The sequence below is a fragment of the Mobula hypostoma genome, chromosome 13 (assembly GCF_963921235.1).
Source record: "Mobula hypostoma chromosome 13, sMobHyp1.1, whole genome shotgun sequence".
In the NCBI taxonomy this organism is placed as follows: Eukaryota; Metazoa; Chordata; class Chondrichthyes; order Myliobatiformes; family Myliobatidae; genus Mobula; species Mobula hypostoma.
The window spans coordinates 5,348,297-5,478,209 of NC_086109.1; the positions used below are offsets into that span (position 1 = coordinate 5,348,297).

The 129,913-nt window shown below is 46.3% G+C and overlaps 3 protein-coding genes across 4 annotated transcripts; 1 reads left to right on the top strand and 2 right to left on the bottom strand.

Annotated features, from left to right (window-relative positions):
• Positions 1-5,762: 5,762 nt before the first annotated feature.
• Positions 5,763-22,543, bottom strand: LOC134355382 (coagulation factor X-like). The gene is made up of 4 exons (XM_063065178.1): positions 22,373-22,543; positions 11,624-11,784; positions 9,728-9,758; positions 5,763-6,621 (listed from the first exon to the last, which is right to left on the bottom strand). Exons 1-4 carry the CDS (start codon positions 22,434-22,436, stop codon positions 6,470-6,472), a joined length of 408 nt encoding a protein of 135 aa, XP_062921248.1. The 5' UTR covers positions 22,437-22,543; the 3' UTR covers positions 5,763-6,469.
• Positions 22,544-28,501: 5,958 nt separating this feature from the next.
• irf6 (interferon regulatory factor 6) lies at positions 28,502-74,295 on the bottom strand. 2 transcript variants are annotated; one of them, XM_063065179.1, is made up of 9 exons: positions 73,867-74,292; positions 56,668-56,844; positions 47,501-47,705; positions 46,774-46,853; positions 44,896-44,929; positions 39,719-39,862; positions 38,598-38,990; positions 34,420-34,538; positions 28,502-30,439 (listed from the first exon to the last, which is right to left on the bottom strand). In XM_063065179.1, exons 2-9 carry the CDS (start codon positions 56,839-56,841, stop codon positions 30,212-30,214), a joined length of 1,377 nt encoding a protein of 458 aa, XP_062921249.1. In that variant the 5' UTR covers positions 56,842-56,844; positions 73,867-74,292; the 3' UTR covers positions 28,502-30,211. The 2 variants fall into 2 exon arrangements, with proteins under 2 accessions (XP_062921249.1, XP_062921250.1); XM_063065180.1 differs by lacking the exon at positions 39,719-39,862 and having other exon boundaries at positions 73,867-74,295.
• Positions 74,296-81,753: 7,458 nt separating this feature from the next.
• Positions 81,754-98,086, top strand: guca1b (guanylate cyclase activator 1B). Its single transcript, XM_063066412.1, has 4 exons — positions 81,754-81,951; positions 85,486-85,635; positions 85,716-85,830; positions 97,910-98,086. Exons 1-4 carry the CDS (start codon positions 81,754-81,756, stop codon positions 98,035-98,037), a joined length of 591 nt encoding a protein of 196 aa, XP_062922482.1. The 3' UTR covers positions 98,038-98,086.
• The last annotated feature ends 31,827 nt before the right edge of the window (positions 98,087-129,913 follow it).

A 129,913-nucleotide genomic window follows, 5' to 3' on the forward strand; every position in this document is an offset into this window, starting at 1 on the left:
TCAAGCAGATCCCCCCTCAATCTTCTAAATTCCAACAAGTACAAGCCCAGTTCATCCAGTCTTTCTTCATATGAAAGTCCTGCCATCCCAGGAATCAATCTGGTGAACCTTCTTTGTACTCCCTCTATGGCAAAGATGTCTTTCCTCAGATTAGGGGACCAAAACTGCACACAATACTCCAGGTGTGGTCTCACCAAGGCCTTGTACAACTGCAGTAGTACCTCCCTGCTCCTGTACTCGAATCCTCTCGCTATAAATGCCAGCATACCATTCGCCTTTTTCACCGCCTGCTGTACCTGCATGCCCACTTTCAATGACTGGTGTATAATGACACCCAGGTCTCGTTGCACCTCCCCTTTTCCTAATCGGCCACCATTCAGATAATAATCTGTTTTCCTATTTTTGCCACCAAAGTGGATAACTTCACATTTATCCACATTAAATTGCATCTGCCATGAATTTGCCCACTCACCCAACCTATCCAAGTCACTCTGCATCCTCTTAGCAACCTCCTCACAGCTAACACTGCCACCCAGCTTCGTGTCATCCGCAAACTTGGAGATGCTGCATTTAATTCCCTCATCCAAGTCATTAATATATATTGTAAACAACTGGGGTCCCAGCACTGAGCCTTGCGGTACCCCACTAGTCACCGCCTGCCATTCTGAAAAGGTCCTGTTTATTCCCACTCTTTGCTTCCTGTCTGCTAACCAATTCTCCATCCACATCAATACCTCACCCCCAATACCGTGTGCTTTAAATTTGCACACTAATCTCCTGTCACTGGTATTTTAAGGAGGGGTATTACTCACAAAGTGTCACTTTATGCTGATGACCTTTTGCTCTACATTTCTAATGTGGAGTCTTCTTTACCTTCCGTACTTTCTTTACTTTCCTGCTTTAGTCAGTTTTCAGGATATAAACTTAACTTTCATAAGAGTGAACTTTTTCCTTTGAATAATTTGGTATTAGTTAACACTAACCTTCCTTTTAAAATTGTAAGAAATCAATTTACTTACTTGGGCGTAACAATAACTAGGAATTATAAATTCCTTTTTAAAGAATTTTTTTTACACTTCTGACTTATGTTAAGAAGGCACTATCAAATTGGCCGCCCCTCTCTTTATCGTTGATTGGCTGAATTAATTCTATTAAAATGAATATTTTGCCTAAATTTTTATATTTATTTCAGGCTGTACCTGTTTTTATTCCTAAATCCTTTTTTGATTCTCTGGATTCTATTATATCTTCATATATAAGGAAAACTAAAATATCTTGATTAAATAAAGTTCATCTTCAAAAAGCTAAAAAGAATGGAGGTTTAGCTTTACCCAATTTTAGGTTTTATTACTGGGCAGTCAATATATGGAATCTTACGTTTTGGTAATATTATATTAATCGAGAGGACTGTCCGGTCTGGGTTTCTTTAGAAGCTAATTCTGTTAATAAATTTTCTATCATTTCTCTTCTCGGATCCTCAATTCCTTTATCTTTAAGTAATTTAACTGATAATTTTGTAGTTAAACACTCCTTGAGGATTTGGGTACAATTTCAAAAATATTTTGGTTTATTGAGTTATTCACTTTCAAATCCCATTTTTTCTAACTTTTTTAAAAAACCTTCTATGACTGATGTAGTTTTTAAAGAGTGGAATAGATTGGGTATTAAATGTTTTCAGGATTTGTTTGTTGGAGATAGTCTCTCTTCATTTGAACAACTGTCAGCTAAGTATACCCTACCCAAAACCCACGTCTTTCGATATTCACAAATTAGAGACTTTTTGCATTCTCAAGTACATACATTTCTTAAGAGTCCAGATAAGAATTTACTTTTAATTTGAAGCCCTTCCATAATGGATCTATATCTCATATTTATGGTATGTGTTGGGAATGAGAAATATTCCTTTAGACGAAATTAAAAATCTCTGGGAACAAGATTTACAGATTCCAATTTCTGAAGATACTTGGAATGAAATTTTTAAATTGGTGAACACCTCATTGTTATGTGCCCATCATTCCCTTCTACAATTCAAAGTGGTTCATAGGGCCCACATGACTAAAGATAAGCTCTCTCATTTTTATTCGGATATATCTCCCTGTTGTGATAGATGTAACAATGAAGAAGCTTCACTAATTCATATGTTTTGGACTTGTCCGAGTCTTGAAAAATATTCGAAGGAAGTGTTCCAAACTTTTTTGGTGCTTTTTAAAGTAAATTTTAAGCCTAATCCTTTGACTGCCTTATTTGGTATTGTTGGAGGAAATGATACTATTTTGGAGTCACGTGGTTTGCACATTTTGGCCTTTATGTCTCTTATAGCCAGGAGGGCATTGTTGCTTAAGTGGAAAGATGTCACTCCGCCTACTCATACCCATTGCTTACATGATGTCATGTCTTGTTTAAATTTAGAGAAGATTTATTGTTCAATTTCTGAACCTACATAAGACTTTTTAACATTCTGGGGACCTTTTCTGAATTATTTTCAAAATCTTTGATTTGCTATTAAGCACAGATGTTGGCTAATAATATGTTTTGTTATACGATAAGGATTTTTTCCTTTTCTTTTTTTTTAACCAAACAGCTGTTTTTTTTCTAGTAGTAGGTTTAGATTTTTTTTTGTATAACAAAATATATCTTTTCAATATTATGTTTAAGTTTAATGTATATGGATATGGGGTTATGAAACTATATTTGTGATTCCAATATATTGTAATCGATATATATTATATATCTTATTGTACTCTGTATTCTTTTATGTAAGAAATCAATAAAAATATTGAAAAAGAAAAGGGATTTTACGTGGTCTTTATTTCTCTGACCTCAGTGACCTGTATAATTCCTATTCTGTGTTTGTCTGTACCTTTGTGCTTGTAATGATGCTACAAGCAATTTTCTTTCACTATCTGTATCTCTCTGTAGTTGTGCACAGGACAATAAACTTAACAACTTGACACGAAACCACAGTAATGAAAAATCTTTTTTATATATATGTAGTGTCTTTCTCAAGTGTTGGTGCAGGGCCAAGTGGTTAAGGCATTCATCTAGTGATCTGAAGGTCGCTAGTTCGAGCCTTGGCTGAGGCAGCGTGTTGTGTCCTTGAGCAAGGCACTTAACCACACATTGCTCTGCGACGACACCGGTGCCAAGCTGTATGGGTCCTAATGCCCTTCCCTTGGACAACATCAGTGGTGTGGAGAGGGGAGACTTGCAGCATGGGCAACTGCTGGTCTTCCATACAATCATGCCCAGGCCTGCACCCTGGAAACCTTCTAAGGCGCAAATCCATGGTCTCATGAGACTAATGAATGCCTATATCTTTCTCAAACAACTTTTGCCCAAGCTAGGACATGCACAGCAAGACCTCACAAAGGAAATTGGAACAACATCAAGATATGCACTAGAGAGTATAAGGGGGGTAATTTCAAAGGGGATATGAGGGACGAGTTTTTTTTTACACTAAGTGGTGGGTGCCTAGAATGCACTGCCTGGGGTGATGGTAGAGGCAGAAACATTAGAGACTTTTAAATGATGTTTAGATAGGCACATAGATTTGAGGAAAATGGAGGGATGTAGGCATTGTGTAGCAGAAGAGATTAGTTAGCCATTTGATCTCTAATTTATTTGGTTTGGCACAACATTGCAGGCCAAAAGGCCTGCTCCTGTGCTGTACTGTTCTGTGGTCGACGCTCTATAAGCTGTTTCAATGATTTAATGCAGGGGCCATCAGGAAGATCCACAGCTTCAAAGTAAACTAAACATCGATGTTGGAAATCAGAATGAAGTATGTTGGAAACGCTGAGCCAGTCGGGCAGCAACCGTGGAGAGAGACGCGGAGTTAATGCTTCAGAATGTGGAGGCTTCATCAGGCGTTGGTCTGATCGCACTTGGAGTATTGTGAGCAGTTTTGGGGACACTTATCCAAAAAAGGATGTGCTGACATTGGAGAGGTTCCACAGGAAGCTCACGAGAATTATCCCGGCAATGACAGTGTTAATATACTGTATCAGGAATGTTTAATGGCTCTGGGCTTGTATCTGCTAGAGTTTAGAAGAATAAGGGGGTATCTCATTGAATCCAATTGAATATTGAAAGGCCCAGATAGAGTGGATGCGGAGAGGTTATTTCAAATATTGTGGAAGTCTAGGACCAAAGGGCACAGCCTCAGAATAGAATAACGTCCATTTAGGACAGAGATGAGGAAGAATTTCTTTAGCCAGAGTGTGGTGAATCTGTGGAATTTATTGCCAAAGGTGGCTGTGGAAGCCAATTCTTTGGGTATATTCATTCCCCTATACTTTCCAATTCACCTCTCTGTTGTAAGTTGAAACACGCTCGTGTCCAGACTTGTCCCGGTTCTGGTAGTTTATCAACCTGAAACATTAATACTGTTGACACAAGAGATTGGAAATAATGTGTAAAACACACACACACACACATACTCAACCGGTCTGGCAGTTTGTTGAGAGGGAAATGAACAGTCAACGTTTGAGGTTGAGACTCTTAGCGATTTCCTGGCTTTCCAAATGTTTCCAGCTTCGTCTAATTTTATCAGACAATTTAAAGCAAAGTTTAGACTGACAGTGTAACAGTCTAAAGCAATGAATGAAGTGTCAATATAGACATTTGCCTCAGAAGAAAATGAATCCCCCCCCCCCCAGACTCAGTAGCGAACATCAAACCATGGCAATTGGTTGTACTTAATGGTACTCAACTAATCCAAATGAGCACATCTACAGGGAGCACTGCCCCAAGAAATCAGTATCCACCATCAACAACCCCACCATCCAGGCCATGCTCTCTTCTCACTGCTGCCAACAGGCAGGAGGTACAGAAGCCTTAGATCCCACACTATCAGATTCAGGAACAGTTATTACCCTTCGATCATCAGGTTCCTGAACCAGCGTGGGTAACTTGACCCACCTCAACAATGAACTGAATCCACAACTTACAGACTCACTTCCAAGGACTCTGCAATTCGTGTTCTCAGTATTATTTATTTTATTTACACATTTTGTCTTTTGCACATTGGTTGCTTGTCTGTCTTTGTCTATGTCTAGTTTTTTCCAAATGCTATTGTATTTCTTTATTTTATGTAAATGCCCGCAAAGAAATGAATCTCAAGGTAGTACATGGTGAAGTATATTTAGTAATTTTGGAGTATTTGGGAGCTGGTGAAAATAACATTTAAATGTCATTTAAAGTTAAATTGGATAGCTATATGGACAGGAAAGGAATGGAGGGTTATGGGCTGAGTGCAGGTCGGTGGGACTAGGTGAGAATAAGAGTTCGGCATGGACTAGAAAGGCCAAGATGGCCTGCTTCCGTGCTGTAATCGTTATATGGTTATATATGGTTATAATCATCTCTAGATAGGCCGCATATTCTTTTTTCATAAGTGAAGTCTTTGGACATCAACAACTGGAATAAAAGAGAAAACATTGGAAACACACAGCAAGGCAGTCAGCATCTGTGGAGAGAGAAACAGAGTAAATGGTCCCGTTTTATGAACTGCCGCCAATACTGTGCACCAATACTCCGCTCCCTCTCCACTGATGCTACCTGACCTGTTGAGTAATTCCACCATCTGGTGTTTTCAGTTCTGTACGCCAGCATCTATAGTTCGTTGGCTTCTTGCCGACAATGTCGGCTGATTCATGCTGGTACCATCAGTGCAGAGTGTGGAAGTAATTACCTGTGGCACACTCGTATTGGCTGAGGTATGCTCCAGAACCTCCAAACAAACAATGAGTAAACAATGATACTTAATTTTTTTAATTTCCACCAACACACACTTTATTAAGAATTGCATCAAACATCGTTCATAGCTTCAGGCTGAATAGTTAGCTCATTTCGGATACAATTACTGTGATCAAGAGGCATTTAGATGGACATTTAGACAGGCAGGACAGAGAACACAGAACAGTACAGCCCAACAGAGCCCTTTGGCCCACAATGTTGTGTTAACCTTTCAACTTATTCTAAGATCTATCTCCTGCATACCCTTCCAATTTTATATCATCCCTGTACTTATCTAAGAGTTTCTTAAGTGTCCCTAAGATACTGACCTAATGGAGGTAAATAAAATTAGCATAATCATCATTATGTGCCTTGTCATATAACGTGGGCGAACTTGGCCTTTCCATGACTGTGATTGCTAAACATAGAACATAGGAAAAAAACATAGAAAAAATTGTTCTAGGCAATTTTATTTTACAGAAATGGCTCACCATTGCCTTCTTCTGGGCAGTGTCTTTACAAGGTGGGTGACCCCAACCATCATCGATACCCTTCAGAGATTGTCCGCCTAGGCATCATAACCAGGACATATGATACGCACCAGCTGCTCATATGAATTAGTATAGATGGGCAAAAAGCTCAACATGGACATGATGGGCCAAAAGGCCTGTTTCTGTGCTAAATAGCTCTCTGATTCTCTGAGTCCTTCACAGCCTCCAAGGATAGAATGATATTATTTACTATCAAGGCAGTCTCCTAACTTTTCCATGAGTGCATTTTCTAAGTCGAAGACCTCCTCCCTCTGTTCTCTGAGCACTTTTCGAAGTTTATTAATTTCCTTTTGTTTGTTAAGAAATTTCCCTTCATTTCTCAGGATAGGAGAACCTGGAAAACAGAAACACAAGATGTTTGTTACTCAAGCCAAGTAAAATCACCACAAATATGGACAGTCAGGCGCTGGCCTCACTCAGTTTGGAACAAGAGAGTTATTCCATGAAGATGTGAAAGGAAGAGATCGATAGGTTGAAAAGCATGTCTGGATACTGCCCGTACAACTTCAAGGACACACCTAAAACTACCGTACCTATAAGGTGCATACAATGGTACAACTGAGTGGTAACCAGAGGCTGAAGGGAGGTCAGGGGGGAATGGTCGAGTGCGGTTGTTGGACGACCTACTGGTGGGAATGCGATGGAGTTGTTTCGAGACGAAGGGAGAGATGCAGTAACTGATAGAGAGCCTGTCGGCCGGTTTGAGATGGGCACCAAGGAGGGAGTGACGCGTTGTTTGAAGTGAGCGGCAGAGAAGCAGTATACGACACAGGTTTTTGGCTACAGCTGGCTTCCAACACATCAGGGTGATCACTTAGAGCCTGATCCCTACATTGTTCAACCCCTTCACTCAAATTATCTTGAATAGGAGTTGCAGCAAATGCCCTAGCCAGTAACTCAGTCTTCCTTATTTCGGTAACGGTCATTTTGCCCTGATCAATCAATGCTGAACTATTGTCCCTATGAATCCCCCCATTAAAGGACTTGGAGTCCTGGTACTAGCTATAGAGAGCACCACCCAGATGTGCACCGTGATCCCGGAAGCCGTTGTGGGCTGCGCATTGGAACGTCATCCGGGTGTTCTGTAGGCTGGAGAGGAGGAGAGTGCACGCCAGTCATTGCTGCTGACCTTGGGCTGGCAAAGAATTACAGGGCATCCTCTTGGTACAGTGCTGCTTTAGGGTGAGATAAGTTCTTGCAGCATTCACGACACTGGATTCAGTCTGACGCTAGGAAGACGATATTTGGAAAGTACAGTCCAGTTGGTGGTGGTGTTGCACTTCGAAGAAGGAAGAGGGAAGAGGGAGGAGGGGGAAGGGGAAGAAACCGGAGGTTTTATGTTCCTGACATTGGAGGAAAGTATAGAGGGGGTGGGAATGTCCAAAGTTATTTTTTTAAATTCAGAAAGTGGTGGGTGCATGGAACAAGCTGCCAGGGGATGATGGTAAAGGCAGATGTATAAAGAGACATTTAGATAACACATGGATGATAGAAAAAAGGAGGATGAACATGTATGACAATAAACTCAACTTATGAGTGTCATGACCTTGGTTGTTGCTAGAGTTCTCCGAGGAGTCTGAGCTTTCTGCAGTTTTTTTTTGTATTCTCTGCATTCTATTAATTAGAAATACTCTATCTGTATTATTGCACTTTGGGTTTTCATGTGTTATTGTTAGGTCTTCTCTGGTTTGCATTTAAGTTACAATTGTCCTTGATTTTTTTTGTTCCCCTCCACACCGTGTGGTGTATCGGGCGTCAATCTTGCTGTTACTGTAGCGCTTGTCTGTTTCTTTTAAAGGAGGCCGTGTTGCTAGCTCGACACTCAATCCAGCGCAGTTGGAAAGCATGCAAGGAGTTGGACGGATTCTAACCCAGGACCACACGTCTCGAGTCCGATGTGGATGCCACTACACCACTAGCCGGCAAATTGTCCTTGGTTGCTTACAAATAACTCTGAAAGACTTTGCAGGTGTCCAATTAAGTATTTTTGAACTTTAGTCTCCTATTAGAATTGTTGATTGTAAGGTTGCTATTAGTCTGGGGTTTTACCAACTGCGAACAGATCCTTTCATGCCCTGGAGTTTATTTAAAGGGGCAGTGCTAACCCCTCATTTGCTCAGTTGTCCTGAGCCTTGCCTAGTGATGTTCTGGCTGAGTTATTCAGCGTTATCCAAGACCTTGTAAGTTGTACTGTTTTGTTTTGTCTCCTTTGTTAATAAAATTCCGAGTTTTGTTTAACCCTTCCGGGTCTCTGTATGATCCTGCGCTTGGATCCGAGATGCAGTGTGATGAGTGCCCACCACGCCTCTTGTGTTACAGCAGTGTCGATACTCACAGAGTTGTTGTAAAACACTTGGCCCATTGTGAACGTCACAAGAGAATTACAAGTCATAACAACACCCAGTAAAACGTTGTTTGTCAGAAATGTTTTCTCCTTTCATTGCAGAATTCCAACATCTGCACTCTCTTTATTTTGATCTCTCTGGACATTCTCTCTTCTCTCTCCTCCCATTGGGCAGAAGATACAAAAGTCTGAAAGCACGTACCACCAGGATCAAGGACAGCTTCTATCCCACTGTTATCAGACCCCTGAATGGTCTCCTAGTATGATAAGATACTTGACCTCACAATCTACATTGATCCTCAATCCTGACTTCTCTACCTTTTCCTTAGAAGGTTGGAGAGATTCGGCATGACATCGAAAATGTTGACAACCTTCTGATGTGCAGTGGAAAATACATTGACTAGCTGTATTTCAGCCTGGTATGGGAACACCAATGACTTTTGAATGGAAAATCCTACAAAACATTGTGGATTCACCTTCACAGGTAAAGCCATCCTAGCAATTGAGCACATCTATATGAAATGCTGTCATAGGAAAGCAACATTCATCCCCACCACCCAGGATGTGCTGTTTTCTTGCATCTGCCATCAGGTAGAAGGTACAAGAGCCTCAGGACTTGCACCACCAGGTTTGGGAACAGTCACTACCCATAAACTATCAGGCTCTTGAACAAAAGAGGATAATTACATATCTATTGAGATGTCCCCACAACTAATGATCTCACTTTAAGAACTCTTTACCTTGTTATTTCATGCTCTCATTATTTATTGCTATTTATTTATATCTGCATTTGCACATTTTATTGTCTTCTGTGCTCTACTTGTTCTCTCATTGATCCTGTTTACAGTTACTATTCTATAGATTTGCTGAGTATGCCAGCAGGAAAAAGAATTTCAGGGTGGTATGTAGTGACATGTGCGTACTCTGATAATAAATTTTACTTTGAACATTGTTATAATCTTGCACCTTATTGTCGACCTGCACTGAACTTTCGCTGTAACTGTAACACTTTATTCTGCCTTCTGTTATTGTTTTCCCTCGTACTACCTCTGTGCACTGTGTACAAGATAACAAGAGGCATAGTTCAAGTACTTACAGCCTATGATGTAATGCTTCCAGAACACGGCCTGCAAAGAAAAAAGTTGGGATTTATTACTTGAATGTGACACAAACAGAGCCAAACCCGTAAACAACGGCGTTCACTTATTTAAGGGGAACGCAGGAAGAAAGTGCTCCATAGCTCAGTTAGTGAACTGGATTACAACAGAGCCAGGCTGCAGGGATTGGAGCAGGGCAATTCGTCAGGAGCGGTTGTCCAAATGGGCTGCATAGTTAGGTGGGGCAGAATTTGTTAAATGTATCCAGGAAAGTGTCTTCAGACAGTGCGTAGATGCCCCTGCCAGAGGGAAGGGGTAACACAGGGTCATCTTTTGGCAAACATGGCTATGCAAGTGGCCGCACTGTTAGCTAGAAATCAGAGATGTTAAGGGACTAAGGAGTCCTTGTGCAGGAATCCCTAAAGCAGGGGTTCCCAACCTTTTTTATGCCATGGACCAATAACCAAAGGGTCTGTGGACCCCAGGTAGTGAAGCCCTGCCCTAAAGGTTTACTTTCTATCTGTTAGATAGAAATCAGAGGTGCAAAGGGACTTGGGAATCCTCATGCAGGATTCCCTGAAGGTTCACTTGCAGGTTGAGTCAGTGCTAAGGAAGCCAAATACAAAGCTGGCATTTATTTCGAGAGAACTAGAATATAAAAGCAATGATGTGATGCTGAGGCTTTAGTAGGCATTGGTCAGACTGCACTTGGAGCATTGTGAGCAGTTTGAGACCCCTTATCTGAGAGAAGATGTGCTGGCATTGGAGAGGGTCCAGAGATGATTCACGAGAATGATCAATTCAGTGAAAGGGTTAACATATGAGAAGTGTTTGATAGTTCTGTGTCTTTACTCACTGGAGTTTAGAAGAATGAGGGAGCGGTATTTCATTGAAACCTATTAAATATTGAAAGGCCTAGGATAGAGTGGATGTGGAGAGGATGTTTCCTATAGTCGGGGAGGCTAGGACCAGAGGGCACAGATAGAGTGGATGTGGAGGGGATGTTTCCTATAGTCAGGGAGGCTAGGACCAGAGGACACAGATAGAGTGGATGTGGAGAGGATGTTTCCTATAGTGGGGGAGGCTAGGACCAGAGGACACAACCCCAAAATACAAGGACGTCCCTTCAGAACCGTGATAAAGAGGAATTTTCTTAGCCGAAGGGTGGCGAATCTCTGGAATTCATTGACACAGATGGCTGTGGCAACCAAGTCATTGGGTATATTTAAAATGGAGGATGATCGATTTTTCATTCATAGGGGCTTCAAATTTTATGGAAAGAAGGTAGGAGAATGGGTTGCGGGGAATATTAAATCAGCCATGATGGAATGGCAGAACAGACTCAGTTGGCTGAATGGCCTAATTCTGTTCTAATGTCTTATGATCTTAAACCAAGGTCCATGTACAATAATGTCACATTTACACTACCCACAGGTACTTCAGTAACCTCATCAGTCTGACCAATGTTTGTCACCTCCTACTTCCATGTTGCCACCCCATTAGGGTAATGTAGCACAATTCTTCACAGTACCGGCGACGTGGGTTCAATTCCCGCCACGGTCTGTAAGGAGTTTGTATGTTCTCCCCGCGACCGCATGGGTTTCCTCCAGGTGCTCTGGTTTCCTCCCACAGTCCAAAGGCGTGGCAGTTGGTAAGTTAATTGGTCGTTGTAAATTGTCCTGTGATTAGGCGAGGATTAAATCAGGGGATTGCTGGGCGGCGTGGCTCAAAGGGAAGGGCCAGAAGAGCATACTCCACTGTGCATGTCAATAAATAAATAAATTATTCAAACACTTTGAATTCTCTGAGTGGTGAATGAATGAGACACTTGGCTGTGGGAGAAGAGGTTGGCTTGGAAACAAGAGGTAAATTGGACCTAAAAACTTCATCCTTACCGTTTTGGAATCATCTTCAAAAACCTCTCGGGCTTCTTCCTTTGAGCATGTTTCTTCCACACACTCTCGCTCCAGATTCCCTTGTCTAACCTCTTCTGCAAGGTTGTTTGCTCTGCGGATTCGAGACAGGAGCTGCAGAGCGGAAGGTTTCTGTAGGAAGACTCAACAACACATCCACAGTATTAAACATCTGGGGCCTGTCTGCTGACAGAACTGTGTCATGAAGTTGGATCACTGCCTCCGAATTGCTTTGGTGTGTGATAGAACATAGCACAGTACAGACCCCTTCATCCCACAATGTTGAGCAGAACTTCTAACCTACTTCCAAAATCAATCTAACCCTTCCTTCACACATAGCCCTCCATTTTTATATCATACATGTGTCTATGCAAGAGACTCTTAAATTCGCTGCCTCTACCCCACTCTTGGCAGCGCATTCCACACAACCACTACTCTCAGTGTAAAAAAGCTACCTCTCACATCCCCTATACTTTCCTCAAATTATCTTAAAATTCTACGCTGTTGTTCTATGTTATGGCCCTCCTCATTTCTACCCTGGGAAAAAGTCTCCGGCTGTCCACTGCATTTATGCCTCTTATCACCCTCAATATCTTTATGAAGCTATCTCTCATCCTCCTTCTCTCCAAAGAGAAGCTTCCTAGATCACTCAACCTTTACTCGTAAGGCACGCTTTCTAATCCAGACAGCATCCTGGTAAATTTTGTTGGTATCCTCTGTAGAGCTTCCACATCCTTCCTATAATGAGGTAAACAGAAGTGAACACAATACTCCAGCTGTGGTCTAACCAGGATTTTATAGAGCTGAAACATTATTGCAAGACTCTTGGACTCAAATCTTTCAACTAATGAAGGCCAACACATCTTAACCACCCTATCAATATGTGCAGAAACTTTGAGGATGTAGTGTATTTAATATTTCAGTAATATTGTAAATGTGTTGTTTGTTTAGGCATTATTTTGTGTTTACATAATTCATTATGGGTTATATGGAAAAGTATGTGAATGGCATATGTCATTATGCCACCGTGTCATATGTGCATGACTCACAAAGAATAAGAATTAAGTAGAGATGTTGTTCCTAGCTGCATGTTTTCTTTTGTTTAGTTTTATGTTTTGGAGTTACAAAACACAACAGCGGTGATGAGTAAGGTTTAAAATGAACCCAAGGGGACTACTTAACCTGTTGAAGCATAGCACAATTTTTTCCCCCTTTGAAAGAGGAGAGAGATGCTAAATCTGCAAGAGCAGCTCCAGTGGAAGCTCATAGACCAAGAAAGCCACTCAAGAAGGGAAAATGTGAGGATCTACGGAGTTCCCGAAGGAACTGAAGGTAAACCCGGATTGATGATTCCCTTCGTGGAGAAGCTGCTGAGAGAGAACCTTGATATACCGGACGCAAAAGACCTACAGATAGAAAGGGCCCACCACACGTTGGCACCACAGCCTCCGGCAGGCGCCCAGCCCACATCGATTCTGGTCAGATTTCTCAGTTACAGAACGAAGGAAGAGGTGCTTAAACGGGCATGGCAAAAGAAAGGTTTCAAGTGGAGCAACTGTAAAATCAGTTTAGACCACAATTACGCACCAGGGATCCTTGCCAGACGGAAGGAATATACGGAAACACGGAGGGTCCTGAAGGAAAACAACATCAGATTCCAGACCCTGTATCCAGCTCGGCTGAGAGTCTTTTACGACGAAGGGACAAAAACTTACGCTACGGCAGAGGAGGCAATGTTGGACCTGGCGGACCGGGGACTATCTATTAAAGTTATCACCCAACCGGAGTCACTACTGGAGAGGATTCGGCAGAAGTCATGGCAGTTAGTGGGGCGAGGACGCTCCACTCGAACCAGAGTGTCAAACTACAAGGAAAAGCTGCAAATATTCAGACGCGAATGTACAGAGAATACAGACTAATTAAGAGAAATGACTGAAAAGAGTAAATCGGACTTAAAGGTAAAATGAAAGCTGGTATCTGAAAATAAACTAGACGGAATAACTTGAATGATAGCAATATGGTCGAGACATAAATAGGAGAAAATTCTCTATGATTATTCAAACTGCTGAGGGCCCTCTAACACAGGGTGAAGATAGAGGTTATCCCTCTGAACTGAGGCGGGTCGGTGCTCAGGCCTCACTGTGGGAAGTCGGGAAAAATTTTCAAATGTTATACGTTCTGAAATGTCTAGGGTGTAGTTATATGTTTTGGTTTACTGTTGAGAAGGGATTGCTTACTGTTTGGTTAGAAAAGGAGAGTGTTTTTTTTCTACTAGAGAAAAATGCAAATTGAATTGGTAAAAATAATTTCCTATAATGTTAATGGGGTTTTGAATCCAATTAAAAGAAATAAGATTATGTCTAAATTGAAAAAAGAGAGGGCACAAATAGCTTTCCTCCAGGAAACACATATGAGCCAATCTGAACATGGAAAATTAAAAAGAATGGGCTTTAAGCATCTATTTTACTCATCATATAAATTGAGCCACAAAAGAGGGGTAGCTACTTTAATATCAGGTACTCTTAATTATGAACATATTTCAGAGACTAAAGACAAAGATGGAAGATTTGTAAAAATTACAGGAAGAATAGAAGGTACAGAAATAACATTGCTGAATGCACTGTTTATGCTCCTCCAGGTTGTGAATGGTCATTTTATAGACACATTTTTGACCTAATGGTCAGTTCTCAAGGGGTAGTAATTTGTGGAGGGGATTTTAATATTAGATTAAATCCTGCATTAGATTCTTCAAGAATAGTTACTCAGAATAAACCTCTGACTCGGAAAATGAATTTATTGATGGAGGAGTTGGGAATTATAGATGTGTGGAGGGAATTACACCCCACTAGTAAAGATTATACACATTACTCTTTCCCTCATTCAGCCTAATCAAGGATAGACTATTTCTTTATCTCTAATACAGATAGACTCAGGATAAAAAACTGTAATATTGCAACAATTGATCTGTCGGATCATAGCCCAGTCTCTATGTCTCTAATCCTGGAAAGGAAAATGAGGAAAACACTATGGAGGCTAAACTCACATATACTCAATAACCTGAAAGTAATGGAGAGATTAAGGGGAGAAATCAAAGAATACCTAGACCTTAATGACACGGGAGAAACATCACCAGTGATCTTATGGGATACATTGAAAACTGTACTGAGAGGAAAAATTATTTCTATTACCACTCACATGAAAAAAATCAATGCACAAAAATTAGCAGACCTTCAAGGAAAATTAAAACAACTTCAAGTTATAGATAGCAACAAAAGTAATTCAAATTTAAAACAGGAAATTAGGAAATTACAAAGTGAAATTGACGATATTTATACGTTGGAAACTCAAAGAAATTTTCCTTACCTGAGACAAAAGAATTATGAAGTAGGAGGTAAATCAGCTAGATTATTAGCATATAAATTACGAAAACAACAAGCAGACAATACAATTCATAAAATAAAGAATCCAAAGACAAAGCTTGTGGAGAGTACAATAGGGAAAATTCAAGAGAGTTTTGAAACATATTATCAAGAGCTGTACTCCCAACCCTGGGCCTCCAATGAGCCCTATATAGACAGTTTATTGAATTCTTTAGATCTACCTAAATTTACAGATTTACAAAATGAAAGTCTATTAGAACCAGTAACTGCCAAAGAACTGAATGTGGCCATCTCTAGGTTAAAGGCTGGAAAGTCCCCGGGTTCAGATGGGTTTACCTCAGAGTGGTACAAATCCCTGAAGTCACAGTTAGCCCCATTACTACTTAACACCTTTAATTGGATCTTGCAGAGGAGAGAATCTGCACCTTCCTGGAGAGAAGCGATTATTTCAGTTATTCCTAAAGAGGGTAAAGATAAACTAGAATGTGGCAATTATCGGCCAATTAGCGTTCTTAATTTAAATTACAAACTATTTACATCTATATTAGCGCGCAGATTGGAAAAGCTTTTACCTGGCCTAATCCACTTGACCAGACTGGATTTATTCAACAAAGACAAACACAGGACAACATAAGGAAAACTGTACACATATTAGAACAGGTTAATAAGAATGAGACAGAGGCAATTAGGATTAGGCGCTGAGAAAGCTTTTGATTTGTTAGTTGGGCATTCCTATACAGAGTGTTAGGAAGATTCGGCTTTCAAGAAAAGTTTATTAAAGTAATTCAGACTCTATATGACAGCCCTACAGCCCGAATTAAGATAAATGGGGACCTCTCTGACTCCTTTATTTTAGAGAGAGGCACTAGACAGGGATGCCCAATTTCTCCTTTCCTTTTTGCGCTATATATTGAACCGCTTGCCCAACTAATAAGACAGAGCGAAATTGTACGCGGTATCAAGGTGGCAGGGATTGAACAGAAAGTGGTGCTATTTGCAGATGATGTTTTAGTCTATCTGAGTGAACCAGAAAAATCATTTATAGGATTGTTTACACTGTTGGATGACTTTGGGAAAATATCAGGTTATAAAAAAATGTAAAGAAAACGCAGGTTATGTCCCTAAATTATACACCATCCAAAAAAATTACAGGGGATGTATGATCTTAAGTGGGAAGCTAAATCATTAAAATATTTAGGAATAACCCTGCTGAAGGATCTTTCAATGCTGTCACAGGTAAATTATGGGCCATTAATCTCAGAGATAAAAGCAGATATGCATAGATGGAATCTTAAACCCTTTTTAAGTTTAAATTCAAGGATAAATACTATAAAAATGAATATTCTTCCTCGGTTACTGTATCTTTTCCGTACTTTACCTGTGGAGGTGGATGATAATCAATTCAGGGAATGGGACAAATGGACTTCCCGCTTCATTTGGCAAGGAAAGAAACCTAGAATTCGATGTAACACCTTACAGTTAGGGAAGGAAGGAGGAGGTATGGTTCTTCCTCGCCTGAGAAATTATTTTTATGCCTCACAGATAACCCCTCTGTTATATTGGTGTAATAGGGAATATAAGGCTAGATGGAAGGAAATAGAATTTGGATTGGTTGACAGTTTTCCTCTACAGGCCTCAATAGCTGACAAAGGATTGATGGCCCAATTGGAAAAATTTAAAAACAGTTGGATAAATCTTACATTAAAAGTATGGCAGAAGGTGGTTAGTTCATGTGGAATTAATAACATGTTAAAACTCTTCAGATGGTGTGCATATGATACCGAATTCCTTCCCAACAGAGGAGATAAAAGATTTGAACTATGGATAAAGAAAGGTCTCACAACCTACCTCTCATTTATACATAAAAGAGTATTACAAAGTTTCCAAATCCTGCAGGACAAATATGGCCTAGAACACAATGACTTTTTTAGGTACCTTCAGGTACGAAATTATGTTAACCAGAGTTGTAGATATACAGACCTATCAACAGTAGAATTAGAATTTTTCAAGTTTCTTAATTTGGCTTGCGGTTCAATATCTAGAAAATCAGTTTCTCGATTATATAATGCACTCTCCCATGCTAAAAATGTAAACACATTGTATATTAAAGAGAAGAGGGAGAAAGAAGCGGGGTTGGTACTTTCAGAGGAGGCTTGGTGGAAAATATGCAGCTTTCAGTGGTGTTCGACTAATTCTTTGACTTGGAGAGAACATTGTTGGAAAAATATTATAAGATACTTCAAGACCCCATATCAGGAAAAATATAAAGATACAAACGTGACGTGTTGGAGAAGGTGCGGCTCCAAGGAGGCAAATCATTTCCATATTTTCTGGGATTGTCCTAAATTAAGTCTATATTGGGAAGGTATTCATAGAACATTAGTTAAGGTACTTAGGTCCCAGATACCTCTGAACTTTGAGACGCTCTATTTGGGGCATATATTGTTTCTTGAACAGAAGGAAGATATAAAGTTGCTGCAGGCCCTTTTAGCGGCAAGTAAGAAATCAATCAATAGAAAGTGGCTAAATCCAATACCACCTACATTAGAAGATTGGCACGAAATTATCTTGGAAATATTTAAAATGGAAAAGTTGACTTACTCCCTGAGAATTCAAAAAGAAAAATTTTATCAAATCTGGAATAAATGGATTGAATATATAACCCCAATGCGAGCAGACTTTAGATGACTCTCCTAATGATTTATACTGCTCTTCTCATCAACACAGTAATATTGCTAACGTAAGCATCCCTAGTCTAAATGTTTACTGTTTTTGTTTTTTTTTGGAAAATAGAGAATTAATACAAGTAAAGGAAAAGATTTGGGTAAGGGATAAAAAATGATAAAATTAAGTAAATAAGTACATAGGGATTGGATAATTATGTTTGGGGGCAGGAGCAAGTATGAACAAGTTAGGATATAAATACCTACAATGGTTGTTACATAGGCTTACATACAACATTTTGGACCAGAAGAAGTGATCCAGAAGAGATATATGGAAACTATTACTAATCCACTATTATTACTACTTTTCTTAACAATTAATACCATTACTTAGCCTAATAGATTAGAATTTCCACTGTACATAATTATCTATTTAAGTGTCTAATTTCTTTTTATATCATCTCAATGTGTACTTAAGAATGTATAAATAATTATAGTTTTATACATATGAAAAAAATGGAAAAGTTTATACATGTGAAAAAAGTACATGATACTTGTGAATTTCTTATCCAAATAAAAATAAAATTTAAAAAAAAGAAAGAGGAGAGAGATTCTAGAGTTAAGAGAAAAAAGCACAGCATGTGTTCTTTGGAAGTGGAGAGATGGCTGAGTGTTTAAAAAAGGCAGAAAATGGATGAAATTCAAGGATTCATAAATAGTAAGTACTGGGTGATAATAACAATAGTAAATAAATAAAAAGAAGAAATGGCTGGCTACACTGGAAAGATTGACATGTTCGATTCCATGACAGATAATTAGAATACGTATACTGAGTGAATTGAGCAGTATTTTGAAGCAAATGAAATAGCCAATGCAAAACCAGTGCCAGTATTACCAAGTGTAATTGGGAGAAGAGCATACAGTTTGATTAGAAGTTTAATTGCTCCAAACAAACTAGCCGAAATGAGCTTTGCTGATAACATGAAAGTAATGCAAGAACATTTAGAACCAAACCATTGTTGATTGCAGAATGCTTTAGGTTTCATCAGTGGAATCAAAAAGAAAGGGAACCCATGTCAGCTTACTTGGCTGAATTGAAGCGGTTGTCTGAATATCGTCAGTTCAATGATGAGCTTAATGATACACCAAGAGATTGTTTAGTTTGTAGAATCTTACAAGAAAGCATTCAAAAATGACTCCTAGCTGAAGCACAACTCACATTTAAAATGAGCAGTTGAAATTGCTGTATCAATGGAAACGGCAGCTAGAAACACAATTGAGTTGCAGTCAGGAATGAAAGTGAGTATGAACAAAATTGCAATCTGGTCTGGCCAAACAAAGTAGCTTTGGAAAACTCAAATATATCAAGGGCTAAAATAGTTTTAAATGAAAATGCCACACATAAGTTTTGCAAAGCCCATCTAGTTCCTTATACCATCCGTGATAAAATAACCAGTAAGCTAGATCGCATGGAGGCTGAAGGAATTCTTTTCAAGGTTGAGTGGAGCCCATGAGCAATGCTAGTGGTTTCAGTAGTCAAGGAGGATGGGTCTTTCAGGATCTGTGGTGATTTTAAGGTCACTGTCAACCCAGTACTGGAAGTAGATGAATACCCTCTGCCAGGATAAAGTGCCAGATGCTACAAGGCTGCCCAAGCAATCAGTGTTTCATGGATGACATCATTGTTACTGGCAAGGATAACAAGGAGCATCTCCAAAACCTCAAGACAGTGTTAACAAGATCAGAGGATTATGGGCTAAGAGCACAACACAACAAGTATGAATTCCTCAAACCAAGCATCACGTACTGTGGTCACACTATTGATGCACAAGGATTACACAAGTGTCCCGAGAAAATTAAAGCAGCAGTGGATACCCCAAGCCAAAGGACTTGTCACAGTTGTGGTCATTTTTAGGATTTCTCAATTACTATAACAGGTACCTGCCAAACCGGGCTATGGTGCTCCACACCTAGTATTCATTGCTACAGATCAGGAAGAAAATGCAATTGATAAAGTAGTGTGAGGTGGCTTTCCAAAAGGCAAAGGAAATGATGACTTCAGACACTGTACTAACACACATTATGATCCATTGTCCAGTGAAGCTTGGCTGTGATGCCACGCCTTATGGTATATGTGCAGTCATGTCACATGTTATGGGTGATATTGCCTTTACATCATGTTCCCTTACTGCTGCAGAGAAAACTTACAGACAAATTGCAGAGAGGCCTTGAGTCTGGTTTGGGGTGTAAAAAGTTTCAACTAGTCCTTGTATGGGAGAGATTTTACTCTTGTACTGATTATCAACCACTAGTGTCCATTTTCAATCCACAGAAGGGTGTTCCACTAACAGCAGCAGCAAAAATACATCTTTGTTGATAGGCTAGAGCCAGTGGTTCCAGGCAAGGACCATCTAAATTCCCAAGTTCATCATCTGGAAATAAAATCATTGGGTATCCAAACACAAAATTAATTTTCCCCAATTCTTTGGTTAGCCTAACAATTTCAACGTCTACATATCAAGGTAGGCTGATCCAGAAGATGCATGGAATAGACATGACTTGGCAGTTTGTATTCAGAATTGGTTTGCCCACAGATGACAGTGATAGTGGAGGTACTTTTCTGGCCGGAAGTCCACGACCAATGGTGTTCAGATATATTGCATATACATGTTAATGGCTTGGAGGAAAATATAGAAAAGTTGGAGATATATAACATATACTTGTTAGTAGCTTGGAGGAAAATATAGAGAAGTTGGTTAGAAGTTTGAACATGGAACACAGAACATAACAGCACAGTAGGGGCCCTTCAGCCCACAATGTTGTGCTGGCTCTTTAACCTACCTGAAGATCAATCTAACCCATCCCTCCTACATAGCCCTGAATTTTTCTATCATCCGCGGGCCTATCTAGGAGTCTCCTAAAAGTCCATAGAACCATAGAACACTACAGCATAGTACAGGCCCTTCGGCCCTTGATGTTGTATAATAATAATCCTTATAATCCTTTAAAAAAAGTACTAAACCCACACTACCCCATAACCCTCTATTTTTCTTTCATCCATGTGCCTGTCCAAGAGGCTCTTAAATACCCCTGATGTTTTAGCCTCCACCACCGTCCCTGGCAAGTCATTCCAGGCACCCACAACCCACTGTGTAAAAAAACTTACTCTGATGTCTCCCCGAAACTTCCCTCCCTTAACTTTGTACATATGTCCTCTGGTGTTTGCTATTCATGCCTAATGTGTCTGCCTTTACCACCACTCCTAGGTATGTTTTCCATACACTGACCACTCTATGTGTAAAAGATCCTCCCTCTGACATCCTCCCCTATAGTTCCCTCCTAACCTTTTAAAGTTAAGCCCTGTTAGCCATTTCTGTCCTGGGAAAGAGTCTGAGTCTTCAGCTATCTGCTCGATGAGAGGGCACAGTTTTAAGGTGATTAGAGGAAAGCATAGGGGATGTCAAAGGTAAGTATTTTTCTTTTAGAGAGAGTGGTAAGGGCATGGAATGCAACAGGGATGGTGGTAGAGGCAGATACATTAGGGATATTTAAGAAACTCTTCTAAGGTAGGCACATGGATGTCAGAAAAATGGAGAGCCTTATGGGGTTTGTTTGATCTTGGAGTTTGTTAAAAGGTCTGCACACATTGTGGGCCAAAAAGCCTGTATTGTGTTGTAATGTTCTATGTCCTATGATCTCGACCTCTAGTTTGCAGACAGAGAAATTGGTGGTGATATAGACAATGAAATCAATATTTTCTTTGATGTATGGTATTTCATTATACCCTTCAATTAATAAAAAAACAAAAGTATGTGATTTTTCCATTTTCATTCTAAATATTCATTGTATGCATATTACAAATAAAAAACATTTAAAATGCTGTCAACACACATCAAAGTTGCTGGTGAACGCAGCAGGCCAGGCAGCATCTCAAGGAAGAGATACAGTCGACGTTTCAGGCCGAGACCCTTCGTCAGGACTAACTGAAGGAAGAGATAGTAAGAGATTTGAAAGTGGGAGGGGGAGTGGGAGATCCAAAATGATAGGAGAAGACAGGAGGGGGAGGGATGGAGCCGAGAGCTGGACAGGTGATAGGCAAAAGGGATATGAGAGGATCATGGGACAGGAGGCCCAGGGAGAAGGAAAAGGGGGAGGGGGGGAAAAAACCAGAGGATGAGCAAGGGGTATAGTCAGAGGGAGAAAAAGGACAGAGAGAGAAAGAATGTGTGTATATAAATAAATAACGGATGGGGTATTAGCGGAAGTTAGAGAAGTCAATGTTCATGCCATCAGGTTGGAGGCTACCCAGACGAAATATAAGGTGTTGTTCCTCCAACCTGAGTGTGGCTTCATCTTTACAGTAGAGGAGGCCGTGGATAGACATGTCAGAATGGGAATGAGATGTGGAATTAAAATGTGTGGCCTCTGGGAGATCCTGCTTATAGTTTTCAGGCCATGTAATAATGTCCTGCTTAGAGCAATGGTTGGTCCGTGCAGCTTTAAAGGAAATTAGAGGAAACTTTGATCACCTGCCAGGGATGAAGAGAATGCAGAAATCTCAAGCTATGATCTGACAATTCCTGTCAACAACCTTCACCCAAAGTCACCGCTGTGGGAGGAACACCGTCAGCTGGGGGAGATGTACAGACGGGAGGAACAGGTTGCACTGAGAGTTCGTTGATACTTACCATCAATTGTGTGACAGCCAGTGAGAAACAACAAGATGATCCCGTAACTTAGGGTGAGCTTCATCTTGCTTTGTCACCGTCCGATCCGATGTATTGGAGAGACACAATGAGAGATTTTGAAAATGGATCTGCCTCACTCAAATCACAGTTACACTCTTTCCATAGTCAGTATTTTTCTTTGTTTTGGAAATATTTCTGTTAATAAATAACCAACAATTTTGAAAGAATTTCACAGGAGTACACAGAGCATGGATTTCTGGAAATCATTTCTGGCAATGTTGACAGCAGAAAAGCTGAGCACCTTCCTTCTCAGTCTATTCATGCATTGAAACCATTGATGAACTAGGACAAAGGAACGTGAGCCAGCAGATGTTGCCATTTACACTTGATTTTGTGTTAACTAAAAATCTGAGGCAAAATCCACCTGCATTTGGAACTGCTGGCGGTGAACGTGATCTCTGGCTCCTGTAAGCGTTCACTCCACACCCCCTATTTTACCCACTAGAGTTTAGAAGAATGAGAGTGGATCTCATGGAAACTTATTGAATATTGAAAGCCTAGAAAAAGTGGATTTAGAGAGAATGTTTTCTATAGTGGGGGGAGTCTAAGACCAGAGGGAACAACCTCAGAATAGAAGGACATCCAATTAGAACAGAAACGAGGAGGAATTCCTTAAGCAAGAGGATGATGAATCTGTGAAGTTCATTACGATAGACGGTTGTGGTGGCCAAGTCATCTAGTTTACTTAAAGTGGAGGTTGCTATGTTCTTGATTAGTCAGAGCATTAAAGACAGGAGAATAAGGTTGAGAAGGGGTAACAAATCAGCCATGATCGTACACTATAGCAGACTCGATGGGCCGAGTGGCCTGATTCTGTTCCTCATGTCTTATGGCAAAGATGCAGCAGGTATTACAACAGGCACGTGCTGTCAGTGGTTGCTAGGAAGGGACACAGCTCTCCCATGCCGTGGGAGTGGAGGGGGCGAGGAAACAAAGGGCAACGGTCTCATTGCTGGTGAAGCAGGAGGGGGCAAGTCTGGTGCACGAGGTGCTGTTTCAGGATAGACTCAAGAGGGGCACGGACACTCAAGACTGCCCTGGAGGGAGGCAGAGGGAAGGAGGTTGAGGTACTGAAGGAGGCAGGGAGATTCTGGAGTAACAATAGGTTGGATTTAGAAAGAAAAAAACAGCCCAAATGATCCATGACAACTATAATTCCATCCAAGCCTATCCCATTTGAATGTACTTGTGCCATATCCCTCTAAACCAGGAATTCCCAATGTGGGGTCCACAGACCCCTCGGTTGATGGTATGGGTCCATGGTATAAAAGAGGACGGGAAGCCCCACTAACCCTTTCCTATAAAAATCCCTATAAAAATTTGTTATTGTGCCCGTCTCAATCAGCTACTTTGGCAGCTCATTCCTCGGCATGTCTCATGAGGAAAGGTCGGGCGATTAGGGCTTTTCTCTTTGGAGTGAAGGAGGGTGAGAGGTGATTTGATGGAGAGGTGCAAGGTGATAAGAGGCATGGACAGCCACTTTTCCCCAGGCTGGAAATGTCTTAATATGAGGAGGCAAAAATTTTAAGGGGATTGAAGGAAAACTTTGGGGGGGGGTGGAGAGGATGTCAGAGGTAGAATTTTTACAGAGGTGGGTGTGTGGAACCAGGGGTGGTGGTAAAGGCAGATGCATTATGGACATTTCAGAAACTTAGATAGGTACATGGACGGTAGAAAACTAGAGGGCTATGTGGGAGGGAAGGGTTAGATAAAAATGCTTAGCTACTAAGCCCGGTGGAACCGGTTCTACTGACAGGAGATGGAACTGGCGCCTTAAAAAACCAGTCTCTTCGGGCAGATGGGGCTCGTCAGGCGTGGTTGGCAGCTCATCTCAGAGAAAGAAAACTCTGATCTCAAACCTCCGCCGCCTTGCAGCTGTACCCACTCATGGGGAAGGCTTTGGGAGTAAACCCCGAGGGAAAAATCTGGAACTGGAGTCCCTGAGGCTGTGCTACGTTGAGTTCAATGCTGACTGACAACTCCTGCAATGCTGCTGGTGACAAACTGTACCGGTCTCTGCCGTTCCTTTGGGTTCATCAGATGCGTGTACATGGGCAACAGCTTGCTCTCCATATCGTACTCTCCAGGCTTGTGTATCTAGACAGGTAGGATACGATATCCATGGTCAACTCTGACTGACAGAGGCCACAGTCAGGTAAGAAGGCTGGCATTACATCACAGTCTGAAGGGACTACATCGTTCTAGTTCTCAAATCCAATTAGACAAGAGTATATCCCAGAGTGGCAGTGGTCACCATCAGAGCATATCTTTTTGAGGTGAGTGGAGATGTCAAAAGAAGTTTTTTTTAATTATATACCCAGAGAGTGGTACTATATTACCCAGAACGCACTGTCTGCAGTGGCGGTAGAGCCTGATATAATAGGGACATGTAAGACAGACAGAAGGATGTAAGAAACATGGAGGGCTGAGAAAATAGATTTCCAAAACTGTTTCAATACAGAACACGACCAAAACATATGTGTCAATGTAGCTGTCTCAGTTTTACATCTATCACACTGACTATCAACATTAGGAAATATTTTAGACAGTCTCTCCTTTGTCAAATAGTAACGATGTACAATTTTAAATTGGATTAAAGAGTGACTGGCACAGATCGAAGAAGAGTTAACCAATTTCAAAATTCGCAGCCAATCGTCTGTTATCAAGGTCATGTTAAGCTCTCTTTCCCAATCTTGCTTAATCTTAAGTAAAGGATAATTGTACTGTTGTAATAGTAATTTATAAATTTTCCCAATAAAACCTTTCACTAAAGGATTCATTTTTAAAATAATGTCTAACAGGTCAGAATCTTGTATATATGGAAAATTACTTAAATATTCTTGTAAGAAATGTCTGACCTGAAGATATTGCAAGAAATCTGTGTATGATACAAAGTATTTAGTTACTAATTTCTCGAAAGACATCAATTGGCCATCTTGGAACAGATCCATGAAGGAAAAGACTCCTTTATTCCTCCAAAGAAAAAAGGTAGGATCACTAAGCAACACACATCAAAGTTGCTGGTGAACGCAGCAGGCCAGGCAACATCTCTAGGAAGAGGTACAATCGACGTTTCGGGCCGAGACCCTTCATCAGGACTAACTGAAGGAAGAGCTAGTAAGAGATTTGAAAGTGGGAGGGGAGGGGGAGATCCGAAATGATAGGAGAAGACAGGAGGGGGAGGGATGGAGCCAAGAGCTGGACAGGTGATTGGCAAAGGGGATATGAGAGGATCATGGGACAGGAGGCTCAGGGAGAAGGAAAATTGGGGGGGGGAGAATCCCAGAGGATGGGCAAGGGGTATAGTCAGAGGGACAGAGGGAGAAAAAGGAGAGAGAGAGAAAGAATGTGTGTATATAAATAAATAACGGATGGGGTATGAGGGGGAGGTGGGGCATTAGCGGAAGTTAGATAAGTTAGTGTTCATGCCATCAGGTTGGAGGCTACCCAGACGGAATATAAGGTGTTGTTGCTCCAACCTGAGTGTGGCTTCATCTTTACAGTAGAGGAGGCCATGGATAGGCTCTGTCTGCCAGAGAAAGCAGGATCTCCCAGTAGCCACACATTTTAACTCCACGTCCCATTCCCATTCTGACATGTCTATCCACGGCCTCCTCTACTGTAAAGATGAAGTCACACCCAGGTTGGAGCAACAACACCTTATATTCTGTCTGGGTAGCCTCCAACCCGATGGCATGAACATTGACTTCTCTAACTTCCGCTAATGCCCCACCTCCCCCTCATACACCATCCGTTATTTATTTATATACACACATTCTTTCTCTCTCTCTCCTTTTTCTCCCTCTGTCCCTCTGACTATACCCCTTGCCCATCCTCTGGTTTTTCCCCCCCTCCCCCTTTTCCTTCTCCCTGGGCCTCCTGTCCCATGATCCTCTCATATCCCTTTTGCCAATCACCTGTCCAGCTCTTGGCTCCATCCCTCCCCCTCCTGTCTTCTCCTATCATTTTGGATCTCTCCCTCCCCCTCCCACTTTCAAATCTCTTACTAGCTCTTCCTTCAGTTAGTCCTGACGAAGGGTCTCGGCCTGAAACGTTGACTGTACCTCCTCCTAGAGATGCTGCCTGGCCTGTTGTGTTCACCAGCAACTTTGATGTGTGTTGCTTGAATTTCCAGCATCTGCAGAATTCCTTGTGTTTGAGGATCATTAAGTGAAAGTTTAAATAAATAATTTCAATAAATTAAACTAAGAAGTTTAAATTTTTTGGAGATTAAAAAAATTACGAAACTGGTACCAAATTCGTAATGACTGCTTAATCATAGGATATAAATTTAGATCAGAGATAAATGTCTAAAGCTTTAAAAATTAATTTACAACCTAATAAATTGACAGTTTTGTTTGGTATAATCCCTCAATGTATTCATGGTATTTCTATATCAGACTAACATGTAATTGCATTTGTCACATTATTGGCCAGAAGGGCTATTTTATTAAAACGGAAAGACGCCTCTGCTCCCACTTTGATACAATGGTTCTCTCAGGTGATGTTATGTCTTAGTTTAGAGAAAATCAGAAGTCGAACTCTTGATCCTAAATTTGACTTCGAGAAAAGGTGGGGTTCTTTTGCCTGCTACTATCATTTGATTTGATTTAATTAAGAAAGTTCCCTTCTGATTCTTGTGTAATTGGTAGATTGATGTTTTTTTCTTTTATGGAAGCTTGTATGGTGTATAGCTCTGGGGTTGTGCTCCCAATGGGTTTTTTTTCCTGTTAATAGGGTTTTTTTTCTTGGTAGGGGTTCTTTTTTTCCTAAAAAAAAGTTTTTTCTTATTATTATTGATATATTGTTTAACTTTGTTAATCAGTTTCTCATTATTTTATATTGACATGTTGACTTGATTACTTTAATGTATTTTTGTTGATCTTCAATAATAATTAATAAAAAAGATTTTAAAATGAAAAAGATGAAAAATGGAGGGTTAGACTGTGTAGGAGGGAAGGGTTAGATTGATTGTGGAGTAGGTTTCCATAGGTTGTCACAGCTTTGTGGGCCAAAGGATACTGTTCTGTATCAGGGACAGGGCAGGAAGGAAAACCAGCTTCCAACTGTTTCTTTCTCTATTGGGCCAAATTCTTTAAGAATGAGAAGTGATCTTAGAGAAACATGTAAAATTATGAAAGGGCTAAATAGGATAGAGACAGGAAAGCTGTTTCCACTTGGGAGTTCAATTCCAGCGGTCCTGTACAGAGTTTGTACATTCTCCCGGTGACCACATGGGATTCCTCCACGTACTTTACTTCCTGAGGAAACTAAAGAAATTTGGCCTGTCCCCTAAAACCTTCACTAATTTTTATAGATGCACCGCAGAAAGCATTTTTCTAGGGTGCATCACAACCTGGTATGGAAGTTGTCCTGTCCAAGACCGGAAGAAGCTGCAGAAGATCGTGAACACGGCCCAGCACATCACACAAACCAATCTTCTGTCCTTGGACTCACTTTACACCGCACGCTGTCGGAGCAGTGCTGCCAGGATAATCAAGGACACGACCCACCCAGCCAACACACTTTCCGTCCCTCTTCCCTCCGGGAGAAGGCTCAGGAGCTTGAAGACTCGTACGGCCAGATTTGGGAACAGCTTCTTTCCAACTGTGATAAGACTGCTGAACGGATTTTGACCCGGATCTGGGCTGTACCCTCCAAATATCCGGACCTGCCTCTCGGTTTTTTTTTTGCACTACCTTACTTTCCATTTTCTATTTATGATTTATAATTTAAATTTTTAATATTTACTATCGATTTGTAATCCAGGGAGCGGGAAGCGCAGAATGAAATATCGCTGTGATGATTGTACATTCTAGTATCAATTGTTTGGCGATAATAAAGTATAAAAGTACTCTGGTTTCCTCCCAGAGTCCAAGGACATGCGGGTTAGTAGATTAACTGCCTGTGATTGGGCCGGAGGCGTCTGCTCCTCACTTTATCTCTGAATAAACAACTAAACCCACTGGATAGGTAGTGGGGTTTTACCACCCACCACCCTCAGGAAAAATCAGAGCGTTCAAAATGAGACACAATCCAATTTGTGAAACCATCTAAAATTTAATTAAATAGTCACAAGACAACAAGGTTTAAAAAATGTTACAATGTGTGTGCACTTTCAAATAAACGACAACGCAATAGACATGAAATAACATAATATGTGCTTAGTAAAATAAATCTCCCAGTATTATTTACGGTATTTTGATTGTCCTAGATGAAAGATTTGATCAAAAATAAAATTATCTGCTACTTAAATGAGAAATCAGTAACGTTCTTGCTTTGACCACCATCTTTCCAAATTCCACTCCAATCCTGAAGCATTCCACACATTGTATCAGATCAGATCATCTCACAAGTCTTGGCTCAAGTAGGATATATTAGTGTCAGATAGCTAAATACGATGGACTACGTGTAACTCAATATGTAGCCATACACAAATGTCAGTTTCCTTGTATAAAAGTGGAGAGAACTAAAGTTTCATCTTCTGACTACGCACTAAATTGTACAATACACAAATCTCTAGAACTCTGCCGCGGATGGTCCCAAGCCCGGCTGCTTAGGGAGGAGGGTCAGGCATGGGGCTAGCAACCTCATCCCATAAAAACCCTGAGCAACAGAAACGCCAACAGAAGTTCTGAGTTCCTCGCCCTGGGAGAGGAAAGGTCTGAGAAGATGGGTACCACCTGGGACAAGGTGAAAGACTGTCCCAGGAGAGAGGAATCTGGCGAGCCGCTGTTAGCAGCCTACACCCCAGAAGGGGTAAGTAAGCAAATTTCTAGAGGACACTTTGCCATAAAGCAAAAGAAATCATTTTGTATAAAATGTGCTCAGTACTGCAGGCCAAAATTTTACCTTGAGACAAAATGCAACATAATTAAATTCCAATTTCATTCGAAACAGCCTCTTTACCAAAATATTAAATCATGCAATCTTATAATACATCAACGTGTACTTATATCATTTAATCTTAAGGTGTCCCAGTGTTCCATGTTCAAAGTACACAGCTGCCTTTCCTTTTAACTTCTTGTTCTTGAAATTTGGGCTTTATGTTAAGGACTTAAAAATGAAAAGCATTCATGATAAAAAGGCTGGAACCTAATAAATGAAGGAGCTTTCTGTTAACAGGCCTTTATAAAGAACATCTCAGCAGCAATTTGGGTGTTTTCTGTTAAATACCTTCTCCTGTTCTCTGATTGATTAGAACAACGTGGGTTTAACTAACATTAACATTCCAGATTTGGGCCTTCTGGGGATTCCTCAGACATTGCAAACTCTTCTGTTATGAAAGTCCACAGGGCGAGGACTAAACTTTGTCTGGAGCCTTTGGCAACAAATGTGCTTCCAAAGGGAAACAAGGTCACTCACTGTACAAAGTTTCATTGCAGAAACCGCCATTGGTGGGCTGTCCAACTAATGAGAGTATTACAACTTCCTTTAGGACAACAACTACATATCAAAAGGACTCCAAAACGTTTTGCAACATTGAGTGCATTAAAAAAAAGGGAAGTGATTCCAAAATTAAACCTAATTGGGATCAACTCGCTCCAAACTTACTGCTGATCTTGGAGAGCTCAGCATCTTGCATTAACTTACTGACCAAGGTTTTAGATGCGTGGACAGAAAAGGACAAGACATAGGGAGCTTGATTAAATGAAATAAAAATCATCTTGGCACAAAGTGCTGGTCCTTGGGTTCTTGAATGGCACCATCATGGGTAGGGCAATGAGACTACGAGTGATCGATGATGTTCAGACCTCCATCTGCAGCAGGCCGGACACATTACTGGGCTTGTAGTGGGGCTGCCATCTGCAGAGGTGGAGGATGAACTGGCCACGTCTCATGTCCTTGGTTGGTCTGCAGGAGGTGATACAGCTGTTTCAGGTGGGAGACTATATTGTCTTTAATGTCCGGGGTGGAGATCTGAAGTCTGATGCTGCTGCTGTCGAAAGAGCGTGTAAACTCCCCGTTAAACATCTCATAGATCATCCGTGCAACCACAGGTACCACCTGAAGATCAGAAGGCACACAGATGGGTTAGGACGCAAAGAAGAGCAAACAGTTTAACATCCATGACAGAACAGGCTATTGGTTCAAGTTTCAAAGCCTCAAATCAGAATCAGGTTTAATATCACCAGCATATGTTGTGAAATTTGTCATGTTGGCAGCAGCAGTACAATGTAATACATAATAATATAAAAAAAGAAAACTGAATTAAAGTGTATATGAAATAGTTAAATTAAATTAGTGCAAAAACAGAAGAAAAATTAGGTAGAAATGTAGTGTTCATGGGTTCAATGTCCATTCAGAAATCGGATGGCAGAGGGGAAGGAGCTGTTCCTGAATCACTGAGTGTGTGCCTTCAGGTTCCTGTACCTCCTTCCTGACGGTAACAGTGAGAAATTGGCATGTTCTGGGTGATGAGAGGTCCTTAATGACGGACGCCACTTTTTTGTGGCACCACTCCTTGAAGATGTCTTGGATACTATGGAGGCCAGTACCCATGATGGAGCTGGTAATTTTACAACCCTCTGCAGCTTGGATCAAAGTAAGTTTGATCCTGTGCAGTAGACAACCCCCTCCCAACCCACCCACCCCCACCGGACGGTGATGCAGCCAGTCAGAATGCTCTCCATGGTACATCTGTAGCAATTCACTCTCAAACACAACCCACTGTTGTAAACACAGGGGACCTCTGCAGCCCCTTCACCAATGGCACAGGAACATCTGAGGTTATACAGGATTTTCCACTTTCATGATTGATAGCCCAGAAGTGTGAAACCATTTTCCTATATCCAGTGAACATCAAGCACAGACTCGATGAAGGTGCTCGAAATTTAAGAAGCGTTCAGAGAAGACCAAGTCCAGAGATAACACTTGCAAGGTCAACAACCAGAAGGCTTAGGTCGAAGGTAATCAGTCAAATTTCCATTAGTAGACTTTTGGATCTGAGGGCAGAGTCTCAGAAAGAGGGGAGAACCATTTAGAACTGAGATAACGAGACCTCCTTCGGCCAGAGAGTGGTGAATCTGTGGAACGATTGCCAACAAATATGTCACTGGGTGTACCTAAGACAGAGATCAATAGGGCCTTTGATAGGTAAGGGTAAGGATTATGGGGAGAAGGCAGGAGAAAGGGGGTTGAATAAAAAAGAATCAGCCATAATTGAATGGCAAGGCAGACTCAATAGGCTGGATAGTCTAATTGTGCTCCAGGATCTTATGGTCTAAAAAGTGACAGTGTTCCAAGTCCAACTACTGGCAGTATCCATTGTGAAACTTCTTTCTTTTAATGTATAGACATATTTTTTTTCCTGTACTCTGTATTCTTTTATATATATAAATTAATAAAAATATTGAGAAAGCAAATTAATGTATTGACATATATTTTTTTCCTGTACTCTGTATTCTTATATATTAATAAAAATATTGAAAGAGAAACTTCTTTTTAAGCACGCGCCTGTCAGACTACTAGAAGGTACTTCACTAGGAACCTGTAAAATGAAAAAAAGGTTCATCAAAATAAAAGTTTTCAATATTGCTGGTATAAAACAGACTGGGGACCAATTATTTCGGGTCATTAAGGGGATATCACTGATCTGAGCAGCAGTCAATCAGTGAAAGATTCAGGTTTGCCGATAGAGTACACAAGGCATCGGTTTGTGGCAGTTTGGTGTTTGAGCAGCGGCCAATCTGCGATCAGGATTGATAGGCAGAAACAAATAAAAATAAGGTATGTGGCAAGTGGATCATCCTTTGTTGGAGTGGTTATTTGAGGCTTTAGCTCTTTGAGGCTTGAGTGAGACAAGATGAAAAAGCTGCAGGAGGATTATTCCTCCAGTTTAATTATTGTTCCCTTCTTTATATAGTTAGAACAGTACGGATACCAACCAGGATAGTTGAATGGTTGCCTTGTGGGATGTGGGAAGGCAGACAGACCTCCGGTGTCCCTGAAGACTACAACTGCGAGAAGTGCATCCAGCTGCAGCTTCTAACACTCCACATCAAGGAGATGGAACTAGATGAACTCCAGGTCATTAGGGAGACTGAGGGGGGTGAAGATTGGACACTTAGGGAGCTAGTTGCACCCCAAGGTGCAGGACACAAAAGAATGGGTGACAGTCAGGAAGGAGAAAGGGGTTGAACAGCCTGTGCAGAGTGCCCCTGTGATCAACCCCCTCAACAACAGGTATACCACTTTGGATACTGTTGGGGGCTGAGGGGAGACGACGTAGCACAGGAAAGTCGCAGTGGTCAGGTCCCTGGCTCTGTGGCTCAGAAGGGAAGGCTGGGGGGGGGTGGAAGAGGCAAGCTGTCATGATAGGGGATTCATTAATTAGGGGAACAGAAAGGAGCAAGAATGAGATTCCCAGATGGTATGTTGCCTCCCATGTGCCAGGGTCTGGGATATCGCGGATCGAATCCTCGGCATTCTTAAGTGGGAGGATACGAGCTGCCAGCGCAGTGGTGCGTGCGAGCTCAATTTCAACGTTTAAGAAACGTTTAGATAGGCACATACATGGTAGGGGTACGGAGAGCTGTGGTCCAGGGGCAGGTCGATGGGACTAGGCAGCTTCAATGGCACAGCACAGACTAGATGGGCCAAAGGACCTGATTCTGTGCTGTACTTTTCTATCACCCTAATTTAAAATGACCAATTAACCTACTAACCGATATATCTCTCAAATGTAGGAGGAAACTGGAGCACCTGGTTTTACAATTTACAATGACCAATTAAACTACTAACTGGACTGTGGGAGGAAACTGGAGCACCCAGAGGAAACCCACGTGGTCACGGGAAGAAAGTACAAGCTCCTTACAGAGGACACCAGAACTGAACTATGAACTCTGACATCCCTGAGCTGTAACAGCATCATGCTAACCACAATGATATGATGGAATATCCGAAGAGGAAGGGGATGAAGTGCACGTCTGCGCACATTATAGTCATCTGTAGTTCCTGGCACTTATAATGGGAGAATTAGTGATCAACCTAGCTTCGGAAGTAGAATATAGTATACATTTCATGAACTGAGACAATTTGCACATTGCAACTAAGTGTGAAATCTGTGTGAAATTGACAGATATTTAGTCATGGTGATATAGAGCACTACAGCACAGAAATAGGCCCTTCAGCCCATCAAATTAATGCCGAACTGTGACGCGATCAGTGCTCCCCTCCAGTGTTCACTCCACGGAAAATAAACTGGATTACATTCGTCTGTGGCTGCACTAGCTGGCGATGAGGAACTGCTATGTGCTTGTTCTTGCAGAAACGTGGCTCCAGGACATCAAATTCACCATCAATCTACAGACCACAACACTCAGAGACTTGGGCTACATTTGTCTTTTTTTTGTGATTTTATGTTTTTCTGCTTTCGTAATATATGCATCGAGTGCTGTTGGTACTGTCTTTTGCCCCTTGGCCCCAGAGCAATGCTGTTTCATTGGCTGTATACATGTATATTGTTGGAAACCACTTTAAAACCTTTTTTTTAATGCATTACTTTTTATAAGATTTGTACTTTTTTTTAATTAAATTCATGTAGTGTTCACACCATGTGATGGTTCATCCCCACTCACTGGCAGAAAGCGGTATAGCAGCTAAACTAACGGTTTGTCACCTTTCTCATTTTTCATTGGCTATATATTAGCACATTACCCACGTGATGTAAATAGCTTTAGTTATGTAGCCTATTAACTAGGTTATCCCTATCCAAGGAATCTCTTATCTTATCAATAAAAGCAATTGATTTTTCAGAGGTGTCATCTTTATTCCTTTTGTCTTTGCATTCAATGTTTCTCTTGGCATTGTTTCTCAGCTCTTTATTTAGTTTGCTTAGTATTTTTATCTTTGTTTGAACTCTAAAATAAACTGAAATCTTGGAATTAATAATACTCATCATTCCCGACTCCTGGGAAAACCCCAAGGATCAGAGATCCAACAGTATGATTGAGTGACAGTTAAACTTATTTAGACAGACACATCACCTGCACCATGATCAGCTTTCTTTCCTTTGGTTTCCCATCGGGCCACTCCTCACCAAAGCACAGGTAAATCTCAAACGAAGGCACTTTATTGCTTTGACCCTTTTGAAGATCAATCAAATCTGCAATTAAAAAAAACAATCAAATTCCTGAATTTCCTGATGTTCTTGTTGCCAATTGCACAATTGTTTTTGCGTGTTGGGGGTGGGGGGGGGGGAAGAGTTGACATCAGAGTCGATATTTTGCTTTGAACAGTTTCCACGGTTTTCTTTGTTTCATGGCCGTCTGGAGAAGACAGGTCTCGGAGTTGTATACTACATACATACTTTGATAATAAATGTACCGTGAACAATAGGGAGTTCCGAATCAGAATCAGGTTTAATCTCACTGACATCTGTCGTGAAACTTGCTGTTTTCTGGCAGCAGTACAGTGCAATACACTAAAATTATAACCATATAACCATAACCATATTACAATTACAGCACAGAAACAGGCCATCTCAGCCCTTCTAGTCTGTGCTGAATGCTTACTCTCACCTAGTCCCACCGACCTGCACTCAGCCCATAACCCTCCATTTCTTTCTGGTCCATATAGCTGTCCAATTTAACTTTAAATGATGGTAGAGGCAGGCTCGATACTACTTCAACTGGAACCTCGTTCCACACAGCTACCACTCTCTGAGTAAAGAAGTTCCCCCTCATGTTACCCCTAAACTTTTGCCCCCTAACTCTCAACCCATGTCCTCTTGTTTGAATCTCCCCTACTCTCAATGGAAAAAGCCTATCCACGTCAACTCTATCTATCCCCCCTCATAATTTTAAATACCTCTATCAAGTCCCCCCATCAACCTTCTACGCTCCAAAGAATAAAGACCCAACTTGTTCAACCTTTCTCTGTAACTTAGGTGATGAAACCCAGGTAACATTCTTGTAAATCTTCTCTGTACTCTCTCTATTTTGTTATCATCTTTCCTATATTCGGTGACCAGAACTGTACACAATACTCCAAATTTGGCCTTACCAATGCCTTGCACAATTTTAACATTACATTCCAACTCCTATACTCAATGCTCTGATTTATAAAAGCCAGCATACCACCCTATCCACATCAGATTCCACCTTCAGGGAACTATGCACCATTATTCCTAGATCCCTCTGTTCTACTGCATTCTTCAATGCCCTACCATTTACCATGTATGTCCTATTTTGATTAGTCCTACCAAAATGTAGCACCTCACACATATCAGCATTAAACTCAATTTGCCATCTTTCAGCCCACTCTTCTAACTGGCCATTACGATAAGATAATATAAGTAGTGCAAAATTCAGAGAGATAATAAACCAGTCATGATGGAATGGCGGAGAAGACTCGACGGGCTGAATGGCCTAATTCTGCTCCTAGGTCTCATGGTCTTAAAATAGTGAGGTAGTGTTCATGGACTGTTTAGAAATCCAACGGTAGGGGTGAAGAAGCTGTTCCAAAAAACATTTGAGTGTGTGTCTTCTCCCCAATGGCATAATGAGAAGAGTGGGGAGAGTTGTGGGATGTCCCTAGCACACCCTTGGTTGTCAACACAAATGACACATCTCACTGTATGTTTCGATGTGCATGGGGTAAATAAATCTGAACCTGAACCTGAACCTGAAGCTGAAGAGGGCATGCCCTGGGTGGTGACAGCCCTTCACGATGGATGCCACCTAAAACCCCAGTACCACCACCTCTGGCAGCCAATCCCCGGCACCCACGCTGTGCAGCCGCTGTCACTTGTCAATCACCACAGAAGGTCTACAGCAGATACAATGTCACTGGCTCTCCACTCGACCTTGGATCACCTGGACAATAACAATACCCATGTCAGGCTGCTGTTTGTTTACTACTGCTCAGTGTTCAACACCATCGTACCCTCAGACCTAATCAAAAAGCTCCAGAACCTGAACCTCTGCCCCTCCTTCTATAACTGGATCCTCGACTTCCTCACCGGGAGCGTGACAGTCCATACAGATCAGAAATAACTTCTCCTCCTCGCTGACAGTCAACACTGGTACACCCGTGTGCTTAGCCCACGGCTCTTCCCTCTCTACACCCATGGCTGTGTGACTAGGCACAAATCAATAGCCAGCTGTAAAATTGCCGATGGCGCAACTATTGTTGGCAGAATTTCAGATGGAGACGAGAAGGCGTACAGAAGTGAGGTAGATCAGGTAATTGGGTGGTGTCGCAGCAAACCTTGCACTCAGCGTCACATCAGGAAGGGAAAGCATACACACCATCGAGGGATTCGCAGTGGAAAGGGTGAGCCGCGTCAAGTTCCTAGGTGTCAACATCTCTGAAGATCTATCCTGAGCCCAACATACTGATGCAATTACGTAAAAAGACACAACAGTGACTATATTTCGTTAGGAGTTTGAAGAGCTTTGGCATGTCACCAAAGGCTCTAAGCAAATTTCTACTGAGCTTTCTAACTGGCTGCATCTCTGTTTGGTACGGAGGGGCCAGTGCACAGGATCAGAAAAGGCTACAGGAAGTTGTAACATGGACACCAGCTTCTCCAGGAGCAAAGGACATCTTCAAAAAGCCATACCACAAAAAGGTGGCATCCATCATTAAAGGCCTCCACCATCTGGGACATGCCCTCTTCTCATTACTACCATCAGGTTTCTGAGTGGACACTGAACCCATGTGCACTACCTATCTGTTTCTGCGCTCTTCTTGCACTCTTTAGCTTAATTTTTAAAAATATATTTCTTATTGTAATTTATAGTTTATTTTATTATGCATTGTGCTGTCCTACTGCTGCAGAACAAATTTCACGCCATACCATACACCAGTGATATTAAACCTGATTCTGATTCTCATTGCAAAAAAAAATCTCCTTTAAACTTGCGCCCCTTTCATCTTTAATGAGTACCTTCCAGTACTTGGCATCTCCAGTCTTGATAAAGGATTCTGACTGTCTACCCCATCTATGCTTCTCGTAGCGTTACAAACTTCTATGAGGTCTCTCCTCTGCCTTTGATGTTCCACAGAAAACAACCCAAGTTTGCCCCAGCGGTTTTCAATCTGGGGTCCACGGACCCCTTGATTCGTGCTAAGGGTCCATGGCATAACAAAGGTTGGGAGCCCAGGCCCAACCTCTCCTTATAGCTCATCCTCACTAATGCAGGCACAATCCTGGTGAGACTCTAATGCACACTTCCCAAATTCTGCACATCCTACACGTTTGGTCCATAACCTTCGAAGCCTTTCCAATTCACACAGCTGTCCAACTGCCTCTTAAATGTTGTTATATTGTACCTGCCTCAGCCATTCCTCCTGGCAGCTGGCTCCTCAGCTACGTGGAACAACATCTTAGCGGAGGAAAACAGTGGAAGGTGGGATGACCAGTGGTAAGGAGGAGCAGATAGAGACACAGAATTGAGTGCTCTGGGGAATGAAGCAGAAAAATCTGACAACGACACATCCCTTCCTGATGAGCTAAACAAATCCTATGCATGTTTTGAACGGAAAGGAGTGGGTATGTCAGCACACACCTCGATGGTCTCTAGTGCACCTAATAAACCTATAGTCACCTTCACAGACACAAGGTCAGTCACCCAGATGTGAAAATCCAGCTGTGGCCCAGATGGTGTCCCGGGTCATGTCCACAGATCAGCGGTTCCTAACCTGGGGACCACAAACCCTTCGGTTAATGGTAGGAGCCCACGGCATTAAAAATGTTGGGAGTCGCTGCTTTAGATGCTGTGTGGATCTACTGGAAGGGGTATCTGCAAACTTCTCCCCGTGTCAGGCTGTGGCTCCCACCAGCTTCATGACGCTGCTGGTGCCAAACTGCATCAGTCCCTGGTGTTCCTTTGGATTCACCAGCTGCGTGGAGAGGGGCAGCCTGCTGCAAGGACAATAGCTTGCTCCCCATATCATACAGCCTTGGCTTGCTATCACCTAGACAGCTAGAACACGACATCCACGGTCGACCCGGACCAATGGGGGGGCCTCCTCAGACTTTCTCTGCAGCTGTTACACTTTATTCTGCATTGTTATTGTTCTATCTAGCTCTACCAAAATACACTGTGTAATGATGTGATCTGTATGAACAGTGTGCAAGAGAAGGTTTTCACTGTGTGGCAGTGATAATCCAACACGTGACCAAGACCCAGTTAGCCTGGAACATCAAACAACTCACCACTCAAGAAGGTCTCTAGGCAAAAGAGTTTAACTTTCTTCTGCCTTTCGATGACGTGCGGAACGGCGTTGCCCCCTGCGCAGGGTCCAGACCAGTACACCTTGCACTGACAGAGGCGGATGGCGTAGATCGCGTGCCCGCTGACCTCCAGGATGAGCCCTCGATCCATCACGTCCAGCAGCCGATTGGTGAACAGACGCTGTTTCTCATTGAGGATGTGGTCCGTCCCGGGAAACTTGATCTGCTCGAGAGAAACTGGGCCAAACAGCTCCTCCTGGTTGGGCATCGGCCCCAGGTCCCCGTAGAACAGGCGGCATCCCTGAGGGTTACTGACGGTGAGGGGAGGTCCCAGCTCTTTGCCCCGATACTGAAATTGGATCTCCAGGTCTGTCACTGAGTGGAATAGGTGGGAAGGAGGAAAAATCAGAGTGATGTGCTTCAATCTAAAGGCAGAGAACTCTACAACTATACCTTTGTACATTCTGATGTTTAGTTGGACAACCACACTAGTATAACATCGGTAGGTCATAGCAGTATTGTGTTCATTTCAGGTTACCACAACACAGGACAGACACAATTGTACCAAACAGGGTGCAGAGCAGATTCACCAGGATGTTTAATACAAAGTCAAAGTCAACTTAGACCATAAGATATAGGAGCAGAATTAGGCCATTTGGCCCATCGAGTCTGCACCGCCATTTCATCATGTCTGATCGATTTCTCTCTCAGCCCTGATCTTCTACCTTCTCCCCGTATCCCTTCATACCCTGACCAATCAAGAATCTATCACACTAAGACTTGGCCTCCACAGCCACCTGTGGCAAAGAATTCCACAGATTCACCACTCTCTGGCTAAGGAAATTCCTCCACACCATTGCTCTAAAGGGATGCCCCTCTGTTCCGATACTGTGTCCTCTGGTCTTTGATTCTCCCACCATAAGAAACATCCTCTCCACATCCACTCTATCAAAGCCTTTCACCATTCAAGGATACGGGGCTCAAAACATTCCAAGTGAGGCCTCACCAGTGCTTTTCAAGTCTCAACGCTACATCCTGCTTTTGTTTGCTAATATACTTATAATTGAAGAGCTACAGGCGGGTCTACGGTTTGATGTGCTTACTGGGCAGTGAGCTGATCCATGTTTCTGGCGTACTGAACATCTCTGCTGGCAGGTGAGAGTCTCCCTGTAGGATCTGGTCAGGGTCGGTCTTTATCCACTCACTGGGAGAGCAGCTGGCGACGCTTGCTGGAGGCATCGGTGAGTCTACAAACGTTAGATTGCACAGTAACAGTCATCAGCACTGCCGATTAAACACAGTAACAGTCACCAGCACTGCCGATTAAACACGTGCATTTACATTGCACCCGTCACATCCTTTGCAGAGGACCACAAGATACAGGAGCAGAATTAGGCCATTTTGGCCCATCGAGTCTGCTCCACCATTTCATCATGGCTGATCCAATTTTCCTCTTGGCCCCAATCTCCTGCCTTCTCCCTGTATCCCTTCATGCCCTGACCAATCAAGAATCAGCCTCTGCCTTAACTATACATAAAGACTTGGCCTCCACAGCTGCCTGTGGCAAAGAATTCCACAGATTCACCACTCTCTGGCTAAAGAAATTCCTCATTTCCGTTCTCAATGGACATCCCTTTAGTCTGAGGCCGTGTCCTCTGGTCTTAGAATGGGCTGCACTTCACAGCCAATTCCCAAGTGGGTCAGCTGTGACTAAAATTAATTAACATTGACCAGCCTAGTTGCCATAATTTACTTCAGGCCACACAACAGCGAAACTGGCCATTTGGCACAACCTGTCCCACACCAATCAGAATCTTGGCCGGATTCGCAAGACCGATAGGGAGACAGGTAGAGTGATTTGAGACCGTTTTCACTGGAACAAAGGTGAACGAGGGGTGATCTCATCCAGGTGCGTAACATCATGAAGACCACGGATAGGGTGAACGCACACAGTCTTTTCCAGGCCTGGGGGACACAGGCTTAAGGTGGGTGGGGTGGGGGGAATTTATTTATTGGTGCTAGTTCATTACTCTCATGTACCGCGATACAGTGAAAAGCTTGTCTTGCACACTGTTTGTACCATCAAATCATTACACGGTACATTGAGCTAGAACAAGGTAAAACATTCACAATTAAGATTAAAGGGGTAAGAGCTACTAAAAAGTGCAGAGCAGGTAATGTGCAAGATCATAACAAGGTAGCTTGTGAGGCCGAGTCCCATCTCATTGTACAAGGAGATCTATTCTGGAGTCTGATAACATCAGGATAGAAGTTATCCTTGAGCTTGGTGGTATGTGCTTTCAGGCTTTTGTAAAATATAATAAGAGCTTGACGGGCAGGTTTTTCCAACCCGACGATGGTCAACATTTGGAACGAGCTGCTAGAGAATGTGGTTGAGGGAGGTACAGTAATAATATTTCAAAAAGGTACCGTATTTGGACAGGTACATGGGTTTAAAGCAGGGCTTTGTAACCTGGGGTCTACAGACCCTTCGGTTAATGGTAGGGGTTGATGGCAGAAAAAAAGTGGAACCAAAGACATTCATAAATTTGTACAGATGTACCATGGAGAGAATTGCAACTGGCTGCATCACCATCTGGTATGGGGGGTGGGGGCTAATACACAGGGTCTAAATAAGCAGCAGAAAGTTGTAAACTCGATCAGCTCCATCATGGGCACTAACCTCCCCAGAATCAGGGACTGCAAGGAGCGATGCCACAAAAGGGTGGCATCCAGCATTAAGGACCCCCATCACCCAGGAGATACTCTCTTCTCATTGTGACCATCAGGGAAGAGGTACAGGAGCCTGAAGGCACACACACACAATGATTCAGGAACAGCTCCTTCTCCTCTGCCATCCGATTACTGAACGGACTTTGAACCCATAAACCTGATTGATTCTGAACACCTGGTTTAGAGGGATCATAGTCATAGTCATACTTTATTGATCCCGGGGGAAATTGGTTAAATCTCGACCAAAGGTGGGAAAATGGACCCAACTCAGATGGGAATGTTGGCACAGACCAGTTGGGCCAAGGGGTCAGTTGCCATGCTGTGCGACTCCCTCAATTCTAACTGATCTCTCTCTTCCTCTGAGACTGCGCACCCTCACTCCAAACCTCTCAAGTAGGGGAAACGTCCTCCCAACATCTATCCTCACACCCTGTAAGAATTTTGTTCAGATTCAGAGAGATTACCACTTGTTCTATACTCTAGAGAACAGAAGTATAGTCTAGTCTGCCTCTCCCCACAGTCAAACCCAGTATCGCAGTAACCAAGCTGGCAAGTTATTAATTCGATCCCTCCATACCAAGTCTACATGTTTTTTTAAAGATAAGGAAACCAATATTTTACCCAATGCGTCAGGAATGGCTTCACTAAGGTCCCGTGTGGTTGTGGTAAGAAATCTTTATATTGTACACTCCCTTGCAAATAAAGATTATTTATTTATTATTACTATTTCTCTCTTTTGTATCCGCACAGTTTGTTGTCTTTTACACACTGCTTGTCCGTCCTGTTGGATTTATTGTGTACACCCGCAAGGAAATGAAGCTCAGCATTGTATATATTGACAGAGATGGACTTTGATATAACCGCCTGTTGCTCCACAGATTAGCTTGTGAACAAAGGCACTTGGGCTCCCCTAGGCACACAATTTAACATTTCCCAACCTCCAGCCACATAAACAACTCAGTATTTGTATTTTAATTTTCTCTGCCAGACCAGATGGTCTCATTTTCCCACACACTGCTCCACCTGCCAGACTGTAAACAAACTTGTATAGATGCACAGCGGAGAGTAGCCTGACTGACTGCATCATGGCCTGGTATGGAAACGCCAATGCCTAAGAATGTTAAAATCTACAGGAAGTGCTGGATACAGCCCAGTCCATCACAGGCAAACCCTCCCCACCGTTTACCCGGAGCGCTGCCACAAGAAAGCAGCATCCTAGGTTCAAAGCTGGAAGTAAATGCATTATCTAAGTACATACGTGCCACCATACACAAACCTGAGATTCATTTTCTTGCAGGTACTCCCAGTAAATGTAAAGACACATAACAGAATCAATGAAAAGCCGCAGACAACAGAGACGGACAAACAACTGATCTGCAAAAGACAATGAACTGCGCAAATGCAAAAAGAACAGGAAAAATAATAACAATAAATATGCATTAAATATTAAGAACATTAGTTGTACAGCAAGTCCATAGGTTTTGGAATCAGTTCAGTTTAGCAGTAATTGAAGTTATCCCTCTGGTTCAAGAGCCTGATGGCATAGGGGTAGCAACTGTTCCGGAATCTGGTGACATGGGGCTCGTGTCTCCAGCACTTCCTTCCTGATGGCAGCAGTGAGAAGAGAGCATGGCCTGGGTGGTGGGGGAATTTGATGATGGATGCTGCTTTCCTGCAATAGTGCTCCTTGTAAATGTACGCAGTGATGGGAAGGGCTTTACCTGTGATGGAACATTCGTCACTGACACTTTTCATCCTGGCCATGCTCTCTTCCCGCTACTACTATCAGGCATGAGGTACAGGAGGCTTAGGTCCCACGCCACCAAGTTCAGGAATAGTTATCACCCTACGACCATCAGGCTCCTGAAGCAGTGTGGATAACTTCACTCACCCCAACACTGAACTGACTCCACAACCTGCAGACTCACTTTCAACGACTCTTTACAACTCACGTTCTCAGTATTATTTTTGATTTGCACAATTTGTCCTTCACACATTGCTTGTTTGTCAGTCTTTGCTAATATATAGTTTTTTTGTAAATTCTATTGTATTTCCTATAAATGCAAGAGAACAATTTCAATATTGTATATGGTACGCCTATGGACTCACTTTCAAGGACTCTTCATCTCATGTTCTCAATATTTATTGCTTATTCATTTACTATTTCTTTCTTTTTTTATATTTTTACAGTTTGTGTAATTTGTACACGGGCTGAAAGCCCAAGCTGGGGCGGTCTTTCATTGATTTCATTACGGACTTTTGAGTATGCCCACAAGAAAATGAAACTCAGGGTTGAATATGGTGACATACTTTGAACCTTGATAATAAACTTACTTTGACTTTTACTCTGCATTCTCATCACCACTCATTTTCCCACCTAGTTCACGCCATTAACTCAGAAGATTCCATTTGGCTCCCTTACCCATTATCTATCCATTGATATAAGCTGGGACCAGGCATCAATGCCTACATTTCCCCAGTTTTCTATGGAAGGGAGGTTGCTTTCCATGATGAAGATATGATAAGGGTGTTTAAGAAGCTGTTAGATTGGTGCATGAATTTACAGAGGATGGAAAATTCAGTTCCATTGTGGTTTCTGCCCAGTCCAAAGGGAAGACGTCAACAATTCTCCTCAAAATTTCCGAGCAACTGTTCACTTCAGAACATCTTGCAGCTCTACAACCCTGGTCAGACCACACTTGGACTATTGTGCTCCGTTCTGCTTGCCTTCACTATAAGAAGGTGTAGAGGAGATTTACCAGGATGCTTCCTGGATGAAAGATCATGGGCTGAAGGGCCTGTTCCATTGAGCACATCTACATGAAACACTGTCGCAAGAGAGCAGCATCCACCAGAGACCCCCACCCAGGACATGCTCTCTTCTCGCTGCCACCATCAGGAAGGTGGTACGAGAGCCTCAGGACTCCCACCACCAGGTTCTAGAGCAGTCACTACACCTCAATCATCAGGCTCTTGAACAAAAGGGGATAACTGTGGTCAACTTCACTTGCCCCATCACTGAAACATTCCATAACCAACGGACTCTCTTCAAGGACTCTTCATCTCGTGTTCTCGATATTTATTGCTTAGCTAATTATTATCATTATTTCTTCTTTTTGTATTTGCACAGTTTCTTGTCTCCTGCACTCTGGTTGAATGCCCTAATTGGGTGGTCTTTCACTGATTCTGTTATGGTCACTCTTCTATAGATTTATTGAGTATGCCCACAAGAAAATGAATCTCAGGGTTGTATATGATGACATACATGTACTTCAATAATAAACTTACTTTGAACTTTAGTCACCACCCGCTAACCCAAAATGGACCTCATCATTTCCTTTCTGTGTTTCTTTTAAATTAACCAACACTGATTCCACTCAGTAACTTTATTGAAATCTTCTGCGCCACACCCACTGTTTCCTTGTCTACTCTACCTAAACACTCTCAAGGGTACTTACTTCCCTTCACTACTCAAGTTTAATGCAAGTTCCAAACTAACATAGGCAAGCTAGAGATAGGGTAGATGCCAAAGACCGAGAACACTTACCATTTAGGTTGAGAAATGGGAAGCTCTCCTGCATCTGCACATAAAAGAGGGGGAAATTAGTACAACCGCAGGTGACCCGACTGATGGCCAAGATGTACGTTGCTCGAGGGGACAATAGTAACAATCAAAATAGGACTTGATGACATTACAGAGAACATTGAGCTGTGGCACCACTGTAGTGTAGTGGTTAGTGCCCCAGATCTTTACAGCTCCTGGCATCGGAGTTCAGAGTTCAATTCTGGTGTCCTCCATGAAAAAAGAAGTTTGCATGTTCTTGCGGTGTGCTGGTGGGCTTCCTCCGAGTGTGCTGGCTACCTCCCACGGTGTCGAAAGACGCACCAGTTAGTAGGTTAATTGGTCATCGTAAATGGGCCTCTGATTCGGCTAGGATTGAATCGGGGATCGCTGGGCGGCACGGCTCAAAGGCCAGTTCTGCGCCGTATCGCTAAATAAACAAAACATTAACAGGGCTGGGACAAAGCTGTCCCTTCAGAACGGAGATGAGGAGAAATTTCATTTGGGAAGAAGGCAGCGAATCTGTGAAATTTGTTGCCACAGACTGCAGTGGTGGCCCAGTCACTGGGTACATTTAAAGTGGAGGTTGAGAGGTTCTTGGTTACAAGGAGAAGGCAGGAGAATGGAAAATAACTCAGCCGTAATGGAATGGTGGAGCTGACTTGATGGGCCGAATGGCATGGTTCTGGTCCTGCATCTTACGGTCTTATGGAAGGTGAGGTAAACAAAGCTGTGTGAACTGTAAATGGGTCGAGTTGTTTCCTTCTCAGATACAACACATGATGGTGAACATACCGTCTTCAGTTCTGGCCGCCTCATTATGGAAAGGATGTGGAAGATTTAGAGATGGCACAGAGGAGATTCATCAGGATGCTGCCTGGACTAGAGAGCATGAAATATGAGGAAAGGTTGAATGAGCCAGGGTTGTTCTCTTTGGAGAAAAGGAGGATGAGAGGTGACTGGATAGAGGTGTTCAGGAAGTTAAGAGGCATAGATTGAGTGGAGAACCTGCCCCCTTTTTCCCCAGGGAGTACAATTTCAAGGAGGAAAGTATGGAGGTGGGGGGATAGCAGATGTAGCTTTTAAAACAAAAAGTTGTGGGTGCAAGGAATGCCCTGGTGGTAGAGGCAGCTAGATTAGGGACATTTAAGAAACTCTTAGGAATATGGACAGTACAAATAGAGAGGAGGGAAAGGTTAGATTAATGTTGGAGAAGGTTAAAAGATCAGCACAATATTGTGGGATGAAAAGCCTATGCGGTTCTAAGCTCAATCTCCACAGCAGCAGGGGAATGGAATTTCAATTCCCAGATTCCAGATGTTACTGAGAACCTCGAGGCTAGGTGCCAGAGGAACACGGAAGGCTTGTCTAAGCGCCAGAGGGAGCATGACAGTTCTCCAGTTCCTCACCCACCTGCCCAACCGGGGAATCTTCAAAGAACGTAGAACATTAAAGCACAATTCAGGCCCCTTGATCAATCACATTGTGTCGACCCATCTAACCGACTCAAAGATCAATCCAATTCTTCCACCGCATGTAACCCTCCCATTTTTTTTCATCATGTGCCCATCTCTACGAGTCTCTTAAAAGTCCCTAATGTGTCCACCTCGACCATCACCCCAGCAGAGTGTTCCACAAACCCACCACACAAAAAAATCTACCTTTGATATTCCCCCAGACGATTCAATATCGGTGGCTCTTGGTCCGATAAAGTGTCCTTCACCTTATACAGCAATCGCCATGGCTACAGTGACCCAGACTGGAGCTGCATAGCACTGAGAGATAGGATGGGCAAGAACCTCCAAAGTTTGAGGTGGAACTGTTATCCTGAGCAATATTCCCATTTCCAAGAGTTCCACTCACCTTTACTTGGGGCTGAGAACTCGAGTCGTCGTCCTCCTCATCTTCCAAGTCCACGTCGTTTTCCTCCCACGGAACCGACCCTGCAACACGCACATCAACGTGCTCGTTTTACTTCAGGTCACCACAGTTCACTCCCCACTCAAGGTCCAAAAGGTAGTTAGAATGTGAAAAGTAGCAATCCCAAAACCCCTGCACAACACCACTAGTCAACGGCAGCCAACCAGAAAAGGCTCCCTTTATTCCCACTCTTTGCCTCCTGCCAGTCAGCCAATGCTCTATCTGCATTAGCCTCGTTCCTTTAATACCATGGGCTTTTAACTTGTTAAGCAGCCTCATGTGTGGCACCTTGTCAAAGACCTTCTGAAAATCCAAGTACTGTATACAACATCAAAGGATTCTCCTTTGCCTTTCCTGCTTATTATTTTGTCAAAGAATTCCAACAGGTTTGTCAGGCAGATGTTCTATCCCGTCTACAGTCTCTGGCCTATGAAATTATACTTGCTTTACTATGACTCTGGGATGTTCAATTTTATTAAATTCAACTACATAAATGCATTACTGTTGGCAGATAAAGAGCATTAATGACACTTGTTGCCATCTGTTGGAAATTCCCCAAAATTAATTCATGGCAACAACAGTTCACCGTAACTTTTGCCACACGCAAACTGAGAGCTGGTGTCCATACCTGTGCCAGAGCCATCATTGTAAAGCAGGAGGGATTTCCTACCTGGATTGCTGTGTCCACCGTTAGCCTGGGGGATGTCGCACACTTCATAAATCTTCAGCGGATTCATGGGGATCTCTTTGGTGCCGTCGTAAATGAGGTTGAACTCGCGGCTTTTGTTGAGCGCGCAGCGAAGTTGAGCTTTCCACTTGGCGGGGTCCGGTTCGTCGATCCCCTCCTGGTACTTCCCCGTCTCCACAGCCCAGGCCTGCGGGTTGTGCACACCGTGATCAATCCCTCGAGCGGCATGGCGTCAACCTGCACCATCGCGCCTGATTCCTCGCTGCCCTGCTGACCAAGTAGGCTGCCCACTCCACAATAAACGGGTCAGGACGAGAACACAATCCGTCCCGTCACCTCTCGTCACTTGTCACACCGATTCCCGGTGTCTCAGAATCGGGTCTATCATCAATCACTGACTTAGATAGCATGAAATCTGTTGTTTTGCAACAACGGTACAGTGGAAAGGCATAAAATTACCATAAATTACAAAAATAAATTAAATAAATAGTGCAAAAAAAAATAGATTGGCTTTACATGTACACAGAAATATTGAAACACACAGTGAAATGCATTACTTGTGTTAACAACCAACACAATCCGAGGTTGTGCTGGGGGCAGCCGGCAACTGTCACCATGCTTCTGGCACCAACATAGCATGCCCACGACTCACCACCACTAACCCTAACCCATACGTCTTTGGTCTGTCGGAGGAAACTGGAGCAACCGGAGGAAACCCATGCGGTCACGGCGAGAACACACAAACTCCTTACAGACAGTGGCGGGAATTGAACCCAGGTCGCTGGCACCGTAAAGCATTTTGCTAACTGCTACACTATCGTGCAGTAGAGTTCATCAGGATGTGAGAACTGTACAACTGGCGATGGGCACAACAGCCAGAGCCCACCGTTCTCTGTGAGGAGTTGGGACATCCTTCCGGTTGGTAGGTTATTTGGTCATTGTAAATTGTCCCTTGATTAGGCTAGGGTTAAATGGGGGGGGGGCACTGGGCCTATTATGTGCTGTTTCTCCGTAAATAACAATCTAATGGGTAATGCTCAGAGGTGATTAACACCGTCCACCAGAAAATAAGCAATGTTGCTCCCAGTTCCCCAGTTCAGTGATTACTGGCCAATCACGCTCGGAATGCTGACCGACAGCACCCAGTCAACACTGCTCCCAGTCGGGCAACACTGATTTTTAAATTCATATTTTAATTTTAGTTGCTGTACTTCAAGAAACCGCACAGAACAGGCCCTTCTGGACCAACGAGCCATGCCGCCCAAAAACACAGATATTTAACCCTCGCCCAGTCACTGGACAACTTACAATGAACAGCTAACCTTCTAACTGGTATAGCTTTGGACTGCGGGACTGCGGACGGCACCGGAATTGACCTCCAACGCCCCGAGCAGTAATAGAGCCACACCAACCGCCACGCTACCGTGGTGCCACAGCCTTGCTTTACAAAACCCTCCAGGGCTGAATCCCTCTGACCACCACACCCCCCCCCCCCACCAAACCCCACACTCAGGTTTCTGCGTGTGCCCGTGTTGTGTCCCTGCAGGTCCGAGTCTGTGTCCACTGAAGGTCAGGGTTCTGTGTATCTGGGTGGGAGGGAGGGAGGGAGGGACAGGCTGTTGTTGTTTTGTTCTGCCAAGCTCGGTGGGCACGTGATGGTGGCATCGGAATGTGTGGCACACTTGCGGGCTGCCCCCAGCCCACCTTCGGGTGTGTTGGCTGTTAATGCAAATGACGCATTTCACTGTATGTCTCAATAAATAAATTTGCATCTTACACCACTAATGGCCTGGATCCCAGGACACGGATTTCCTTCTCGTCTCCTTCCATTCCCACTCGATTCTCCCTTCTTCCTCAGAACCCACCTCGTCTGGTTATCTGCCCTAAATCTCCTGGTTACAGCTTGCTCTACTACATTCCAGGCATGACAAGTTTCTGTCTGACGAGTTACTGTTGTTTCATATGGGAACTTACTTCCTTGTGGTATTTTTTGCCTTTCAGTTTAATATAAATTAAAAACATTATCTAATCATACACACAAAAGATTCAGCAGATGTTGAAAATCTAGAAAAGCACAAAGCGCTGAAGGAACTCAGCAAGTCAGGCAGCATCTATGGAGAGGTCACCTTTTTGGATTGAGACCAAGGTCCTGATGAGGGATCTTGGCCTAAAACATCAGACGTTTATTCCCTTCCATAGATGCTGCCTGACCTGTTGAGCTCTTGCAGCATTTTGTGTATGTTGTTCAAAATTTTCTAATATCATTTTCTCCCCACCCCTCTATTTTTTCAAAATTTAATCCATGGGGAATTTCCCAAGGACACAGGAATGCGAAGGATCACCATGTCTCGGTTAAACATCCAATTATCAGCAGAGGTGATGCCAGGAGGAAGGCAGAGACAGGGAGTTTGTGATGTGTTGAAAATCAGACAGTACAGAATCTATCAGCCCGGCAATGTAACGTGGCAGGGGAACAGATCCTTTGGAGTACAAGCATAGACAAACCCCACTAAACCCAACAAAATTGCAGCCAGTTGCAATATTCGACCCCTGTCAGTTGTGCTCTGTTAACCTACAAAAGTTGAGGTTTGATAACGCAAAGGTCAGACCACGCTTGGAGTACCGTGAGCAGCTTTGGACCCCTTATCGTTCACGAGAATGATTCCAAGAATGAAAGAGTTAACATACGAGCAGTGTTAGATGGCTTTGGGCCTGTACTCGCTGGAGTTCAGAAGAATGCAAAGCGTGAGAGGTGGGAAACCCATCAAATGTTGAAACGCCTAGATAGAGTGGATGTGGAGAGGTTATATCCTATAGTGGGGAGTCTAGGACCAGAGGGCACAGCTTCAGAATAAAGGAATATCCATTTAGAACAGGGATGATTATTAAGCTCTTTAGCTAGAACAGGGGTTCCCAACCTTTTTTTATGCCATGGACCAATACCTTAAAGCAAGGGGTCCGGAGACCCCAGGTTGGGAACCCCTGGGGACCAGAGGGTGGTGAAACTGTGGAATTCATTGCCACAGACAGCAATGAAAGTCAAATCATTGGGTATTTGTAAAGCAGAGTTCTCGATCAGTCAGAGAGTCAAAGGTTATGGTGAGAAAGCAGAATAGGATTAAGAGGGATATTGTCAGACATAATGGAATGGCAAAACAGACTCAAATTCAACACCATCCACCCTGCTGTGCTGGGGGAGAAGCTGACAGCGATGCAGGTGGATGCTTTCCTGGTGTCATGGATTCTTGATTACCTGACTGGCAGACCACAGTACGTGTGCTTGCAACACTGTGTGTCCGACAGAGTGATCAGCAGCACTGGGCCTCCACAGGGGACTGTCTTGTCTCCCTTTCTCTTCACCATTTACACCTCGGACTTCAACTACTGCACAGAGTCTTGTCATCTTCAGAAGTTTTCGGATGACTCTGCCATAGTTGGATGCATCAGCAAGGGAGATGAGGCTGAGTACAGGGCTATGGTAGGAAACTTTGTCACATGCTGTGAGCAGAATTATCTGCGGATTAATGTGAAAAAGACTAAGGAGCTGGTGGTAGACCTGAGGAGAGCTAAGGTACTGGCGACCCGTTTCCATCCAGGGGGTCAGTGTGGACATGGTGGAGGATTACAAATACCTGGGGATACGAATTGGCAATAAACTGGACTGGTCAAAGAACACTGAGGCTGTCTACAAGAAGGGTCAGAGCCGTCTCTATTTCCTGAGGAGACTGAGGTCCTTTAACATCTGCCGGACGATGCTGAGGATGTTCTACGAGTCTGTGGTGGCCAGTGCTATCATGTTTGCTGTTGTGTGCTGGGGCAGTAGGCTGAGGGTAGCAGACACCAACAGAATCAACAAACTCATTCGTAAGGCCAGTGATGTTGTGGGGATGGAACTGGACTCTCTGACGGTGGTGTCTGAAAAGAGGATGCTGTCTAAGTTGCATGCCATCTTGGTCAATGTCTCCCATCCACTATATAATGTACTGGGTGGGCACAGGAGTACATTCAGCCAGAGATTCATTCCACCGAGATGCAACACAGAGCGTCATAGGAAGTCATTCCTGCCTGTGGCCATCAAACTTTACAACTCCTCCCTTGGAGGGTCAGACACCCTGAGCCAATAGGCTGGTCCTGAACTTATTTCCTGGCATAATTTACATATTACTATTCAATTTTTTTATAGTTTTATTACTATTTAATTATTTATGGTACAACTGTAACGAAAACCAATTTCCTCCGGGATCAATAAAGTATGACTATGACTATAAATGGTCTGAACGGGCTAATTCTGCTCCTGTGCTTTGTGGACTCCTGCAGAGAGTTACGTGCTCATTTTCCAGTCAGGCTATGGGTAGCTAGTGGTTAGCACACTGCTTTATAGTATCAGCGACGCAGGTTCAATTCCCAGCACCATCTGTGAGGGATTTGTACATTCTCCCCATGACCGCGTGGGTTTCCTTCAGCTGCGCCATTTTCCCCCCGCAGCCCAAGGAGGCTCCGGTTAGCAGGATAATCGGTCGTTGCAAATTGTCCCTCCATTAGGCTAGGGTTAAATTGCTGGTTGTTGGGCAGCGAGGCTCAGAGGGCTGGAAGGGCCTATTCTATGCTGTATCTCAATCAATCAAAGACAAGCTCTCCACAGATAACCACAGGGGCCGAGGATTGTGCAGCAGACTGTGGGAGGAGGTCAGTGGGAGCGTGGGGGAGGGGGGCCAATAGCTAGTTGATGTTTGGGGTCAAGATCCTCCATTTTGTTAGTGACTCCAGAATTTGGCATCTGCAGTCTCATGTCTTCCAGATTGGGGATTGTTTTAAGGTTAAAGGGTATGGGGAAAGGATGTAAGGTTAACTAAAGGTCCTCACCAGGGTATCAGAGGTGGAGAAGTTCGCAACTTTAAATTCCTCTTTTTTATTATTTCAGAGGACCTGTCCTGGTCTAACCGGTAAGTGCAATTATGAAGAAAGCACCTCAGCGCCTCTGCTTCCTTAGGATTGCAAAGATTCAGCATGACATCTAAAACCTTGACAAATGTCTATCGATGTATGGTGGAGAGTACATTGATTGGCTGCATCACGGCCTGGTACAGAAGCACAATTGCCCTTGGACGGAATGGCCCAGTCCGTCACAGGTAAGGCCCTCCCCTCCATTGAGCACATCTACACAGAGTGTTATCACAGGAAGGCAGCGTCCTTCATCTGGACTGCCACCACCCAGGTCAGGCTCTCTTCTCACTGCTGTGATCAGGAAGAAGGTACAGGAGCCTCAGGACTCACACCACCAGCTTCAGGAACAGTTAGTACCCCTCGACCAACAGGCTCTTGAACCAAAGGGGATAACGTCATTCAACTTCTCTCACCCCCTTATTTAAATGCTCCCACAGCCAAAGGACTCACTTTCAAGGACTCTTCATCTCACGTTCTTGATATTTATTGCTTATTTATTAATTATTATTATTATTCTTTCTTTTTCTATTTGCAGAGTTTGTTGTCTTTTGCACTCTAGCTTGAGGAGTCTTCCACTGATTCTGTTATGGTTATTATTCTATGGGTTTACTGAGTATGCCCACAAGAAAATGAATCTCGGGGTTGTATAAGGTGACATGCATGCACTTTGATAATGTATTTACGTGTGGGCACGTGGCCAAGTGGTTAAGGCATTGGACTAGCGACCTGATGGTCGTGAGTTTGAGCCCCAGCTGAGGCAACGTGTTGTGTCCTTGAGCAAGGCACTTAAGCTGTATGGGTCCTAATGCCCTTCCCTTGGACAACATTGGTGTCGTGGAGAGGGGAGACTTGCAGCATGGGCAACTGCTGGTCTTCCATACAACCTTGCCCAGGCCTGCGCCCTGGAGAGTCAAGACTTTCCAGGCGCAGATCCACGGTCTCGCAAGACTAACGGACGCCTTTAATTTAATTACTTTGAACTTTAAAAGTTATTGGATTATGCTTGACATACGGATAGAGATACAGCGAAAAACTTGGATTTGCATGCCACCCAGCCAGATCATTCCAAACGTGCGCGTCAGGGTAAAGCAGTACGAAGGGGAAAAAACCACAGCAGAATGCAAAACTGTCTCATACGTAAAGTACAATCATGCAACAGTTGCTGACACCTTTAAACTCAAAAGCCCTTTGAGACCAAACTCAACTCCACCACTGCTTTTGGTTGTTAAGCTTTAGAATTCCTAACCCACTCCCTCTCTCTTTAAACAGCAACTCTGACCACACTTTCCTGCCTCGTCTCCCTCCGGCTGACAGCCTCACCCTACTCAAGAAGCTAAATTCTTGGGACAGGTTCCAATACTCGAGAGGCCCTTGTTCCCTCTTCATGCTGGGAAGGAATAAGGGACAGGATATTTTCACCCCAGAGGCGGGGTTTTGAACATAGGTTGGTACTTGGTCGAGGTAGTCACAAGCATAAACGTCAAACAGAACGCAAGGATAAGAACCTGAGGGACGACTCCAAACCTGTCTGGGAGCACAATATTCAGACCAGCTCCTCTCCCTCTCAAGGCTTCCGATAACGATGTCCACATTCTCTGAGGTAACTGGAGGAAAGTATAGGGGGATGTCAGAGGTAGTTTTTTTTCCCCACACAGAGTGGTGGGAATGGTGCAGGGATGATGGTAGAGGCAGATACATTACAGACATCAAGAGACTCTTAGGTAGACAAATAGATGATAGAAAAATGGAGAGCTAGGTGGGAGGAAAGGGTTAGATTGATCTTGGAGTGGATTAAGGAGTTGGCACAATATCATACTGTGCTGTCATGCTCTATGTTCTCAGACATGGAGCTAATCTGCACATATTAGTACTTATAGACCTGACACCTCCCAACATCACTCCCTCAATTAAAACTGAAAGTTAGCAAGGCAAGAAGAGAAACTGCGCTGGAGCGGTTGAATGCACGTTTGTAAAACAGGTTTGATTCACCGCCCCCTTTAGCCAGAGGGTGGTGAATCTGTGGAATTCATTGTCACAGGCGGCTGCAGTGGTTAAGGCATTGGTATATTTAAAGCGGAGGCTGATAGGTTCTTGGTTAGTAAGGGGTTAAAGGATTACCAGGAGAAGGCAGGAGAATGGAATTGAGAGAGATAATCAGCTACAACAGAATGGTGGAGCACACTTCATGGGCTGAATGGCCTCATTCTGCTCCTATGTCTTGTGGTCTTTCGTCTACTCCTTCTGGGACACTGCGAGTGGCAGATCCTTCTCCCTGTCAGCAGAAGACCACGTACGCACACTCAGAGGCTAATTTATTAGGCACGGGAGGATCCTGAAAAAATAGCTACTGAGTGTAGAGTCATACAACACCGAAACAGGCCCTTTGACCCAAATCATCCACGCTGACAAAGATGCTGATCCAAACTAGTCCCGTTTGCCAGCATCTGTTCCATAACCTTCTAAACCTCCGCCTTAAATATACATGAAGACTTGGCCTCCAGAGCTGCCTGTGGCAAAGAATTCCACAGATTCTCTAGCTAAAGAAATTCCTCTTTGTCTCCGTTCTAAAAGGATGCCCCTCTATTCTGAGGCTGCGTCCTCTGGTCTTGGGCACTCCCACCATAGGGAACATCCACTCTATCAAGACTTTTCACCATTCGATAAGATTCAATTAGATCACCTCTAATTCTTCTGAATTCCAGTGAATACAGGCCTAGAGCTGTCAAATGCTCTTCATATGACGAGCCATTCAATCCTGGAATCATTCTCGAAAACTACCTTTGAACCCTCTCCATTTTCAGCACATTCTTTCTAAGATAAGGAGCCCAAAACTGCTCACAATACTCCGTGAGGCCTCACCAGTGCTTTATAAAGTCCCAACATTACATCATTGCTTTTGCATTCTAGTCCTCTTGAAATGAATGCTAATATCACATTTGCCTTCATCACCACAGATTCAACCTGTAAATTAACCTTTAGGGAATCCTGCACAGGGACTCCCAAGTCCCTTTGCACCTCAAAGTTTTGTATTTTCTCTCCATTTAGAAGAGTCAACCTTTTCAATTCTTCTAGCAAAGTGCATGACCATACGCTTCCCAACACTGTATTCCATCTGACACATCTTTGCCCATTTGTCTGAGTCCTTCTGTAGCCTCTCTACTTCCTCAAAAACTACCTTCCCCTCCAACTATCTTCATATGCCTGCAAACTTTGCAACAAAGCCATCAATTACATCATTGAAATCATTGACATACAATGTAAAAAGAATCAGTTCCAACACAGACCCCTACAGAACACCACTATTCACCAGCAGCCAGTCAGAAAAGGCTCCCTTTATACCCAATTTGCCTCCTGCAATCAGCCACTGCTTTATCCATGCTAGAATCTTTCCTGTAATACCATGGGCCCATAGCTTGCTAAGCAGTCTCATGTGTGGTACCTTGTCAGAGGCCTTCTGAAAATCCAAGTACACAACATCAACCGATACTCCTTTGTCTATCCTGCTTGATATTTCTTCAAAGAATTCCAGTAGATCTGCCAGGCAAGATTTTCCCTTGAGGAAACCATGCTGCCTACAGCCTATCTTATCACGTGCCTCCAAGTACTCTGAGATCACATCTTTAACATCAACATTTTCACAGCCACTGACATCTGACTGGCCTATCACTTCCATTCTTCTGCCTCTCTCTCTTCTAGGAGAGTGGAATGATATTTGCAATTCTCCAGTCTCCCAGTCCTGGTTATGCAACCACTGACGCCAGGTAGACAATCTCTGTAGAGTATTAATAATGGCTGGGGTCACCCGGCTTTGTAAAGGCACTGCCCAGAAGGCGGCAATGGCAAACCACTTCTGCAAAAAAATTTGCCGAGAACATTCATGGTCACAGGAGGACCACGGTCGCCCACGTCATACAACACGGCACGTGATGATGATGATGGTTGTACTGCTGCCGTAAAAAACAGCAGATATCCCGGCATATGCCTGATTCTAATTATGATGTTGGAACAGTCATATAACTCTTCCACATGTACTGTGTAACTCTGAGACTCTCTGAATCTCAAGCACCCAATGTTTCTACCAGATAGTGATCAGGGCAGCACATTTCTCCACTCGAAGAGACCCAACTGGCAAGCAGGGTTTGTCTGAAGGAGAACATACAAAAGATATAACCATCAAACCAATACAATAAAAACCATGTGCCCACCTTAAAGATGGTGTTTTCTTCCTCCTGTGGAGGGCTGTGGCGGGTCGCGTGCTTCCAAGGTATTTGGAATCGCTTGTTTTCTCGGTGGAGCCAAATAAGTCCCGGGAAAAGTCCACTGTCCACCTGGGCCACAAGCCACGGCTTCAGACGCACCCTGCGCTGGTGCACCGCCATCGCCTGGAACAGAAACCCTTTTTACTCAGAAGAAAATGGAACGGTCACACGGCAGAGATGGAGAAACGTGGGATGGCACCCATCTGCAAACTAAAGTTTAGAGAGTTTGCAGTGCTTTCAAAGATGGCGTCAAGCTACGGCCTCCATTGAGATCCGCGGCTCAGACTCAGTTGGGTGCTTTTTTCTAAGCATAGCGGTTAGTGCAACGCTATTACAGCACGGGCGTCGGAGCTTGGAGTTCAATTCTGATGTTTCTCTCCCCGTCACAGTCCAAAGGTTAATCGGTTATTGTAGGGTTAAACAGGTGAGCTGCTGGGAGGTGCAGCTCAGTGGCCAGAAGGACCTGTTCTGCATTGTATCTCTAAGTAAATCGGACAAATGGATCTTCATGCCATCAGGCTGGGGGCTTCCGAGATGAAATATGAGAAGCTTAACCTCACCATGGCAGTACAGGATACTGTGGACAAGTTGGAATGGGAATTGAAATGGTAGTCAGTGGTTATTGTTGATTGTCTGAGAGGTAGCGGGCAATAGTCATACTTTATTGATCCCGGGGGAAATTGGTTTTCGTTACAGTTGCACCATAGATAATAAATAGTAATAAAACCATAAATAGTAATATGTAAATTATGCCAGGAAATAAGTTCAGGACCAGCCTATTGGCTCAGGGTGTCTGACCCTCCAAGGGAGGAGTTGTAAAGTTTGATAGCCACAGGCAGGAATGACTTCCTATGACGCTCTGTGTTGCATCTCGGTGGACTGAGTCTCTGGCTGAATGTACTCCTGTGCCCAACCAGTACATTATGTAGTGGATGGGAGACATTGTCCAAGATGGCATGCAACTTGGACAGCATCCTCTTTTCAGACACCACCGTGAGAGAGTCCAGTTCCATCCCCACAACATCACTGGCCTTACGAATGAGTTTGTTGATTCTGTTGGTGTCTGCTACCCTCAGCCTGCTGCCCCAGCACACAACAGCAAACATGATCGCACTGGCCACCACAGACTAGTTGTACAAACTGAGAGCAGACAGTGAGGTGATAATCATCAGATAATCTGTGGTTATAATGTAAATTACTGGATAAATATTGGCTCCACTGAAACAATGCCTTAAACATGTTAAACACAAGAAGGTCTGCTGGAAATCCACAGCAACACACAGAAAATGCTGGAGAAACCTAGCAGGTCAGGCAGCGTTGATGGAAACAAATCCATCTTGAGCAACACAGACAAGCTCCCAGGAAGTGGTAGGGGCTGTGGTAGCGGGTCTGGGTGAGTACAGGGTCGAAGAGTCAGGGGGCGGCAGAGATCACAGTGGGGGAGCAGTGAGAGACGGTTTCACTGAACACCCAAAGGGAAGGGATAAAGTTATTCAGGGCAGGCATTCCTCACGGAGACTTTACAGTAATAGCAGTTTCACAAACACAAGATTCCCAGCATCCGCAGATTTTCTCATGTTTATATACCGTCCAAACTGATGACATGAATATCGATTTCTCTTTCTGGTCAAAAAAAACCCCTCTCACTCTTCTCTTCTTCTATTCTTCACTCTGGCCTCTTACCTCTTCTCAACCACCCATCACCTCCCCTGTGTCCCTCCTCCTTGCCTTTCTCCTATGGTCCACTCTGCTCTTCTTTCAGATTCCTTCTTCTCCATCCCTTTACCTTTCCCACTCACCTGGTTTCACCTATCACCTTCTAGTCATCCTCCTTCCCCACTCCCCACCTCTTTGCTCTGGCATCTTTCCCCTTCCATTTCAGTCTGAAGAAGGGTTTCACCTGTGTTTATTCATTTCCATAGATGCTGCCTAACCTGCTGAGTTCCTCCAGCATGTTATGTGTCTTGCCTTAAGCATTTGCCTGTTGGGTTGTGGCTCATGTCTACATGGGCGGACAACACGAGTTGGCCAGAGCTGGAGCCGTGTCTGCAGGTCTGGTTGCCATATGAGAAGGGTGTGAGGCTACAGAGGGAGTAACAGGGCTATCACCAGGACTGGAGAGTTACCACTTTGAGTGTAGAACATTGACCAGCAGATACTACAGGCTCTTCGGCCCACAATGCTGTGCTGACCTTTATAAACGTTCCTCACAATCACTCTGATTCTAATGAAGGGTCTCGGCCCAAATCATTGACTGTTCACCTCCCTTCACAGATGCTGCCTGACCTGCTGAGTTCCTCTAAGCAACACACATAATGTGTGTTGCTTGAAATTCCAGCATCTGCAGATTTCCTCGTCTTTGAGTTCCTCCAACACTTTTTTATGCCACGGACCCAACCGTTAACCTAGGGGTCCGTGGATCCCAAGTTGGGAAACCCTGCTCTGGCATTTTCTCTGTGTGGAAAGGTACGGCCTGGTGAAGAAGATGTTGGTGCCCTGCAGTGTATGGGGGTGGGGTGGGGGGAAGACGATGATAAGTTACTTTAAGGTGTTGAGATCAAGGGCTATCGGCAGAGGGGTGGAAATGGGGGAGGGGAATGGGAGGGGCTTATGATACACTACGTGGAAGGAAGGCACGAGGTGCGAACAGAGAACAGCACAGGCCACTCAGCCCACAATGTTGTACACGAAGATCAATCTAACCCTTCCCTCCCACGTAGCCCTCCCTTTTCTTTCATCCATGTACTGATCCAAGAATCCTTTAAAAGTCCCTAATGTACCTGCCTCTACCACCACTCCTGGCAACACGTTCTGCACAGTCACCACCCTGTGCAAAAAACTTACCTCTGACATCCCCTTACACCTTCCTCCAATCACCTTACAACTATGCTCCTTCGAATTAGCCATTTCTGCCTTGGCTATGAAATCAATCTATGCCTCTTATCATCTTGTACCCGTCTATCAAGTCACCTCTGATCCTCCTCCTCTCCAAAGAGAAAAGCCCCAGATCACTTAACCTTTCAACTTCAGACACGCTCTCTAATCCAGGCCGCATCCTGGTAAATCTCCTCCACACCCACTCTCAAAGCTCTCACATCCTTTCTATTACGAGGTGACCACAATATCCTAAGCGTGGTCTACCCAGACCTTCAGAGCGAAATTGGGACCATCGGCTTGCGAGAGTTTCAGCTGCACTGACCTCTCAGCAGGGTTTCTCTACCTGACCAGTCAGTGACACCAAGTCCCACCAACACCAGCTTTTCACTCTCTCCTCCTGCTCTGGAATATTCCAGAGGCAGAAACACCTCAAGCTTTCCATCCCACCCTGCCCGAACTGTCAAAATCATCTGACCTCCCACACTGGGTACACGGTCCACAGCTCAGTCCCACCCTCCCACACTGGGTATGCAGTCTACAGCACAATCCCACAATTTGGGTATGCGGTCCTTCAATTCCCAGCTATCTAATAAACTCCCAGCTACACTCTAATCCCACCGGCCTTTCTGCCTTTGCCAGCCTTTCAGACAGAGCTCCAAGCACACACACTCTGAGAGAGAAGGCTCACCATGTCTCCTTGCCGAACAGACTCCATGCGCCGAATGGCCTCATTTTCCTCCTAAGTCTTATGATCTCGTTTGCAGACCTCCACCCTGTCCAGGGGTGAGGGAGGGAATCTCCCTGATACAGGGGGTGACGGGGGGGGGGGGAGAATCTCACTGTAACAGGGGTGTCAGAGAAGGGAAGAGTCTCACTATAACTGGGGTGTCGGGGGGAGAGTCTCACTGTAACTGGGGTGTCAGAGAGGGGACAGTCTCACTGTAACTGGGGTGTCGGGGGGAGAGTCTCACTGTAACTGGGGTGTCGGGGGGAGAGTCTCACTGTAACTGGGGTGTCAGAGAGGGGGGAGAGTCTCACTGTAACTGGGGTGTCGGTTAGGAGAGTCTCACTGTAACTGGGGTGTCAGAGAGGGGGACAGTCTCACTGTAACTGGGGTGTCGGGGGAGAGTCTCACTGTAACTGGGGTGTCAGAGAGGGGGGAGAGTCTCACTGTAACTGGGGTGTCAGAGAGGTGGAGCGTCTCACTGTAACTGGGGTGTCAGAGAGGGAGGAGAGACTCACTGCAACTGGGGTGACGGGGGGGGAGAGTCTCACTGTAACTGGGGTGTCGAGGGGAGAGTCTCACAGTAACTGGGGTGTCGAGGGGAGAGTCTCACTGTAACTGGGGTGTCGAGGGGAGAGTCTCACTGTAACTGGGGTGTCGAGGGGAGAGTCTCACTGTAACTGGGGTGTCAGGGGGGGAGTCTCACTGTAACTGGGGTGTCAGGGGGGAGTCTCACTGTAACTGGGGTGTCAGAGAGGGGGAGAGTCTCACTGTAACTGGGGTGTCGGGGGGAGAGTCTCACTGTAACTGGGGTGTCAGAGAGGGAGGAGAGTCTCACTGTAACTGGGGTGACGGGGGGAGAGTCTCACAGTAACTGGGGTGTCAGAGAGGGAGGAGAGTCTCACTGTAACTGGGGTGACGGGGGGAGAGTCTCACAGTAACTGGGGTGTCGAGGGGAGAGTCTCACTGTAACTGGGGTGTCGAGGGGAGAGTCTCACTGTAACTGGGGTGTCAGGGGGGGAGTCTCACTGTAACTGGGGTGTCAGGGGGGGAGTCTCACTGTAACTGGGGTGTCAGAGAGGGGGAGAGTCTCACTGTAACTGGGGTGTCAGAGAGGGGGAGATTCTCACTGTAACTGGGGTGTCAGAGAGGGGGAGAGTCTCACTGTAACTGGGGTGTCAGAGAGGGGGAGAGTCTCACTGTAACTGGGGTGTCAAAGGGGGGAAGAGTCTCGATGTGATAACAGCACATTTGGAAAGCAGTGAAATGATCGGACAAAGTCAGCATGGATTTGTGAAAGGAAAATCATGTCTGACGAATCTCATAGAATTTTTTGAGGATGTAACTAGTAGAGTGGATAGGGGAGAACCAGTGGATGTGGTATATTTGGATTTTCAAAAGGCTTTTGACAAGGTCCCACACAGGAGATTAGTGTGCAAACTTAAAGCACACGGTATTGGGGGTAAGGTATTGGTGTGGGTGGAGAATTGGTTAGCAGACAGGAAGCAAAGAGTGGGAATAAACGGGACCTTTTCAGAATGGCAGGCGGTGACTAGTGGGGTACCGCAAGGCTCAGTGCTGGGACCCCAGTTGTTTACAATATATATTAATGACTTGGATGAGGGAATTAAATGCAGCATCTCCAAGTTTGCGGATGACACGAAGCTGGGTGGCAGTGTTAGCAGTGAGGAGGATGCTGAGAGGATGCAGGGTGACTTGGATAGGTTGGGTGAGTGGGCAAATTCATGGCAGATGCAATTTAATGTGGATAAATGTGAGGTTATCCACTTTGGTGGCAAGAACAGGAAAACAGATTATTATTTGAATGGTGGCCGATTAGGAAAAGGGGAGGTGCAACGAGACCTGGGTGTCATTATACACCAGTCATTGAAAGTGGGCATGCAGGTACAGCAGGCGGTGAAAAAGGCGAATGGTATGCTGGCATTTATAGCGAGAGGATTCGAATACAGGAGCAGGGAGGTACTACTGCAGTTGTACAAGGCCTTGGTGAGACCACACCTGGAGTATTGTGTGCAGTTTTGGTTCCCTAATCTGAGGAAAGACATCCTTGCCATAGAGGGAATACAAAGAAGGTTCACCAGATTGATTCCTGGGATGGCAGGACTTTCATATGATGAAAGACTGGATCGACTAGGCTTGTACTCTCTGGAATTTAGAAGATTGAGGGGGAATCTTATTGAAACGTATAAAATCCTAAAGGGATTGGACAGGCTAGATGCAGGAAGATTGTTCCCGATGTTGGGGAAGTCCAGAACGAGGGGCCACAGTTTGAGGATAGCGGGGAAGCCTTTTAGGACCGAGATTAGGAAAAACTTCTTCACACAGAGAGTGGTGAATCTGTGGAATTCTCTGCCACAGGAAACTGTTGAGGCCAGTTCATTGGCTATATTTAAGAGGGAGTTAGTAATGGCCCTTGTGGCTACGGGGGTCAGGGGGTATGGAGAGAAGGCTGGGGTGGGGTTCTGAGTTGGATGATCAGCCATGATCATAATAAATGGCGGTGCAGGCTCAAAGGGCCGAATGGCCTACTCCTGCACCTATTTTCTATGTTTCCATGTTTCTATGTGTCGGGTGGGGGAGTCTCACTGTAACTGAGGTGTCAGAGAGGGAGGAGAGTCTCACTGTAACTGGGGTGTTGGGGGGAGAGTCTCACTGTAACTGGGGTGTCGGGGGGAGAGTCTCACTGTAACTGGGGTGTCAGAGAGGGGGAGAGTCTCACTGTAACTGGGGTGTCGGGGGGAGAGTCTCACTGTAACTGGGGTGTCAGAGAGGGGGAGAGTCTCACTGTAACTGGGGTGTTGGGGGGAGAGTCTCACGGTAACTGGGGTCTCAGGGGGGAGAGTCTCACTGTAACTGGAGTGTCAGAGAGAGGGGGAGAGTCTCACTGTAACTGGGGTGATGCGGGGAGAGTCTCACTGTAACTGGGGTGTTGGGGGGAGAGTCTCACGGTAACTGGGGTCTCAGGGGGGGAGAGTCTCACTGTAACTGGAGTGTCAGAGAGAGGGGGAGAGTCTCACTGTAACTGGGGTGATGGGGGGAGAGTCTCACTGTAACTGGGGTGTCAGAGAGGGGGAGAGTCTCACAGTAACTGGGGTGTCAGGGAGAGAGTCTCACTGTAACTGGGGTGTCAGAGAGAGGGGAGAGTCTCACTATAACTGGGGTGTCGGGGGGAGAGTCTCACTGTAACTGGGGTGTCAGAGAGGGGGAGAGTCTCACTGTCACTGGGGTGTCGGGGGAGAGTCTCACTGTAACTGGGGTGTTAGAGAGAGGGGGAGAGTCTCACTGTAACTGGGGTGTCAGAGAGGGGGGAGAGCCTCACTGTAACTGGGGTGTCACAGAGGGGGGAGAGCCTCACTGTAACTGGGGTGTCAGAGAGGGGGGAGAGCCTCACTGTAACTGGGGTGTCAGAGAGGGGGCAGAGTCTCACTGTAACTGGGGTGTCAGAGAGGGGGGAGAGTCTCACTGTAACTGGGGTGTCGGGGGGAGAGACTCACTGTAACTAGAGTGTCAGAGAGAGGGGGAGAGACTCACTGTAACTGGGGTGTCAGAGAGGGGGGAGAGTCTCACTGTAACTGCGGTGTCAGAGGCGGGAGAGTCTCACTGTAACTGGGGTGTCGGGGGGGGAGAGTCTCACTGTAACTGGGGTGTCAGAGAGGGAGGAGAGTCTCACTGTAACTGGGGTGTCAGAGAGGGGGAGAGTCTCACTGTAACTGGGGCGTCAGTGATGGGGAGAGTCTCGCTGTAACTAGGGTGTCAGAGAGAGGGGGAGAGTCTCACTGTAACTGGGCTGTTGGGGGAGAGTCTCACTGTAACTGAGGTGTCAGAGAGGGGGAGAGCCTCACTGTAACTGGGGTGTTGGGGAGAGAGTCTAACTGTAACTGGGGTGTCAGAGAGGGGGAGAGTCTTACTGTAACTGGGGTGTAGGGGGGAGAGTCTCACTGTAACTGGGGTGTCAGAGAGGGGGAGAGTCTCACTGTAACTGGGGTGTCAGAGAGGGGTGAGAGTCTCACTGTAACGGGGTGTCAGAGAGAGGGGGAGAGTCTCACTGTAACTGGGGTGTCGGGGGGAGAGTCTCACTGTAACTGGGGTGTCAGAGAGGGGGAGAGTCTCACTGTAACTGGGGTGTCAGAGAGGGGGAGAGTCTCACTGTAACTGGGGTATTGGGGGGAGAGTCTCACTGTAACTGGGGTCTCAGGGGGGGAGAGTCTCACTGTAACTGGAGTGTCAGAGAGAGGGGGAGAGTCTAACTGTAACTGGGGTGTCAGAGAGGGGGAGAGTCTCACTGTAACTAGGGTGTCAGGGGGGGAGAGTCACACTGTAACTGGGGTGTCAGGGAGAGAGTCTCACTGTAACTGGGGTGTCGGGGGAGAGTCTCACTGTAACTGGGGTGTTAGAGAGAGGGGGAGAGACTCACTGTAACTGGGGTGTCAGAGAGGGGGGAGAGTCTCACTGTAACTGGGGTGTCAGAGAGGGGGAGTGTCTCACTGCAACTGGGATGTCAGAGAGGGGGGAGAGTCTCACTGTAACTGGGGTGTCAGAGAGGGGGGAGAGCCTCACTGTAACTGGGGTGTAAGAGAGGGGGAGAGATTCACTGTAACTGGGGTGTCAGAGAGGCGGGAGAGTCTCACTGAAACTGGGGTGTCAGAGAGAGCGGGAGAGTCTCACTATAATTGGGGTGTCGGCGGGAGAGTCTCACTGTAACTGGGGTGACGGGGGGGGGAGTCTCTCTGTAACCGGGGTATCAGAGAGGGGGGAGAGTCTCACTGTAACTGGGGTGTCAGAGAGAGGAAGAGTCTCACTGTAACTGGGGTGTCAGAGAGAGGGGGAGAGTCTAACTGTAACTGGGGTGTCAGAGAGTGGGAGAGTCTCACTGTAACTGGGGTGTCAGAGAGGGAGGAGAGTCTCAATGTCACTGGGGTGTCAGAGAGGGGGAGAGACTCACTGTAACTGGGGTGTCAGAGGGAGAGTCTCACAGTAACTGGGGTGTCGAGAGGAGAGTCTCACTGTAACTGGGGTGTCAGAGAGAGGGGTAGAGTCTCACTGTAACTGGGGTGTCAGAGAGAGGGGGAGAGTCTCACTGTAACTGGGGTTTCAGAGAGAGGGGGAGAGTCTCACTGTAACTGGGGTGTCAGAGAGAGGGGGAGAGTCTCACTGTAACTGGGGTTTCAGAGAGAGGGGGAGAGTCTCACTGTAACTGGGGTGTCAGAGAGAGGGGTAGAGTCTCACTGTAACTGGGGTGTCAGAGAGAGGGGGAGAGTCTCACTGTAACTGGGGTTTCAGAGAGAGAGGGAGAGTCTCACTGTAACTGGGGTGATGGGGGGAGAGTCTCACTGTAACTGGGGTTTCAGAGAGAGGGGGAGAGTCTCACTGTAACTGGGGTGTCAGAGAGGGGGAGAGTCTCACTGTAACTGGGGTGTCAGAGAGGGGGAGAGTCTCACTGTAACTGGGGTGTTGGGGGAGAGTCTCACTGTAACTGGGGTGTCAGAGAGAGGGAGAGTCTCACTGTAACTGGGGTGTCGAGAGGAGAGTCTCACTGTAACTGGGGTTTCAGAGAGAGGGGGAGAGTCTCACTGTAACTGCGGTGTCAGAGAGGGGGAGAGTCTCACTGTAACTGGGGTGATGGGGGGAGAGTCTCACTGTAACTGGGGTTTCAGAGAGAGGGGGAGAGTCTCACTGTAACTGGGGTGTCAGAGAGGGGGAGAGTCTCACTGTAACTGGGGTGTCAGAGAGGGGGAGAGTCTCACTGTAACTGGGGTGTTGGGGGAGAGTCTCACTGTAACTGGGGTGTCAGAGAGAGGGAGAGTCTCACCGTAACTAGAGTCTCACCGTAACTGGGGTGTCGAGAGGAGAGTCTCACTGTAACTGGGGTTTCAGAGAGAGGGGGAGAGTCTCACTGTAACTGCGGTGTCAGAGAGGGGGAGAGTCTCACTGTAACTGGGGTGATGGGGGGAGAGTCTCACTGTAACTGGGGTTTCAGAGAGAGGGGGAGAGTCTCACTGTAACTGGGGTGTCAGAGAGGGGGAGAGTCTCACTGTAACTGGGGTGTTGGGGGAGAGTCTCACTGTAACTGGGGTGTCAGAGAGAGGGAGAGTCTCACTGTAACTGGGGTGTCGGGGGGGAGAGTCTAATCTGTAACTGGGGTGTCGGGGAGAGAGACTCACTGTAATTGGGGTGACAGAGAGGGGGCAGAGTCTCACTGTAACTGGGGTGTCAGAGAGAGGGGGAAAGTCTCACTATAACTGGGGTGTCGGGGGAGAGTCTCACTGTAACTGGGGTGACAGAGAGGGGGCAGAGTCTCACTGTAACTGGGGTGACAGAGAGGGGGCAGAGTCTCACTGTAACTGGGGTGTCAGAGAGGGGGAGAGTCTCACTGTAACTGGGGTGTTGGGGGAGAGTCTCACTGTAACTGGGGTGTCAGAGAGAGGGAGAGTCTCACTGTAACTGGGGTGTCAGGGGGGGAGAGTCACACTGTAACTGGGGTGTCAGGGAGAGAGTCTCACTGTAACTGGGGTGTCGGGGGAGAGTCTCACTGTAACTGGGGTGTTAGAGAGAGGGGGAGAGACTCACTGTAACTGGGGTGTCAGCGTGGGGGGAGAGTCTCACTGTAACTGGGGTGTCAGAGAGGGGGAGTGTCTCACTGCAACTGGGATGTCAGAGAGGGGGGAGAGTCTCACTGTAACTGGGGTGTCAGAGAGGGGGGAGAGCCTCACTGTAACTGGGGTGTAAGAGAGGGGGAGAGATTCACTGTAACTGGGGTGTCAGAGAGGCGGGAGAGTCTCACTGAAACTGGGGTGTCAGAGAGAGCGGGAGAGTCTCACTATAATTGGGGTGTCGGCGGGAGAGTCTCACTGTAACTGGGGTGACGGGGGGGGGAGTCTCTCTGTAACCGGGGTATCAGAGAGGGGGGAGAGTCTCACTGTAACTGGGGTGTCAGAGAGAGGAAGAGTCTCACTGTAACTGGGGTGTCAGAGAGAGGGGGAGAGTCTAACTGTAACTGGGGTGTCAGAGAGTGGGAGAGTCTCACTGTAACTGGGGTGTCAGAGAGGGAGGAGAGTCTCAATGTCACTGGGGTGTCAGAGAGGGGGAGAGACTCACTGTAACTGGGGTGTCAGAGGGAGAGTCTCACAGTAACTGGGGTGTCGAGAGGAGAGTCTCACTGTAACTGGGGTGTCAGAGAGAGGGGTAGAGTCTCACTGTAACTGGGGTGTCAGAGAGAGGGGGAGAGTCTCACTGTAACTGGGGTTTCAGAGAGAGGGGGAGAGTCTCACTGTAACTGGGGTGTCAGAGAGAGGGGGAGAGTCTCACTGTAACTGGGGTTTCAGAGAGAGGGGGAGAGTCTCACTGTAACTGGGGTGTCAGAGAGAGGGGTAGAGTCTCACTGTAACTGGGGTGTCAGAGAGAGGGGGAGAGTCTCACTGTAACTGGGGTTTCAGAGAGAGAGGGAGAGTCTCACTGTAACTGGGGTGATGGGGGGAGAGTCTCACTGTAACTGGGGTTTCAGAGAGAGGGGGAGAGTCTCACTGTAACTGGGGTGTGAGTCTCACTGTAACTGGGGTGTCAGAGAGAGGGAGAGTCTCACTGTAACTGGGGTGTCAGGGGGGAGAGTCTCACTGTAACAGAGAGGGGGAGAGTCTCACTGTAACTGGGGTGTCAGAGAGGGGGAGAGTCTCACTGTAACTGGGGTGTTGGGGGAGAGTCTCACTGTAACTGGGGTGTCAGAGAGAGGGAGAGTCTCACTGTAACTGGGGTGTCGAGAGGAGAGTCTCACTGTAACTGGGGTTTCAGAGAGAGGGGGAGAGTCTCACTGTAACTGCGGTGTCAGAGAGGGGGAGAGTCTCACTGTAACTGGGGTGATGGGGGGAGAGTCTCACTGTAACTGGGGTTTCAGAGAGAGGGGGAGAGTCTCACTGTAACTGGGGTGTCAGAGAGGGGGAGAGTCTCACTGTAACTGGGGTGTCAGAGAGGGGGAGAGTCTCACTGTAACTGGGGTGTTGGGGGAGAGTCTCACTGTAACTGGGGTGTCAGAGAGAGGGAGAGTCTCACTGTAACTGGGGTGTCGAGAGGAGAGTCTCACTGTAACTGGGGTTTCAGAGAGAGGGGGAGAGTCTCACTGTAACTGCGGTGTCAGAGAGGGGGAGAGTCTCACTGTAACTGGGGTGATGGGGGGAGAGTCTCACTGTAACTGGGGTTTCAGAGAGAGGGGGAGAGTCTCACTGTAACTGGGGTGTCAGAGAGGGGGAGAGTCTCACTGTAACTGGGGTGTTGGGGGAGAGTCTCACTGTAACTGGGGTGTCAGAGAGAGGGAGAGTCTCACTGTAACTGGGGTGTCGGGGGGGAGAGTCTAATCTGTAACTGGGGTGTCGGGGAGAGAGACTCACTGTAATTGGGGTGACAGAGAGGGGGCAGAGTCTCACTGTAACTGGGGTGTCAGAGAGAGGGGGAAAGTCTCACTATAACTGGGGTGTCGGGGGAGAGTCTCACTGTAACTGGGGTGACAGAGAGGGGGCAGAGTCTCACTGTAACTGGGGTGTCAGAGAGGGGGGAGAGTCTCACTGTAACTGGGGTGTCAGAGAGGGTGAGAGCCTCACTGTAACTGGGGTGACAGAGAGGGGGCAAAGTCTCACTGTAACTGGGGTGTCAGAGAGGGGGAGAGTCTCACTGTAACTCGGGTGTCAGAGAGGGTGAGAGTCTCACTGTAACTGGGGTGTCAGAGAGGGGAGAGAGTCTCACTGTAACTGGGGTGTCAGAGAGGGTGGAGAGTCTCACTGTAACCGGGGTGTTGGGGGAGAGTCTTACTGTAACTGGGGTGTCAGAGAGAGGGGGAGAGTCTCACTGTAACTGGGGTTTCAGAGAGAGGGGGAGAGTCTCACTGTAACTGGGGTGTCAGAGAGGGGGAGAGTCTAACTGTAACTGGGGTGTCAGAGAGGGGGAGAGTCTCACTGTAACTGGGGTGTCAGGGAGAGAGTCTCACTGTACCTGGGGTGTCAAAGAGGGGGGAGAATCTCACTGTAACTGGGGTGTCAGGGAGAGAGTCTCACTGTAACTGGGGTGTTAAAGAGGGGGAGAGTCTCACTGTAACTGGGGTGTCAGAGAGGGGGAGAGTCTCACTGTAACTGGGGTGTCAGAGAGAGGGAGAGTCTCACTGTAACTGGGGTGTCGGGGGGAGAGTCTAATCTGTAACTGGGGTGTTGGGGGAGAGTCTCACTGTAACTGGGGTGACAGAGAGAGGGAGAGTCTCACTGTAACTGGGGTGTCGGGGGGAGAGTCTAATCTGTAACTGGGGTGTCGGGGAGAGAGACTCACTGTAACTGGGGTGTCAGAGATGGGGAGAGTCTCACTGTAACTGGGGTGTCAGAGAGAGGGGGAAAGTCTCACTATAACTGGGGTGTCGGGTGAGAATCTCACTGTAACTGGGGTGTCAGAGGGGGGAGAGTCTCACTGTAACTGGAGTGTCAGAGAGAGGGGGAGAGTCAAACTGTAACTGGGGTGTCAGGGGGGGAGAATCTCACTGTAACTGGGGTGTCAGAGAGGGGGAGTGTCTCACTGTAACTGGGATGTCAGAGAGGGGGAGAGTCTCACTGTAACTAGGGTGTCAGGGGGGGAGAGTCACACTGTAACTGGGGTGTCAGGGAGAGAGTCTCACTGTAACTGGGGTGTCGGGGGAGAGTCTCACTGTAACTGGGGTGTTAGAGAGAGGGGGAGAGACTCACTGTAACTGGGGTGTCAGAGAGGGGGGAGAGTCTCACTGTAACTGGGGTGTCAGAGAGGGGGAGTGTCTCACTGCAACTGGGATGTCAGAGAGGGGGGAGAGTCTCACTGTAACTGGGGTGTCAGAGAGGGGGGAGAGCCTCACTGTAACTGGGGTGTAAGAGAGGGGGAGAGATTCACTGTAACTGGGGTGTCAGAGAGGCGGGAGAGTCTCACTGAAACTGGGGTGTCAGAGAGAGGGAGAGTCTCACTGTAACTGGGGTGTCGGGGGGAGAGTCTAATCTGTAACTGGGGTGTTGGGGGAGAGTCTCACTGTAACTGGGGTGACAGAGAGAGGGAGAGTCTCACTGTAACTGGGGTGTCGGGGGGAGAGTCTAATCTGTAACTGGGGTGTCGGGGAGATAGACTCACTGTAACTGGGGTGTCAGAGATGGGGAGAGTCTCACTGTAACTGGGGTGTCAGAGAGAGGGGGAAAGTCTCACTATAACTGGGGTGTCGGGTGAGAATCTCACTGTAACTGGGGTGTCAGAGGGGGGAGAGTCTCACTGTAACTGGAGTGTCAGAGAGAGGGGGAGAGTCTAACTGTAACTGGGGTGTCAGAGGGGGGAGAATCTCACTGTAACTGGGGTGTCAGAGAGGGGGAGTGTCTCACTGTAACTGGGATGTCAGAGAGGGGGAGAGTTTTACTGTAACTGGGGTGACGGGGGGGGGGGAGTCTCTCTGTAACCGGGGTGTCAGAGAGGGGGGAGAGTCTCACTGTAACTGGGGTGTCGGGGAGAGAGTCTCACTGTAACTGGGGTGTCAGAGGGGGGAGAGTCTCACTGTAACTGGGGTGTCAGAGGGGGGAGAGTCTCACTGTAACTGGGGTGTCGGGGAGAGAGACTCACTGTAACTGGGGTGTCAGAGATGGGGAGAGTCTCACTGTAACTGGGGTGTTGGGGGAGAGTCTCACTGTAACTGGGGTGTCAAAGAGGGGGAGAGATTCACTGTAACTGGGGTGTCAAAGAGGGGGAGAGATTCACTGTAACTGGGGTGTCAGAGAGAGGGGGAGAGTCTCACTATAATTGGGGTGTCGGGGGGAGAGTCTCAATGTAACTGGGGTGACGGGGGGGGGAGTATCTCTGTAACCGGGGTATCAGAGAGGGGGGAGAGTCTCACTGTAACTGGGGTGTCAGGGGGAGAGTCTCACTGTAACTGGGGTGTCAGGGGGAGAGTCTCACTGTAACTGGGGTGTCAGAGGGGGGAGAGTCTCACTGTAACTGGAGTGTCAGATAGAGGGGGAGAGTCTCACTGTAACTGGGGTCACAGAGAGGGGGAGAGTCTCACTGTAACTGGGGTGTCAGAGAGCGGGAGAGTCTCAGTGTAACGGGTGTCAGAGAGGGGGAGAGTTTTACTGTAACTGGGGTGACGGGGGGGGTAAGTCTCTCTGTAACCGGGGTGTCAGAGAGGGGGGAGAGTCTCACTGTAACTGGGGTGTCGGGGGGGTCGTCTCACTGTAACTGGGGTGTCAAAGAGGGGGAGAGTCTCACTGTAACTGGGGTGTCAGAGCGGGGAGAGTCTCACTGTAACTGGGGTGTCAGAGAGAGGGGGAGAGTCTCACTATAATTGGGGTGTCGGCGGGAGAGTCTCAATGTAACTGGGGTGACGGGGGGCGAGTATCTCTGTAACCGGGGTATCAGAGAGGGGGAGAGTCTCACTGTAACTGGGGTGTCGGGGGGAGAGTCTCACTGTAACTGGGGTGTCAGAGGGGGGAGAGTCTCACTGTAACTGGAGTGTCAGAGAGAGGGGGAGAGTCTCACTGTAACTGGGGTCACAGAGAGGGGGAGAGTCTCACTGTAACTGGGGTGTCAGAGAGCGGGAGAGTCTCAGTGTAATGGGTGTCAGAGAGGGGGAGTGTCTCACTGTAACTGGGGTGTCAGAGAGGGGGAGAGTTTTACTGTAACTGGGGTGACAGGGGGGGAAGTCTCTCTGTAACCGGGGTGTCAGAGAGGGGGGAGAGTCTCACTGTAACTGGGGTGTCGGGGGGGGTCGTCTCACTGTAACTGGGGTGTCAGAGAGGGGGAGAGTCTCACTGTAACTGGGGTGTCAGAGGGGGGAGAGTCTCACTGTAACTGGGGTGTCAGAGAGAGGGAGAGTTTCACTGTAAATGGGGTGTCGGGGGGAGAGTCTCACTGTAACTGGGGTGTCAGCGAGGGGGAGAGACTCACTGTGACTGGGGTGTCAGAGATGGGGAGAGTCTCACTGTAACTGGGGTGTCAGAGATGGGGAGAGTTTCACTGTAACTGGGGTGTCAGAGAGGCGGGAGAGTCTCACTGAAACTGGGGTGTCAGAGAGAGGGGGAGAGTCTCACTATAATTGGGGTGTCGGGGGGAGAGTCTCAATGTAACTGGGGTGAAGGGGGGGAGTATCTCTGTAACCGGGGTATCAGAGAGGGGGGAGAGTCTCACTGTAACTGGGGTGTCAGAGAGGGGAAGAGTCTCAGTGTAACTGAGGTCTCAGAGAGGGGGAGAGTCTCACTGTAACTGGGGTGTCAGAGAGGGGGAGAGTCTCACTGTAACCGGGGTGTGGGGGGTGGAGAGACTCACTGCAACTGGGGTGTCAGAGAGGGGGAGAGTCTCACTGTAACTGGGGTGACGTGGGGGGGGGGAGTCTCACTGTAACCGGGGTGTCAGAGAGGGGGAGAGTCTCACTGTAACTGGGGTGTCAGAGAGGGGGGGAGTCTCACTGTAACTGGGGTTTCAGAGAGAGGGAGAGTCTCACTGTAACTGGGGTGTCAGAGACGGGGGAGAGTCTCACTGTAACTGGGGTGTTGGAGAGGGGGGGAGAGTTTCACTGTAACCGGAGTGTCAGAGAGAGGGGGAGATTCTCACCGTGACAGGGGTGTCGGGGGCGGGGCAGAGTCTCACTTTAACTGGGGTGTCAGAGAGAGGGGGAGAGGTGAATATACCTGGGATAAGTGGGTGTCTTACAGAGAGCGGGTGTTAACTGCCTGGGACAAGCAATATACCAGACTGAAGTGAGGGAGAGGGTTGCAGAAGAATCTTGCCGACAAACTCTCCCGGAGTAAGTCGGCAGCGTGTCTGCCCCCGCGGGGGAGCGGAGTGCAGGGCACCGAATCTCCGGTGGTTCCTCTCGGAAGCTGAGAGATCGAACGCCCGAGGCCGGAACCGGGACGGGAGAGGGGTTGGGGGAGCAAAGAGTGTGACTGTTGCTTGTAAATTACAGACAGTGGGCACGAACCAGTCAACACTCCGCCCATCCACACCGCAACTACTTCCCGTCAGTCACCTTAAGTACAAACTGGCGTCACTTTATAGACATACAATTAGTCTATATAAACGATTTTATGTGTTTATATTCATTATGCATGTTTTTTTTAGTATAATTATCGTGTTCTTTATCTTTTGTGGCTTTTTTGCGCTGCATCAGATCCGGAGTAACAATTATTTCGTTCTCCTTTGCACTGGCTTACTGGAAATGACATTAAACAATCTTGCAAACACCAGGAAAACAATCTTGAATTGAATTGTCTAACATTGAACCAACCCGAGACACACATTTACCCTCACCCCCCCCCCACTCCTCCCAACACACACAGGCACCGGCGCTTCCTGCTCCCTCCTCTACAAGACTACTCCTGGGTCCTTCCGACATATCCCCCCACCCAGCGGCGGTCGGCCCGTCCCCACGGCCAACCCCGCCGGGAGAAGGGGTGGGGAAGAAAAAGGGAGGAGGGAGAGAGAGAGAAAGGTGGAAATTTGATGAAAACGAGAGGCCAGAGAGAAAGAGAAATGTGAAAACGGCGACACTGTACCTCGGGTCGAACACCTATCTCCACCTTCCGTCCGCTGTTGTTCCGGGACCGGAGTCCAACTGCTCCTTCCCAGAGCCGAGAGTTCACCACGGGCACGTTCGCTTGCCCTGTCTTCCCTTCCCTCCGCTTCACCTGTCCTGTCCTCTCCTCTCTCTCCCTCGGCAGTCTGTCCTTTCTGTCCCGGCGGACGCCCCCCTTTGCCGAGCGGCCGGTTTCGGTTACCCAGGTGCGATCGCTGACTCACCGGTCACATGAGCCACGCACTCCCCTGATCTACCTGTTGGGTTTCGACGAGAGTGCGTCTCTGAGTCACGCCGGTGGTTCGGCGGAGGGCTGCGAGCAGACTGGGGGAATCCCTGCTCCCTGTTATAACACGCTCCCCTGGGAATGGGATCTGTGTTCAAAATGTGGAACGGCCCGGCTCCGTCACAGTTTGCTTCCGTCGGAGTCGTGAATGGTCGAGACTCTTGTCCTCAAAGACCGGCGGAGTCAAAGTCCCTGAGTACAGTATTTACACAGAACCGTGCAGAAATATACTTCTCCAGGCAACATTTGAGACAAATAAGTACATGGCTGAGGGTGGACGGCTATGGTGGATGGGATTGATCGGATTAGTAGTTGGGCACGCGCTAGATGGGCCGAATGACCTGTTCTGATACACATTTTAATTCCACATCCCATTCCCATTCATAGTCATAGTCTTACTTTATTGATTCCGGGGGAACCGGTTTTCGTTACAGTTGCACCATAAATAATAAATAGTAATAGAACCATAAATCTATCCACGGCCTCCTCTACTGTAAAGATGAAGCCACACTCAGGTTGGATGAACAACACCTTATATTCCGTCTGGGTAGCCTCCAACCTGATGGCATGAACATTGACTTCTCTAACTTCCGCTAATGCCCCACCTCCCCCTCGTACCCCATCTGTTATTTATTTTTATACACACATTCTTTCTCTCACTCTCCTTTTTCTCCCTCTGTCCCTCTCACTATATCCCTTGCCCATCCTCTGGGTTTCCCCCCTCCCACTTTTCTTTCTCCCTGGGCCTCCTGTCCCATGATCCTCTCATATCCCTTTTGCCAATCACCTGTCCAGCTCTTGGCTCCATCCCTCCCCCTCCAGTCTTCTCCTATCATTTTGAATCTCCCCCTCCCCCTCCCACTTTCAAACCTCTTACTAGCTCTTCCTTCAGTTAGTCCTGAGGAAGGGTCTCAGCTTGAAACGTCGACTGTACCTCTTCCTAGAGATGCTGCCTGGCCTGCTGCATTCACCAGCAACTTTGATGTGTGTTGCTTGAATTTCTTGTGTTTGTGTTTCAGTAGTGTAGTGTTCTTTGACTCTTAACAGTACGGACTTTTCGGCTCTCGATGATGCACCGAGCTTATAAACTACTCCATCTTCAAACTAGTCCATCCCTCGCACAGCCCTCCATTTCTCTGTCATGTGTTCCTCTCGAAGAGTCTCTCGCTTCCCTAATGTATCTGCTTCTAACGCAACCGCTGGCGGGTAAAACAGTAACAATACAGAATGAAGTGTTACAGCTCCAGGGAAGGAGCATTGCAGGTCGACAATAAAGGGCAAGATCATAATGAGGTAGATTGTCAAGTTAATAGTCCGTACTTGGGGACCGTTGAATAGTCTTAAAACAGGGGCTAGAAGCTGTCCTTGAGTTCAGTGATATGTACCTTCTGCTCAGTGGGAGAGGGGAGAAGAGAATCTCTGGGCTGGTGGGATCTTTGATTATGCTGGCTGCTTTACTGTTGCGGCGAGAGTTATAGGCAGAGTCATGGAGGGGCTCCATTTGACAGCACCACAGCCTCTGGCAAGCTGTTCCTGATATCAATTACTCTCTGTAAATTAAATACCTTTCATGCTCCCTTTAGAACCTCGTCCTCTCACATCAAACCTATGCCCTCTTGTTTCAGGACCCATAATATGGTGGCAGGATGGAGATACGTCTCTACCAAAGAAGGTGTAAGGCATTCCGTCCATCTGCTACCCTGCAGGTCACCCTCGGGCAAGGTGTAGCATCTGCTCAGCCCCCGATCAGGGCCGTGTGAAGCCATGGGATCAGGTAGTGGATGGTCGTATGAGCAGCCGATGCAGATCACAAATCCTGGTTATGTGACCACTGATAGCAGGCAGACAATCTCTGAAGAGTATTGATAATGGCTGGGGTCACCCGTCTTGTAAAGACACTGCCCAGAACAAGGCAATGGACAACGACTTCTGTAGAAAAATTTGCCAAGAACAATCGTGGTCATGAGACCATGAATATGGGGAACAGATTTTGACTTGCGTATCCTGCATTCCACAAACCCACCACTCTCTCTGTAAATCTGCAGCAAAATTCAATCATTTACACATTCCACAAATTCCTCTACTATACACTTGCCAGTTTGGTTTGTCCAATCAATAAGGAGTTTTAAATTTCCCGTGGTAGTTGCAATTCTCAGAATTAGAATCAGATTTACTATCACTGACATTTGTCATGAAGTTTGTTGCGTTGTGGTAGGACAGTGTAAGGCATAAAGATCACTAAGTTACAATAAAAAATGAATAATACAAAACAGGATGAGTGAGGGAGTGTTCATGGGTTCATGGGCCATTCAGACACCTGAGGGCAGAGGGGATGAAGCGGTTCCTACAATGCTGAGTGTGGGTCTTCGGACCCCTATACCTCCTCCCCAATGGTAGCAATGCTAAGAGGGCATCTCCTGGACGGTGAGAGTCGTTCATGATGGGTGCTGCCTTCTTGAGACACCACCTGTTGACCATGCCGTCAACGGCGGGGAAGGTTGTATCTGTGATGGAGTTGGCTGAATTCACAACCTTCTTCAGCCTCTTGTGCTCCCGCACATTGGAGCCTTCCCACCGTGTGGTGATGCAACCGGTCAGTATGTTTTGTATCGAACTGCTGCTGCTAAGTTAACAAATTTCATGACACATGCCGGTGATAATGAACCTGATTCTGATTCTCCACAGTACATTTGTAGAAATTTGCTAGAATCTTCGGTGACATAGCAAACTTTTCCAACATGTCCTTTATATTTCCCCACCGTTCTCTGACCCAAGTAGAGGTCATATCCTGCGATTCTATTGATCATTCTCACTGTGACTTCCCCTGCTTTTCCTGATTTCAGACCAAGCCAAACCCATATCACAACCCACTGCCTTCGTATCGTGGTGCTTTCAATGATTAACAATGCCACTGGGTCAAGTCTGGAAAGAGAAAACATTGGAAATCTCAAATGAAAAGCAGGAAATACTGAAAACTCAACGGGTTAAGCTGCATCAGAGCCAAAGGTTCAGGTCGAAGCCCTTTGGTCAGGCATAAGGTTTCTCTTATGAGAAAAGTGACTCGATCTGTACATCCTGTTCTGATATGTCCACCTTCACATCTTCTCTCATCCTTGTGAATCTTCTCAATACTCTCTCCTTTTACAATATAAAGACCTGAAGCTTAGACAAAACTTCTAAAGTGGTCTTACCAAACTTCAAAGCAGCTTTAACAAAATTTCCCTACTTTTTAGTTCTGTCCATCCCAAGATAACGTCCTGTGTTTGGTTCATTTTCTTGGCAGACTTGCTAATATGCATCCATCCATCCCACTCCGAGACCTACGACATCCATGTAACAAGGGACCTTCCTATTCTCAACACAGAAACTTACAGCGTCATGTGAAATTGAGTTCAACCCCAATGGCCATTTATTTTTGCCAGTTCTGTATAACGTGCTCCTGTAAATTAATGCAATTCTTCTCCGTGCTGACCATTTTATCCCTTCCATCTCCCACCCCAAATTGGTACCATCTGCAAGTCTAGAGAATGTGTCCAGGGCTGTCCAGCTGACTTATGGACACCTCATACGTAAGAAGAGTCACAGCAAGGAACTAAATGAGGCTATTTGTTACACCACCAGTGAAACATTTATTGGTATTGGAATTGGTTTGATATTGTCAGATGTGCTGAGATACAATGAAAAACTTGTCTTGCATACTGTTCATACAGATCAGATCATTACTCAGTGCGTTGAGGTAGAACATGGTAAAACAATAACAGAATGCAGAATAAAGTGTTACAGTCACAGAGAAGATGCAGTGTGGGCAGACAGTAAAGTGCAAAGGCCACAATGAGGTAGATTGTGAGGTTAAAAACCCATTTTAGCACACAGGAGGCCTGTTCAAGAATCTGATTCCTATCCTGAAGACATTTAAATCTCTAACGGGATTTCAGTGAGACTCTTTCTCCCTGCTCTCCCTTGATCACTGCTGTTCTCCAACTCTTTGACCATGACTCAAACTTCCAGTAATTTCTCCACTCTCCATCTTCTCTCGTTTTCCATTCCCCATTCTTGCTCCCCTCTTACATCTTCTCTTCTCCTTAGCTGCCCATCACCTCCCTCTGGTTCCCCTCCTCCTTCCCTTTCTCCCACGGTCCAATCTCCTCTCCTATCAGGTTCCTTCTTCTTCAGCCCTTTGCCTCTTCCACCTATCACCTCCCAGCTTCTCAATTCATCCCCCTCCCACAGACACCCACTTCCCCCTCACCTGGCTTCACCGATGTTGAGGTGGACTCCAGATCGTGGTCTCTGGGGGCTTGCATGGTGGGTGGGGGGGGCAGGGGAGCTGATGTTTTTAGTGGGGGGAGAGGAGGGAGAGAGCTGATGCTTTCGCTGTTGGCTGTGTGTGTGAGTGGGAGAGGGAGGAAGGGCTTTGGGGTTCTAATGTTTTTCTGTCATTCATTCTTTGGAAAGGGTTTCTCTTTGTTTCGTGGATGTCTGTGAAGAGTAAGGATTTCAGGTTGTATTTAAAAACGCAAACATGAGGGATTCTGCAGATGCTGGAAATTCAAGCAACACACATCAAAGTTGCTGGTGAACGCAGCAGGTCAGGCAGCATCTCTAGGAAGAGGTACAGTCGACGTTTCAGGCCGGGACCCTTCGTCAGGCCGGGTCCCGACGAATCCCTTCGTCCTGACGAAGGGTCCCAGCCTGAAACATCAACTGTACCTCTTTCTAGAGATGCTGCCTGACCTGTTGCGTTCACCAGCAACTTTGATTTCAGGTTGTATACCTCATACATTCTCTGATGTTAAATTGAAATTGAACCATTGAGTTTGTACGTTCTCCCCATGACCACGTGGGTTTCCTCCGGGTGCTCCGGTTTCCTCCCACAGTCCAAAGACGTATCGGTTGGTAGGTTAACTGGTCATTGTAAATTGTCCTGTAATTAAGATTAAATCAGGAGTTGCTAGGTGGCGCAGCTCGAAATGCTGAAAGAGCCTCTTCTGGTCTGTATCTCAATAAAATAGAGTCCTTGAAAGTGAGTCCGTAGGTTGTGGAATCAGTTCCGTGTTGGGGGTGAGTGAAGTTATTCCCTTTGGTTCAAGAGCCTGATGGTCAAGGGGTAGTCACTGTTCCTGAACCTGGTGGTGCAGGTCCTGAGGCTCCTGCACCTTCTTCCTGATGGCAGCAGCGAGACAACAGCATGGCCTGATGATGGACACTGCCTTCCTGTGGCAGCGCTCCGTACAGACGTGCTCAGACGGGTAGGTGGAGAACTGCGCTAGGCGTTAGGAAGGGACCTTGGATGGAGCTGTGAGTGACAGATGGTGTAAGTAATGAAAGTAGACCCGTATGTGCTGGTGGGTGAAAATGACAAACGTTAACGTTCATGTCGATTGGGACAAGCTGGAAGTTAGTGGTAACTGGTTAGTGTTCTGTACACTAGAAAATGCCAGAAGACTCACATGTAACTGCAAAGCTAAATCTCTTTCTCACTCTGACACTGATAACACTCTATGAAAATCCCTGATCTTCTTATTGCTGATTATTATGACAGTAATCATTGTGCAGAACAGAAAACTAATACCGAGTTGGGTTCAGTTCCTCCATTTGTGTGCGTTGCTCTGGATTTCCAGCATCTGCAGAATCTCTTGTGTTTGGAACTAATAATCCGCTTAAGACACAACCACTGTCTTAAGACAAAATGTAAATTCTTGAAAAAGGGGGAAAAAATGAAAGGTCCAGATAGAGTGGACCTGAGAGGGTGTTTCCTATAGTGGGGTAGTCTCAGACCAGAGGGCACAGCCTCAGAATAGAGGGACATCCCTTTAGAACCGAGATGAGGAGGAATTTCTTTAGCCAGAGGGTGGTGAATCTGTGGATTTCATTGCCACAGACAGCAGTGGAGGCCAAGTCATTGGGTATATTTAGAGAAGAGGTTGATAAGTTCTTGATTAGTAAGGGTTATCAAAGATTGCGGAGAGAAGGCAGGAGAATAAGATTGAGAGATAAAATAATCAGCAATGATGGAATGTTTGCTGTTGTGTGCTGGGGCAGCAGGCTGAGGGTAGCAGACACCAACAGAATCAACAAACTCATTCGTAAGGCCGGTGATGTTGTGGGGATGGAACTGGACTCTCTCACGGTGGTGTCTGAAAAGAGGATGCTGTCTAAGTTGCATGCCATCTTGGTCAATGTCTCCCATCCACTACATAATGTACTGGGTGGGCACAGGAGTACATTCAGCCAGAGACTCATTCCTCCGAGATGCAACACAGAGCGTCATAGGAAGTCATTCCTGCCTGTGGCCATCAAACTTTACAACTCCTCCTTTGGAGGGTCAGACACCCTGAGCCAATAGTCTGGTCCTGGACTTATTTCATAATTTACTGGCATAATTTACATATTACTATTTAACTATTTATGGTTCTATTACTATTTATTATTTATGGTGCAACTGTAACGAAAACCAATTTCCCCCAGGATCAATAAAGTATGATATGACTATGACTATGACTATGACTATGGTGGAGCAGAGTCGATTAGCCACATGGCCTAATTCTGCTCCTATCTCTTGTTGTCTTATGGTCTAAAAATACCTTCAGTACTTGTAGTCATATGATGCAGGGCTTTGTCAGTGCTTACACTGATCTGATGGTGTTCCATTCTGTGCCAGAATCAGGATCAGGTATGTTGTCAGTGTCACATATGACATAAAGTGTAACGTTTTCGAACTTCAAACTTCATGGACAAGCATACAGCAGCAGTACAGTGAAAGACTTTAAAATTTATTTTGATATATTAAAAAGTACAGTGCAAAGAATTAAATAACAAAATCGTTAGTTTGTTATGTGCCATGTCGTATGACATGGGTGATTATGGTCTTCCCATGACCATGATTGCTCTTGACAAATTTTTCTGCAGAAGTGGTTGGCCATTGTCTTGTTCTGGGCAGTGTCTTTACAAGACGGGTGACCCCAGTCATTATCAATACTCTTCAGAGATTGTCTGCATAACCAGGACTTGTGATCTGCATCGGCTGCTCATACGACCATCCACCACCTGATCCCATGGCTTCATATGACCCTGATCAGGGGCTAAGCAGGTGCTACACCTTGAAAATAAACTTGACTTTGACTTTGAGTTAACATGAAGAAGCAATTTCATTTTGCCTTGGTGCACATGACTATAAGCTAATCCGAGGCTGAAGAGATATTCTGGTTCAAGGTTGGCAGGTGTGCGGATAGGTTACCGAAAAGCTCCTAATAAACTTAGCACAGGTTAAGCAGGTATTTGAGGAGATCTGACACCTCGAATTAGCAAGAACCACGAGCTGCTGTCCGCTAATAGTCCAGGGTGGCTGGTGGGTCTGGCACTGGAGACTGGGCAGGGCTCCCTGGCAACAGCATCCCAGCAGAGGGAGAGCCGCTATCCTCACTGTAACCAGGGGCAGGAAGGGACCGAGCAACTCGAGGGCTGAGGACGTCCAAGCAGAGGCAGGGGCTGGAGCCAGGGCTGTTTCCCGCCTCTGTCCTCTGTCAGACGGGCTACTTGTAGTTGGGGTACCCTTTGCACCCTCTCCCACCCCCCAACGCCATGGGACAGGCGGAGAGCGCCGGAAGCGAAGGGGAAATCGGTGTGGCAGAGCTCCAGAACTGGTATAAGAAGTTTGTCACCGAGTGCCCCAGTGGGACGCTCTTCTTTCACGAGTTCAAGCGCTTTTTTGGTGTCCTGGACAACGACGAGGCGGCGGAATACATCGAGAATATGTTCCGGGCGTTCGACAAGAACGGGGTGAGTTCATTCTCGGTTGGTCCGGAGGGGACGGGCTGCAGATCTCAGGGCGAGGCAGGGAACTTGTGTGTGGTAAGGACGCTCAGTCGTGGTGTCCAATTCAGATTCGGATTTGGATTTGGATTCAGATTTATTTATCACACGTACGCCAAAACATACAGTGAAATGTGTTGTTTGAGTTAACAACCAGCACAGCCAAGGATGAGCTGGGGGCGGCCCACAAGGGTCTCCACACACTCTGGCACCAATATCGCATGCCCACACTGTTCAGCAGAACCACAGCAACAGCAAAACAGACCCCGTTCCCACGCACTCCGAAGAGGCGGTGAAAACGAAAGAGCGGGGGCAAGAACGCAGTCACGCTACAGTGAGTTCTGATGAAGGGTCTCAGCCCCCAACCGTCAAAAAATCTGTGCCCTCACCAAAAAGTAGTAAAACTCAGCAGGTCAGACAGCGTCTGTCGTGGGGAATAAACAGTCAACATTGCTGGCCAAGACCCTTCATTAAGACTGGAAAGGAAGGGGGAAGAAGCCGTACGAGGCGTACACGTTGGCAGGTGATAGGTGAAGTCAGGTGAGGGGGGAGGTGGGTGGGTGGGGGTCGAGTAAGGAGGGGTCTTGGCCCAAAACATACCTATCACTATTTGTAGATGGCAGGAAGACAAGAGGAGAGTCACTCACACCCAACCTTATGCGGCTGATACAGCAAGCTTCTGGTCACTGGAGACCCCAGGAGGCTGTTGGTGGGGGAGCTCGGTTATGTGAATGCCATCAAATCTGGTCTAGATATCTAAAAACACAAGAGATTCTGCAGATGCTGGAAATCCGGAGAAACGCATACAAGGGACATCCCGCCAGTGCCTGTAAGGAATTTGTACGTTTTCCCTGTGACTGCACGGTTTTCTTTCAGCTGCTCCGGTTTCCTCCCACAATCCGGTTGGTAGTTTAGTTGGTCATTGTGAATTGTCCTGTGATTAGGCTGGGTTTAAATCGGGAGTCGCAGGGTAGCACGGCTCTAATTGACAGAAGGCTCTGTTCTGCGTTGTATCTCAATCAAATAAAAACATGCTGGAGGAACTCAGCAGGTCAGGCAGCATCTGTGGAGAGGAATAAACAGATGACTTTTCAGGCCAAGACCCTCACCATTCCTGGCTGAAGACGCTGACTATTTATTCGTCTCCATGGATAACTGGAGTTGTTCTTTTATGAGGTTGGTCATTGCCGGACTCTGCTGTGGCATTAATGTTATCTGTGCAGTATCTGCCCATACCTCACCATTGTCTTGCGTGAGCAGACATAGACAATGTCATTGTGAGTAGAGCCGGATATCAAGCTTCATAAAACCCTCAGTGAAAGAATCAGCAGGTCAGGCAGTACCTCTGCAGGGGGATGAATAGTTGGTGTGGGCTTCAGTCCAAAAGATCGACTCTTCACTCTGTTCCATTGATGCTGACGAACCTGTGAGGTCCTCCAGCATTTCGTGTGTGTTGCGCTGGATTTTCCGCATCTGCAGGATCTGTTGTGTTTATGTAAAAGAGGAATTGGCCTTCAGGCAAAACAATTAAAGCAGTGAGCAACTGTCCAAACATGTTACTCCGAATTCCATTCTGATGCGTTCCCTGTTGGGAGTTTTTGGCAGCTGACACCATGGCACCTCCATTCATCAGAGGAGATACTCATTTAGATATAGCCCTTTGAGCTACGCCTCCCAGCAATCCCCTGATTTATCCCGAGTTTACAATGATTGATTAACCTGCTGAGGGAGGAACCCAGAGCACCAGGAAAACACCCATGCGTTCACGGGGAGAACAAACAAACTCCTTACAGGCAGCAGTGGGAATTGAACCCTGGTCGCTGGTACTCTAAAGCGTTGTGCGCTACTGTGCCACATGAGACATAAAACAGAACAATAAAACTCAATCGTGGGATTGAGTTTAAGAGTCAAGAGGGAATGTTGCAGCTATATAGGACCATGGTCAGACCCCACTTGGAGTACTGTGCTCAGTTCTGGTCACCTCACTACAGGAAGGATGTGGAACCCATAGAAAGGGTGCAGAGGAGATTTACAAGGATGTTGCCTGGATTGGGGAGCATGCCTTATGAGAATAGGTTGAGTGAACTCGGCCTTTTCTCCTAGGAGCGACAGGGGATGAGAGGTGATTTGTACAAGATAATGAGGTATTGATCGTGTGGATAGTCAGAGGCTTTTCTCCAAGGCTGAAATGGTTAGCATGAGAGGACATAGCCTTAAGGTGCTTGGAAGTAGGTACAGAGGAGATGTCAGGGGTAAGTTTTTTATGCAGAGAGTGGTGAGTGCGTGGAATGGGCTGCTGGCGGCGGTGGTGGAGGAGGTGGAAACGATAGGGTCTTTTAAGAGACTGCTGGATGGATACATGGAGCTTAGAAGAATGGAGGGCTATGGGTAAAGCCTAGGTGGTTCTAAGGTAAGGACATGTTCGGCACAGCTTTGTGTGCCGAAGGGCCTGTATTGTGCTGTAGGTTTTCTATGTTTCTGTGTTTCTAAAAGTTTGTCTCAGAGCAGAGGACCAAAAGTGTCAGAGCAGGACGTCCCTTTACAACAGAGATGAGGTGGAATTTCTTTAGAACCTCGAACATACTGTAGAATATATAGTAGTACAGGTTTTTCTAACCTCTTAAACTACTCCGTGATCAATCAAACCCTTCCTTCCCACATAACCCCCAATTTTCCTTTCACCCATTTGCCTATCGAAGGCTCTCTTAAACGTTCCTAATGTACCTGCCTCTGCCACCGCCCCAGGCAGCGTGTTCCACGCACCCACCACTCTCTGTGTGAAAAAACGTACCTCTAGCGTCCCCCCTATACTTTCCTCCAATCACCTTGAACCGTAAGGTAGATGGTTAGGATCCTATTCCCAGGATTATGAAGGGAATGGGGAGAAATGGATGATCCATTAAAGAAAATTATTTAGTATCAATTCTATCTAGACCTTTCAATATTTGATATGTTTCAATGAGATGCCCCATCGTTCTTCTAACCTGCAAGTAGAGGTCCAGCACCATCAAATGCTCCTTGTGCGTTAAATCTTGCTTTCCTGGAATCTCCTCCAGACCCTGTCCATTGTGTATTTAATATTCCAGTTATGTTTGAGTAATCTTGTATTGAATTTGTTGATTAAATACAAATTGTTTGCTTAACTAATTCATTATAGGTTATTTGTAAAAATACGTGAATTGCATACGTCATCGCACTACCACATGATGTGTGCACGGCTCACTTAGGGCAAAGACAAACTAGACCTGCATTTCCAGATTCTCGTGTGTTTTCTTGAATTAATATAATGTTTTGAAGTTATAAAACATAACACTCTCCAATACCAGTACATCCTTTTTTAGATAAAGGGCCCAAAACTGCTCACAATGCTCCAAGTTTTGTCTGATCAAAGCCTTACAACTCCCTCTTTAGACTAAAATCTAGGGAAGCAGGATAGAATTGAGGGAGTGCTGAACTTTCAGGTGTGTTATTGAGATTTCAAATCATCTTAATTTCCTCCAGGACAACACCATTGATTTCCTGGAGTATGTTGCGGCCCTCAATCTGGTTCTAAGGGGTAACCTTGAGCACAAACTGAAGTGGACTTTCAAAGTTTACGACAAAGATGGGAATGGATGCATTGACAAGGCAGAGCTGCTGGAGATCGTGGAGGTCTGTGACCACTCTCTTTCTTATTTCTCTGAACCAATCCTCTGCTGACTCCCGAATTCCGACACTTGATCCTGTTGCAGTCTATTTACAGGCTAAAGAAGGCGTGCCGTAAAGAAATGGACGACGGTTCTCCTCTCCTGTCCCCTGAGGAAGTCGTAGATCGAATATTTCAATTAGTGGATGAAAATGGTGATGGTACGTAAGCACTCTGTATTTTCTGTTCTCAGTCACTCTGTAACTTGGAGAAGCAGGGGACAAACATGGGCAAATGGGACAAGCTTAGATTAGAAACTTGGTCAGCATGGGCCAGTTGGGCCGAAGGGCCTGTTCCCTGCTGTAAGACTCTAAAATAGGCCTCAGGATGAGTGGGAAGGAGTCATCCTCCCCTGTCCTGGTTGACTAGATGTGGCATCAGTGGACCTGTTATGCTTTTAGACCCAAAGTCATTAGTCAGGGTATGAAGGGATACGGGGAGAAGGCAAGAGACCGGGGCTGAGACTGAGAGGAAAAATGGATCAGCCATGATGAAATGGTGGAACAGACTGGAGGGGCCAAATGGCCCAATTCTGCTCCTGTATCTTACAGTCTTATGGACCAATGTGATGTTTAACACAGACCACAGTTCTCTGAGAGTGACTATGCAGGTTGTTGGATGGTTAAGAAGGCACAGGCCATGCTCGCCTTTATGAGTCGAGGCATTGAGTTCAAAAGTCAGGAAGTTATGCTGCAGCTTCAGAAAACTTTAGTTAGGCCGCCTCTGGAGTATTACATACAGTTCTGGACACCTGATTATAGGAAGGATGTTGAGGCTGGGAGAGAGTGCGCCAGGGTGCTGCCCAGATTAGAGGGTTTGAGCTGTAATGAGAGGTTGGACAGACAAGAGGTTTCCTCTGCAGTAGAAGAGGCTGAAGGAAGACCTGATAGAAGTTTAAGATTCTACGAGAAATCGATGAGTAGACAGACTATCTTTTCCCAGGGTTAAAATGTCTAATAGCAGAGGGCATGCACGTAAGGTGAGAAGGGGTGAGTACAAAGGAGATGTGAGGAGGAAGTTTTTTTCACACAGCGAGTGGTGGGTGCCCGGAATACATTGTCAGGGGTGGTGTTAGGGGCAGGTATGATAGGGGCATTCAAGAGGCTCTCAGCAGAGACATGGATATACAGGGAATGGAGAGATATGGGCATTGTACAGGACGAAGGGATTAGACATTTAATTACTCGATTAAATAGTTCAGCATTACATCATGGGCTGACGGGCCCGTCCTTGTTCTATATTGTGTGTTCTATGTTGTACCCTCTCCACACAACGCTCTACCCCAATGCTCTAAGTTCTGTGCCCAACACTCTGTGCTCTGCAACCTACGCCAACGCTCTACCCCAATGCTCTATGCCCTGCACTCTGCAATCTACACTCTACAAACTGTCTCAGTCAGTTTGTCTCCAGCAGTTCCAAAAATAGATTAAACACAACTGGTTGAGATCCTGGTGTGGGGTCAAGTTATTTCTCCCCAGCACACTCGACCTACCACATGCTGTGTATCAAATTAGTCCTGGTCCCCAAAGTGTTAATTTGTGAAATTAACTGATAAGAATTGTTCCAATGAAAGTATGGAAATGAGTGCATTAGTTCAAGAAGATGTCCCGGGGGGATGTAGATGCTGCTGATTGCTGTGTATCTTGTTCGCAGGCATTTTCTTTAATTCCTCCACAATGCCACTTTGTTGTTCCACATAACATTCTAAAACAGCAGAGGAACTCACCAGGTGAATAAAATAACAGTAAAATTAACCACGAGGTAGCTTTTAAAAAGAAGTCAATCAGGTGAATTATTCTCCTCGATTCTTGAAGATAATTATGTATTGCAGTTTTAAGAATTGTTAACTTAATTGTTTTTAAAACCGTACTTAAATAAACATCTAAAGTGCAACAAAAAATTAAATTCATGGGACGCAGTCATTGTTAAAATCTTAAGGCCCATCGTGTTTCTCAGAGGCTGGGAGAAGGGAAGTGGTCTAAAGATACCAATAGTCCTTAAATCCCAGGGGTTTTCACAGCGTGTTAAACCTGGAGCAAAGAAAAAGTGTGGAAAAGTTGGGAATGCTGGGCGAGCTGGGGAAAGGCTGGAAGGGAGATACTGTATAGGAGCAAGTCAGCCATCTAGAGGCCAGAGTTGGGATCTCAAGGAGATAGTCATAGTCATACTTTATTGATCCCGGGGGAATTTGGTTTTTGTTACAGTTGCATCATAAATAATAAATAGTAATAAAACCATAAATAGTTAAATAGTAATATGTAAATTATGCCAGTAAATTATGAAATAAGTCCAGGACCAGCCTATTGGCTCAGGGTGTCTGACCCTCCAAGGGAGGAGTTGTAAAGTTTGATGGCCACAGGCAGGAATGACTTCCTATGACGCTCTGTGTTGCATCTCGGAGGAATGAGTCTCTGGCTGAATGTACTCCTGTGCCCACCCAGTACATTATGTAGTGGATGGGAGACATTGTCCAAGATGGCATGCAACTTGGACAGCATCCTCTTTTCAGACACCACCGTCAGAGAGTCCAGTTCCATCCCCACAACATCACTGGCCTGATGTTGGCCTGACCTGTGGTCAAGGAAGCTAGATTACCTTGCCACATGTATATCGAAATATCGAATCATACCGTGAACTGCATTGTTTGCGAAAATGACCAAATAGTCAGGGTATGTGTTGTGGGCAGCCCACAGGTGTTGTAGTGCTTCTGGCACCAACATAGCATGTTATAACTTACCAGGGTGGCACTGTGGTGTAGTGGTGAGCACAGTGCTTTACAGTACCAGAGACCCAGGATCAATTCCCGCTGCAGCCTGTAAGGAGTTTGTACGTTCTCCCAATGCTTCTGTGCGTTTCCTCCTGGTGCTCTGGTTTCCTCCCACAGTCCAAAGACGTACCAGACTAAATTGACCATGATCATCATCATGAACTGCAAGTCAACTCCAGGAGGAGAACAGGCAGCTCGACACCCCCTTTGTCAATCTTACCAACAAGCCCTTGACACTATGAGCTGAGAGGGATTATGGAAGATCATGGCAAAGTTTGGTTGCCCTGACAGTTTCATCACCACGGTCTAGCAGTTTCATGACAGGATGTCAGTCCGCATGCCCGCTGACGGTGACTGTACCGTTGCTTTCATAAGTGGGATGTGTGCTGGAGCCCGGCCTTGTCAGCATGACGTTCAGTGCGATGTTGACTGATGCATTCCAGGGCAGAGTCCTGGAATCCACATCCAATGCAGGGTGGATGACATGCTGCTCACCCTGTGCAGGCTTCACGTCGTCGCCAACATCAAAGAGCTGCTTCCTATTCACTGACAACCGTGCTCTCAGTGCAAGCCCAGAGTCCGACATGCAGGACATCATCGACAAATTTTCCAGTGCATGTGACAATTTCGGCCTCACCATCAGCACCAAGGAGACGGAACCACAGGACCCTCACACACTTGCCCCACGTGTGGGAGGTACTTCCTAGCCCGGACACATAAGTAACAAACACACCCACCCAAGGATGTCAGTGGTCCTCATCACTCACGATGGACACACACGCGCACACACACACGCACACACATGCGTGCGCGTACACACAGACACACGCACACACGCGCACACACACACACACACGCACACACAGACACACACACACACGCACACACAGACACGCACACACACACACAGACGCACACACAGACACACGCACACACACACACACACACACGCACACACAGACACACACACACAGACGCACACGCACACACACACGCACACACAGACACGCACACACACACACACACACAGACACACACACACACACACAGACACACACACTCACACATGCACACAGCCCATTCCACGCTGTATCTCAATAAATAAATAAGTAATCGGTACAACTTTGGAATGTGTTGGAAACCAGAGTACCCGGAGGAAACCCGCGCTGTCATGGTGAGATCGGACAAGCTCCTCACTCGCAGCGGCAGGATTTGAACCCCAGTTGCTGGTGTGAATGGCGGTAACCTGTCGCTGTGCTACCGTGCAGCTACAAGTGAACCAAGTCAAGTTTAAAGATGTGCATAGATACACCTGAGCCCACAGGCGCCATTCAAAACTTATTGGCAGCAGAGTTACAGGCACGAACCATCAGACACAGAATATTCTCAGGAAAAACACAAATTAGTAACATAAATTAGTAACAGAATTATATATAAAAGAACATTATTAGAACAAAAAAAGGAGATTCAAAGGTTAGTTGTATGTACATGCCAGTGCCAAGTGGCCATGCTATGTTACACATGCCCTTACACTTCCTCCCTTACCACCATTCAGGGCCCCAAACAGTCCTTCCAGGTGAGGCATCACTTCACCTGTGAGTCGACTGGGGTGATATACTGCGTCCGGTGCTCCCGATGTGGCCTTCTATATATTGGCGAGACCCGACACAGACTGGGAGACCGCTTTGCTAAACACCTACGCTCTGTCCGCCAGAGAAAGCAGGATCTCCCAGTGGCCACACATTTTAATTCCACATCCCATTCCCATTCTGACATGTCTATCCACGGCCTCCTCTACTGTAAAGATGAAGCCACACTCAGGTTGGAGGAACAACACCTTATATTCCGTCTGGGTAGCCTCCAACCTGATGGCATGAACATTGACTTCTCTAACTTCCGCTAGGCCCCACCTCCCCCTCGTACCCCATCTGTTACTCATTTTTATGCACACATTCTTTCTCTCACTCTCCTTTTTCTCCCTCTGTCCCTCTGAATATACCTCTTGCCCATCCTCTGGGTCACCCCCCCCGTCTTTCTTCCCGGACCTCCTGTCCCATGATCCTCTCGTATCCCTTTTGCCTATCACCTGTCCAGAACTTGGCTCTATCCCTCCCCCTCCTGTCTTCTCCTATCATTTTGCATCTCCCCCTCCCCCTCCAGCTTTCAAATCCCTTACTCACTCTTCCTTCAGTTAGTCCTGATGAAGGGTCTCGGCCTGAAACGTCGACTGCGCTTCTTCCTATAGATGCTGCTTGGCCTGCTGCGTTCACCAGCAACTTTGATGTGTGTTGATGGTATGTTACAGAGCAGCTTTGTGCCCTTATCGGAGAAAGTTTGTGTGGCATTGGGCGGGGGTCCAGAGGATGTTTACCAGAATGATCCCAGGAATGAAAGGCTTGTCACACAAGGAGTGTTTGGCGGCTCGCAGGAGTTCAGAGGAATTGGTGGGGGGGAATGTCATTGAAACCTATGGAATGGTGAAAAGCCTGGACAGAGTGGATATGAAGAGGCTGTTTCCTGTGGCGGGAGAGTCTAGGAGCAGAGGGCACAGCCTCAGAATAGAAGGACGTCCCTCAGGAAGAGAGATGGGTGCCACGGAAGTGTAGTGACTAGCATGACATTACAGCTCGGGGAGGGGAGTCGGAATTCAGAGTTTAGTACTGGTGTCCTCTGCAATGTTTCTCTGTACGTCCTCCCGGTGGAACGCCCGGGTTTTCTCCGGGTGCTCTGGTTTCCTCCCACAGTCCAAAGACCTGTCGGGTAGGTTAATTTGTCATTGTAAGTTGTCCTGTGATTACGTTAGGGTTAAAGCAGGGTTGTCAGGGGTTGCTGACCACTGCAGTGCAAAGGTCTGGAAGGGCTTATTCCGCCCTGAATCTCTAAATAAAATAAACTTTCTTTAGCCAGGTGGTGGTGAATCAGTGGAATTCATGGCCACAGGCAGCTGTGGAGGACAAGTCATTGGGTATATTTAAAGCAGAGGCTGATGGGTTCTTGATTAGTCAGGGTGTCAAAGGTTACAGGGAGAATGGGGTTGAGAGGGATAATAAATCAGCCATGATGGAATGGTGGAGTAGACTCAATCAGACAAATAGTCTAATTCTGCTCCTATGTCGCATGGCTTTATGGTCTAAAGAGAAAGTGATTAGTGTTGTGCTGGTTGGTTTGAGAACTGAATTGTAGAAGGGAAATCACTGTTCCTGATGGTGATTGGAGGATGTCATTGTGCAGGGACTGTGATTGAAGGATGGCATTGTGCAGAGGGACTGTGATTGGAGGATGGCATTGTGCAGAGGGACTCTGATTGGAAGATGGCATTGTGCAGAGGGACTCTGATAGGAGGATGGCATTGTGCAGAGGGACTGTGATTGGAGGATGGCATTGTGCAGAGGGACTGCGATTGGAGGATGGCATTGTGCAGAGGGACTCTGATTGGAGGATGGCATTGTGCAGAGGGACTGTGATTGGAGAAGGCAGCATGGTGCAGAAGAACTGATAGGGATGGGAGAAGTTGTGGTGCAGAGGGGCTAACTGTGACTGGAGAAGATGGTGCCGAGGGATCGATGGTGACTGGAGAAGACAGCATGGTGCAGAGGGATTGGCGTAGCAGCACTGCTGAAAGGGTTGTCTAATGTGAGTAGACAAAACAAGGCAGCTGAACAAAGTGGGTGTGGAACATGGATTTCCCAGGGTCCAGGTTCCAACTTGATCTCTGTCTGCGTGAAGTTTGCATATTCCCCCCGTGACCATGTGGGTTCACCTGGATGCTACGGTTTCCTCCGATGTCCTGCAGAAACAGGAACAGCTTCTTCCCCTCCACCATCTGATTTCTGATTTAGGAACAGCTCCTTCCCACTGCCATCAGGTTTCTGGCTGGCTGCATCACCAGCTGGTATGAAAGTGCCAAGGCAGAGGATCAGATAAAGTTGAGGGTTGTAAACTCAGCCAGCTCTATCATGGGCACTAGCTTCCCCACTAGCGAAGAAATTTTCAGAAGGCCAGGCCTTACAAGGCAGTGTCCATCATTAAGGACCCCCGTCTCCCAGCACACGCCCTCTTCTCATTGCTACCCATCAGGGAGGAGGTACAGGAGGCTGAAGACCCACACTCAACGATTCAGGAACAGCTTCTTCCCCTCAGCCATCAGATTTCTGAACAGTCCATGAACAGAACCTCAGTACTTCGTTCTCTTTTTGAGCTAGTTATTTCTTAATATATTTCTTCTTGCAAATTATTGTATCTTTTATTGCAGTGAACTGCTTCTGCAAAACAATAAATTTAGTGACATCTGTCAGTGATTATAAACCGGATTCTGATTCAGACATGATCGTAGATAACCTGACAACTGTAATTACTACCTAGGGCGGTTAAGTAGTAAAAATACCAGAAGGGAGTGTTGGCGGGGAACTGTGAGAAGGCAGGGGTCGATTTTGCACTTCAGCCAGAGCCATGGATCTGAGAGACCTCTGGGGAAGTTGAGCAGGGCTTGGTTTTTAACCAGCACCTTTCTGATGGCAGGTCATGAAACTGAAGCATTGACTCCTGTTTCTCTCCAAACGGACGCCGCCTGACCTGCTGAGTGTTTCTACCGTTTTCTGTTTTTAATTCAGACTTTCAGCACCCACAGTTTGTTGATTTTCATTGACTGAGTATAAGAGCCTGCCAAAGGTAATGAGGGCGGAATGTACTTTAAACTCTCAAGTGTAAAAGTTGTTGGGAAAATTACAAACTCCAATTCTGAGAGAAAGAGAAACAGATTGAGTTTTAAAAAAGAACTGAGTTTTATAAACAAAAACAACAGGAACTCCACTCCCTCCGCACTAATCCTAACCTTATTATTAAACCCGCCGATAAGGGGGGTGTTGTTGTAGTCTGGCGTACTGACCTCTACCTTGCCGAGGCACAGCGACAACTTGCGGATACCTCCTCTTATTTACCCCTCGATCGTGACCCCACTAAGGAGCACCAGGCCATTGTCTCCCACACCATCACTGACTTTATCCGCTCAGGGGATCTCCCATCCACTGCTACCAACCTTATAGTTCCCATACCCCGCACTTCCCGTTTCTACCTCCTACCCAAGATCCACAAACCTGCCTGTCCTGGCCGACCTATTGTCTCAGCTTGCTCCTGCCCCACCGAACTCGTTTCTGCATACCGCGACACAGTTTTATCACCCCTTGTTCAATCTCTTCCGACCTATGTTCGTGACACTTCTCACGCTCTTAAACTTTTCGATGATTTTAAGTTCCCTGGCCCCCACCGCTTTATTTTCACCATGGATGTCCAGTCCCTATATACTTCCGTACCCCATCAGGAAGGTCTCAAAGCTCTACGCTTCTTTTTGGATTCCAGACCTAATCAGTTCCCCTCTACCACCACTCTGCTCCGTCCAGCGGAATTAGTCCTTACTCTTAATAATTTCTCCTTTGGCTCCTCCCACTTCCTCCAAACTAAAGATGTAGCTATGGGCACACGTATGGGTCCAGCTATGCCTGCCTTTTTGTTGGCTTTGTGGAACAATCTATGTTCCGTGCCTATTCTGGTATCTGTCCCCCACTTTTCCTTCGCTACATCGACGACTGCATTGGCGCTGCTTCCTGCACGCATGCAGAACTCGTTGACTTTATTAACTTTGCCTCCAACTTTCACCCTGCCCTCAAGTTTACCTGGTCCATTTCCGACACCTCCCTCCCCTTTCTAGATCTTTCTGTCTCTGTCTCTGGAGACAGCTTATCCACTGATGTCTACTATAAGCCTACTGACTCTCACAGCTATCTGGACTATTCCTCTTCTCACCCTGTCTCTTGCAAAAACGCCATCCCCTTCTCGCAATTCCTCCGTCTCCGCCGCATCTGCTCTCAGGATGAGGCTTTTCATTCTAGGACGAGGGAGATGTCTTCCTTTTTTAAAGAAAGGGGCTTCCCTTCCTCCACTATCAACTCTGCTCTTAAACGCATCTCCCCCATTTCACGTACATCTGCTCTCACTCCATCCTCCCGCCACCCCACTAGTAATAGGGTTCCCCTGGTCCTCACCTACCACCCCACCAGCCTCCGGGTCCAACATAATATTCTCCATAACTTCCGCCACTTCCAACGGGATCCCACCACTAAGCACATCTTTTCCTCCCCCCCCCACTGCATTCCGCAGGGATCGCTCCCTACGCAACTCCCTTGTCCATTCGCGCCCCCCCCATCCCTCCCCACTGATCTCCCGCCTGGCACTTATCCGTGTAAGCGGAACAAGTGCTACACATGCCCTTACACTTCCTCCCTTACCACCATTCAGGGCCCCAAACAGTCCTTCCAGGTGAGGCAACACTTCACCTGTGAGTCGGCTGGGGTGATATACTGCGTCCGGTGCTCCCGATGTGGCCTTTTATATATTGGCGAGATCCGACGCAGACTGGGAGACCGCTTTGCTGAACATCTACGCTCTGTCCGCCAGAGAAAGCAGGATCTCCCAGTGGCCACACATTTTAATTCCACATCCCATTCCCATTCTGATATGTCTATCCATGGCCTCCTCTACTGTAAAGATGAAGCCACACTCAGGTTGGAGGAACAACACCTTATATTCCGTCTGGGTAGCCTCCAACCTGATGGCATGAACATCGACTTCTCTAACTTCCGCTAAGGCCCCACCTCCCCCTCGTACCCCATCTGTTACTTATTTTTATACACACATTCTTTCTCTCACTCTCCTTTTTCTCCCTCTGTCCCTCTGAATATACCTCTTGCCCATCCTCTGGGTCCCCCCCCCCCCCGTCTCTCTTCCCGGACCTCTTCCCGGACCTCCTGTCCCATGATCCTCTCGTATCCCCTTTTGCCTATCACCTGTCCAGCTCTTGGCTCCATCCCTCCCCCTCCTGTCTTCTCCTATCATTTTGGATCTCCCCCTCCCCCTCCAACTTTCAAATCTCTTACTCACTCTTCCTTCAGTTAGTCCTGACGAAGGGTCTCGGCCTGAAACGTCGACTGTACCTCTTCCTACAGATGCTGCCTGGCCTGCTGCGTTCACCAGCAACTTTGATGTGTGTTGCTGGAGTTTTATAAATCTCGCCAAGCAGTGGCCCTGACGTGTCAAAGCTCCCCCTGCTGCTGGGAGTGCAGAGGTGCAGGGCGATCGGGTGCTGGTGAACTGGTTTACACTCAATGCTGTGTGTCTCGACACTCAGTTTCTACTTCATTCGGTACCTCCTGTACCTCCTGTACTTTATAAAGTGACCACTGAGTGTGCATTCGTATCGGTTTATTACTGTCACATGTATACATTCTTGCATGCTGTTCATACAGATCAGAATCAGAAGCAGGTTTAATATCACCGGCATATGCCGTGGAATTTGTTAACTTTGTGGTAGCAGTACAATGCAATACATGATAATATAGGCAAAACTGTGAATTACAGTAAGTTAAATTAAATAAGTAGGGTAAAAATAGAAGTAAGAAAGAAGTGAGGTAGTGTTCATGGATTCAATGTCCATTCAGAAATCAGATGGCAGAGGGGAAGAAGCTGTTCCTGAATCGCTGAGTGTGTGCTTTCAGGCTTCTGTACCTCCTCCCTGATGAGAAGAGGGCACACCCCGGGTGATGGGGTCCTAAATGATGGATGCTGCCTTTTTGAGGCATCACTCCTTGAAGATGTCCTGGATACTACAGAAGATAGTGCCCATGATGGAGCTGACTGAGATTACAACTCTTTGGAGATAACTTTGATCCTGTGCAGTAGCACCCCACCGCCAACCACACCATACAGTGATGCAGCCAGTCAGAATGCTTTCCATGGTACACTTGCAAGTGTTTTTGGTGACATAGCAAATCTCCTCAAGCTCCTAATGAAATTAGCCACTATCTTGCCTTCTTTACAGCTGCAGTCGGGACCAGGTTAGGTCTTTAGGGACACACACAAAAAATGCTGGTGGACGCAGCAGGCTAGGCAGCATCTATAGGAAGAGGTACAGTCGACGGGGTCTCGGCCCGAAACGTCGACTGTACCTCTTCCTATAGATGCTGCCTGGCCTGCTGCGTCCACCAGCATTTTTTGTGTGTGTTGCTTGAATTTCCAGCATCTGCAGAATTCCTCGTGTTTGCGTAGATCCTCAGAGATACTGACACCCAGGAACTCGAAATTGCTCGCTCTCTCCACTTCCGATCCTTCCACAGTCCATTGAGGTAGAACAAGGGAAAACAATGACATCATGTAAAATAAAGTGTGTCTTCAACCTTCTGTATCTCCTCCCCGATGGTAGTAATGACAAGAGGGCGTGTCCCTGGTGGTGAGGATCCTCGGCGCTGTCGCCGCCCTCTCGAGGCAGGGCCTCTTGAGGATGTCTCTGACGGCAGGGAGGGCTGTGCCTGAGATGGGGCTGGCCGAGTGACAACCTTCCCCGGCCCCTCGCAGTCCTCCGCATTGGAGCCTCCACACCAGGCTATGGGCAACCAGTCAGAATGCTCTCCACTGGACATCTTCAGACACCTGCGAGGAACAGCAAGACGGCAATCCTCGCTGAGGAAGGGCCCAACACACGTAGCATTTTAGTTTTGCTAAATATGACAAACCATAGATCCTCATCCACCTCAACTCTGAACTGATTTCACAACCGACAGGCTCACTATCAACAACTCTACAACTCTCGGTCTCAGTATTATTTATTTACTTTTTGCATGATTTGTCTTCTTTTTCGGATTGGTCAGTCCTTGTTTATGTATAGATTTTCATAAATTCTGTTGCACTTCTTTACTTCCCTGAAAATAGCTGAAAGAAAATGAGTCTCAGTGTCTAGTAAAGTCATGACAGAATGGTGCAGCAGACTCAATGGGCCAAATGGCCTCATTCTGTTTCCACAAGGAATTCTGCAGATGCTGGAAATTCAAGCAAAACACATAAAAGTTGCTGGTGAACGCAGCAGGCCAGGCAGCATCTCTAGGAAGAGATACAGTCGACGATTTTTTGTGTGTAATTCTGTTTCCTATGTTTTTTGGTAAGGCTGGATTATTTTAAGACCATAAGATGTGGGAGCAGAGTTAGGCCATTTGGCCCAACGAATCGGCTCTGCTATTTCGTCATGGCTGACCCATTTCCCTCTCAGCCCCAACCTCCTGTCTTTGCCCTGTATCCCTTCATGCCCTGACTAATCACGAATCTATCAACCTCTGCCTTAAATATACCCAAAGACAAGGCCTCCACAGCCATCTGTGGCAATGAATTCCACAGATTCACCACCCTCTGGCTAAAGAAATTCCTCCCCACCTCCATTCTTAAAGGGCACCTCTTTATTCTGAGGCCGTGTCCTCTGGTCCTAGACTCTCCCACCATAGGAAGCATCCTCTCCACATCCACTCTATCAAGGCCTTTCACCATTCAATAGGTTTCAATGAGGTCCCCCCTCATTCTTCTGAATTCTAGTGAGTACAGGCCCCGAGCCATCGGACAGACTTCATATGACAATTCTGATGCTTTCCTTTCTCCAGGCCACCTGTCTTTGAATGAGTTTATCGATGGAGCTCGCAAGGATAAATGGGTAATGAAGATGCTGCAGATGGACGTGAATCCCGGTAGTTGGATTAATGAGCAGAGACGGAAAAGTGCTTTGTTTTAATCGTGCAGTAAAATGCCACAGGATTTGACAAATTTGTAAGCACTTAGATGTAGGAATATATAATACAAGCAGTGGTTAGTTGGTTGTGTAGAATACTACAAGTCCAGTTCACTCGTTCATTGGCGAGAACTAGGCCCTCGTGTCGCAGGGTCGCCTGTTTCAGCCGCCCAGGAGAAGCGACACCGGAGGAGAGCAGAGGTCTCTGTGGGCCTGCTGGAATCCCGCTGGTTTGGGGGACTGGCCCCTCCCATCGGTGCCGCACCCCCCAGTATTTGCTCGGTGCTGCCCCCCCAGTGTTCACTTGACGCTAACCCTCTGTTGTTTGCTCGGTGCTGCCCCCCCAGTGTTCACTTGACGCTAACCCTCTGTTGTTTGCTCGGTGCTGCCCCCCAGTGTTCGCTTGACGCTAACCCTCTGTTGTCTGCTCGGTGCTGCCCCCCAGTGTTCGCTTGACGCTAACCCTCTGTTGTCTGCTCGGTGCTGCCCCCCAGTGTTCGCTTGACGCTAACCCTCTGTTGTTTGCTCGGTGCTGCCCCCCAGTGTTCGCTTGACGCTAACCCTCAGTTGTTTGCTCGGTGCTGCCCTCCAGTGTTCATTCAGTGGAAGAACACGCTGGACCAGGATAATTTACCATCAATCTACAACAGGCCATGTCACTCAGAGACTTGGGCTATATTTTTTTTTCTATGTGACTGTATGTTTTTCTGCTGTCCTTGTCATATGTGCTATTCATGCTATATGCTATGTGTTGTGGGTAATGTGATTTACACCTTGGCCCTGCAGGAACACAGTTTTGTTTGGCTCTATTCATGTATGGTTGAATGATAATTAAATTTGAACTTAAACTTGATCCACCTAACACACCAATTTTTTTTAAAGAAATGTTCCTCTTAGAAACTCTGTGATGTGGAAGAGGTGAATCACAGGAAGGTAAATTCATTGATTTCTTTTAGTGTCTTTTGAGCATACGTGTATGCAGCCTTATTAAACACATTCTGTGTCCTGGTTCTGTTATTCCGTTACCATGGTCACTAGTGTTAAGGCCAAGCAACCCTCTAGTATTGATCTTTTGTTAGTCTGAGGGGCAATGCGAGGAAATGGGTTTTCTACTTACAGAGATGTTCTGTCGAATAGTCAAAGCCTGTACAATTGTAGAAGCAATGGTTTAATCAGGGCTTTCTAAGGACAGTTGGATTACCACTTGAGACAGAATCTTCCTGACTGGAGAGAAACGGAACTGAAAGGATTGCTCTGCTGGGAGCTGGAACAGGACCAGTACTGAATGACCTCATCCACTGTACTGCAGCAGTGCAAAGATGATTGGATTTTATAAAATTGTTATCACCGTCAACAACTTTGAAAAGCATTGAACCCAGACACAGAACTACAGATACAATGACATGGGCCTGTCGCCAAAGGTCTTCATCACTTTTGAAAAGGATTTTTAAATTTTGAAATGTAAATCAAATGACTGCACTCAGTGAGATGATGGTTTGGTGATATTGATGAATCAATAATCTTTCTGACCTCCCTGAGGACCACAGAAGCTGCTGCTGGGCCCCATATCATTGACTTAGTTGGAGGTGACTGAGTTTTGTGAATGAACGTGTACTTTGTTAATGAAATTAATAAAATGTTTTGTTATGACAAACGAGCATTATTTTCATCTGTGGATTTGAATCTAAAGATGACTTGTGAACTTCCAGGCACCCACAGTGAGCGAGAACGCCATTCTGCCCTCTGACCTAACTGACTGCTCCATCAGCTCAGGCCTACCTCCACCCGATATCTGCTCAACCATCTTCCACATCCTTGATCCCTTCTCAGCAGGAGTTGGTGTGATGCTGGTAATCACAGTCCAAGTTCCCCATCTCCAGATGTCCTCACCACGCCGCCCCCTCCTCACCCCTCTTCCAATGTCCTGCCTTACCCCTACCTCCACACCTCTCTCCTCTCCTCCTCCCCCCCACCCTCCATTCCCCTCCTCTCCACTCCACTCCCCCAACCTTCCCTCCCCTCCATGCCCCGAGGAATAGAGACAGCAGAGAAACAGGCTCTTCGGCCCATCTAGACAATGCTAAACCATTAGCCTGCCTAGTCCCATCGACCTGCACCTGGACCATAGCACTTCATACCCCTCCCTTTCTTGTACTTGGCCAAGTTTCTCTTAAATGTTGAAATCGACTCTGCGTCCACCACCTCCTCTGGCAGTTCATTCCACACTCTTGCCACTCTCTGAGTGAAGGAGCTGCCCCTCTTGTTTCCCTTAATCGAGGCAAATGCAGAAGGTGAGGGCCAGTTGCCTGCTTTTTTATCACTGGGGGTCACTCTGCTGTGGAGAGGGGAGACTGCCTTTCGATTGCTGGGGGATTGCTCTGCTACGGAATTGTGATATTCTGTTACCCAGGTTTCTGCGGTTTGGATATGGACTTGGACTATAGACTTTTCTTTTAGTCTAATAGTTTTTTATATTCTGTGGTTTCCACCTGATCTTTCTCTTTTTTTTGTGTGTGCAGGGGAGTAGGATTTGGGGGTCGATGTGCTGCTCTGTTTTTGTTCGTTTTTTTGTGCTGGGAGGAGGGATTTGTTTCGTGGCTGTCTGCAGGAAGATGAGTCTCAGGGTTTATTTGTAGTATTCATGCTTTGATAATAAATGTACTTTGAAAAGCTCTCTACTTTGATACGCCACAACACACACAAAATTCTGGAAGGCAGTGGCCAAAACCCTTCACCGGGACTGGGAAGAAGGTGGGGGTGGGGGTGGGGAATGAGTACAAGTTGGCGGGTGATAGGTGAAACCAGGTGAGGGGGGGAGGTGGGTGGGTGGGGAAGGGGTGAAGAAGTAAGAAACTGGGAGGTGATAGGTGGGGAAGGTGAAGGGCTGAGGAAGAAATGATTTGATAGGAGAGGAGAGTGGATCATGAGAGAAGGGGAGGAGGAAGGGAATCAGAGGGAGGTGATAGGCAGGCGAGGGAAAGAGAAGGGGTGAGATGGAAAACAGAATAGGGAATGAAAGGTGACAGGAGGGAGAAGGGAGTAATTTCTAGAGGGTGGAGAAATCGATGTTCATGCCATCTGATTGGAGGCTACCCAGACAGAATATGGGGTGTTTCTCCTCCAGCCTGAGTGTGGCCTCATCGTGGCAGTAGAGGAGGATGTGGACTGACATGTGGGAATGGGAATGGGAAGTCTAATTGACATAGGTGGCCATGGGAAGTCTCAGCTTTTGTGGCGGATAGATCAAAGGTGCTCGACTTTTATACGCCATCACCTTGAAATCTATTTGCTTTCCTAGTTACTGGTGGAAGCTGCCCGGCCAGTGTACTGTGCGTCATGTGTGAGTACAGCCAGGTCCCGCAGACTGGCATCCCCCTCACATTCACAAAACTACGGGACAATGGTGTGGTCATCAAGCGTGATCGCTCAGCGGTAAGCACATCGCTTTACCATGCCAAGCACCACCGATATGGGTTCAATCCCCGTTACTGTCTGCAAGGAGTGTGTACGTTCTCCCTGTGACCGTGAGGATTTCCTCCGGGTGCTCTGGTTTCCTCCAACATTCCTAAAACATACAGGACAGGGGTAGAGAGTTGTGGGCGTGCTATGTCGCTGCAGGTGAGATTTGCGGGCTGCCCAGCACAATCCTCACTGATTTGATTTGAGGCGGACAATGCATTTCACCCTGTTCGATGTACATGCGACAAATAAAGCTAATCTTCCTGGACTGGAGGGTGGAGAACATCAGGAAGAGGATCATGGAGATATCAGAGATTGAAGATGCAGCTGTCTGGAGCCAAAAGAAAAGCAACAACAAATTGCAGGAGGAGCTCAGCGGGTCAGAACTAGAATCGACTCAGGCATCCTCTGTACAGACAGATGGATGGTCTCATCATTTATGAAGCATCAGTAGCGTTATACTGTTTACTTTTTAAACTTGCGTCACAAATGTACCTTATGCTAATGGTCAATCATTAGGAATTTATTACCAAATTAACAAATATTTTATTATTTGTTAATTTATTTGTGGTGATATCACTTGTGTTGTATGTACGATTGTGCATCTTGGTCCGGAGGAATGTTGCTTCGTTTGGTATGTGTATCTGGTTGAGTGACAATGAACTTGACACTAAATCAGGATAATTGTCCACTGGCTCAGAAACTGCTATTAATTGAGATACAGTGAGGTGTAGACCATTCCAGCCCTTTGAGCTCCACTGCCCAGCATTCCCCAATTTAATCCTAGTCTAATCACGGGACAATTTACAATGCTCAATTAACCTACTAACCCATACGTCTTTGGACTGTGGGAGGAAACTGGAGCACCCGGAGGAAACACACGCGGACGCGGGAAAACGTACAAACATCTTATGGGCAGTGACGGGAATTGAACCCGAGTCACCTGTACTGTAAAACATTGTGTAAGCCATGCTGCCCTTTTTTTCTTAATGAGAGAAGTCAAAACTTTAAACATCGCTCAAGGAATTTCTAAAACGGCCAACTGTGAGGCTCTGTTCAAAGTTCAAAGTTCAAAATACATCTGTCGTCGAAGTACGCAAACTATATGCAACCTTGGGATTTGTCTTCTTACCGGCAGCCACAAAACAAAGAAACGCAACAAAACCCATGAAAAAAGACCATTAAACTCTCAATGTGTGAACAAAGGAACAAGTTGTGCAATAAAACGAATAACTCTCAGAACTAAAGTTCATGAAGGTGCGTCTGCAGCCCCAGATCCAGTTCATCGCAGCAGCCGCGCCCGGAGCCCGTTAGTCACAGGCCACAGCTTCTGTTCAGCGCAGAGAGGAGTAAACCTCACGGAGCAGCGAGCTGAACGCCGGCCCGTCCCTGACCTCTGACCCCGGCACCTCGACCGTTTCAATCTGCTCCTGCATTTAAATCAGCCAAACGTCGGCCTGTGCCTCACTCTCGGGCCCCGGACCCCGGACCCCGGACCCCACCACCTTGATTTGGCTTTAATACAAAGAACGAATGAGATGAAGAAAGACTACGGAGAGCTCCTCGAAGATGATCCGGGATTGAAAGGATTGTTGAGGAGCGCTTGATGGTTCTGGGCCTGTACTCACTGGAATTCAGAAGTATGAGGGGTGACCTCATTGAAACCTATCAAATGTTAAAAGGCCTTGAAGGAGTGGATGTGGAGAGGATGTTTCCTATGGTGGGGGAGTCTAAGACCAGAGGGCACAGCCTCAGAATAGAGAGGTGTCCATTTAGAACAGAGATGAGCAGGAATTCCTTTAGCCAGAGAGTGGTGAATCTGTGGAATTCACTGCCACAGGGGCTGTGGGGGCCAAGTCATTGAGTAGATTTAAGGCAGTGGTTGACAGAAATTCTTGATTAGTTAGGGCATGAAGTGACACGGGGAGAAGGCAGGAGATTGGGGCTGGAGGGAAACAGATCAGCCGTGATGAAATGGAGGAGCAGACTTGATGGGCTGAATGGCCTAATTCTGCTCCTTTATCTTCAGGTAATGAATCAGGGAGTGTAAGTGGTGTGGCACTACGGTTTCGGGTTTTTGTCAATTCCTAGACACATTTCCCGTGCACTGATCCTTGCTGCATACAAAATCCTCCCCATTTCTCCTGTAGTGTCATAAGATTACAGCCTCTCCATTGTGTGAGGCTCTACGGTATATTACAGCATCTGGAAGACAATACTCCAAATGGTCAGGCACGCCTGGATTGCACATAAACACAACAACACTTAATCCTTTCCCATGGCCCACACAATACGTTAAGGTATCATCACGCAAGAATATCATCTAGCACTTTGTACTCTCGATAATAACATGCCTGAGATTACTAAACATTTGTTCCTATTCAAATACTAGTTACCAAGTTTCATTTAAAATGCACAGTATATCCTGTACTATTTTTCAAATTTGCTTAGGATAAAATTTACCAGGATAGAGTTACCAAGTTTTATTTTAATCAGAGTATAATTGTGGAGGGAATGAATACTTAGAACTACATGGAATATAGAGCATAGAATATAGGATATGGAACATAGAAAAATACAGCACAGTACAGGCTGTTTTGCCTACAATGTCGTGCCAACCTCTTAACCCGCTCTAAGATCAATCTCACCCTCTCCTCCCATATAGTTGTCCTTCCTTTTACATCCACGTACGTCCAGGAGACTCGAAGAATCTCTTAATCACCCCTAACGTACCTGCTTCTGCCACCACCCCTGGCAGTGTGTTCAATGCACCCACCAGTCTGTGTAAAAAATTTAACCCTAACATCCCTCTACAATCACCCTACAAGTAAGCCCCGTTGTATTAGCCCGGCAAACACTGAGAAACTACAAGAAAACAGCGTCAGCTAATGCCAGAAAATTTTACTGAACAATTACATAAATAGGGGAGATTATATAAAAATACAAGTAAGCAACATTTGTTTATTATGTGCCGTGTCGTATGACAAGGGCGATCATAGTCTTCCCATGACCATGATTGTTCTTGGCAAATGTTTCTACAGAAGTGGTTTGCCATTGCCTTCTTCTGGGCAGTGTCCTTACAAGACGGGTGACCCCAGCCATTATCAACACTCTTCATAGATAGTCTGCCTGGCGTCAGTGGTCGCATAACCAGGACTTGTGATCTGCACCGGCTGCTCATACGACCATCAACCACCTGCTCCCATGGTCCTTGTGATCCTAATCGGGGAGTAAAGCAGGTGCTACACCTTGCCCGGGGTGACCTACAGGCTAGCAGAGGGAAGGAGCACCTTACACCCCCTTTTGTAGAGATGCATTTTCACCCCGCTACCATACAAGCACAGGAAAGTTAAAATACAGTTCTACAGCCCAACCCAACACTTGGGACTCCTCTAGTCCAAAGGTCTTTGTGGATTCAACAGGTGCCTTGTCCAACAATGAACACCCTGTTCCTGCCTCCTTACGATATGAGTTATAATTTTACTTCAAGAATGTTCTCTAATGAACTCGAGAGGAACTTGGAAAGAACACAAAAGCGAGTTGGACCTGTTTCTGGTTGCACACACACTCCAAGCTCAGCACAGAATCGGAAGGAATGCAAGTGAACGGCTGGACTGGGGGGGGTGTGGACAGAAGAAGCACCTCTGGTGCTGCGGGAGGGAGAGGAGGTGCCTGGGGTTGACCGGCGGAGGACATACAAAAGTACAGCTCATTAAAAGGAGGCCCTTTGGCCCGCTATGTTCTGCCGACCTTACAAACCTTCTCTAAGATCAATCTCAAACACAAGAATGTCCGCAGATGCTGGAAACCCAAAGAGACGCACATAAAATGCTGGAGGAACTCAGCCGGTCCGGCATCATCTCTGGGCCATTTCGGTCCAAGTGGCCCGCAGAAGGGTCTCAATTCTGCCTGACCTGCTGAGTTTCTCCGGCATTTTGTGGGTTTTGACTAAGATCAGTCTAACCCATCCCTCCCACCTTCACTTTTCTTTCATCCCTATACCTTTCTAAGAGTCTCTTAAATGTCCCTAATATGCCAGCCTCTATCGCAGCCTCTGGCGGGCTGTTCCACACACCCACCATTCTCTGTTGAAAGAATCTACTACCGACACCGCGCCCCCCCCCCCCGTGCTTTACTCTAATCACCTTAAAATTATGGCCCCTCATGTTAGTCATTCCCACCCTGGGAAAAAGCCTCTGGCTGTCCATCTGAACTACACCTTTCAAGCCACCTCTCATCCTTCTTCTCTCCAAAGAGCAAAGCCCTAGCTAACTGAACCTATCCTTGTAAGACACGCTCCCTGTCCCCGCCACCCCCCCACGGGGAACAGTGCGGAGAGGAGCCTTCATCAGGACAGATCCAACGGAAATTAGGAGATAGGTGGGGGTGGAGACAGTGGGATAATAGAAGGGAGGGTATACAGGAGGAAGGCTGGGAAAGGAACTGACAGCTGGTGTTTTGCTCCAAAAAGTAGGGGGGGGAGGGGTGACGGAGTTGTGGATAATCAGTCGATGCCCTATTAACAAGAAGCAGCCGTGGGGTCACTTGTTGTTGCCACCCAGGAGAGGAGACACCAGAGGTGGTGTGGGAGAAAGCAGAAGCCTCTGCGGACATTGTTGGAATCTGTCCTGGGTTGGGAGATGGCCCCACCCATGGGTGCGGCTCTCCAGTGTTCGCTTGGTGCTGATCTCCAATGTTTGCTCAGTGCTGCCCTCTAGTGTTTGCTCATTGCTGCTCTCCAGTAGTCGCTCGGTGCTGCTCCCTAGTGTTCACTCAGTGCTGATCTCCAGTGTTCGTTAAGTGCTGCCCTCTAGCGTTTGCTCATTGCTGCTCTCCAGTAGTCGCTCGGTGCTGCCCCCTAATGTTCACTCAGTGCTGCTCCCTAGTGTTTGCTCATTGCTGCTCTCCAGTAGTCGCTCGGTGCTGCTCCCTAGTGTTTACTCAGTGCTGATCTCCAGTGTTTGCTCAGTGCTGCCCTCTAGGGTTTGCTCGTTGCTGCTCTCCAACAGTCGCTCGGTGCTGCTCCCTAGTGTTCGCTCAGTGCTGATCTCCAGTGTTCGCTCAGTGCTGCCCTCTAGTGTTTGCTCATTGCTGCTCTCCAGTAGTCGCTCGGTGCTGCCCCCTAGTGTTCACTCAGTGCTGATCTCCAGTGTTTGCTCAGTGCTGCCCCCTAGTGTTTGCTTGTTGCTGCTCTCCAGTAGTCACTCAGTGCTGGTCTCCAGTTTTCACTTGCTGCTGCCCTCTAGTGTTCACTCAGTGGAAGACAAGCTGGACCAGGACAACATTCCAAGCACCATCAATCTACAGGCCATGCCAGTGAGGGACTTGAGCAATATTATTTTTGTGTGACTGTGTGTTTTTCTGCTATTGTGACTATGTGTGCTCTGTGCTGTGTGCTGTTGGTACTGCGCTTTGCAACTTGTTCCCAGAGGAGCGTTGTTTCATTTGGCTGGATACATGTCTGGTTGAATGATAATTAAACTTGAACTTGATTCCCACACTCACTCCCACTTCCCACAGACTGCCATGCATAACAATAATATGACCTCCTAATTTCCAAGTGATTTATCTGCCCGAGTTTACAATCACTGCTGAAGAGAACCCAAGAGACATATTAAACAGTGAACCATTATCGCTGACTCCCTCCCTCACTGGGCCGGGACAGCACACAGAGAGAGATCAATCATCCACTACTGTGTTCTTAATGTCAGGGCAACACTGTTCGATTTGGGTCTAAACTGCTAGATCAATTGTTGTTTTTCTTCCAGTTTAATATTATGTTTTCTTCTGTGTTTTTAAATCCCTTGTTCATAAATGTTCAGGAGATTTTCAGTAATTTGTAGTACAGTTGGTTCTGTACTTTTGCAGTTTGTCTGTGAGCCTGAGATAACATTTGCAGCTAAGTCAGGCCTGTTCCTCATTTCACAGGCTCTTCTTATCAGAGAAAACATCCTTATCAGAGAAAACATCCTTATCAAACCAGCTGCACCTAGTTTACAGCAAAAAGAGAGAACATGGTCTGCAGTCCTTTAGTTCTTGCCTTCTCTCCATACTTGCCTTTTCCTTTGGCTTGTTATTGGCTGCTGTGTAGTACAGGCTGACCCTGTCTAGAATAAACACCAAATAAAACAGATGTAACCCTCGGACATTCAGCTATGGCCAGTGACCTTCCGTGACCCTCGGCGACCCTCGGAGACCTTCGGACTCTCATAATCCCTTGGACACTCAGTAACTGTCAGACAGTGGCCATCAGACCGTCAGTGACACTCGGTCCCTGAGTGACTCTCCACGCTCGCCAGACACTCAGAGACCCTCAGACCCTCAGCCTTCCAGACCCTCAGACCTTGGGTGGTTATTGGAACCTAAGTGATCCTCAGAGACCCCCAGTGACCCTCGGACACGTCCCTTCCCCAGCCACACCCGCAGCCTCACCGCCATCTCTGCGACCACAGGATGGGGAAAGCTCTCATGAGTCCTGGCCCTCTACACTCCATTTGGTTTTCCCCCACCCCATTGTCCTGTGCTTGAAAAGACAGAAGACGTGGGTGTGCTCTGGGCAGGGGTCTGGAACTTTGGATCAACCGGACAGTGTCCAATCCTGGGTATGTGCACGTCACCCCTCCTCTAACCGTGGGAAGTCACTGAGCTGTTCATCCAATGAGTGCTGGTGGGGGAAGGGGTGGGTGCACAGCAAGATCTCACACAAGGCTTGGGACGGTGGCCAATGGCAGGTGTCTGAAGAAAAACTCCATCCCAACTCCAAATGGCCATTTGGCCCCAAGTGTCCATGCCAGCTTCCTGCCAGAGCACTCCCATCAACTCCACCCCCTCCTCACGCCCCCCCTATGACCCCTGTAACATTCTCTTTCTCACGCATATGGCCGACAGCGCCACACCCTGGGGGTAACTTACAGCAACCTGTCTGGACTCTGGGATGTGGGAGGGAATCAAGGCACCCTGGGGATCCTGACCAGACAACGCCCAAGGTCAGAATTGAACCTGAGACAACAGAGTTATCGGGCAGCAGCCCCCATCACCACTGTGTCACCCGGCACCTCTCCGAAGCTGGTCAGCACTTAGCTTTAACATCTCACTCTCCGAGAGCACGGAGCTCCCTCTGTCCCGTCCCGCACTGGAGGGTGAACTCAGGTTCTGGTGGAGTCGCTGGACGGTCCTGGGCCCACCATGTTGAGGATCAGGGAAAGGTCTGACCAACACATCCAATCCTGACAGGCTGTCCTCTTCTCTAAATGCTCAATGCATCGTAATTCATTTCCCATTTCCACACCGATATCTCTGTCCAGGGCCTGTTCCACTGCCAAACTGAGGTCAGATGCAGATTAATGGGGTAACAACTGATATTCTGTCTTGGTATTCTCCAAAATGAATCAGGAACATTGTATTTCTTTAACTTCTGATAACCACTCCCTGCTGTCTCCACACTTTGTTTTCCTCCTTCCCACTGACCCCATCTTCCCCCTCTCCCACCCTCTCCATCTCTCCATCTGCCCACCCCATTTCCTTCATCCGGTTTTCCTCTTTGCCTCCTTCACTATATTCCATGGTCTACAGTCCTCTCCTATCAGATTCCACCTTCTTCGTCATTTTGTCACTTCCACCTATCACCTCTCAGCTTCTTACATCATACCCGCCTCCCTTACTTGGCTATCACCCCCTCACCAGTATCCACCTATCACCTCCCAGCTTCATACATCTTTGTCGCCTCCCTCACCTGTCTATCATCCCAGTCACATGTATCCACCTATCACCTTTCGGCTTCTTACATCATTCCCCCTTCCCTTACCCGTCTATCACCTCCCCCTCAACTACTTGCTCTCACCTTCCAGCCCTTGCTTCCACTTTTTACACCATCTAAGAGATGGTGTAGAGATGGTCGATAAGAGCTGGTGTTGAGATGGTCTCTAAGAGATGGCTAAGATATGGTCTTTCTCTCCAGTCCTGTTGAAGAGTCTCAGCCTGAAATGTCCACTGTCTATTTCCCTCCACAGATGCTGCCGCCCTGCTCGGTTCTTCCAGCACTTTGTGTGTAGATTTCAATCATCTGTGGTCTCTCATGTGTCTGTCTAACACAGATGCTGAGTTCTTCCAGCACTTTGCTCCAGATTTCCAGCATCTGTGGCTTCTCTTGCATCTGTCTTTAAACATCCAATTCATAGTTTTTATTTGGTTCTAATTAGACACACACAACAGGTGGCAAGTATCTGATTTCCGCAGAATTCCGCTTGAAGGTCCTGGTTTCCTTTCCGCCTGCCCACCTCCAGGACATTGTCTCTGAACAGAATTCTCTCCACTTGCACGACGTTGGATTTCACACGACTGCACTTGTGCCAGGCCTGTTATATTTGCATTGGCTGACAGCCAAGTCTACTCACTAAATGTCGATGGGAATTGTTTTCAGCCAGCAAAAGTTTCAATGCACTGATAGGACAGATTCAGAATCAGATTTATTTACCACATGCTCAAAAGTCTGATGCACCCTAGCTACTGTATATATATGTGTATATATATATATATATATATATATAATATTTGTGTGTGCCTAAGACTTTTGCGCTGTACTGTAGTGATTTTACGTATTGCACTGTACAGCTGCCACAAACAAAAACAAAATTCCTGACGTATGTGGATGATGATAAACCTGATTCTGATTATGGATCTCGATTGCAGACTGAGAGTGGGAGAGGGCAGTGGGAGGGGAGTCATGTTTGGGGAGGGGGAAGAGAGCAGGAGGAGACATTCTGTAATGATCAATACACTAATTGTTTGGAATCAAATGACCTTGGCTGGTGTCTCAGGGCTGGGTGTGTCTGTACCTGTGCCCTCCCCCTGCCCCTGGCACTCCTCCTCTGCCACCTGTCTCACACCCCTCCCACGGCGCTCCACCCTCGCCATTCCCAATCTCCTTCGCTCCCGCCAGATTTACAAACTCGCTCTCCACTGCACGTTGACAAATACAGTATTGTCTTATCCACCCTAGCTACAGTATATACGTGCCCAGGACTTTGGTGTATACCGTGCAATGCGTTGTTTGCATCAATAACCAACACACCCAAGATGATCTCGGAATGAAAGCAATGAAAGAAGGTGAGAGGGATCTGGGAATACAATTCCATAATTCCGTGGAAGTGACTTCACAGGGAGATAGGGTCCTAGAGTGCTTTTGGCACATTGCCCTTCATAAATCAAAATATTCCGGACAGGACTTGGGAAGTTGTTGAAGATATCGGCGAAGTCTAACTTGCAGTATTGCGCATAGTTTTGGTCACCTAGTTCAAGTTTCAAGGTTCAAGTTTATTTAACACATGTACATCAAAACATACAGTGAAATATGAGTTTTGCATTAATAACCAACACACCTCACATTCAGGAAATATCTCAGATAACACTGAAAGAATAAAGAAAAAGTATTACAAGTATGTTGCTTGATGACAAAGTTGAATAGGTTAGTAATTTATTCCCTGGAATATAGGAGAATGAGGGGAGATTTGATACTAAATTATGAGGGGTCTAGATAGGGTGAATGCAAGCAGGCTTTTTCCACTGAGGGTGGGTGGGACTACAACTAAAAGTGAACTAGAGGATCGGATACGGATGAAAGTGAAATATTGAAGGGAGTCCCTACTCAGACACCCAAAACACTGACAATTTTGCTTGCCCCATGCACACAGTTCCTTCAGCAGGTCCCTTCATTCTGCCCACATTCATTCGCGGGGCTCAGGAAGTTTCCGGAATCTGAGTTCTGAGGAGCTTGCAACCCTGCAGAGAACTCAGCCTGTCACAAAGGCATCCGCTCTGAAATCCAGCCTTGCCCCGGGAATTCAGCCATTACATCAACCTGAAATATTCATCCGTGTCCCTCTCCGCAGAAGCTGCCCGATCTGTTGAGCACTTCAAGCCTTTCCTGTTTTTATTCCGAATTTTTTTTTTATTCTTTGCGATCTTCAAGTTCGCCCTCTGTTGTTGGAAAAATTCACAAGTGGTGAAGAGTTGGTTTACCGGAGTGAGACGGGACAATTGGGTGAGCAGAGCTGAAACAACAGTCTCTCACTCAACACCTGTAAAATTAAAGAGCAAGTTGCTGATCTCAGGACAGGAGAGGAGGGTAAACCTGCACCACGCTACATTGGGGGAATCGACAGTGGAGAGAGAAGCACTGGCCTTAAATTCCTGGGTGTTGACATGTTGATTGACCTGTCCTAACGGATTATTCATTGTGTGATCATACTTTGTCGGCATATATCATCTTTTATTAAGACTTTCACACTGTCAACTGCCAGGAATGTCAAACAGTGAAGGGGTGGTTAATTGGAAAAACTGAAATGCAAATTCTCCTTCTTATTATTCACATTTGAAATGGGCGGTGTAAAATTGGAACCTACTGCAGGTGGTAGTAGGAAGCAAGAAGCTCGAGCAAAGCCAGGCAGGGGCTCAGCACATCACGGAAGCCAGCCTCCCCCTCCACAGGCTCCTCTCACTGCCTCAGTGAGCCCAAATCAAAGACCCAGCCACCCGGAACATTCTCGCTCCTCCCCTCTTCCATCGGGCAGGAGGTGGAAGCCCCCGGATACACTTCACCTCCCCACCCCCATGCATTGCCACTTTACACTGACACTCCACACCTCATACCTGCACTGACACAGTCACTTACACAATACCCTAAGTGTGGCCTGACCAGTGTCTTATACCAGACGCTGATGCAACCACTCAGCAACTCTCCACGGGACATAGAAACATAGAAAATAGGTGCAGGAGTAGGCCATTCAGCCCTTCGAGCCTGCACCGGCATTCAGTATGATCATGGCTGATCATCCAACTCAGAACCCTGCACCTGCCTTCCCTCCATATCCTCTGATCCCCCTAGCCACAAGGGCCATATCTAACTCCCTCTTAAATATAGCCAATGAACTGGCCTCAACTGTTTCCTGTGGCAGAGAATTCCACAGATTCACCACTCTCTGTGTGAAGAAGTTTTTCCTCATCTTGGTCCTAGAAGGCTTCCCCTCTATCCTCAAATTGTGACCCCCTCGTTCTGGACTTCCCCAACATTGGGAACAATCTTCCTGCATCTAGCCTGTCCAATCCCTTTAGGATTTTATACGTTTCAATAAGATTCCCCCTCAATCTTCTAAATTCCAGAGAGTACAAGCCTAGTCGATCCAGTCTTTCATCATATGAAAGTCCTGCCATCCCAGGAATCAATCTGGTGAACCTTCTTTGTATTCCCTCTATGGCAAGGATGTCTTTCCTCAGATTAGGGAACCAAAACTGCACACAATACTCCAGGTGTGGTCTCACCAAGGCCTTGTACAACTGCAGTAGTACCTCCCTGCTCCTGTATTCGAATCCTCTCGCTATAAATGCCAGCATACCATTCGCCTTTTTCACCGCCTGCTGTACCTGCATGCCCACTTTCAATGACTGGTGTATAATGACACCCAGGTCTCGTTGCACCTCCCCTTTTCCTAATCGGCCACCATTCAAATAATAATCTGTTTTCCTGTTCTTGCCACCAAAGTGGATAACCTCACATTTATCCACATTAAATTGCATCTGCCATGAATTTGCCCACTCACCCAACCTATCCAAGTCACCCTACATCCTCTTAGCATCCTCCTCACAGCTAACACTGCTGCCCAGCTCCGTGTCATCCGCAAACTTGGAGATGCTGCATTTAATTCCCTCGTGTAAGTCATTAATATTTGTTGTAAACAACTGGGGTCGCAGCGCAGAGCCTTGCGGTACCCCACTAGTCACCGCCTGCCATGGGACATCTGTAGAAACTTGCTGAAGTCTTTGGTAACTTAGCAAATCTCCTTGATCTTCTACTGAATTGCAGCCACTTGCGTGTCTCTATTTTGCATTTTGCTTTTTGTTTTGTTCTGTTACAGTTATGTGTGGAATGATCTATCTGGCTGGCAGCTTTTCGCCCTGTCTCAGTGCTTGTCACTGTAATAAACCAATTTCCAGTCACCAAGTAGAACAAACTCAGCTCCTACCAGTCTTTTCTTCATAACTGAGGCGTCCAGCCCAGCCAACGTGCTGGTGGATCTCCTCCGCGCCGTCACACCCTTCCTGAAGAGATCCTGCAGATGCTGGAAATATTGGGCAACGCACTCTAACGGGCTGCATCACCATCTGATATGGGAAGGGGAGACGGGGGGCCACTGCACAGGTTCACAGTGACCTGCAGAGAGCTGTAAACTCAGTCAGCTCCATCATGGCCACTGGCCTCCTCAGCATCCAGGACCTCTTCAAGGAGTGGAGCCTCAAAAGGTCTGCCATTAAGGACCTGGTAAGATGGGGGCCTGCACAGGTGCAGCGGCTCCTCGTGGGACAACCAAAGCTGCTTTTTTTCTCTCTGTTAAATGTATTTTTTACGATCTCAGGACGGTGCTGGGCTCCAACGGCTTTGGATGCTGCAGGTCTAGGCCATTAGTGAGCTGCTGTTGATCAGAAGAGCCGGCCGGGGTGTCCAGGGTGTCAGGGGAGCTGGCCAGTGTTTCAGAACTGGAGCCCGAGGAGTCGGACTGGGTTTGGATAAGCTGGCCTGGGCACAGACTGCGTTGCTGCCTGCTGCTCAAAGCCATTGGAGTTGGTGCCAGAAGGCGGCAAACGGTGTAACCATGGGCGATTGTCTCGGATCTGATTGCAAGACCCTGTCCGGACAGTGATAACGCTCGACGCTGGGGGCCTGTTTCCCTTGTTTGGCGGGACGACAGGCAGCATGGGAGCTGTGTGGTCTGGGTGGTAGCGGGGACAAGGCCTCGAGCCCAGAGGAGAGACGCCAAAGGCAGCGTAGCATGGCGTCTGTGCTTGGTTGGCGGGGTGTGGTGAGGCCTATACAACTGGTGCTGCCCTCCAGTGTCTGATCAGTGGAATGACAGGCTGGATTGCAGTAGCTGTACACTGGTGGTAATCTGTAAAAACAACCTGCGGGACGTGTTGCTCGGGGTCTCGGACTAAATATCCGCTTATTTTTGCATGTCGATTTTTTTTTTTGCTCACTGCTTTGAATGTGCTGCGTATGTTTTGCACCTTGGCACCAGAATACGCTGTTTCATTCAGCTGTGTCCATGTATGGCTGAATGATAATTAGAAGTGATTTTTAAAAAAAATAGATTTGATTAGGACATGCCCTTTTCTCACTGCTACCATCAGGGAGGAGGTACAGAAGCCTAAAGGCACACACTCAACGACTCAGGAACACCTTCCCCTCTGCCGTCCGATTTCTAATAGGCATCCGTTAGTCTCGTGAGACCATGGATTTGCGCCTTGGAAGGTTTCCAGGGCGCAGGCCTGGGCAAGGTTGTATGGAAGACTGGCAGTTGCCCATGTTGCAAGTCTCCCCTCTCCACGCCACCGATGTTGCCCAAGGGAAGGGCATTGGGACCCATACAGCTTGGCACCAGTGTCGTCACAGAGCAATGTGTGGTTAAGTGCCTTGCTCAAGGACACAACACGTTCCCTCGGCTGGGGCTCGAACTCACGACCTTCAAATCACTAGACGAACGCCTTAACCACTTGGCCATGCGCCACATTCCTAAATGGACATTAAACCCATGAACACTACCTCACTACTTTTTTTGGATTATCTTATTTAATTAAACATATCTTACTGTAATGCACAGATTTTATCATTATGTTGCCACATAACAACAAATTTCACAACATAAGCCGATGATATCAAACCTGATTTTGATTCTGAGAAACTCAGCAGGTCAGGCAGCATCTATGAAGGGAAATAACCAGTCGATGCTTCAGGCCGAGACCCCTCATTGGGACTGGAAAGGAAGAGAGCAGAAGCCAGAATAAGAAGGTGGGGAGAGAGGAAGGAGTACAAGCTGGCAGGTGATAGGTGAGACCAGGTGAGGGGGAAGATGGATGGGTGGGGGTGGGGATATGAAGCTGAGGCTGGCAAGTCCAGGAATGGAGGTCAGTCAGAACTTCAGATGTTGGATTTCAGCAGTCCCTGAGATCAGAGGTCAGACTAGGTCTGGACGTCGAAGGCTGAGAGCATGGGATCCTAATTCTGAGTTCCGTGGACCCCTTGCTTAATGGTGTTGGTCTATGGCATCAAAAAGGTTGGAAACCCCTGGTCTAGATGTTGGAGGTCCAAAGGTGGCCTGTGCTGGGGTTGGAGGACCAAGACTGACAGGTCCAGAGGTCGGGATGTCCTGACATGTTAGGGGGTGTAGGAAGGGGCTTATTTTGCGGTTGTTGTGTCGGTCTTCTTGTATGTTGGCTGCGCGTTGGTCCACTGAACGTTATGTTGGCGTCAGGAAATGAGGAGGCACTTGTGGGCTGTTCCCAGCACATCCTCAGATTGTATCGGTTGCTAACGCAAACAACGCGTTTTGATTCTTAGTGGCGGATGCCACCGTCTTAAGGCATCACCTGTTGAAGATGCCCTCGATGGAGGGGAGGTTTGTGCCCGTGATGGATCTGGCTGAGCCGACACCTCTGTACAGTCTCTTGGAGCTACCACACCACGCACGATGCACGTCCTCCTCGGTACATCTGTAGAGACTTGCTAGAGTCTGTGGTGGTAGATTCATTCCCCTCAAGCTCCTGATGAGATGAGTCCACTGTCGCGTTCTTTGTAATTGCAGCAACGTGCTGGGCCCAGGATAGATCCCGAGAGGGGCTGACACCCAGGAACTCGCAGCTGCTCACCCTCTCACTGCTGACTCCTCGATGTGGACAGGTGTGTGTTCCCTCGACTTCCCCTTCCTGAAGTCCAGAATGAGTTTGCTGGTCTTGCTGCCAGTGAGTGCAAGGCCGTTGTTGCGAGCTGATCTACCTCACTCCTGTAGCCCTCCTCGTCACTATCTGAGATTATACCAGGAACAATGGTGTCACTTACTCAAGGCATTTGTGGTATGTTGTAATGAATAACCTTAATGTAATAAATTCATTATATTCTCCTCTATCACAAGTGTGTTTAAAGCCTGTATGAAAAAATTCAAAGTAGATGGTACAGTCAGTGGGTGGAACGTGAATGCCACAGTTCCAGTGAGGGTTCTTCCACACTCTCACCAATTGAGTCAGAGTGCATGACAACATGAGCAACATAACCAGGTCACCCCAAGCCCAAGGCAAGCAAACAAAATCCTTCTCCTTCCCCGAACATTGCCCTGAAGGATCTGAGAGGGCCTGTTCTCTCGGTGCTGCTGTGAAAAGCTTTCGATGATTTGGGGTGTGGAGAAGCCTGTGTGGGAGGCGTGTGTGATCTTGGTTAGAGAGGAGAATGGCATGCACCTCAACAGGTCGGACTAAGGAACACGCAAGTCATTGTGAAGTGTTGCACAAAAAAAACATTGTTTCCGATGGATCAAAGCAGGAACACAAGGAAAAGCTGGAGTAGGCCGTTCGTCCCCTCCGTCCTGCTTTATCATTTAATATAATTGCATCTGGGTTTTTTTCTTACATTCATCAGGTTCTTGAACTGACTTGAACTCTCTTTCAGCAGCAGAACTCGACAGATGACCTCTCGCACTATCATGGACTTCTCTCAGATTGTGTTTTCTTTTGTAATAATGTCTTGTAGTTTGTTTTGTAAAGTATAATTTATGTATGATTTATACTCTGTTTGAACCCACATACCCGAGACGCTGTTGCAAGCTTTTCTTTGTACCCGTGTCTCACTGTATCTGTACAGTGTACCTGTCCCTGTGTTTCACTGTAACTGTACAGTGTACCTGTACCTGTGTCTCACTGTACCTGTACAGTGTACCTGTACCTGTGTTTCACTGTACCTGTACAGTGTACCTATACCTGTACCTCACTATACCTGTACCCGCATCTCACTGTATCTGTACAGTGTACCTGTACCTGTGTTTCACTGTAACTGTACAGTGTACCTGTACCTGTGTCTCACTGTACCTGTACCTGTACAGTACCTATACCTGTACCTGTATCTCACTATACCTGTACCTGTGTCTCACTGTACCTGTACAGTGTACCTATACCTGTACCTGTATCTCACTATACCTGTACCTGTGTCTCACTGTATCTGTACAGTGTACCTGTACCTGTGTTTCACTGTACCTGTACAGTGTACCTGTACCTGGGGTCTCACCATACCTGTACAGTGTGCCTGTACCTGTACCTGTGTCTCACTGTACCTGTGCTTCACTGTACCTGTACAGTGTACCTGTACCTGTGTCTCACTGTACCTGTGCACATGTCAATAAACCTGACTTGAGTTCACTTTGCCTCAACTTTCCTGTACAAAAAACAAAACCTCATAATATCCAAGAGTGTACTCAGTGACTGAGTCCCTGAAAGGTAAGATAAAATAAGGTAGGCTTTATTTGTCACACATATAGTACTATGTACATATATATAGCTAGGATGCCTAAGAGTTTTGCGTGGTACTGTACTTGTCAGTGTGGAGCAGAGAGTGAGTTTATAAATTTGGAGAGAGCAAAGGATGTTGGGATTGGCGAGGGTGGAGTGCTGTGGGAGGGGTGTGGGACAGGGGGCAGAGAAGGAGTGTCTGGTGGGGGGGTGGTGGTGTGGGTGCAGACACACCCACCCCTGAGACACCAGACAAGGTCATTTGATTTCGAACAATTGGTTTATTGATTGCTACAGAATGTCTCTCTGGTGCTTCCCACTCCCTCCCCTCTCCCTTCCCCTTTTCCCAACCATGATTCCCCTCTCCCTCCCCCTTCCCACTCTCAGTCCACAATAGAGACTCAGCTCAGAATCAGGTTTATCATCACTCACATCGTGTCATGAAATTAGTTTTCTTTTGTGGCAGCTGGACAGTGCACTACATACAATTACTACAGGACTGTGCAAAAGTGGGAACCGGAGTATCCGGAAAAAACCCTCGTACAGACTCCTTACAGATACCGTCAGAATTGAACCCCAAACTCTGACACCCTGAGGAGCCGTGATAGCGTCACGCTGACCACTACGAAGGCTTATTCTGGCGCCTTCCCCTGCCCTTCCCAGTCCCGAAGAAGGGTCTCGGCGCGAAACGTTGACGGTTTGGTCATTTCCATGGATGCTGCCTGACCTGCTGAGTTCCTCCAGTACATTGCACGTGTTGCCATCAAACACTCTATACACAGTTTCAAATTAAAATGCCATTATTACTGTTTACAACACACTCCAGCCCCTGAGGGGAATTTTTACTCATCTCGGTCTTGAGCAATGAAGCAAACTATGTGAGTGTGAGACTCCCAGTTGTAGATACTACAGCAAGGGGAATTAACATCTCCCGATCTACCCTGTCAAGCCCACCAAGAATTCTGATGCTTAGTGGGATCACCTCTCGGCCCTCTAAACTATAGGCCCAATCTGCACCGACAAAGCCACTATCCCTGAATCAGTCTTGTGGCTCTTTGCTGAACTCCCCCCATCACAACACAGGTTGTGAGTCCAGATACCACTCTCCTCTACAGTGAAACCTATCCAAAATTGAAAGGCCTGGATGGAGTGGCCCCCCAATACATCCACAACCTTGTCATGGGGTCTGGAGACTCGATGACCTGGAGTCAGGCAGGGCCTTGTGCTTTGGCTCTTGGCGGGATCACCCATGCCAAACAGGTCAAAGGTCAGAGGCCAGACCAAGAGTGGTTCACCGGGGTTTCAGCTCAGGGCTAACAACCCCGACTGGCCAAAAACAAATTGTTACGGAAACAGCAGTGAAGAATCCTTCCGTACAGACAGAGATGGAGGACCTGCATTGCTGCCCTAAACACCCGAGGCATAACGGCAGCAGGAAAAGTAAGTAGATAGAGTAGACATTGAGGGGATGTTTCCTATAGTGGAGGAAACTAGGACCAGAAGGCACAGCTTCAGAACTTAGAACAGAAATGAGGAGGAATTTCTTTAGCCAGAGGGTGGTTAATTTTACATATTTATATATTTATTGAGATACAACGCTGAATAGGCCCTTCCCGGCCTTTGAGCTGTGCCACCCAGCAATCCCCCGATTAAATCCAAGCCAATTTACAATGACCAATTGACCTACCAATCAGTGTGTCTTTGGACTGTGGGAGGAAACTGGAGCTCCCAGAGGAAACCCACCTGGTCACAGGGAGAACGTACAAAGTCCTTACAGTCAGCGGCAGGTGGAGAGTCTGTGGAATTCATTGCCACAGATAGCTGTGGGGCTAAGTCACTGGATATATTTAAAGCGGAGAGTCACAGGCTCTTGATTAGTCAGGACATCAAAGGTTGTGGGGAGGTGATAGGGGAATGGGAGTAAGAGAGATAATGAATCATCCTTCCACATATACCATGAAATTCAGATACTCCCCAGAGCCCAGCAGCCCAGGGCAGCACAGTAACATAGTCATTAGTGTAAATGTAAATCAGTTCTGGTGAAGACGATGAAGAGTATTGGCCCGAAACATCGGCTCGTTATTCCTTTCCATAGATGCTGCCTGACCTGCTGAGTTCCTCCAGCGTTTTGTGTGCTCCTTAAAAACAGAGCTTTATTTTGCTTTCTCAAATATTTATCTAGCTCCCTCCTGAGACCCTCTTGAACTCTTGTCCACACCACACTAGACAATGCATTCGAAATACCAGCCACTGAATCCTGTGGTCTGACATGGGGCCATTCAGCCCCATTACTTCTGGAGGTAGCTCGATGAACATGGGGTTAAGCAGTTGTTTCCAATTGCAAAGAGCATCGAGAGCTCAATTATCCCTGCGAGGTTGGAAAACTTCCCTGCAATCCACAGGAATGTTCTAATTAGTTTAAGATGGGAAGTAATTAAGTAGAAATTCAGTTCCCAGGCCCAAACTACCCACTGAACGCCGTGAAAACAAACTAACCCACACAAAATGCTGGAGGGACTTTTAAGATGCTTGGAAGCAGTTACAGAGGTGATGTCAGGGGTGAGTTGTTCACACAGAGAGTGCTGGGTGCATAGAATGCACTGAAGGCGGTAGAGACAGATACAATAGGGTCTTCTAAGAGACCCTTAGACAGGTGCATGGAGCTTAGGAAAATAGAGGGCAATATGGTCAGGAAATTATAGGCAGCTTCTAGAGTAGGTTACATGGTCAGCACAACATTGTGGGCTGAAGGGCCTGTAATGTGCTGTAGATTTCTATGTTCTATGTTCTAGGAACTCAGCAGGTCAGGCAGCATCTGTGGAGAGAAATAAAGTGTGTATTTAATATTTCAGTAATATTGGAATAATCTTGTAAATATATTGTTGATTAAGCATTCTTTGTTTGTTTAAATAATTCATTATAGGTTATATGTAAAAATAAGTGAATTAGATACCTCATGACACTACTACGTGATACATGCACATCTTGCTTTAAGTAAAAACAAAGCACATTACTTGGCTCCCGGCTCTCTCGTTTTCCTTTCAGTTGGTTTAAAGCTTTAAGGTTACAAAATGCAGCATAAAGAGTCGAAGTTTCGGGCTGAGACCCTTCATCGGGACTGGAACGGAAGGGGGAAGTCACCAGAGTAAGAAGGTGGGGGGGGGAGTACAAGCTGGGGAGTGGTGGGTGAGACCAGGTGAGGGGGAAGGTGGGTGGGGGGGAGGGGAAGGGATACAAGCTGGCGAGTGCTAGGTGAGACCAGGTGAGGGGAAAGGGATACAAGCTGGTGGGTGCTGGGTGAGACCAGGAGAGGGGGAAGGTGGGTAGGAGGGTGTTTATGGAAACAAACTGTTATGAATCAGGGTAAATGATCAAAACGTTGCACTGATTTCAGATGTGAGCATTTTTATTCCTAAAATGCCCAGATGACATTTCTCTTGGACATCAGGAATAAGGTCATCCCATTGCATACCACTTCCCCGAACAGGTTTTAATTTACATCTGAATAAACTTTATTCGTAATGAAAAATTATTTGCAAGAATAAACTGCACAATGTCTTTCCATTCTTACATCCATAATCAATGCATTAAGTTGTGTCCTGTTACATTCCAGAAAACCAAGAGGACTGCAGCCACTTGCTACAATAATGTAGAACGACACCTCTTTCACTGGGACACCATGGGGATTCTGGCACAGGCAAGCACAAGTATTTTTAGAAGCATGTTTCTCTTCTAATAACTCAGTAAACAAACGTATCAAAATAGACGCCATCTACTAACCCATAAGAGCCAAAGAAATGTGAGCCAAAAGAATTCAAAGGTCAACTGAAGGGGTGGCCAGTCAGAACTGAGGCAAGTAAAAGGGGGCCTATATAAAGGCAAGCACTCCCAGAGAGAAACACCATCAACTGTTCACTGACTGGTGATGAAACTGGTGGTAAAGGAACAGCAGTTATAATGGGTGACTTCAATCTACATGTAGATTGGGTGAACCAAATTGGTAAAGGTGCTGAGGAAGAGGATTTCTTGGAATGTATGCGGGATGGTTTTTTGAACCAACATGTCGAGGAACCAACTAGAGAGCAGGCTATTCTGGACTGGGTTTTGAGCAATGAGGAAGGGTTAATTAGCAATCTTGTCGTGAGAGGCCCCTTGGGTAAGAGTGACCATAATATGGTGGAATTCTTCATTAAGATGGAGAGTGACATAGTTACTTCAGAAACAAAGGTTCTGAACTTAAAGAGGGGTAACTTTGAAGGTATGAGACGTGAATTAGCTAAGATAGACTGGCAAATGACACTTAAAGGATTGACGGTGGATATGCAATGGCAAGCATTTAAAGGTTGCATGGATGAACTACAACAATTGTTCATCCCAGTTTGGCAAAAGAATAAATCAAGGAAGGTAGTGCACCCGTGGCTGACAAGAGAAATTAGGGATAGTATCAATTCCAAAGAAGAAGCATACAAATTAGCCAGAGAAAGTGGCTCACCTGAGGACTGGGAGAAATTCAGAGTTCAGCAGAGGAGGACAAAGGGCTTAATTAGGAAGGGGAAAAAAGATTATGAGAGAAAACTGGCAGGGAACATAAAAACAGACTGTAAAAGCTTTTATAGATACGTAAAAAGGAAAAGACTGGTAAAGACAAATGTAGGTCCCCTACAGACAGAAACAGGTGAATTGATTATGGAGAGCAAGGACATGGCAGACCAATTGAATAATTACTTTGGTTCTGTCTTCACTAAGGAGGACATAAATAATCTTCCAGAAATAGTAGGGGACAGAGGGTCCAGTGAGATGGAGGAACTGAGCGAAATACATGTTAGTAGGGAAGTGGTGTTAGGTAAATTGAAGGGATTGAAGGCAGATAAATCCCCAGGGCCAGATGGTCTGCATCCTAGAGTGCTTAAGGAAGTAGCCCAAGAAATAGTGGATGCATTAGTGATAATTTTTCAAAACTCGTTAGATTCTGGACTAGTTCCTGAGGATTGGAGGGTGGCTAATGTAACTCCACTTTTTAAAAAAGGAGGGAGAGAGAAACCGGGGAATTATAGACCGGTTAGCCTAACGTCAGTGGTGGGGAAACTGCTGGAGTCAGTTATCAAGGATGTGATAACAGCACATTTGGAAAGCGGTGAAATGATCGGACAAAGTCAGCATGGATTTGTGAAAGGAAAATCATGTCTGACGAATCTCATAGAATCTTTTGGGGATGTAACTAGTAGAGTGGATAGGGGAGAACCAGTGGATGTGGTATATTTGGATTTTCAAAAGGCTTTTGACAAGGTCCCACACAGGAGATTAGTGTGCAAACTTAAAGCACACGGTATTGGGGGTAAGGTATTGGTGTGGGTGGAGAATTGGTTAGCAGACAGGAAGCAAAGAGTGGGAATAAACGGGACCTTTTCAGAATGGCAGGCGGTGACTAGTGGGGTACCACAAGGCTCAGTGCTGGGACCCCAGTTGTTTACAATATATATTAATGACTTGGATGAGGGAATTAAATGCAGTATCTCCAAGTTTGCGGATGACACGAAGCTGGGTGGCAGTGTTAGCTGTGAGGAGGATGCTAAGAGGATGCAGGGTGACTTGGATAGGTTGGGTGAGTGGGAAAATTCATGGCAGATGCAATTTAATGTGGATAAATGTAAAGTTATCCACTTTGGTGGCAAAAATAGGAAAACAGATTATTATCTGAATGGTGGCCAATTAGGAAAAGGGGAGGTGCAACGAGACCTGGGTGTCATTATACACCAGTCATTGAAAGTGGGCATGCAGGTACAGCAAGCGGTGAAAAAGGCGAATGGTATGCTGGCATTTATAGCGAGAGGATTCGAGTACAGAAGCAGGGAGGTACTACTGCAGTTGTACAAGGCCTTGGTGAGACCACACCTGGAGTATTGTGTGCAGTTTTGGTCCCCTAATCTGAGGAAAGACATCCTTGCCATAGAGGGAGTACAAAGAAGGTTCACCAGATTGATTCCTGGGATGGCAGGACTTTCATATGAAGAAAGACTGGATGAACTGGGCTTGTACTCGTTGGAATTTAGAAGATTGAGGGGGGATCTGATTGAAACGTATAAGATCCTAAAGGGATTGGACAGGCTAGATGCAGGAAGATTGTTCCCGATGTTGGGGAAGTCCAGAACGAGGGGCCACAGTTTGAGGATAGAAGGGAAGCCTTTTAGGACCGAGATTAGGAAAAACGTCTTCACACAGAGAGTGGTGAATCTGTGGAATTCTCTGCCACAGGAAACAGTTGAGGCCAGTTCATTGGCTATATTTAAGAGGGAGTTAGGTATGGCCCTTGTGGCTACGGGGGTCAGGGGGTATGGAGGGAAGGCTGGGGCGGGGTTCTGAGTTGGATGATCAGCCATGATCATAATAAATGGCGGTGCAGGCTCGAAGGGCTGAATGGCCTACTCCTGCACCTATTTTCTATGTTTCTATGAAACGTCTGCAAGCTAATTGCCAAGCTCGGTGTACACCTCAACATCAAACACTATTACAATAATTAAGGGGCCTCCTCATCCAACCCGGCCCCTCACTCTCCGGCAGCAGAAGGACCCTGCACTATTGTCCTTCCCCACCGAGCCTTGCGGTGGCCGCATGGAGCTTCAAGCCGTAGACACATACTGCTGATTGGCACCAGACCAGGCTGCCTGCATACGTGCTGAGGGATGCACTTCCCTGAACAGGTCTGCTTATCTACCTTTTGTAATTAATACAGGTCACGTAGTCGCATCTCTTATCTGCCTTCGATTTAGAACCAAAACCATTGCGTCCAGGTGAGCTGTTCCTCAGAGAGAAGACCTTTCCACCTCCAGGAACGCATTGAGCATTTTATGCACAAACACGGTTTTAAATTCACCTGAAAATTTCATCAGCTCTATATCTAAACAGACCAAAGTGATGAATTCGGAAGAATGGCTTTAAATTCACCTGAAAATCTCATCAGCTCTATCAAAGAAGGCCAGGATGATAGTGAAGGCACATCAGAAGGGCAATGTCATGATAATCTTTGGGGATTTTAACATGAAAGTGGATTGGGAAAACTAGGCCAGTACCGGACCTCAAGAGAGAGAGTTTGTTGAATACCTAAGGGATGGCTTTTTAGAACAGCTTGTTGTTGAGCCCACTAGGGGATCGGCTGTGCTGGACTGGGTGTTGTGCAATGATCCGGCTATGATAAGAGAGCTTAAGGTTAAGGAACCCTTGGGGAACAGTGATCACAATATGCTCGAGTTCACTTTGAAATTTGAGAAGGAGAAACTAAGTTCCAATGTGTTGGTATTTCAGTGGAATAAAGGAAATTACAATGGCATGAGAGGGGAACTGGCCAAGGTTGACTGGAAAGGGACACTAGCAGGAAGGACAGCAGAGCAGAAATGGCTGGAGTTTCTGCGAAAAATGAGGGAAGTGCAAGACAGATATATTCCAAATAAGAAGAAATTTTTGAATGGAAGGAGGACACTACCGTGGCTGAGAAGTGAAGTCAGAGCCAAAGTAAAAGCAAAAGAGAGGGCATACAAGGAAGCCAGAGCTAGTGGGAAGATAGAGGATTGGGGAGTTTTTAAAAACTTGCAGAAGGAAACTAAGAAGGTCATTAGGAAGGAAATGATGAATTATGAAAGGAAGCTGGCGACTAACATCAAAGAAGATACTAAAAGCTTTTTTAAGTATATAAAGGGTAAAAAAGAGTTGAGGGTAGGTATAGGACCAATAGAAAATGACACTGGAGATACTGTAATCAGAGACGCAGAGACGGCAGAGGAACTGAATATGTATTTTGGATCAGTCTTCACAGTGGAAGACATCTGCCGTACACTGGACATTCAAGAGTGTCAGGGAAGTGAAGTATGCACAGTGAAAATTATGACTGGGAAGGTGCTCAGGAAGATTAATGGTCTGAGGGTGGATAAATCTTTTGGACCGATGGAATGCACCCTTGGGTTCTGAGGGAAGTAGCTGGAGAGATTGCAGAGACATTAACGATGATCTTTCAAGAATTGATAGATTCTGGCATTGGACTGGATGACTGGAAAATTGCAAATGTTACTTCGCTATTTAGGAAGGGTGGGAGGCAGCAGAAAGGAAACTATAGACCTGTTAGCCTGACATCAGTGGTTGGGAAGTTGTTGGAATCGATTGTTAGGGATGAGATTACGGAGTACCTGGAGGCACATGACAAGTTAGGCCAAAGTCAGCATGGTTTCCTGAAAGGAAAGTCCTGCCTGACTAACCTACTGGAACTTTTTGAGGTAGACAAAGGAGATGTAGTAGATGTGATGTACTTGGATTTTCAGAAGGCCTTTGACAAGGTGCCGCACATGAGGCTGCTTAGCAAGATAAGAGCCCATGGAATTACAGGGGAGTTACTAGTATGGGTGGAGCATTGGCTGATCGGCAGAAAACAGAGAGTGGGAATAAAGGGATCCTATTCTGGCTGGCTGCTGGTTACCAGTGGAGTTCCACAAGGGTTGGTTAGGACAGCTGCTTTTTAGTCCCATGATTTGGACTGTGGGATTAATGGATTTGTGGCTAAATTTACCAATGATACAAAGATAGGTGGAGGAGCGGGTAGTGTTGAGGAAACAGAGCCTGCAGAAAGAGTTAGATAGTTTCAGGGATTGGGCAAAGAAGCAGCAAATGGAATACAATGTTAGAAAGTGTATAGTCATGCACTTTGGTGGAAGAAATAAACAGACAGACTATAATTTAGATGGGGAGAGAATTCAAAATGCAGAGATGCAAAGGGACTTGGGAGTCTTTGTGCAGGATACCCTAAAGGTTAACCTCCAGGTTGAGTCAGTTGTGAAGAATGTGAATGCAATGTTGGCATTCATTTCTGGAGGTACAGAATATAAGAGCAAGGATGTGACGTTGAGGCTCTATAATGCACTTGTGAGGCCACTTGGAGTATTATGTGCAGTTTTGGGCTCCTTATTTTAGAAAGGATACACTTACACTGGAGAGGGTTCAGAGAAGATTCATGAGAATGATTCCAGGAACGAAAGGGTTACCGTATGAGGAACGTCTGGCAACTCTTGGGCTTTATTCCCTGGAGTTCAGGAGAATGAAGGGGGAATCTCATAGAAACATTCCAAATGTTAAAAGGCCTGAACAGATTAGATGTGACAAAGTTATTTCCCATGTTAAGGGAGTCTAGGACAAGAGGGTGCAACTTCAGGATTGAAGGACGTCCATTTAGAACAGAGATGTGGGGAAATTACTTTAGTCAGAGGGTGGTAAATCCGTGGAATTTGTTGCCACAAGCAGCTGTGGATGCCAAATCATTGGGTGCATTTAAGGCAGAATTAGATAGGTTCTTGATTAACCAGGGCATCAAAGGGTATGGGGAGAAGGCAGGGGAGTGGGGATGACTGGAAGAATTAGATAAGCCCAGGATTGAATGGTGGAGCAGACTCGATGGGCTGAATGGCCTACTTCTGCTCCTGTATCTTATGGTCTTATGGTCTTATGATGAATTCTGAAAAATGGTTTTAATTTCAGCTGAAAATCTCATCAGTTCTAGCTAAGCAGACCAGGGTGATGAATACAAAATTAATTTTGGTGTCACTCATTCCATGTTCTCTCAGAGTGATTAGTTATGGCTGTCATTTGGCTGGTAACTTAGAAAACGTTCTAGTGATCTGAAGACACAAGCTGATCCTTGACTCAGCCATTGGTCATTAAAAAAATCTTTTATGAAATAAATATGCAATTTAAAAATTCCTCTGTCCATAATGGTGACAGTGAAATTATGGAATTAGCTGAAAAACAAGCAAGTAGTGGAAATTAAAACTAACGAAGAGCCTTTCATAAGACCTTAAGACATAGGAGCAGAATTAGGCCATTTGGCCCATTGAGTCTGCTCCACCATTCCATCATCATCCTTATTATGTGTAATGTTGCCATTCGATCATGGCCGATTTATTATCCCTCTCAACCCCATTCTCCTGCCTTCTCCCTGTAACCTTTGATGCCCTGAACAATCAAGAAGCTATCAACTTCCACTTTAAGTATACCCAATGACTTGACCTCCACAGCAGTCTGTGGCAATGAATTCCCCAGATTCATCACCCTCTGGCTAAACAAATCCTCCTTGTCTCTGCTCTAAATGGACATCCCTCTATTCTGAGGCAGTGTCCTCTAGTCCTGGATCTACCTACTATTAGAAACATCCTCTCCATGTCCACTCTCTCTAGGCCTTTCAATATTCGATAGGTTTCAATTAGATCTCGCCCCCCCCCCGCCACCATTCTTCTAAAATCCAGTGAGTACAGGGCCAGGGCAGTTGTGTTCATTAATGAGGGAGAGAGCAGAGCACACACCAGCACAGAAGTGGTTTGCCATCGCCTTCTTCTGGGCAGTCTCTTTACAAGACGGGTGACCCCAGCCATTATCAATACTCTTCAGAGATTGTCTGCCTGGTGTCAGTGGTCACGTAACCAGGACTTGTGATCTGCACCAGCTGCTCATACGACCATCCACCACCTGCTCCCACGGCTTCACGTGACCCTGATCAGGACGCTAAGGAGGTGCTACACCTTGCCCAAGGATGACCTGCAGGCTAACGGAGGGAAGGAGCACCTTACACCTCCTTTGGTAGAGACGTATCTCCATCCCACCATCCAAATCTATAATATAATCCCGTTGTTGTTTTCCCTTGTCCTACCTCAATCCAGTGTTGCTCTGAAAGGATCTGTCAGGATGGCCAAGGTTTTTAATGTCTATTTTCTCCTTGGTGTTTACTGGAGAGACTAACATCAATGCCAAAGAAATAAGGGGAATGGGTAGTGAGGTCGTGGAACATGTGCATATTGAGAAGAACGAGTATTTGGACCCTTGAAGTGCATTAAGGTGAACAAATACCCGGGGTCTGACCGAGTAGAATCCCAACTTTCCGGAGGCCTGGGAAGAAACCATGGAGGCCCTTGTAGAGATATTTACTTCGCTGTTGGCCTCTGTCAAAATTCCAGATGACTGAAGGGTGGCTAATGTTGTTCCATTATTCAGTAAGGGTAGCAAGGACAGGCCACTTGTAGGGAAGTTATGGGAGGGAATTCTAAGGGTCGAGATCAATCTTCAATTGGATACTAAAGGCCTGATCAGGAATAGTCGGCATGCTTTAGTGTGAAGGAGGCCATAACTTTGGAGTTTTTGAAGAGGTGACTAAAGGGTTACCTTTAGGTAGAGCAGGAGGTGTTACCCATATGGACTTTGACAAGGTCCTGCATGGGAGACTGATCAGGAAGCTTCGATTGCATGGGCTCAGGGCGAACTAACGAGGTAGATTCAGATTTGGCTCGATGATAGGAAGCAAAGGGTAATGGTTGAAGGGTGATACTCTGACTGGAGGCCTGTGACTAGTGCGGTGACCCAGGGGCCAGGGGACCTCTGTTATTATTTATGTAAATGATTTGGATGTGAATACACCTGGAAAGATCAGTGCGTTTGCCGATGATACTCAACCAGAGGGCACAGATACTAGATAAGGGATGAGAGATTTTAGAGACCCTAGTGGCAATGTTCACTCTAAGGTGTGCATGCACACACATCTTTAGCTATTGAGCACAAGGGAATTTAAACTGTGCACAAAAGGTTGTCACCTTCTACCTCGTTGGCATGTTTAGTATATTTCACGATCATACATGATCCCATTTCCTTTTCCGGTATCTGATGCGGACAGTGCTGACAACGTGGAGTTTGTGATGATTTATCTGCAGATTTTAGAACTGGTGTATTTATACTGACTTTATTGAAAATATTATTGAATCACCACCTCAAATTCCAAAGAAGCAAAGGGTGTGAAGTGCAAAAAACTGCCAGTTCATTTAAAGCGGAATGACTCAATGAGACGCTACACTGAAAGTTCATGAGGTCAGGAACATGCAGCTGTGAGAAATATTTCTGTACAAAACAGAAACTGGTGCTACCCTCATGGATTGTCGTGATGCAAAAGTTGCTGGAGAATTTGCCAGCGGGAAGAAGTGGAGTGATATTTGGAAACTTGACATCTTAAGGCATCATTTAGCAAGCAAATCACATACGGACGGTGTGCAAAAGCTCCAGCTACAGGCCTGCTGCGTATGTTTTG

What these genes read in the sequence shown, in the direction of transcription:
- irf6 (XM_063065179.1), bottom strand. Translation starts at nt 56,841, where the DNA reads ATGGCGGTGCACCAGCGCAGGGTGCGTCTGAAGCCGTGGCTTGTGGCC. An exon ending in CGGTGGACACAGCAATCCAG is followed by an intron (nt 46,854 to 47,500) that starts GTAGGAAATCCC and finishes TGCGTGTTGCAG; the next exon opens with GGTCGGTTCCGTGGGAGGAA. An exon ending in GAAAGCTGATCATGGTGCAG is followed by an intron (nt 30,440 to 34,419) that starts GTGATGTGTCTG and finishes TCTGATCTTCAG; the next exon opens with GTGGTACCTGTGGTTGCACG.
- guca1b (XM_063066412.1), top strand. Translation starts at nt 81,754, where the DNA reads ATGGGACAGGCGGAGAGCGCCGGAAGCGAAGGGGAAATCGGTGTGGCA. An exon ending in GGGCGTTCGACAAGAACGGG is followed by an intron (nt 81,952 to 85,485) that starts GTGAGTTCATTC and finishes AATTTCCTCCAG; the next exon opens with GACAACACCATTGATTTCCT. An exon ending in AGCTGCTGGAGATCGTGGAG is followed by an intron (nt 85,636 to 85,715) that starts GTCTGTGACCAC and finishes ATCCTGTTGCAG; the next exon opens with TCTATTTACAGGCTAAAGAA.
- LOC134355382 (XM_063065178.1), bottom strand. Translation starts at nt 22,436, where the DNA reads ATGAAGCTCACCCTAAGTTACGGGATCATCTTGTTGTTTCTCACTGGC. An exon ending in TGGCTGTCACACAATTGATG is followed by an intron (nt 11,785 to 22,372) that starts GTAAGTATCAAC and finishes TGTGTTGTTGAG; the next exon opens with TCTTCCTACAGAAACCTTCC. An exon ending in GAAGCATTACATCATAGGCT is followed by an intron (nt 6,622 to 9,727) that starts GTAAGTACTTGA and finishes TCTGTTTTCCAG; the next exon opens with GTTCTCCTATCCTGAGAAAT.